This window comes from Lepidothrix coronata, unplaced genomic scaffold (assembly GCF_001604755.1).
Source record: "Lepidothrix coronata isolate B3197 unplaced genomic scaffold, Lepidothrix_coronata-1.0 Scaffold203, whole genome shotgun sequence".
NCBI classification, from domain to species: Eukaryota; Metazoa; Chordata; class Aves; order Passeriformes; family Pipridae; genus Lepidothrix; species Lepidothrix coronata.
Window position 1 is genome coordinate 1,447,915 of NW_016690383.1, and position 137,772 is coordinate 1,585,686.

Sequence of the window (137,772 nt, forward strand, 5' to 3'; positions counted from 1 at the left end):
TTGAACCCAGCGATTTAACATTAGACCGGTGGAATTAATAGTTAAGCGGATCGGATTAATAATCCGAATGGTTAAAATGCAAGGTTGAGGTTGATTAAAACTCGTCTTCTCATAACACAGAAGCTGCTGTGTGGGGCACCAGAGCCTGTACAGGCCCCAGCACAACCCCTGTACCCGGGGCATTTCTGGCCTGAACCCCTCACAGGGGTTCCAAGGATTGGGATGATCCTTCTCAAAGCCAGAGGTTTCCCTGCGGAAGAAAAACAGAAATACTGCCCAGGCAACCTTGATGGGTGCTGAAGGGTTTACCCTACGTGGCCTGTCAGGGCTCACACCTAGAGACACTGAAATATTTGTGGTTTTGGGCTATGAAATGGAGCACAATTGAGTTTCCCCACGGAGGAGCCTGAGAAGAAGCTCCTGCCATGGTTCCTCACACCCCTGTGGGTACAGATTGCACCGGGTTTGGAGACCCCATTGCCCCATCTGGGCTTGTACCCCCAAACACCCATTGGAGCACCTGCCAACATCAGATGTGACACAACCCTCTTGTGATTTCAAGTATTGCATAAAGAAGATGCCCGGCCCCAGAATAATCCTGTCCTGGCTGCAGAGTGCCAGGGACATCCAGGTGGTTCCTGGTGTTCCAGCTGCTCCAGAGCGTGCTGAACCACATCAAACAGGGACAACTGGCCCCCAAGCCAGGATTTTGTCAGTATTTGGTACAGAGAAGACAAAGACCCTTCCCCAGCTCTCACCCACCAGGTGTGACGCTGCCCAGAGAAGCTGTGGCTGCCCCGTGCCTGGAAGTGTCCAAGGCCGGGTTGGACAGGGTTTGGAGCAACCTGGGCTAGTGAAAGGTGTCCCTGCCCAGGGCAGGAGGTTGGAACTGGATGGTCTTTAAGGTCCCTTCCAACCTAAGCCATTCTGTGACTCTATGAAATCTCCCCCACTCCATCCCACTTTTTGCAGGAGGGAGCTCTGGATGCAGCCCTGGACACTGGGCCTTGGCAACCCACCGGGCAGTGATGCAACGAGCCAAACATGTTTTCATGCCACTTCCAGGAATAAAGTCTGAGCCTGCTGCTGGGCCCAGTTTTGTTGCACAGGAGTTTTGGGGGAGCTTGATGGAAGCAGTGTCAAGTGTCAGGGCAGCCTCGCTGGGTTTGGCTGTTGGCTGTGGCACTTGCTTTGGGCGAGGATCTCAGTTTCCAGGCAAAGTGCCATGTTGTGCAGGACAGGAGGACTCCCATGCGTGGCCTGTCTGTCCGACTTGGCAGCTCTGGAAGGGACTAATATCCCTGGAGCTGCTCATATCCTTGGGGTGCTGGTTTTTAAAAGTTTTAGGTGGAGTTGGTGTTTGAACATCAGTCACCACAGGTTTGGATCCCTTTTGTTTAGCTGAGCAGTGCGCATGTCTTGTGAAATATTTTAATGCTGACTCTAGTAGAGTGGCTGGGCTTTCTCTTCTGTTGTTGCAATCATTAGAGATAAACATTAAACATTGCAAAATGCAGGAAATCACACTTGGCATTCCGTTATTGTCTCTGGAACTCTGTTAAGTTTTGTCTTCACTTCATTGGGATGCTGCTGGCCTGCTGAATCCATAATAAAACAAAATATCCAACCCAGCTCCGAGAGGGTGCAGTGGGAATATCTGAGGTGCCTGGATGCAATGTCCAGGTAAAACACTTGGATCCCCAGCTCTGCCCTCGATTCTGTAGCCCACAGGTAACACATAAATATTTTGCTGTTCTTGCTTCTCTGGTTTGTCATTTTTTTCTGCCTGTTCCTCTCAGGGCTGTTCTCAGCAGAGGGCAGCCTTGTCAAACCCATACTAGCAGGCTTGTTATATTTTATGTTTTCCTTGCTGATGCCTGTGGAAAGGCAGGAATTATCCATCCTAAGCACCTGTGCCATGGGGGGCTAGCTGCTGGCAGGGATGTGGCCATTCCCCAGGCAGGTTCAGGTTTGTGAGGGGAATTATTACTGCAGGAAAAATTTAGTTGGAATTTTAGATGTTTTTAATGGAGAAAAAAAAAAGGTGTTTTCAAAGACATTCTAATCCTTTATGCAGGTGGTTTCTGCTTTTTTGTACGACTGGAGAGGTTCTGTAAAAGTCATGTACAAGAGTTGGGTGCTGTGCTTGTATCAGCACTCACACATCCATAACCTGTGCTTTTCACTCCTGAACATCCTCCTAAAGCTTCCAAGCAGAGCTCTCTGTGTTTTTTTGCTGGATCATATGCCTGAGGATAGCTATTTCTCATGTGCATTTTCACATTAAATGCCCATTTTGCAGCATTTTTCAGCCATCAGGACAAGCTTTTCTTCCTTTTTTAGTCTGAGCTGTAGTTGTTGAATTGTTCTGTGTATTTGATTTTAATGTCTAGTAAAAATACAGGGCAAATGCTTATTAGACTCAAATTGTCCTTTGAATTCAATGGATTACACCAGATTAGAATCAAAATATTTAACTGAATTAAAACCAACACGTCTGTTAAACTAATCCAAATAAAGGGAATATCCTTCATGAAATATTCAGCAGCAATTCTCTTAGTCAAGCCATGCACTGCTTATCTTGGCCAAAAACCCCTCTGAGATTCTCAGTAAAAGCCATTTCCTTTTATCTTTATCAAGATCTGTTTTCCTTTAACCTCATTCACAGAAGTGATTTCTAAATCTGCTTTAAACAACATACTGTCCTGCCACGATAAAGCTGACAAACAGGACCAGACTGAAGGGTGATTGGTGTCACTGGTGAGTTTTGCAGCAAAGGGGCTTGGTCCCATTTTTTTCCTGACACCAGAAGTTACTGACAGATGCTCCTGTCCCCAAATGGTCGTGTACTGAGAACTTCTGAAAGAAATATAAAGGAAAATATGTGAGGAGAGGCACACAAGGTGATTGATTTTAATTAGTACGTGTGGTTTGGAGGGGCAATACTGCCTGGATGGCAAACGAGGTCATGCATAGAATGTGACTGGTGCATCCAGTGGTGCAGAACAGTCTGTCAAGATGGGCAGCAGTCACAGGACTCTTATCACAAGTGAACAAAAGTAGCTACATCAGCTAAACTCGGCTTTCTTGACCTTGAACAGCTTCTGGGTTGGCACTCTCCTGTTTCCTCACCAATACCCACAGCAGTGTCAGAGGGAAGCTCTTCTGTGGGATCCCAAACACGAGCACAGGCAGGTTCTGCAGTTTTCCCATTGCTTTTGACAACACTGCATTTGGGGACACAAAACAGAGCCTTGTTATACGCCGAAGTTTTCGTTTTGCTCCGTAGCTTTTGATGAGTTTTGATTTGTGGAACTTTGCACAGTGATGCTTAAGCCAAAAGGCAGCACTGAATCAGCTCGCAACCCTTTCATCTCTCCCTCAGCCAAAGAGAACGGTGTCCCTGCTTTGCCTCTGATTTCATGCCAAGAGAAATTCCCGACTGCTGCCTGTCGGAGCCGCTCCTCGGGCTCATCCCTGTGCTCAGACCCCTCTGGTTGTCCACGCCCATGGCACAGGATGAGGGGTGAGCGAGCTCCCCATCGTGCTGGGGTCTGGCCAAGCCGTGCCTACCCAAGCCGGGCCCAGCGGCTCCTCCCCCGACGTAGGAAGGTTACACCTCTCCTCCTTTCCCTGTCAGCGAACAGCTGGACTTCTCTGGTTACATGTGTGCAACCATTTCAAACAAACCACCCGGGCCGGCTTACTCAGCACGTTATCGGAGCGTGATTTACAAAATGCGGCTCCCGGCCAGCGCAGCCCGTGCCGAGCGTTTGTGCGACTGAAGGTCTCAGCTGATCCCTTCTTGTCCTGTGCAAGCCAAGAGGTTCGTTTGCAGCAGCGGCGGCGGCAGCCACGGCCAGTTCAATACCGTAAGTCCCTGGGATCTTTTCTCTCGGTTCGTTTGGTTCTCAGCTCTGTAACACTGTATTTTTGTCCTGTGCCCGGGCCCTGCCCCGCGGGGCACAGCAGCAGCGTGGTGCCTGTTTTATAACAGCAGCATGAATGAATGATGCAATCGTGCAGGGGGGGAGCATCATCATTTTGTCAGGACAGGCGAGAGGGGATTGGAGAGCTGGGAGGTGTCTGTCAACATCCATCAGGTTCCTGCTGCCCCTTTTCAACTACTTTTCACAAGGTGCTTCAGTGAGTTCACTGTGAGGCACTGCTGTTCAGATAATAGTGCACAGCTACAAACAGTACATCTCCTGGACTGCACACAGGTTTGTATCACTGCCTTTACAAACTGAACAGAAAACAGCAGGTTAAGGACTGAATCTTTATATTCTCACCCTGAAAACCACTGCAACTCACTGTTATGGGTGGATGGGTTGAACTTTTAAAACTTGCAGGGATATAACAGCCATGATTTGCTTAAATAAAACTAATCTGCTTAAATGTATCACTTTTTCTCTAAAGCTTGTTGTTAATTCTGAGAATCACCTCAGCACAGAAAAGCTGTCATTATATTATTCCTATTTTACAGACACAAGACTAGAAACAATGAGAATTAAATGGTTTGTTTAAACTAATACCATGGAAACACTCCTGGGAATGTTCTTAGAAGCAGAACCACTCCTGTAGTCAGAAAAGGTCCCCCAAAAAGTTGCAAGAACTATTTTCTCCAAATCCCTTATTCTAAGCTGCAGTTTCCCTTCAATGCAACAGAAACAGTTTAATGTGGTTGAACTTCTGTTGATGGCACTGCATGTTAACATTTCCCATGTTAAATGGGAAAGTGGATCAGAAACACCAGGGATTGTTTGCAAACAAGGATATTCCTGAGTGCTGGGTAATATTTCATTAAGATTCACTTAATCTTTATTCTTCCACAGCAATAAGTGTGAACAAAATGCAAAGTAGGAGTGTGGCAGCACTTGTGAAAGCTGAAATGATAACAAGTGAGGTTTAGTCACAACGAGGACTTTGAGATCTTGTCAAAATCTCATTGAAATATTCCAGCCCCAAACACCTGCAGTTCTGAGCACCACTTTCTCCTTCCATTTACATTACATGTAGGTACTGAGGATGTCTCAGTTTTTCTCAGTGAGGCAAGTGCCCTTCCTTGAAGGGACAGCAAACAGAGAGGATTTCAGTTGTTTTCCTTTGACATGTGGTCTTGCATAATTCCCATGTTTGCTTCTGTGACTCTGCATTATGACTCATTATGAAAGAGAATTATTTCTTGTGAAAATGCCTTTTTTTTTTTTTTCCCCAGTACTTCGTAGTCTGGAGGCAAGGAGATCTCATGGGAATTCTGCTTTTCCCCTGTGAATTCCTTTTTCTCCATCTTTATCTCCAGTTTCACCCAACCTCCCTCCCTCTGTTGCTCTTATGTCTTCTCTAGTCAGTTCTTTGCCAATTGTTTCTTCTCGTCCCCATATTCTTGTTTCCAGCTTTTCCCCTCAATATTTTATGGGACCTGTTGAAATGTTTGCTGCTTGGATGCTTTACCAGCATGCAAATAATAGGCTAGGAATAAATTACCAATCTGAAATTCACTGGCAGCAAGATCAGAGATTCTCTACCCCTGTTTTTCATATGGAGACAGAACTCATTGTGGGAATTTCTTTTTTCTTACTGTCTCCATAAAGTATTGACAGATTTAAGCAATCAGATGCCCTGTATTTCAGAGTAATTAATCTCTGCCAGCTGCAGAGGCCTGTACCAGTCTGGAATAAAACATTGGTGTTCCCTTACACAGAGATTTGTTAGAGATTTGTCCAGCTTCAATTCTTTTTGCCCTGATGAACTACTGGTGGTTTCTGCATTTCCAACTCCAGTTCTTCCCTTCCAACTTGTCACTTTTAGGCAATAGAAACCACAGTCTGAAACTATTTTGGAAGAGTTATGATTGCATGGAATAAAGAGAGGACAGGGTTAATTCCAACCATGGCTCTACAAGTGGTAACCATAATTCTTCCTCTAACTGCTTCATTTGTCCATCAAAGTGCAAAGTCCATCACAGCATTGGTCTCATCATTGTGAGGAACACCCAGAAGGGAAAGGATTGTGGGAAATGTGGATATCAGAGAGAAGGAAAAGTTAACATCTCTTCCTTCCTGCTCCCAATGTGTGTTTATGGCGACGTTTTCCTGAGAGAAATTAAAATTTTGAAGACCTGTATCCAGAGATATATCCCAGGTTCTCACCAAGAAACCACGTCACAGTGCAGTGTCCTCACATTGCATCACGATGTGGCAGAGTTGCAGTGCAGCCCCAGGTGAGCATGAGGCAATACAGGAGGGTTTTGCATAATAAGGGATCAGTGCTGGAACACCGTGACGCCCATGTCACGCCACAGCGATGCCTGACCTAAAATCAAAGCCCTGCTGCTTGGAAAATCACAATATTTCACTGCAAACACAAACGACGTCAAGTCAAGGCTAATGCAAAGTAAACATGGAATTCACGTGCCACCTGTTCATCCACTGCCAAGTATGACCTCAGGACTGGTCTCTGTCAGAGGGAAGTGGCCGCTAAAGAGAGAGAGGGTTCTTTTATGTGCTGTGCTGATGGCATATGACTGTATTTCTTATATGTCCAGTGCAGTTTTTATAGAAAAGATTAAAAAAAAATACGTGGTCTGCAGGAAATAATTCTTTGGTCACGATTCAAAGGCTAGAGAAGAGTTTTACAGTGTGTCCATGCACCTGCCAAACTGCAGTTCAGTCCTTGTCTCTGCCTTTCCCAGGGACGGTCTGTAAAAGCCCTTTTCTGGAATATCTCCTCTTTGCTGTGCCCCCACTCCCCCTTGTTCTCTGGCACACTGGGGAGGTTGAGCCCAGGCTCTGTCCTACCTTCCCACACCTCACCCAAGTGCACAGGAGGGAAGTGTGGGCTGGGTGGTACCTGCTCTGCCCTTCTCACTCACACCTGGGATGCAGGTGAGCACTGAAGAAGCTACTGTGTCACCTTCTTGGCCTTGTGCAAATGCCATGAACCCGCTTGGGTTCCTGCAGAGGTGTGTTCACAGCAAAACACTCAAGGATAGCAGAACAGCCCTCACAGAAAGTCCTGTTTCATGGCTGCCTTTGCCTTTCATACCCCTTGCTCTCTCTGTTTCTTGCTACTTCACATCTACCTGTTTGTCAAACAGATCCTCTCTTACAAACACAGCTCTTGGCTGTTCACAAGAGGTTTCACCTCTTAGACTGGGTGACTTTATTTATCTAAGCTTTCACCTTTCAACAAAGGACTGGATTATTCTCTTGTATTTGATACACAGGAACAGATAAAAGGGATGTGTGTGTGTCTTCTACAAATTTTTAGTGACTATGGTAATTTCTTATAAAGGCTTTTGTATCCCAATATTTGCCACGTGGTTACTTCTCACGGAAATAAACCCAAAGGTTCCTGTTCCTGCTTTGAGCATTAACTATTTAGCTGTGATCTCATGGTGAGCACATAAAGTCACCTCAGGAGACAGCACTGGTGCTTACCACGGGTGATCCCTGGATTACTCCTGCCTGGCAGTGAGGGACATCAGTGCCTGTCAGCTCCTGTACTTTTCCACAGCAAGGCACATAGTGACCATCTTCTCCATCTTCACTGGGTGTCTTTTGTGTCTGGGGGTGCAAAGTTTGTAAAAAAAGGGCAAAAAATAAATGGGAATTTGTGTATATAAAACCTCTCAACTTCAAAATTCACATGATATATAGAACATTAAATTACCCTAGTGAGAGATGAAGGTATATAAAGACATCCATAATTCTTTAGAACGTGCTGTTTGATGGTGTTTTTCCCCATCCCAGAAAAAGAGAGAACCTGCTACCCAGATCAATTATACAAGACGTGTCCTGAGAGATGTCTAAGAGATTAGAAGGAAGAAGCAAACAAAACCTTTTACAAAAAGCTGGGAAGTTATATAGATAGGAAGCTGTTTTTTGTGTCTAAATGTACAGATTAGTAAATAGTAAAGTCCACAGTGAATTAATTACAAAAGGATGAAGCACAAAATGAGTAGAGAAGAGTAAGAAGATACTTAACTCCTCGAGCTCCTGATCTGCAGAAGTGCTCAACATATTTAGGTGGACAGATATAAAAGGGAAGAAAATAAACTTTTATCAGGGCATTGTTATGGAAAATGTGATGTCTTAATGGGTTGAGTGAAGTTCTCAAAGCCCAAGACTTTAATGGATGCTAATGTCCCAATCTTTTATGCATTCACAGATGATGAAAATATTTAGTTTGTATTAATCAGGACACAGAAAAGGATCTAAACCTTCATGATTTAGGGACAACCACTCACTGACAGATTTAGGATAGCTATGTCTGCCAAAATTAAACAAATCCTTGAGGGCTGGGTGTCCTGGAGCAACCAATCTGATACGGATGGGTCAGGTGAGAAATCAAGACCCATCTGAGTGGCGGGGGCAAGATGAAACAGAGAACTGCAAGTCCCACACAGCCGCTGGCAGCCCGGTGGTTCAGCAGATGCCAAGTATCACAACCTTGAACCCCAAGGGAACATCAAGGGGCCGAGCCAGCAGAGAGCAAATCAGCAGCTGCCCAAGGCTCCACGGCCCCCCTGTAATGCAAGTTGCCCATCAGCAGGCAGCAACAGCAGGGAGCAAATCAGCAGCTGAGCCAGACCCCCACCACCGCTCCCCCTGCGATAAAAGCTGGCGACCAGGCTGTGCTCGGCCCTTCTCGCACGAGCCAGGACAGCAGCACCAATGGCTCAGGAAACGGTGCACTACTGCCACTCTGAGAAAGACTACATCTTGTCCCCTCACAGTAAGAAGGCTCCCAAAAGGATGGCGTCCCTCATGGAGATGAAGGAGATCTTCCGCAGCGCCGACGCCGTGTGCTTCGACGTGGACAGCACGGTCATCAGGGAGGAGGGGATCGACGAGCTCGCCAAGTTCTGCGGCGTCGGCGACGCCGTGGCGGAGATGTGAGTATGGCTGGGGTTCAGCCCGCAGAAATTCATAAAATACAAGCGTGGACAAGGTTAATCTGCGACGGGGAATTTACAGCAGGGGTTTGCTCAACTCTGTCACAGGTTATTACAGTTTAAAAAGGATTTTGGGGAATAGTAAGTGGAATTAGTGCGTAGCGAAGGCGCTTGTTTTGGAATTGTGAAGCCACCCAACAAAACTGACACGCATTCTACATATATATGGGTTTATATACTGATATAAATTCTGTAATGTAAATTTTGATCGGCTAAGATCAGCCCTCATCATTGAACTTGGCTAAGCACTAGCAAACCTTATGATGAAGTAGCAAACCTTATTAGGAGATGGAGGAGAGAGGACAACTCTCCTAACCCTTCTCTGAGGCTGATGTTTCCATTGAAGATTGTGGCAAAAGTTAAGTTCAGAGAAGGGCACCTGAGGTGCAGGTCAGGAACACTGGTCCCAGTGGCTCACACCACTCTGAGAGAGAATGAATTTGTTTTCCTTTGCCTCACTGGTTTTCCAACCCATGGAGATCTCCTACCAGTGCATGCTACCAGTGTACCAACCTCCTCCTTTACCACACAGGTTCAGTATAACCCACAACTACAACCACTTATGTGTTTCCTCATCACCCTTTGTTAGCTAAATCTTCTTGGGAGAAGCCTCAACTTGTTAAGTGTCACTGATTTGGTTTCTTTGGATCCCAATTCAGGACCCGCAGGGCCATGGGTGGCACTGTGACATTCAAGGCAGCTTTAACAGCACGACTCGGTCTCATACGGCCCTCCTACGAACAAGTGCAGAAATTAATATCTGACAACCCACCTCAGCTCACACCAGGAATAAGGTAAGAAAGAATTTCAGCTTATTTTGAAATTGGTTTTGGCATAAATAAACAAAATCCTGCGCCATCACTGAAGCTGTAAGAACACAGAGCTGGTCTGGATTGCCTTCCTGCTCCATCTCCATGTTGCTTGTGTACAAAGCTTGTATCAGGAGCTGAGTCCATGTCAAGTGGTTAAGCACCCATGTAAAAAGAAAATAAATATTAACTGGCACTTTGGCTGGCTGGCAAGCTCAAATCCTGGCTTGAGGATTAAATGGGCATGCAAAATAATCTGTTCAATCACATCTGGTATTTCATGGGTGATGGAACTGGAAGGAGATTTAATACCCAGTATGAACTACTGGCTGGTTTATTCCACAACTCTATTACCTCTTACACTCCTCTGTGCAGCCATACTTCTCACTCAGGGGATTCATTGCTCAGAGCCAGCCATTCTGTCCTGAAGTCCCTAAAAAGTATTAAAAAAACTCATTTAGCAAATAGACATATATATGTGTATTCATTCATTTTTAGGCTTGGAATGGATTTTAACAATATAAACAGAAAAGGTTTAGGTTCTTTTCTCCTATTCAAATAGTTTCAAACAGCTGAGAATAAATTCTTTACTACAAAATTCAACCATAATTCCAAGTCTAAAGTATTTTAGCACATAACAGGAGCTTTAGATGATTCTGTGCTTGTATTTTCTCCTTAAAATGAGGCACATGCTCAGCTTTTTCTGTAGAAGACATGGCTAGATGTAACTACAAAGAGAACATTGTTTCCTTGTTTAGAATCATGTGATTTTCCTTTTCATTCCTTCCTTTTCTTCCTCCTTTTCAGTCCTTCCCTTTCTTCCTCCTTTTCTGTTTAGCCTGCTTTGAGCCTCCACTTTGCTTTTCAGTCTTTAGCCTTTCTGCTGTTACTGCTACCACTTCCACTGCTCAGCACTGCTGCAGGCTGATCTTCCTGCTTCCAGAGCCAAATCCCTAAAACTTTTAACTGCCTTCAAGTGTCCCTCTGACACTAACTGGGTCTACAGACTTCTTTTTTTATTCCTTTTCTGTAGCTGGTGCCTTCTTCTAAAGATGGCATCCATGTCCAATGTCTGGGGAACCAACTCTGAGTTAGAAAACATTTGCACTTTGCTCTTTTCATCCCACTTTTGCATTCTGAAGCAGTGGCTTTATGTCCCCCCCATTCCCTACTTTTTTCTGCAGATTAATTCTCTTGCTATTGTTTTACTTCAGAAAAAAAATTTGAGCTGGCTCTGCTCTTGTTTGTTCAGGGGAACTAATGTGACCAATGTGAAAGTGTAAAGAAAACATTTCTAGGGAGTGCTTGTTTTCAAGGAAGTAAATACCTGTTTGTCTCTAGATGTGATGGTTTTGCCCAGCACTTCCTTTTGTGTGCACAAACTTGCCAGGGAAAGGAGGAAAAGCTTTGGGCAGCAGAGATGGATGGAGCTGGAAAGCAGCACAGATCCAAACTGAACTGGAATAACAGAGAGCATGGGCAGGCCTAGGAAAGCTGTATTTTAACTTTCTGCTCTGTCTTCTCAGGGAGCTGGTGAGCAGACTTCACCAACGGGGGGTTCAGGTCTTCTTGGTCTCCGGGGGGTTTCAGAGCATTGTGGAACACGTGGCCTTGCAGCTGAACATTCCCACAGCAAACGTCTTCGCCAACAGGTTGAAGTTTTACTTTAACGGTGAGATTCCCTCCAAGTCTCTTTTCTCTGATAATTAATGCCACTTTTTTGGCTCCAGCTGCCAGATACTGGGCTGCAGACACTGCCCAGCCTATTTGTTGATCCCAATCCAGCTAACTCCAACTAGGAAAATTACAAGACTTTATCAAAACCAAGTTCAGGTCATTGTCCAGGTATGAAACAGAGCTGCAGTGACTTTTTAATGGCAAGCTGTGCCAAAGGTAAAACATGTTACAGTTGCTGACAGCAGAGTTTAATTTTTTCTTGCTCCTTCAAGTTAAAAGAGTTCATTACACTGACCTGCTTTCACAACTTCCCTTTCAGTGACTTTGGGGCATGTGTGAGGTTCTGGAGCAGAGCTGGTGTAACCAAGCACAACTCTAGTTAGTGAGGTTGTTCCTTACTCAGTGTTTCCTACACTGTTTATACATCATCCTGGATGCTGCTTATGCAATGTTTACACCAGAATGACTGAACCAGAGGGACTGGGGATGGATTTGTAGCACTGCTCACACAGGGTTTCTATTTTGAAAATATCCCTTTGAAAATATTCCCACTGAAGACTTGGGTAAAATCCCAGTTTTCACTCTTACCTTCCACTTTTTTTTTGGGGAGGCTGATACTGTGAGCTTTACAGACTGCTGTTTTCTGAAGTACAGACCACAGGCATAGATCTCTCTTCATTTACAAGAAAATGTGCTGTATGTCCAACCTGTCCTTCCACCGTGTTCTAGGAGAATACGCAGGATTTGATGAAACACAACCAACAGCTGAATCAGGGGGGAAAGGAAAGGTTATTGCTCACCTGAAAGAACAGTTCCACTTTAAGAAAGTTGTTATGATTGGAGATGGAGCTACAGACATGGAAGCCTGCCCCCCTGCTGTAAGTATCAGAAATTCTAAATTCCTTTGGGGGGAAAAAAAAAACAACAAAAAAGGAAAAGTGAGGTTTTAATTCTTGACAGGACTTCAGGGACTGATTAAAGGTGCTCAGTGTGAAGGTCTGGCACAGATCTGGTGCACATTTACCTGATATGACCTAGCAGGAGGGTTCATCTCACTGCACAGTGAGGAAATCTTTGCAGACATCAGCTCTGACGGGGTGAAATAATAAAAGAAATTAATAGAAAGACAACTTTTATAAATGATCTTAATTCCATCTCCCCTTTAACATCTTTATCCTTTCTCACCCATGCTGAGGGACAGCTGGTCCCTCACTGTTCAACATGAGTGACCAAAGCAGCTCAGTATTTGCTTAATGCTTCCCAGCTCCAGGCAAAAAAGCGGCAGTGGAAATTTTAAACCCTGCACTTTCACTGCAGGTGGTTCTCTGAGATGTAGAAATGATGATTGCTCCTGGTTAATGATTGAAGACAGGGTTAATGTTTGCTCTTGGTATCTATCAAATGGGGTAAACAGAGGTAAGATAAACAGAAGAGGGATAATTGGGGGATGCTCATGCATGTTCCAACGTTCACTCGTTCTTGAATAGAATTGCATCACAATTACATCAGATTTTCAGCAAAATCTCAGTTCTGAATAATCTTGAATCTACAGGGCACCGAGACAACTCTCCTATTGCAATAAAACTCCAATTAACAAAGTGCTGCAGAATTAATTGTTAATGAAGTCCTTGTTAATAAATCTGAAAGGTGAACATGCAAAGTAAAACAGGGGAAGAGGTGAGGGGGGAATGACCTACTTTTAAAATCCAATCTTAAAAGCAAACTCAATAGCTGAGAAGCTCCATTCCTTCCATGGGCCTGGAATAATCAGTGTGCCTGTTCTTTGTGTTTTTCCAGGATTGTTTCATTGGATTTGGAGGAAATGTAATCAGAAAGCAAGTAAAGGAGAAAGCAAAATGGTACATTACTCACTTTGACGAGTTGCTAAAGGAACTGGAAGAGCGATAAATTATACAGTAAATTAATCTATTTAACACCTGTAAATCCATTATACAATGAAATTAAACATTTATTTGTTTGCAAAGTTGTGTGCTGGAGTTTTTAATGATTCTGGGTGTTGGGTACCTTCATTCTTTGGCCTGAAACTGGTGTGGCAAATGGCACCATTCAACTCAAATATGTTGTAAGGAAAATGGTAAGATTTTCTTATATATCTTTCCCATGCTGGAAGAAATCAGTTGGTTATTCACTCACAGGTGAAGACCAAAGGCAGAAAATAATAAGTTAAAAATACCTTAATGGATTGGCCCCTGGTCAGTTCTGCATATCTGTTGTTTCAGAAGCACTGAAGTTAACACATCTGCTTATTTTGGGTGGCAAAAGAAGGGGGCCACAAACAAGAACTTTGCCTAATCAAGAAGTAATATAGTCTAAAAGGTGAACAGTATGGCAAATACTTTTCACTGCACAGAATCTCAGAATCAGGTTAATCAGTGAGCAGAGAGATAGGAAACATCACTAAGTATCTCTGATTTCATTAAAATATGGCTACAGTAGAACCTGAGGGAGAACTGTCACTTCACTGTTGCTCAGCCTCTCTGAAAGACATGAGTTGCATGCAAAGCTGAGACAGATGCAATATTCATCCCTCTCCAAGATGCAATATTCATCCCTCTCCAAGAAATTTATTTTAAGGCAAGTGATACAGTGGTTCCCAAACTTCATTAAAATACTCCAAACTAAACTCCAAAATGGTGATTCTGTAAAATGGCCACACTGTTTACTTAACTGTTTTATTTATTTAACAACCCACCTCCATCAGCCTATAACTGGATGGAAGCTAATTCATCAACCTTTAAAAAACAAATGGTCTACTGATTAAGAAAATTCTGTGAAACTTCAGTCTCTTCCTCTGCCTCAAACGCGGATTAACCACCCCTAAGATGCACTAGAGATAAGTCTGACCTGTTCTGAGCACTTCTCTGAGCTTGACTAAGGAATCCCAGTTTCCTAAGGATGCCTCCTTTGTGGCTGCAGTGTCTGATCCAAGAGAACACTCCTGGTAAATGCTGCCTTTTTGTCAGAATTCCTGACAGCTCTTCTCAGTGTGTCTTTTTAACCAGCTTTGCTGGCACATCATGGGACTTTTATTTCCCTGTCTTGTAAGAATATCACCTGTGATAATGTGAAAAGCTTTACTAACGTGAACTAACGTGATTTGTACTTGAAAAACAAGTCTCTGCAGGTTTTTACCTTCTGGGTGCTTGCAAAGAGTCCCAGTATTTTTCTAGAGACTGAAGATTATTCTGAGTGTGCCAATTCTCTTTCATCCCACCACAGATTTCTAGATGGAACAGGAAGAAGTGATATCACCACATTTCAAAAGGTCACATTGTCTAATAATAATCAGGTTTTCACAATTAACACTAGATTTCCTTAACTTAAATCAAGGTGCCATGAGACAGCTCCTGTCCAGTTGTTAAAGCATCACCAACAATTAAAACAAATTCTGGTTTTGTCCATTCTCTGACAGCACTGGGAAGGAGTTTGGGGAAAGAGGAGTTAACAAAGCCCCAGAGTGAGGGATGGCAGCTCTCAGTGATGCCATCGAATATTTTTGGCAAAAAAACTGAGGCAATAATTGCTTGAAGCTACAACAGCATTTAAATACTAGAGAAGTAGAAGGGTTAAAAGAAAACAAACCCAGAAACAAACTCCTGATGGCTTTTTAGAGAAGGCAGACATGTAACAGCCACACTGAGTATCTGTACACAGAGTTTGGAAAACTTCACAAAAGCCAAGGCAGACAATGGTTGGCAGTGCTCCCCAGAACTTCTGGGAGTATTAAAGATGGGTTCTTTTAAGTTCTTCCTGAGAAAAGTCTCAGCCAGCTCCAAGGGCAGCTCCTGTACAATCCTGCTTTTGTTTAGTTAAGACTGCACGAGCAGAGCAAGCACAAAGTCCTTCTGCTCCCATTGTGCCCCTCTGCAAACCTACAGTTATGAAGCAGAACTGTTTGTTTGCTGCAGGTTTTCTGCTGAACTAAAAGGCCACTAAAAAAATAAATCTAACATGGAGCTGATCAGCTCGAGGTACAGGCCCTGCAAAGACTGGGACATGGCTCAAGTCAGTGTAATTTCCCTAATGCCCCAGTCAGAAGCCATGCAGGGCTCTGTGCCACAGGGATGTTAACATTCCCAGCAGGATCCTCTGCCAGTCGGAGCACTATGGAAACATGGTGCTGTGCCAGGGATTTCACAACAGCTCTTTAGGTCAGGCTGGTTGGGAAGAAAATACCACCCCCCTTCCACTGGGCAAACATCAAGCCTGACCTCTAGCCCAGGAGGTACCAGGAGGATTACTGAGCTCAGTGAGTGGCTGAGCTCTTTTGTCTGTGAAATAGTGGAAAAAACCCAGGAGGGAATAAAGCAGTGAGAGGGAAGTTCCAACGTTTCAGCCAAGCTACTGATTTGCCTGAACATATCCCACCCCAGCAGGGCAAAGTCTGGAGAGCAGCTCATGTCAGGCAAGTAATAGCTGGTCTCCTGACCACGAGCATGGGGAGGTACATGTCTTTATGGAAAGCTTTCTAATGTGATTATTCAGTGAGGCAGAATTGCTTAAAATTATATATTCAGTTTGCATGAGGAGCCTTCTAAAAAAAACCAGCTTTCAGTCTTCGCTAAGAAGGGCACAGGACAACTAAATTGGAGTTTTAATTGTGTCTTCATTACAGTGAAGAGCTGATAACTACCAGAGACCCTTCCAGGCATTGTTCCCCACCTTCCAACCACTGGAGAGTGACTTCAGTTCTGAACTCTACCAGTTTTGCTCTAAGAAATGTTGAAGTATTGCTCATCAAAGGAAAAAGGCAGACTGGGCTTTGAATTAAGAGGGAAAATCACAACAGTGTTCACACAATAGGGAAAAGCTAACCTCAGGAAAGGTTCAGGCAAAAAAAAAAACCAAGAAGAGATTGGAACTACTTATTTATCTATTGCATCATGTTCAGTGAGTTTACATAGTTATCTGTAAGTAAAATAATAGGAATTAATCTGTCTCTGATGGCAGCCAGAGCATGAGCATGAAGCTCAGAACAGGAGGCACATTCACTACACATCCCAGCACCACCAGTGGGAATTCAGATCCTGGGGGGTGGGTATGAGACCTGTGCTGTGTGATGTCACCCCACAGAACATCCAGTTATTCCTCTGATTTCTTACTCATGCAAAACTTCACGATCCTTGAACATGACAGAATCCTCTGCCAGACAGAATTTAATTCCTAGTGCTCCTGATTGCAGGTGGGAAACAGGGATTGCATCAGAACCCACAAAATCCTGGAGCTCCAAAAATGCTTTTTGCCGTTTGTCTCTGAGATTGCCGGTTATGAGGGGTCAGTTACAAGGATAATTCTCTAGGAACAAGAAATACAGGAGGATACCGGGAGAAATAATAAGGACTGGAAGCTGATATTGTCATCCTTTGTCTCCTTTTGTAGCTAAACAGTAGCCCCAGAAGTCTGGAGCAATGACAGCCCCAGATGACAGTCCTGCTCGGGGCTGGGTTACAAGAAGGATCAGCTCAAATGATTTCCCTGGCCCACTGAGCAAGCCAAGCTGAGAACTTTAAGCTGATGCAATACAGAATTTTACTCAGTAAAATCCCATAATCAGTTGACAACAGGAGGAAAACATGAAAACAGATAAGAACCAGATTAAATAATGACTTTGTTCAAGATGGAATTCAAGCAAAGGCACAAGTGCAGCATATTTCATGTGAGCAGAAAAGAAGAAACCAGACATGAAAAATGCAGCATAATTTGTGGAGAAAAATCAAAAGGAAAAGTATCTTGTATTTATCACCACAGCACTTACGACCTCTAGAATGCTCAGCAAAGTGGGAGGTGATGGAGAGATTGTAAATCCACTTTGGAGAAGGAGAGCAGAATGCTGGGAAGTGCTGTCCCTGTCCCTGAGAAATGATATTAGCTGGGCTGAAATACTCTGTGCAATTATTCAAATTTTCCACAATAAACACTGCAAGAGGAGAGAAAACACAGGTGGTGCAATACATATAAGGTGCCAGCAAAATGTGAAAATTAAAAGGATTTTATTGACTGATATGTTCTTCCTGAAAACTCATTGAAATGTACAAACTGGACATTCAGTAACTGATTTGTACATTCAGTTATGTTACACTGATTCTTGTAGCCACTTGAAAGAGAGAATATTATTTTCACTGACAGGATGTTCACATCATTGCAGACACCAAAAGTGTTGATACATTCTAGACTAAAGTGAAACCAAAACAGAACTGGACATCATGGGACACCGAAATGCCAATTCCATCGACTCGACATGCGCCAGTTTCCCACACCAATTCAGGAGTACCTACTGGACAGGGAGTGAAACACCCCACCAAGCATATGTCTGAAGTCACAATTGCTTATTAAATTAAACCCCTTTTCCCAGATTTCTGAGCTATTTGTAGAGAGAAATGTATTGAACTGAATCGATTCCCTGCGGAGTGTTCAGACAGCCACGTCCTGGCAGTATTTCTTTGAAAACCGTGGGCCACACTTCACAGAATTCACTTTGTGTGACGAGTTTCGACAGGTTTCAGAGTCCTTGCCAACCAGAATTCCCTATTCTCTGTCCACAAGCCATCACCTGACACAGTATTATCCCCAGTTAATGACTGCCTGTATGTAAATCCAGAGCTACTGACTGATTTCAGGCCTGCTCCAACAGCCAGGTGTAGTTCCGAGCTCCCCGAGGGCTTCAGAGCTTCTGATTTCACAACTCCCACGTTTGTTTTTAAAACCTGCAGTCATTAAAATGCTACAAAAAGGCCACAGCAATGGCAATCCTCCGTTCTGCTGCTGTTACTGAACACTGGGCAGTGCCTGTGTAGCAGGAGATATTAAATGCTGAAGGCCATACCTCACCTGGGGAGCTGTCTCACAAAGAACTCCTGTCTTTGGGCTTGTTTTCAACTAACTGACCTTTTAATTACAGTCCTGTGTATTTTCTCCCCCCTGGTACAATTCTAAGAGCAAAAGGTCATGGGTTCTGAAGAAAAGAGGTCTTTTTTATAAGCTCAGTACAGTACTTTTATATTTCATACTATGATATACAGTGTATACCATAAATTAAGACAAATACTTGTCACTTTATCTATGTAGGCACAAGTAAATCAGTGACTTTACTGAAGTGGAGAAATCTTCAACGGGATCATGATTCTGGATTCCATTTCCTGAATAAGGGGCACTGGGAAAAAAAAAAGAAAGAGACAGGGTTTAATTTCACTAACAGAGACCATGAGCACACTCAGTTTGAACAGTTTTTATTGTCTTCAAACTACTCCCCCTGCCAAGTCACCAGTAACACCAACATCCCTGTACCTGAAGCACAACAGCTTTGAGAACAAGTGATTTTAATGCAATCTCTCTGCTCCTTTGAAGGCAAATATTTCTGTTCCTTTTCACCACAATGGAAGTTACCTTACATTTTTCTGGTATACCTCCTTTGAAATGCACTCCATGGAACCCAAACCTGACATGCTTGGCGTGCTTTCGTGAGTTTTGTCATGAAAGCTTTCTTTGATCTCAAAGATCTCCTGGCTTCTGGTTCCAAAGTCTAAATTCCCTTTCCCGAGGAATGCATTTAACAAAGCTCTCGTATTTCATGAAATATTAGAAGTAATAATTTAATATAAACATAAATTTCACTGTTGGCTCCCTAAATTTTTGGGCACAAGGATTTACATGAATCTGTTCTAGAGGAGTGCTCGTATAAAAATTTACTATTAATGTGATTTTTTAGCACTTTTCCAGGTTTGTAAAATCAACAGCAAAATTCACTTTACAGTTTAAGGCAACGTCCCTCCTTTCTTTTAGAGCAGAAAAACTAACTCACAGACACACACACACACTCCCCACTGAGATGCAAAACTTTTTACTGTTGTGGGATGGGCTGAGGAACAGAAATGATGGCACACACCAAAGTCTGCCCCCAGCATTCCAGTGAAGTTAATAGGTTACCTGTGTAATAGACTAGTTCATCCCAGCCAGGTTTATGCCACGCAGCATTCCTTATATCTTCTCTGGTTTGAAGATCTTTGTAGGCTGGGGAGGGAAAGCAAGCACAAAGCTTAGAAGTAACTCTTTTTCCTTCTGCACAAGAATAGCTCCCTTAAAAAGTATGCTAGGGAATAATTAGGAGGCTGCAAACACTGGGAAGGAAAAGTCTGTTGCTCTCCATGAAAAAGAAAAGCTCCCAAACCAAGGCAAACAGAAGGAATCGGGGAAGAGAGAGAATGTCTCGGACACAGGTAAGACAAATAATGCAAGAGTACAGTTCTACATGAGTGGTGTCAGATTTATAATGCTGGAATATAATATTCTGAATTGTCAGATGTGAAATCTGCATATTTTCTAACATCAATATTAGACTGAGTTTCTCCGAGTTGAAGCAATCCTAACGTGTGAAAACAGCTGGGTATTTGTGGAGATTAATGCACAGAGAAAGCCAAGACACCTCGATGCAGGAATGTAAATAAATGCTCCACTTTCCTTTTTGCAGGTGTGGGATATGGGATGCTTGAAATGAAACTGTAAAAACCTGATTTCAGCATGAATGGGGATGGCAGGACGTGGTGTGTCATGGTTATGGTACCGAGAGCAAATAGGTAGTTCCTAATAAGAAAGGGACATGAGAAACTGTTGAAGGAAACAGAACAAACCAGGAAATGTTCACTTTTGCTGGCTTGTTAAAGAATCAAGTTACCTACTCAAAAATTAAGAAGATCAACAGTGTGGATGCAAAACGAAACAAAATAACCCTTTCTGAGATACTCCTTTGCCTTTTGTAGAAACTTTGTCTCCTGGGCAAAGTCCCCAGTCTGTGAGGGGCTGACTCAGTGAGGAAAAAAAAAAGCACAGAGCACAAGAATTTACCCCAAAGGTGATGAACCATATACAGCTGTCCAATTTGTGAGAAAAATCCTCCAACTGCTTCATTACCGTCCTGTCGGAAACGAATCGCACGAGCCCTAGGGAGGAGCAAAGCAGGCATTAGAACCAGCAGGGCTGGGGAGGAAAGAAGTGATAAGTGAGAGGAAAACACAGCTGAAAGGAAGCTGAAATGTTAAACAGCATTTGCAGTATAATTCAGCAATTAAAAATAATAAAAAGTCTGCAATGCACTGATTTTTAGCACTGAGTAATGAAGATATATCCACGTATCTTGTTAGAATGCATTAAAATTGGAGGTCTGCAGTTTCACTCGACTGCATTAATCATTTTTCAACAGCAGATTCAGTATAAAGATAATTGCTGGAGCAGTGTAAAGTGGTCTTTTTATACCAGGTTGTTCTAAAGCTAAATCCTTGACTTTCAATCATATAATTTTTGCCATTCGTTTTCCACAGACTGGAATTTCCACAGGGTGGAATACAACTTTTTTACTCACACAGACCTCTGTACAAATAAGTGTTGCATAAATAAGATCAATATTTCTCTTAATTATAAATCTGTTGCATCTTATAAAACAGACTGGCTACCAGTATGGATACATGCATTTTATATTCTAAATTCGGTTTGTTCAAATTACTGTAATTGAAAAAATCATATCAATGACCATGACACATCTGAAAGGCCTCACTTTTGTCAAAATAACTGAAAATAGTCCAAATTGTTTAACTATCAACCACTAGAATTGCAAGGACAGTGAATGTAAATGGAAAGAAACTTACACTGGTTTTAAGTAAGACAAAATCAGAAGCATATAATCAACAGAGAAATATCTCAGAAGCTTTGAACCTATCTATTAAAATGGAAATGTAGCTTTTTAAGAAACAACTTGAATTTTAAAGATTCAAAGAGCCAAGATTTAGCCCATTTAAACCGAAAAGTGGTCTTGTGAAAGATGAACTTAGTTTCACAGTTAACTGCCACACTTCCCCAAGAGGTGTTTTCTGCTGAAAATCAATGGTTTCTGCTACACTGCAGCAAACTAAAAGGGTTCTGTGAAGGAAAGCCAAACCACAGAGCCCACAGTGTTGTTTGTGTACAGAATTCCTCTTTCTTTCCTCAAAGGATAAATTAAGGGTTGAAGGACTGCTTTACAAGTCGTGCAAGTAGAGCAGCAGGTCATTAACTGGGAGATTGGCTTTGGTACCATCCTGCCACCTCCAGTCCATGGATTTTAAACATACCTCTCTCAAACAGGAGAATTCAAGTGCTAAGGCAACACTCACCAGTAATTCCCCCACTCAATCATTGTTCCAGGCTGTGAAAACAAAACAGAAAGTTAAAACTGCACTTTAAAGAAAAGTCAGGACAGCTTTCACAACATTTATGTACGAAAAACACACTGTATTAACAAAATCACTTCCTTCCAGTGATAAGCATGTTAGAATAATCTATAATTACTCTGTTTACTGACTGTATTACCTCTTAGTCATCTGCCTGAAGTACCCAAACAAACCACAGGGTTTTCAGCCCTGCAGACATCAGTATCTTGTTGGAACCTGCCTTCACTTTGGACTCCACACTTGGAGAGCAACAATGACTCAGATTCCAGCTTTGATAAGATCCAGATTTTTAAGACAAGGTCCGTTTTTCCATCTGCATCTTATAAACACCCTTCGAACATTTTTACGGCAGCACGGAGCTTAAACAAATAATAATAATAACAAAAAAAAATTTAAACTTACTCTGAGTTGATAGGATCTCAATTCATAAATATTAGGCCCATCTCTGGGAACAGGTTCATTCCAGAAACTGAACTCCAGCAGTAACTGGTTCTTGCGTGAGAGGAGCATGTTACCTCGTTCTTTGCGGAACTCTATGAATTCCTAAAAAACAGCCATGAGATCCCTGTCAGACTGGGGGTTATCCTTCAACAACAAAAAGCAGTGCAGCATATGGCAGTGCAGATTTTTTTATTTTTAAATGCTGTCACGGGGTTTTAGGAGAAATCCTTTCAACTGTAAAGGCATTTGAATTCCCCTGACACAGCTGAAAATTCCAAGGATCGTGTTGATACAGCAATAAATGTGTTCCATAAAGCATTCGGGTACCAAACCTCAGTATTTCTGAATACGAAAGAAAATCCCTTTCCAAAGAGGTTTCTGAACTTGCACAGGAAATTATGAGACACTGAAGTAAAAGTTGGCATCCAAACCTGCAGGTTTTTGTGTTCTGAGTAAAATAATCCACTGTAACAAAATCAATGATTTTTACCTTATTTTGACGAAGTTTATTCATGACCTCATTGAGAGCTGGATAACCTCCTTCGTATCTCCACAAATGAACTGAAACAGAGAAAAGGAACCTTTTTCAGGGATGTCACAGACCAGTGCTAAACCTCGTGGAAAAATCACAGTACAAAATGCTCTTCACATTACAGAATTACACAAAAATAGGAATCAGGTAGCAGGCTTAAAAATAGATTTTCATTAACGAAAGTACTACACATTGGGATACTTTAAGAATTATGGAATCATCTGCTTTTTGAAAAGGGTTCTCTTCAAAAATTTTGCAATTTACTCGGAAGATAACAGGGAAATTTCTGAAAGGGCTTTTTGTTGCCATGCTAGTAAGATGTGATGACTTGACATGACTGTTATTGAAATTAAGATTCAATTTAAGAGGATGACTTAATTCCAAAAACGTGCTTTATACCAATTTCATCTAAGAGCAGTAGAGGGGCAGACTTTTCAGTTCAGTAAATTACTCCAGCACAAAAGCAACACACTTTCTGTAGGACATGAAAAATTATGCAAATGTTATTTTTGAGATAAACATTAATAAAAGCAGAAGATATATGAACATACTAGAACTGTTACATTTCCTAGGATTTTCCCCATAAAAACAATTCCAGAACGTGCATCTACACTGAGTTCTTTTCAAAGCATCCTGTCTTTAATAAATCAGAATAAATCCCTTTAATAAATCACGAAAAGATTTATTTACAAGCACTTAACAGAGCAAGGCAATAATTTCACCTCGCAGAATCACAAAAGCTATTTTCTCTCCTCTAAAGCAGTTCTGTGCCTTTTCCAGGAGAGCACATGAGACTAATGTGAGGCTCTTCCCTGTGACAGCAGATTCACCCAGTGCTCCTGCTGCCTCACCCCCAGGGCAAATTTGATAGATCCACCTAACACTAACACAGCCTGGGCACAGGTACTGAACAAGTCACACCCCATAATCTGCTTTATTACACTGCTAGAACTGCTGCAATAACACTGCCAGGGCAGGCTGTGGATGCAATTACAGATACAGTCTGTGTTAATATGTTACAAAAGCAGCCACTGAGAAATTCCCAATTCAATTGTCTCCGTTCCCCAATTCCCCTTCAACTTCCAGAACTGTCTCTTGGACATTGTTTGGTTTATCTGCTGTTATTTCTCTGCTGTTACTTCTTTGCATTTTTTTCAGTGTCAATATTGCAATATGCTGTGAGTGCAGGGAAAATTAACGTGTGCACAAGTATATTTTTCAATTACAAAGCACTGACACTGATCCTGGTGTGGCTCTAACCACAGAGCTACAGAACCTCTGTGTATCTGTATTTGTGGCTTCCCATTCCTTCAGTTTCCCAGAGTTTAGGACATTTTTCAGGTTTTCTCTCTGCACTAGACTTTTTTGGAGTTACCTCTGTAGCAGCTCTTCAGTCATTTCTAGTTCCAATGTTTTCAATCTGCATAGTTAGGCAGTACCCTTGTATGAACATGAACAGAAATACTTTTAATTTTCCCCAGTAAAGCCCGAGTTCATTGTTAAGTTTACAATGCAGTGATTTCTTTCAGATGGTTTGAATGATTTGCATTTCATTATCATACAGCAATTACAGCATGAGAGCCTGAGTAAAGCCTTTATACTGGCCAATGAGGGATAAATAAACTCTGGCTCTGCAAGCCTTTGCCTTTACCCTAAATATTCAGGAACACGATCTGTGCCCACGAAAAGGACCACATTTTACAAGCATTTCCCCAAAAAACTGTTAATCTACCACCTGGAAAACACGAAAGTGTATTAACAACAGGACAAATTTTAGGGATTAAAGCTTTACTGTCAAACTCAGCACGACAAAAGCAAGCACTGCAAATGTTAACACGGCCAGTGACTGATGCACCACCCCCTTGCTGAACACATTGCCACAGGTTTTACTGTCAACAGAGATGATTTAAAGAGAAGAAACCTGCCAAGCACACGTTTCACTTGCATGGTTTTTACATTCTGTTGTACTTCTATCTCCTACCAGCCTGATCTTGCTCTCCGTACCACGTGTTCCAAGTCCCCACCAGTGCACATGGGTAGTGTTTTTCTTCATGAATCTTTGGCAGCACCTCTTGACTTGAAAACAAGGAATACAGACACTAGGTTGCATTGCCTTCAGGGAGGCCACAGTTGATATGTATAACAAATCACCACACAGCATTTATGCTAGGAAAATTCACAAGCTCTACTTTTCAGGGGGGAAAGCTGAAATCTGCTACACGGGGGGGGGGAAAGGTTGCTACAGCAGCGTGAAAAATTAAGGTCTGTGTTACCATTAGACTGCAGGACAAATACAAAGCATGGGAGGATTCTTTCGGTGCAATAAATTATGTCTATCACCTAAAAGGTTAAACAACACATTAGGAAAACAAATATCAGGGTGTCTCCCTTACAGAAAAGGCAGCCTAACTACACGGGTGACTTGCTTGAGGAAAAGCTTTTCTTTTTCAAGGGAGGGAGAATAAACAAAATTAGGAAAGCACAGTCTTCTGTAGCAGTTACAATGCTATTAATTGCTGGGCTGAATGAATAGAAATGAGTATTTTGACAGACGAAATGATGCCTGGTACTCACACACTTATTGGTTTCTACCATTTCAGAAAGTGGTCTTAGTTTGAGGCAACTTACCCACCAAAGCATACAGTGAAACTGTCTTAAAAATACCTCCAACACAAAATTTCTGTTTTCACTATTTCCAGCATTTCTAACATTTTTTCAAACTTCAGAAGTGGTCTACATTAGCATAAGGAAATTAAGTTTTACTGATTGCTGACTTGGCCAAGACAGCCTTCACTGCACTGTGCTTTGATGAGTAAGTCAATTAGTCTGGTTGAACTTTGCCTTTTATATTTTTCCCTGAATAATTACCCTTCTTACTCAGTTTGGCTCATAAGCAATGAGTCTCTGCACAGTATCAAATAATAAAAAGTAGGCTGGTCTGGGGCTGGGAGTCATTAGATGTGAGTTTTCCTCTTGATTCTGCCACTGACTTTGCAGACAACCTTGAGCAAATCTCATTACCAATTTGTACTTCTAGATTTCTCACTACACAGTGTAAATAATATGATAAAATGACTCTCCAAGGACATTTTCAAGGATGTTTGACCATCAGTTCATTTTTTCAGAGCAGCATGAGATCCTAGAAAGGCAGTTTTAAACAGGAATGATAAATTATTACATAACCCTACAGTATACAGTTGCAAATTATAGGAAAAAAATGCCCACAGAATACCTTAGGAACACTATCTTTTTCCTTTTCAGAGATAACTGTCCCTAATTCTTCAGAAAGGGTCCTTAACCACAGTGATTCACAAAGTGCTCTTGTAATTGTCCTCATTACATTGTTTTTTTTATTAGCACACGATGACTAATCCTTATTCTGATTTGATACAGAATTAACCTGTTCATTTTTTATTTAGGGAGAGGAAGGAGGGAAGTTCAGAGAGGTCTAGTTTTGTTTATTACTCCTTTCAAGTTTTCTCCTTCCCCGAAATACTTAAAATTTGCTTTGGAAAGAATAAACTAACCACACATATTTCATCTACGTGCTGTCAGCAGTTTCTTTCTTTGCTATTGTCTCTTTCCTTGCAAATAGAAACCTCTGCTTTCACTCAACATTTAGGCAGCTCATGAAATAATGCAGAGAAGTGGTTCCCTGTCTTGCATAATTGGAGATGTTTATATTAAGCTTTTAAACAGAAAGCTGGTTGAATGCTAATTGTCCTTCCCTGTGTATTTATGTTAAACAACAAACAAAAAAAAGCTAAAAATACCTTGAATGAACGTTATTCTAGTGGATTTCTGTGTTTTTACAGAAAGGAAAACAGCTCTGGGTTATCCAGCCCCATTTCAAAGCCGAACAGATGAAGGTGCTGGATGAGCCACTCACGGCTGTGCAACCAACCAGTACCAGTGGGGGACATGAACTGGGAGTTGGGAACTTCTTCCCTCCCTCCAGCCCAGCTGGTGCTCACCAACACAATTAAAAAATTGGTTGCAGTGGGGTATCATTATGCTGGGAATGTTTTATTTAACTGACAAGTTGGCCACTGTCAGTGTGAAAGCACTGCTGAGCATGAGGCTCACTACAATTCTGAATTTAAACATCCAGTTCTTTAAAGGCAGCTGTTCTGGCTCCAGGGGGGTGATTGTGTAGGCAGAAGAGGACTAATATTTCTGCAGTTTCATCCTTAAAGTACTAAGTTAAAAATGTGATTAATTAATATGTTTATAAAGCTGTAACTTTTCGGAAAACCCGTAACACTAACCCTCCCTTTGGAAGAAATCACCCCAGTGTAAATACTCTATCCAAGGGTTTGTGTAATTCTTTAGGAGCAGATCTCAGTAACAGGACTTGTGGAAAGGGAGATAAATGAGCTGAGAGAAAATCAACCCCGTGGTTTTTAACATCTCCTCAAAATTGTACTTCACTCTAATAGTGGTGTGTGGTTTTACTTATAGATGATCTCTCCCTTTCCTCCCTGCACGCAGACAATAATCATCCTCGAGACATTCCTACCTGGCAGCTGCAGTGGGACATGCTAACATTCCAGCTGCATGGATCAGTAATTTTAAGACCATTAAGGGAAGGGGGAAGAGCTGTTCTAACAAATGTCACCCAAGCTCTCAAAACAGGCATCATCCTGAACTGCAGTTTAGGAAAACACCACCTCCATGAGGGAAGGGAGGGGTGAACTGAGCAAAGGATCTTTTGCCATCTCTTTCCAAGAATAATATGATCTCTTTAATACCAAATCCTAAAAAAGCAGAATTTTGCCACCTCCCCTCTAAATAACTACAATATCAGCCAACTTTCAGACCAGCTTGGGATCAAATCAACATGTCTAAAACATGAAAACATAACACACACACTTACCAAAGCTTGTTGTAGGCCTCTAGACATTCTGGTTTTACATTGTGAACTGAAACAACAACAGGACGTGAGACATGGGGGACCAGAATAGAAGAACTGGTAACATTAAATACACAAAACCACCACTCACACTGTATTTTGTACAGACTGCTGGTCTCTCTTTTGGCCAAAAGGTTGGAGTGGGCATCTTTCCTTGGATCCACTTTGCGGACGAAGAGGGATTTTAACCAACTGTCCTCGCGAGGTCTGTGAGCTGAGGATCCCAGTCCCCTGCAGGGCAACAAGGAGGTTTAACTGGCACCAAGGAAATTCCCACCACGAAGGGAACACAGGCACAGCCAAGTCTAATACAAACAGTACCATAACACACAGTTACATGTATCTATTACTAAAAATTCCCACTGTTGTTTTTTTTTCCTAGCAAGGAAAAGGCTGTTCATTCCCCACTGAGATTTCTCCTCTCTCAACCCATTTCACCAGCTACAGTTAACCACACACTATCCATGTTAATTCTCTCTGCACAGGACAGAGAGAATTTCTGCTTTTCCTCCCTCTTTATCTCCTTTTTAATCTTTTCTTAGCTCAGAGCTGGGTCTGTCATGATGTAGACAGACAGGAGTGAAAAAGAGCAAAAAACACGCTCAAGGAAAACTGTGTACGGTGTAAATAGGAAACAAACTGCCATATGTTCCTGTGTTGCTTTGAATACAGCTCTACAAAAGGAAAAGTTAAATGGCATGTCTTTCAGGAGAAAAAAAAATAGCATGAAAGTCTAATTTGGGAGAAAAAAAAAATACAAGTGGCAGGAAACAAACAGCCTGCAAATACTCCAGTTCCAAATTCTGGCAGCTGCACCACGTAGAGGTACCACATCCACGCTCTTTGCACAACATTCACGTTTCCCTTTCTTTGAAACAGAAGAATTTCAATGTCCTTTTTTTATCTAATCCTTATTCACTTTCAGCAAGTACTCTTTCAAAATAATATCAGCTCCCTTTACGTCGCAGAGCACACGAAACAACTGATAACTGTGATTTTTTGAAATGATGTGTTAAAGGAATTGTTCTTCTCTTTTTCAGCTCAAGAGCCCTCAATCACCAAAAACTGTGCAGAAGGACAAGAAATCTGATAAAATTTAACTGATTCTCTACAATGCCTGACAGGGGGACCCCAGGCTCAAATGTTCTTTTCTTCCATCTCATAAAATCACTTCCTTCAATTTACTTTTCTTTGATAGCCCTACACCTGCCAGTGTGGAGAAAACTAATTCCAACTCAATCCTCTCCTGAAATACTAAAATATTTCTCTGACATATTAAAAATCTGGTATTTATAAGCTGGAAATTTAAACCTTTTCCTGCCTCAGATGTCAACTTCTCGCCCTTAATTACTGACTAGGAGAGTCAGAAGATAGCTGTCAACCTTCAATCCAAAGCTGTCTTCCAGATATCAAAAGTTTGTGACAGTCATTCAAATTGAAAAAAAAAAATAGGGAAGAAAAATCTCAATTTCCTTTGGGAAAAATATCCTCATGAACACGCCTGTCTGCATCACACAAAAGTAGTTCACACTAGCAGTGTTTTACAACAATCAACCTTTTAATCCCAGTGTCTGAAAATAACACAGTGAACTGGTTCACCCCGTGGAAGCAGGATGGAGGAAAGGAAAAGCATTCCATAGCAGAGGAACAACCACCAGAGAAGAACAACTGCAGCTGAGATGACCTTCAGTGTTAAGGAGGAGTCTGTAAACACCTTATTGGTGTATTTATTGAAAATGGTGCCTTCCCTGGCCCTGGGCAAACACACAAACATGTGGCTGTGCTGAAAGCCAAGCAGCTATTCCTGAGTGCAGGCATTTGAAGGGCATTCCACGATAAGGCTGTTGCTGGAGTGGAGCTATCTCTGATCTCAGCTGGAGCAGGCCAGGCACAGGTGACTGCAGTTGTGTTGTCACATCAAGTGCCACAGCAACACAAGCTGTCCCAGAGGACAGGGGGTAAAACCCACTGAATAAATCCGAGTTGTTTTAAAAAGCTCCCTTAAAGTAAGCACTAAATGCTCAGTGCACACCAGAGACAGAACTCAATCCCAGTCCTGCAATACTCAGTTTTCAGCTCAGACCTGTAAACCATTATCATTTCCTCCCCTTTATTAAAGAAAATCAGCAAACTAATAATCCTCTTCTATGAGGATCATTGGAACAAACTTTAAGAGAGAAATAATCACAGTGCTTTTTCTGTGAACCACCTTTATCTGCAGTAAGAGTAAGCTGGAGTTACAGGGATAACACTAAGAAGCAAAAACCAAATTCCTTTGCTATAAGGAGAATCTCATGACTTGAATGTTAAACTGCATCTAAAACTGGAGGGATAGTTCATTACAATACAATGAAATGAGTAATACTTTACATTTATGTAAAATCTTTTACCCAGCAACTGTAAAGTTCCTCATGAGCATTGACTAACAAATCACAACTATCCACCTAAATATACACCTCAGTTAGAATAAAGGTAGGAGCTAAATTTATTAGAGCAGATATTCACTGCACCCACCCTGAGATGCAAGGGCCTGATTTTTAATCAATATCCTCAGAGAAGCCCTAAAATACCCCTGTCATTCTAGATACTCACAAATCAAGAAGCCCTGATTACTGTTTCACTTGTGTGGGCAGAATGTACCCAAAATTAGCTCTGGAAGAGAAGGGACTGAATTCATGTCTTTGGACTGTCAGTTGTGAGCATCAACTTGACTTTGGTAGCAGGTTCTTATCCTACAAATATTAACTATGGGCTTAGCTTTCTTGCTACAAAGATTGGGCTGCGAACATAAAAGGATAACACTGAACAGTTTGCTTAGATTAGATTAAAAATGTCAGTGAAAACACTTCTATCCCACTTAGCTTCTGCTTTAGCACAAAATATAACCTGGGTGGGAGATATCAGGTCAAGCATTTACATTTTGTAGTAACCCGTGTCTGCCTGGAAGAGAAAGAAAGACAACTTGTCTTTCATTTGACAGTTTTTGGTTTGTGATCTGAACAAAGTTTATTTGAAACTAAAATAACCCCAAAACGTGCACATAAAACCTCACAACATATAATTCCTACAGCCCTCCCTGTTCCTGTGTTAAACTGCTGCCAGGGATGCTTTTAGTCTTGCACAGGGGCTGCTGCCCATTTTGAGGCTTGTGGCAGCAGCTTTCCTTGTCTCAAAGAAAAGGGAGGAAAAAATGTGTAGATCCATCCCAGCTTGGAAACTCAGGCACTTCTGTGTCTCCAACATCCTGGGAGCACATCCTGGGAGCTTCCTACACCCAAGAGGTGTCCCGGGAGTTCTGTGTGTGCCTGACCCTGCACACATCAGATGTGGCCATGCAAATCTGTGCACCCCAAAACCCGATGGATGTGCCTCTGTGTGTGCCCTGACACCGGGGGGTGCACACACATCCCAGCTCCCAAGGAAAGCACGGATACATGTGCCCTGGCTCCCAAGGGGGGCACACACACAAGCAAGGTGTGTGCCTGTGCACAAAGGCAGGAAGATGTGGGGGTGCACAGTCCTGCACCCCAACACTGGGAAGACGTGGATGTTGGGCAGGGGTGCAGCAGCTCTGCATCCCGACGGGAGATGCCGCTGGGTGTGCACCCTGTTGCTCAGAGGAGCTGGGATATGGAGCAGCTCCACAACCCAACTTTGGAGGGGTGTGGAGCACCCAGACACTTCAGCCCCAGGGATACACGAGTGCAGGGCGGCTGAGCACCCCGAAACATGGAGGTACGGGATTGTGGGGTGCCTGTGCTCCCTGCTGTGTGCAGGGCAGGAGTGTCCGAGCAGGGGAAAGGGGTCGGTGCAGGGGAGGGATGCAGTTCATGGGTGGGGTGGCAGTGCAGGGCTGAGCTGTCCGGGCAGGGGAGGGGTGTCCATGCAGGGCAGGGGGGTCGGTGCACGGGTGAGGTGTCAGTGCCGGGTTGAAGCTGAGGTGTCAGTGGAGGGGTGAGGGATCCGTGCAGGGGAGGTGCAGGGATGAGGTGTCCGTGAAGGAGTGAGGTGTCCGTGCAGCAGAGGGGTGTCGGTGCATCCTGAGCCCGTCCCCGGCGGGTCAGCGGCGCGGCCATCATCCCACCCAGCGGCGGACTCCGAAGAGGGAAGGAAGGGGCCGGCCTTGCGGCCCGTGACCTTGAGGGACACCCCGCCGAGCCGCACTCCCCGCCCCAGGCCCGGGGCGCCATTTCCAGCCGGGGAAGGGGAGAGGCGCGGGCGGGGGGGGGAGAAGCTCTGCGCGGGCGGCACCGGCTCCGCCGCCCAGCCTCCCGCGGCGGCCCCGTCCCGCCCGCTCGCCCCCTCGGGGCTCACCTGAGGGCCAGCCCGCCGCCGGGCGGCAGGCGCGGCACGGCGGCCGCTCCCGCCAGGCTCCGCCGCAGCAGCACTCGCGCCGCCATCTTGCTCAGGCCGCCTCCCTGCTGGGCCGGGGGCTGCGGCCACGCCCCCTGGCGGGGACCCGCCTGTGCGCATGCGCGGCTGCCCCGCCGCGGGCCCCCCTCACGGCTCCTCAGCTTTGGGGGGACCCGCACCCGGGTTTAGGGGGATCCAGAGTCGTTTGGGGGGCACAGTCCCGCTTTGAGGGTCCCATCCTGGTTCGAGGGAGACCCAAGCCCCCTGTTTTGGGGAATCCCAGGCCCCTGTTTAGGGGGGGGTCCAGACTAGTTGGTGGGGGTATTTCCCAACCCCGTCTTTAGGGAACCCCAGCCCCAGTTTGGGGGTTACTCCTCGTCCCGGTTTGTGGGTGACCCCTCTTTAGCGTCTCACCTCAAAACCACTAAGAGCAAGCCCAGGCGTTTTTTGAATCACGTGCAAAATCTTGTCCCTCATTCTCCAGCTATATTTTTCCCCACAGTGCAGTTGAAGGGTTTTCTTCACGCTCTGTTCAGCCACAGTCAGGGATAATTTGGTTGAACGGGTGGTGTGCGATGGCATCCAATCCTTAAGTAACTTGAAATTAAGGATAAACTGATAACTAGACTAATACTTAAAGAACAGTTCTAAAAACAACCAGCCAATAAACATAGAAAAGTCAGTGACTAATCCTTATCTTTCCACATAATACCTATAACATTTTTATCACATCACTGCACTTTCCCTTGCCTTTTTATGATTTCGCTATCAGCACTCTTGTGAGAATAATCCCAAAGATAACATCTAAGATGTGCCTTAACATCACTAAAGTACAGTTGTTGTGCTGCCTCTTTAAAACAGTTTAACCTACAGTTGCCATCACTCTATTAAATAACAGTTTGAAATGTTATTTGTTTTTAGTCACATTTTGAACTGACAGCATGTTGAGTTCTTGAGCAACCCTCCCAGAGCCCACCTGTACACTGGAAAAGCAATAACCTTCTGTGATGAATCAGTCTTAGAAAAAAAGACTTAGAAAAAAAAGCTGTGGCATTTTCACAGCTACTCGAAGGAAATCGCAGGAAATAAAAGTATTTACTTCCCTAATTACATGTAAGTGCAACTACAACCAAGCAGGAAACTTTTCCTATTTCTTATAAATACTATGTCTAGTTATTAGAACACTCATACCCCATGTACTGAGGGTCAAGTTCCTTTACTCCCTTCTTCGACACAACTTCAGTGTATTTTCTACAGCCCAGGGCCATGTTCTGCCCCAAGTCTGATTTCTCTCAATCTCTGCTTGGATAAAGTTTCACATTTTACATTCACTTGGACAGGAGTCAAAGCCCAGGTTTCCTTCCCTTGGCTGAGGGCCTCCATCAACCAGCTACAGTTACTGAGTCATTTACATAAACCTAAACCTCTGCAACAAACATCAGTAAGAATAACCCACAACCATCTGCTTAAGGCACCTCCTCAAACTCAGAGACCATGGCCATATTATTTTACACAGGGATATTTAAATCAAGGTGTCTTCACATCCCGTCCCGCCGACCTGACACACAGGACAGCACGTGAAGACAAGCATCCAAAGAGCAGCAATTTTTTGGTTTGGAACACTAAAGGAATTTTAAGTTTCTCGTTCTTCCTGTCCCAAATAATTTGCTGAGTAAAATCAGGCTTTTTTAGTGGTCTGTGGGTAGCCAAAACTGATTTTGTGCAGGTGCAGGAAGCTAAAGGGCAAATGATTTACACAGTGGAAGAGAACATAACTGGTAGCTACTAGTGCAAGATGGCTCAGTTTCTTTAAGGAAATTAAATTATTTTAGGTCAGAAGAACTCTGTTCACATACACCTTGTTTTGCTTCTGATCTTAAACAAAGGCCAATGACACAGGCAGACACTTCAAAAAAACTTTCTCACAACTTTCATACCCCACATTCCTCTCCTACAACTGCTGGGTTTTGAGGCAGATGCTCCTTTAGATCCAAAGGAGAAGTCAGGAACACAAGGCTGCTGCAACAACTGCACGCTCTCAGCTTGCTGTTTGTCCTGGAAGGCAGGACACAACACCCCCAGAGCTGTATCAGGATAAAGTGGTCTTTTATCATTAACTGCTATGGCCTTCCAGCTCCATATTAAAGCATGCAGCAAATCAGCACCTGTATCTCCCCAAAATGTGTTGTTTTAATTAGCTTTTCTGATGGGACTAAATCTAACCATCTTTACTTTTTTGGCTTTGTGTTCTCACCAGCTTCTCTGTCCTGCTGGCAGTTCAAAGAGATGCAGCTCTCCCAGAACTAAATACTCCCTCTGGACAAGTTACCAAGCCAACCATTCTAAGCTGCCCAAAGGTTTTATTCTCACCTTACTGCCACTAGAAAAGCAAGGGGCTGTGTTTCTGTTAGAGATTTTGGAAGTCAGAAGGCACTGCAGTGTGGGATGAGTGACTGTAAGTGGAAATAAGGACACAAGCATGTAGCTGGTTTTAAAATTCTACACTTCCTTTCAAAAGCTTTAATAGCATTATCTCCAGTAATCCTACAAACCACAAAAGACTGTCTGAAATACAGAACAATCAAATAATAAAATGGCCCTCCCACCAAAATGAAACATTATACAGTTGGATTTTCTTTTCTCAATACACAAGAGTCATTCCAGGAGGGCAGCTGGCTTTGGGAACTGTCACTGCTTGTGGTAAAACTATAGGCAATAAAATGAAGTGTTAACACTAAACTTGCATTTCCTCTATATTTTCATTCAAAGCTCTGGAGTGCTCATCAGTCTGTACCATCTCTTTGCATAAGCAACTACATTTACTATTTATTTTGACTACAGATTTCACTGAAACATTTAACATACCACAACAGGGAGGGCCTCAAACACCCCTGACAGAGAGAGACAAGCTGGAAGCCCTCTGCTTAAATATTTCGCCCGCTATTTGTCTGTTGAACAAACTTTCAGTTCCTGAAGCTTTTCACTTAGGTAGGTAGTATCTGCCTCTGTCAGGTTTTCCGAATCTGACAGATTTTCCAGGAATCTGGTTCCTGCACAGGGCTTCCCCGTGATTGGATCTATGACATTGCCAACCTTGAACACAATTTCAGCCAGTTCGTGTTTCACGTGTTTGCTCCTTCGCTCAGGCAGAGCTTTCAGCAGAACAATGTCTCCAACAACACACTGCTGCAGTGGATCGTGGGCAAAATAGGTTTTTCTTTTGTTAAAGAACTGTAAAAGAAAAAAAAAAAGAAACCCTGGCATTAGATTTTAAAGTTTCTTGCTCAATTCATTTTCTTTCACATAAAAATCTAATATTTGTTCTTATTGGTACAGCAGAACTCAGAATCTTTTGAGAAATAAATTAACAGGTTCTTCTGCTGGGTAAAATACTGACATGGGTTCCACAAGATCCATATCCAATCCTGACTCTATCCTTAACCTTCTGCTCAAAGGCAAGTTATTCCACCTCCATGTACCACAGTTTCCCCATATAAAAATTGAGAAAATATTATTTTAACATACTTGTTTGAAGTGCATTGACATGAAATAATTTGCAATACAAATTTGCAATACAAATTTGCATAGCACATCACAGCACAGATACAAACACTAAGCAGTGTTACAATTATGCATACAGAAAAACAGCTATAAAACTTACTGTAAAAGTGACTAACATAATGTCAAGTTTCCAAAGCATACTCCACATCAACATGAAAAATTAAACCTAAGTGTGAAACAACAAAAACTTTACCTTCTCAGCTGAGATCAAATGAACTGCACCAACAAGGCACTTCAAAGAAATACATTTAGCAGATAATTTGTAAGTCCTCACCACACAGTGCTTTTCATCCTTGGCAGTCAACCCCACAGCCAAATCCTCATGCAAGTTTCTTCAGGAGTTTGCATTGCAGAGTCATCAAAAATTCTAAGAGTCAAATGAACAGAACACTCCTCCACAAAACCCACAAGCTGTTAACTAGCTGCTGTTACCTTCAGTAAGTAGGGATCCAGCACAAGCCTTGTCACTCTCACTTTGGCAGTTTTCTGCATTTTGGTTCCTATTACTTTCCCTACTATCCATTTTGCATGGACAGCTCCACGTGGGACAGACATTGTTTAGTTATGGTCATCCAGTGCCTGGCAACAAGCAAGCAGAGGTGCTATTTTAACAAAGTAAAAACCATCACCATTTCCTGATCAACACCAAAATTTTCCCATTTCAGATTGACAGCCTAATTAGGTAACTTTGTTGGAAAAGGGTGGATAAAAACGGTTCCAAACTCCACATACCGCACCACCTCAGCCTTGTTTAACAATATAAGGGACATGAACGTGTCGTCATTAGCAGGGAAAGTTACTTCAGGACAGCAATAAAAATGGACATAACACCATAAGGATGAGACCTTATCCCAAAGCCCACAAAATTCCTTTGAATCACACCAGTTCTCACACATGACAGAAACGTGGAAGTTATTAATGTAACTCACGCTCCAGCAGCTGTTTCAGCTGCAAACCTGTTCATCAGGTCCATGTGTGACCACACTGCACCCAAACAGGGAGCCTGGAGTTTTTGTTCAGAGTCATTTGCTGCTGGTGTGTATCACTGTTAGCTGAGCTGATGAAACCTAAGAAAGGTAATGAGCTTCTCAAGCCAGAAGTGACATATCAAAGAGCTGCCTGACTTGTAGTAAGTGTAATCACTTCTAAGGTAGTTCTTTCCTGCAAGTAATTATACTCCACTACCTTATTTTAATTAGGGAGAGCTTTCTGTGCTACTCTTGCAAGAGTCAGAGGCAAAAATCAATAGGTAAACACAGGAAGACTTGAACCAACATTAACACTGACAAAGACCAGTGACCTTGTCCTCTCCCACTCAAATATATATTGTTGAACACAAACAACACCTGTGGATTCTCCATCCACAGGTGGATCCTCTTACCACAGCTTGCAAGGTGCTTTATTTGATGTTGTAACACATCCAAAGAAGAGTTTAGGGGTATAGAGGCACACAAGGTGAAACCTGGGGCTGCTCTTACCACCCCTGACTCCGCTGTGTGTCCACAGGGCTGGCGGGGGGAGTTAGTGCGGGGCTCTCCTGTGCCCCAGGGCTAAACACCACAGTTAGGCACGTACAGCACTGGCAGCACCCACCGAGCACCGGGAGCTACCGGGACAAAAGAGGAAATTCAAGCAGACCGTGAGCTTTCAGCCCCCCCCGCCCCCAGGCCCCACAGCGCTCCGCGACAGGCCCTGTTCCACCAGCACGGCCAGGAGGCCTCGCAGGCAGCAGGGCTCAGCTGAGCGGCTCGGAGAGCACCCGGCGAGGGATGCCAGCCCGAGGAAACCCCCAAAACCACACTCCCGCTCCCCATCCCCTCTCACCGCTGCCGCCGCCGCACCTCGGGGGCCTTACAGGGACGGGCCCGGAACGGGCGGGGCCGGGCACGGAAGCGCCGCGCGGCAAAGGGGCGTGGCCAGCGGCACGGAGGCGAGGCCAGTGGCGGGGGCGTGACAAGCAGCGGGAGGGGCGGGGCCAGCGGTGGGTGGGGCCTCCTGGGGTATTTAAAGGCGCAGGTGGGGGCTCCACCTCCCTCAGAGGCGCTGAGGGGAAGGTGTTAAAGTCGGTGAGTCATACAGTCATCAAGATTGAAAGAGACCTTTAAAGTCTCTTTAGAGAGGGCAGTGAGGATGGTGAAGGGTCTGGAGGGGAAGCCTTATGAGGAGCACTTGGTTTGTTCAGCCTGGAGAAAAAGAGGCTGAGGGGAGACTTCATTGGGGTCTTCACCGCCCTCATGAGGGGAAGCGGAGGGGCAGGTGCCCATCTCTGCTCTCTATGACCAGTGACAGGACTCAAGGGAATGGCGTGAAGCTGAGTCAGGGGAGGTTTATGTTGGATGTCAGGAAAAGGTTTTTTAACTAGTGAGTGGTTGGGCACTGAACAGGCTCCCCAGGGCAGTGGTCACAGCACCAAGGCTGGCAGAGCTCAAGGAATGTTTGGACAATGCTCTCAGGTACATGGTGAGATTGTTGGGGTGTGCTGGGCAGGACTGGGAGTTGGACTCGATGATCCTGATGGGTCCCTTCCAACTCAGTATTCCATGATTCTTATGATTGTCCAGTCCAACCATCATCCCAGTGTAACCACTAAACCACATCACCCAGCGCCAGATCCAGACCCCTCCTGAACACCTCCAGGGATAGTGACTCCACCACCTCCCTGGGCAACCTATTCCGATGTCTGACCACCCTAACAGTGAAAAAATTTTCTAATATCTAATCTGAATCTCCCCTGTCTCAGCTTAGGGCTGTTTCCTCTTGTCCTCTCACTACAGGCGTGGTAGAAGAGACCCCACTCCCACCTCGCTGCAGCCTCCTTTCGGGTAGCTGTAGAGTGATGAGGTCCCCCCCTGAGCCTCCTCAAGACAAAACAACTAAACAGTGGCTCCCTGAGCCATTCCTCAAAAGACATGTTTTCTAGACCCTTCACGAGCCTTGATGCCCTTTGCTGGGCATGCTCCAGTATCTCAATGTCCTTGTTAAAGTGAGGTCGTCTCTCTGCACTGCCCCTGATGGAAATGGTTTTTTCTGTGTCTCCTGAGCTGAGAGGGGCAGGAGGACCTGCAGTCAGAAGGGCTTGGGGTGCAGGTGCTGGGCCTGGACCCTGTTTCTTCAGGGCACCATTATTTTGGGGGAGCCCTGCCCAGCCTCTGGCCCCTGTGGGCTCACACAGCTGAATCCAGCCTAGATTTTTGGTGTAAATAATTGGTCTCCTGCCCACATCCAGCAGTGATGTGCTGTGGGACTGGACAAAGCCTGCAGCAGGCAAGTGTTGGGCTGGAGGTGATGAGGGGTGAGTGGTGAATTACACTGAATTTCGAGGATGGAGCTGGCTGTCACCACTGCCTCTCTTTGTGGCACTGAGGTGTCCACACAGGAACAAGTTTTGTGCTCTTCCACCTGCTGTTAACTGATGTACATGAGCCAAATCTTGAAGGTTTTCCACGTAAATCTGGAATAATTATAGCCCATACAAAGTAAGAGCTGGCCTGTTGTCCTTGCTATCCATAACCTGGAAGATAATTAGTTTCTGTAAATCTGTATATAAAATGGAGGGCTGGGAAAAAACCCCCGACCAAACCACTTAAAAACTGAATAATGGCAAAAAAAGTTTTTACTTTGCCACTGCCTTTGAGATAATATGCTCTCGGTCTCTGTCCCTGTGACTTCAGGCCGAGGCCATCCCTTTTTATTTAAGGGTGTTCATTTATAATTTTCTGCTGGTATTTTGGCTGCTGCCCAGTTTTCAGGCTTGTTCTCTTTTGGTGTTAGTGTCCCATCACCTCTCACCACAGGAAGAGGGCAGGTAGGGGATCATATTTATTTAACAGGACAACTCTGTGCAGCTTCCCTTCTAAAGGTGGCCGGTATGGGGAGAACAGGCTGTTCTTTGTACAGCTGGAGACACTGTTGAAATAGTTTGATCAGATACTATCAAAGGAGTTATTTGGAAGTTCATTATCAGTTCTTACAGATACCCAAGTCAAGACTCGTTGGCTTCTCTTCTTTTAGTGCCTTGTTACTTGAATTACAGTGGAGAGGAGCTGGGAGGAGCCTTGCTGGTGCAGGCAGGAAAAGGTTAAGAGCCGTTTGTATCACCTGGGAAAGCAATTCTTTGATTTTTCAGAGGGCGCTAACATGCTGCAGCTCATGGAAACAAAGGAAAGGGGATCAAGCAGAAAAGTTGTTCTTGGATTTTATTCCCAGTGGCAGAACTTGTGAGGGCTGGGTATTGATGTCTGCTGGAAAATACGGAGTTTTGGATTAAAAAGAATTTTTTTTTTTCCTTCTTCATTCAAAAAATGATCCGTGAGGTAAGTCTTGATTCCAGCTGGTGACTTTAGGTAACTTCTTTTTAGATCGAGGGGTAAGAAAAACCTTTATCTTGCTGACCCATTTTAAAACAGTGAATTCTTTGCTTAAATTGTTCCTTGGGCAGGGAGCACAGGCAGGAGCGTGAGTCAACAACTGTAAAAATCCCACAACGCTTTCCTGTGTTGTCTGCATTCAAATTGCTTGCATTAATTTCCGAGCTAAAGTATGGAAATTCAGGAACTGGGAGAAGCATAATGAGTCAGGGGAATTTGCGACTCAGAGTTGCAGTAAATATTTCAGTGATGACAGGAGTCTTTCGAATTGTAGTATCTATATTAATGTGCTTTTGCAGCTGATGCTTCAAGCATCTTCTGGTGGTGGCTCTTAAAGTGCTCCCCAAGCCTTGTCTCCTTCATCCTCACTGCACTCCCGAGGGTTTTGTATTTTCAGATCCTGTAAGGACTTCGGTGGCAGCTGGTTCAGTTGTTGCCCCTGTGCATGTGCTGATCCTTAAGGGCAGATTGCTTTTGGGGGTGTAAGAGAGGGGTCTCAATTGCCATTAATTCCTTGCCTATCTGCAGCTGAGACTGAGGGGTTCTCACCTTAAAAAGTGCTGCTGATTTGTGTGTGTGTGTGAAAACAGCTGCTTCTTCACAGCAGTGTGTCTGACCAAAGTGTGATGGGTGGGAACAGCTCACACACAGTTGTCACTGGGAGCAAGTGCCCTGTGAAGGGAAGTTTTTATATCCGGTGGAGAGCCCTGCAAAAACGATCCATTCACCTTGGAAATACTAAACTGGAAATCAAATGTACTCTCGACTCTTGGGCAGGTTTAACTGCAGCTTGTTCCTTCAGGTATTTCTCTGTGGCTGTCTCTAAGGTACTGAATTCTGGTGGAGTTATTGAACTTTGGGTGGGGGGAATGCTGATTTAATGTTTTTTTTCCTCTTTGCAATTGTCAGTGAATGCTGTAAGTCAGTGGTATCTGATGTGTGGGTTATTTCCCATCGGGATACAAGTGCAGCCCTGTGGTGTAACTCGCTGCCCACCTGGTGCTGTGATACAGATAAGCATCAGTCCCTGCAAGAGTTGCCTTGCCAGTTCTTCCTGCTCTTCCCTGCTGTTCCCAGCTTCCCTTTCACCCCCACATTTTGCTCAGGCCCTGGTTTCACATTGTCCATGAGGGACAAGACTATAATCCAGCCAGAGCTGGTGGATGTCACCTCTTTCATCTTAGACATGAACACGCTGAAAGGCAGAGTTGGGGCTGTTTGGTTCCTGCACATTTTGTTCCTCATCGCTGCCTTTCTGTTCCCCTCATCACACAAAGCTTTTATCATCTCCCTGTGGGTGTCCACAAAGTGCAGGAGGAGCTGTGGATGTTCACAGCTTCTGAACTGTCTGTTCCCAGATTCTGGCTGGACGGGAATCTTTTATCACCCCGTCCTATTTTGGATTAATACGTCCTTTGGAAAGGTTATGACATGATCTGATCTATCACGTTCTGCTGCTTCTGGGTCTCGAGCCTGGATCCCTGTGGCAAGTGCAGAAATAAATCCCTGGAGCCTGGTGTCAGAAACTCTATCTGGAAGCACATTGCACATGATTCACAGTTAAATGCTGTTGTTAGCAGGGATTGCTTTTGCATTAAACAAAAGATTGCAAACCCAGATTGTCTCATTCAGCAATATTTCTCTTATTTGAAGAAGTTATTTTTCTAAAAACTGGACTGTTAAGTGCTTTTTCTTCTGTTGTCAGTATCTGACATTCATTTAAGCTGCTCAGTGTGAATACCATTTCCAATTTCTTTACCAGTGCTATTGATTAAAATGCAGTTTACTTTTCTCGGGGAAAATTTGATATTCAAAAATGTCTTTTCACTGTGAGTCAGAATGTACTTTTCCATGGAATAAAAATTCTGGAAAGAAAAAAAAACAGCTATTGGAAATGTTGAACAAATTATATTGTCATTTCAACCAGGTTATATAAGAAAAATGAAAGAACTTCAAAGTAAAAATGAAGGGCTCTGGTATTTTTCTCATATTTTGAGAAAATTAGTACATTTCTTTGCAGTTGTTAGATTTCGTTTGTTCAGAGCTTTCCATATGAAACTCTCAGAATGTTCTGTACTGGCCCTAACTCCAAGTTCCTGTTTAATTCAACTGGCTGTTTCAAGTTACATATTAAAAATGAATTATGAACCTTTTTTCTCCTTTGTCTTCAGCCACTGGTCATTCTTTAGAAGTAATAGAAGAAGGGGGTGTTTCCAATATTGTACAGAAGTCTGTAGTTCTCATGCTATAAATGCTGTATCCCATGGTACAATTATTCACAGTAAGCCTCAGGTTTTGAAGAAAACTGGACAGAAAACACCTTTGGAATGCAACAGGTTAAAATTTGATTTTACTGTGAGCTGTGTTGCATCTTGCAGCTTAGAGATCAAAAAGTTCCTGGGGTAATTCCTGCTGGTTTGGATGCCCTCACATGGTGCTCTCGGTGTCAATATTGCTGTGGTCACGTTACCACACTGCTGTGGTCAGTTTTTGGGTTTTAATATTCCTTTCCCTTTAATTGAAAGCACTTTTCTGTGCTAAGTGGAAAGGAGCTGAGCTGTGCTCAGCTGTGTGCTCTGGGGTGTTGCCTAAATTATAGAGGAAACAAACTCTGTGGCAAAGGTCTGCTTTTCACTTGCTTGAATAAATAATCCCTGAGGAGAAAGGGGGTACCCTGGGGGTGATAGGATTTGGGTTGAGGATGTGCCCATCCCTGAAGCACTCTGGATTACACTGATTCTTGGTGTGAACTGGCCTCTCCTTGAACTGGTGGTGGGCACTGGCAGAAGGACCAACTTGGGGGGAACACTTTGAGGGTTGTAGGTCCCTCCAGTCTTCAGGAGAGAGCAGAAGCTGTCACACTGTTTTGGATAGAAATTCAGAAAGACAGAAATGCCATTCTATGCTTTTCCAGCATCATAATATTCTTGTTATTCTTGATTTTTTTTTTCCCTCAGTGTGCAACCTGCCTGCAACTTAATGAAGCCCCTTATTCCTTGTCCTGACTGTTGTGCTCACGAAGAGCAGACATTATAATGTCTCACCACACCTGTCCTTTCTCTGTACTAACCAGTACTTTCATTTTACCACAGATGATTTTCTAGCCCTTGGATCTCTCCTCTGGACTGTTTCCAGCTATCACATTGTCCTTCCAGAAGTGTGTTGCCCCAAAACCAAGCAAGACTTCGGCAGAAGCTCTACCAAAACCAGCTGGAGGGAGAGGAGAACTCAACTGCTCTCACTGGTGTCAGAAAGATGAATTTCCTCACAAGCTTTTCTTCCCCTCTCTGAGTTGCCTCACCTCTGCTGCTGATGTCCATATGATTTGGTAACTAACCCATGTGTTCTCTGCCTCAGCTTCCCTACAGTTTGAAAAGAAAAACTTCCATATGGATTTTACTGCCTATTTAACTACTTAAAATTTCTGGATGAGGGGCACAAAGCAAGTGGAAAATAATCACTGCATTTGCAAGCCAGTTTAGAGCTCAGAAGGAGCAAAGAAGGGGGCAAGACATTTTATAAAATCCTGGAAGGTTCAGGCAAATGGAACTTTTCAGTTTAAACTAGAACTGTATTTTGGAATTTCTTAAGGAGAGGTTGGAAGTCTGCCACACTGTAACAGCCTTATATTGTAGGAAACCAAGAATCCCTCAGCCTCTTGCCCTGTGTAGTTCACAGATACTCACTGGGTCGTGCAAGTCTGAGCTGTTAATTTTACAAACTAAAAAGAAGAAAGAACTTTACAGGCTGATTTCCTGTGCTCAGAAATAAACACCTGAGAACTGCCTAGTGCAGATTCACGCTGTCATTTAACCTCAGCTTTCAATATTTGGTTTGAATGTATCCACAAAAAGCCCTTGTGGCTGTGGAAATAGCAGGTCTCATCAATATTTTGAATGGCATGCAGTTGATTGCATTTAGAACAGAAGATCTGTGAAGGAATTTTCTGTCACCTTTGACAAAATTGAATTCATTTCACAAGAACTTCACTGGGAAAAATTCTGTTCTAAATAACTCATCCTTGTGGGTTTGGTAGCCCAAGAGAACGTGGTAAATTCAGCTTAATTTCACTGCATGTATTTTTGGCATTTGTATCATTTCAGGGAGTTGAGATCTCATGTTATAAAGAAATCCAATAGGTTAGTTGCTCAAGGAGCCATAACTGATGGAACAGGATTGAGCTGATGATCTGACATCATAAGGTTTTGCTGCATTTTTGTGGTGTTCCACTGAGTGTAAATGCATTTGGTGTTGGTACCTGACCTTTGAGAAAGGGAATTTTTTCTTGGATGGGGATGGATGAAAAATGTCATATTTGTGTTGGCATTATTCGAAAGCCAGGCATTGCTTTCATGAAACTAAACACTCATCCACTGTGGAGTTTTGTTGCAAGAGATTCCTGATTTGCAGGGATGTGGCTGATTGTATGGAGCACGAGGGCTGGATTTGAGCTTCCCTACACGCCCTCAGCCATGGTTGGATCCTGCAATATAAGCCCTGAATGATGCTCTGTCTAGTACTGTAGGAACCCAGAATTTGCCAAGGCCTGAGAAGAGACAGCAATGACATTTTTTGAGCAACTTATTTTAAGGAGCAGGCTAATTTTAAAGGTCGAACTGTATTTTTTTGTTTCAATATTCTTCCTGTCTTGGACACAGAAATGCATATTTAAAGGTGATTTTATTCTGCGTGTTTGAACTCATCCTACTTTGGGATCTAGCCAAGGAAATGTTGCTGAATTTCCATCCCTAAGTGTAATGCATGTTTGATTTCAGGTGTGGCTGCCCTCATAAACTGAAAAATATGTCCATCCGAGGCCTGAAGAAGAAACAGCCGAAGACTTTTAAAGTCAAAATTATAACAGTGGATGCTGAAATGGAGTTCAGCTGTGAGGTAAGAGTGTCAGAATGCTGGGGAGGTGGGGACTGACCTGTGTATTAGCAAGGCAGAAATTCTGAAAGTTCAGATTATCTGTTCATGGATGGTCTTAAAACTGATCTCTTATGGATTACTTAGTCTCAGATGCTTCCTTCTGTGAAACAAACTATTCAGAATTTAAAGCTCTTTGCATGAAATCCCTGTGGGTGACACAGCTAAATTAGCAGTAGGTCTGTTTTCTTCATAAGCATCCCAGGACATAATGCAGGCCTTGTTTGTAAGTATTCCTACTTCTCCACAAAATTATTTTTTTTTTATAAGTGACACAACACTTCAGGACAGTGCCAGCCTAAACGAAGAAATCTGGTTAAAGCTGGTGCTAAGATGTTACTTATAAAATAATTTATAAACTGGTATCTTTGTGCTCAGTTGATCTGGGACATTTTCTTCAATTTGGCCAGTAAACTCCAGTTTATTTCTTTAACTGCAGTGGCTGTTTGGTATCTCTGGGCAAAGAGAAAAAGAATCAAATGAAAAAGCTGGCTTTTCTTCTATTAGTTATGGCTATCTAGTAAATTGGTTAAAGAAATGACTCAAATAAAATATAGCAAGTGATCAACTGCTAAATAAATTGGGCTGCACTATCAAGGAGATAGAACTGTGCCTGATTAATTCCTAATCACCCAGCAAAAGCAAAATAAGACATACAGTTATTTGGAGGAGTTACAAAACTGAGGTCCAATGGGACTGGCAATTTTTATGAGACTTGACTGATCTAGAGTTCTTGCAGGCAGAGTTGTGAAATTTTGATTTAGAGATCAGAGTCCTGGTTAACAAATCCAGCTTAATGTATTCCTTCCTTTGCTATCTCTCCCTTCTCCTCAGATATTGCTCTTTTGCTGGGATGGTTTCCAGCTTTCCACTCAAATACTGCCTAAAAGTTCCCTTTTTTTTTTTTTTTTTATTGCCATTAAGTTTTTAGTGGCCGACCCAGGCAATTAGACAAAACCATCTCTTTAACATGGAGTCAAACAGATGAAACAGATGTGCAGCCTCTTTGAAAAAAAAAAATGAGGATCATGTCTGTGAATCTGGGACCTTTAATCAAAGTTTGCTCTCTGTGGAGCCAGGCTACTAAATTGCTGCAGAAGACAGGCTCCTGCTCATTTAAATCAGAGGAGCATAAAGGCTTGGCCTGGTGCCACTGAAATACCTGAGGTGTGTGAAAGGTGGATTTGCTTTCCTTGTTCAGCATTCCTAACCTGTGCCCTGACACTGCTTTGATTTCCCCTGGCCTTCCCTCAGTCTCTCCAGCTTGTGTAAACTATTGAGTAATATTTTTTTAACAAATATTAATAAAGCCTTGCTGTGTCCTAGGAAATCAATAGTACAATCCTCATCCCCTGTGCTCCTCAAGTTGTTGCTGTTGTGGCTAAATAACTCCAGTTGCTTTGTGGATGTGTCTCTGGAGGAGAAGGAGAGGAGGTGGAGCACAGTAACTCTTACACAGCAGCAGGAATATTTCATTGAAAATCTAAAGGTGAAATCAGAGTTCCCAGGAGAAAGACAAATGGAAAAAAAAATTCATTTAATACGTTAATATAGTAATATTAATGTGTTAAAATACCTGTTTTTTCTTAATTTTCTTTCTCTCTTTTAGATGAAGTGGAAGGGAAAGGACTTGTTTGACCTGGTGTGCCGAGCACTTGGTTTAAGGGAGACTTGGTTCTTTGGCCTGCAGTACACAATTAAAGGAATGTGCACCTGGTTAAAGATGGACAAGAAGGTACAGGAAACAAAATATTACAGTGTGGCAGTCACTTATAAAAAAGATTCACCTTTTCTAGCACAGGAGCTAAAGGAGTGTGTTACGTGACAACTCATAATTTTACGTGGTAGCATTTTTAAGAATAAAATCGTATTATTTGGTCTGGTGGCTTCTGTCCCATGTGACCTGGAGCCTCACACACTAATCACCACTATATGCACTGATTGCTCTTAGATTAAAACTCAGCATTGCCCTTCCTGCTAAAATATGGGAAGGCTGCTTTAAGTGGATTATGGGCTGCTTTCTGGTTTTCCTTGGGAATATTATCTTGAGACACTTATGTATCATTTTCGCTGCTGATTTTATTTTATCTGTAAACAGGTTTTAGATCAAGAAATGCCCAAAGAAGATCCCATTAGCTTTCATTTTTTGGCTAAATTCTACCCAGAGAAGGTAGAAGAGGAACTATTACAGGAAATTACCCAGCATTTATTCTTCCTTCAGGTCAGAAGTAATTTTTAACCATGAATTCCTTCTGTATTTATCCCAGTCCTTTTGTATTGTCTTTGATCTTGTTGGCAGCTGTTATTCTCAATGATTTTGCTTGCTTCAGCTGTATGAGCATCTCTCTAAATATTTTAATTTTATGAAATACAAATATCTCTCCTGACTGCTGTGGTTTTGTTCAGGTGAGCTGAATGTTTTGCCTTCTGTAGGTTTTTGTTCTCTTGATGGCTTCTCTTACCCTTTGTGCTGGGAATTGGAGTTAAATTACTGAAACCTGTAGTTTCATGTAAAATGACCTTTACACCTAGCAGTTTGGGTGATAATTACACATCTGGATATGCCAGACTTGGTTTTGCTCCTACAGTATTTGTTAAAAAATCCATGCAAGGCTGGCACTGCTTGGAGGACTGTGAGGCTTCTGCCCTAACTGGTCAGTGCTGAGAAATGTAAGTGAAACCATCCTTTTTATCAGTTTAAGAAGTTGTCTTGAGGACTGTGTCACCTGATCTGCTCTGGCTGCAGATAAGGTGGATGAAGAGAGTCTCAACAGCTCCTTGTCACTGTCATCTTAGACCTGCTGGTGTACCCTCTTGTGTAACCATTCCCTAACCCTGTTCTTTCAAAATGAGCAGAATTAGAAGAGGCCTGTTATTAGATGTCCACGGGCTGTGGGGGAGTGACTGCACAGGCAATTGTGGAAGCAGTTGTGGAGGAGAGGGAAGGAATGGTAATAAGCAGCTGGGGACAGTAAGGTTTTTCACCCATATCAGCAGCAGATGGAACAAGACCTTTGGCTACAGCCTATCCCTGAAACTAAAACTTGTGAGTTCCTAAAAATAGTCCTGGTGGTTATTGGGAGATCTTCTTTTGCAGGACTGTAGAAAGCAAAACCACTAGCAAACAAGCACTCCCTGACATGGCCTTCTTAAATATTCATTTTAGATTGTAGGGGTAAAAGAGCATAGAATTTGGCAGCCATTCTGAAACACAGGTTTGTTCATCTAGCAAGTTTTGAAAGGAACGGACAGCGGACACAATTTCTCAGCTCCATTAAAAAGCAGATGAAGGAGCAAATTCTTGGAGCGTCACCAAAATAAAAATGCATCGCCCAGGGAAAGCCCTGCTGTGTGTCCACAGCTGCAGCAGCAGGCTGGTGCTGGAGCAATGGGATAAAGGCATTGAGTTTTGGATGGTCACTCGTTGGCCAGCTGTTTGTTCCAATGTCTGGGACATCCACCTTCCCTCCCCAGTGGCTGGGGAGTCCCTCGGGAAGTTTCAGCCTTCTGGTGTGGTGCTTTATTCCGGTGGCTTTCAGCAGGATGTGTCTGTGCAGGTAGCTTGGGTGTATGGAATAAATTCAGTCTGCAGCTGTAGATAAACACAGTAAATACCCTTGTTCCCTGAGGAGGATGTGTTAATGAAATAATGGGAAAATGATGCTGTTCTGAGGGTTAATACACTAACCAGAACTTCATCCAGAACCTTTAACCACTTGGAAATTTGCTTGTTAAGGTAATTTTGGAAACGAATGAGAGGGGCAGAACCCTATTCCTAGTCTTTTAATCCTGATTTTTTCCCTGTTTTTTTTCTTTTCTGCTTGAACCTGCCTTGACTAGCAGATATGCAATTAGCAAATTCTTGTCATTCCAAAGCAGGAAAACAAGACTGAAACAAATTTGAACTTGCAGAGTTTCCTGACTGTAAGGACTTAAGATCACACCTGGATGCTAATAGGAAAAACATGTACAGACATCTGGATGCCTACAGATTTCAGCTCTACTGACTATTCAGACCTTTGCAAATTAATGGGGCATAACAGCCTTCTGCAAAATTCCTGAATCAGTGTAAATGACTGAAGTTAAATGTTGTCTGCTTAAAGATTAGGTAATTTGTTCCTACTTTATGAAGTTTAACAAAAAGTCCCTGTAAAATCTGATCAGAAAAAAAAACCCCAGACACTTATGGGGGATTTATCTACATTGTTCTAAATTCTGCAACACGATATGCACCACGGAGTATGAAAGCTGGAGCTTTCCAGGTTGGAAGAAAAGTCTCGTCGCTCTTTTCATTCTTTCCATTTTAACAGCTTAGAAAGAATTTTCCCTGTACCATAACTCAGGTTCATACATTGGACTCACCAGAGACTAAATTTAAAAGAAAAACTTTCTTGATGGTTCATTTCAGTTCACAGCACCTGCAGTGCCAGGGTGTATTTGTAAAGATAGCTTGGTGCTATCACAAGTAATTTTTCCTTTTGGAAATGTTTAAGTCTGTGTGCTACGCAAAATTTTGTTGTCTTGTGCTTGTTATTAGGCTAAAAACATTATACCTGAGAGGAGGATTTGTGAAGATTAATTTCCCCTTCCCTCTCTGGGCTTTCAAATAAAAATTGCACAACTGATTTAAAATCAAACAAAAGCTCACAAACAATTTATCACACCTCTGGTGTTGGTAGCACCACAGATTATTAAAATGAAAAGCAGGTTGAAAGAACCCTTTACCATTTATACTGGGCTTTTATTTTAAGTCCCTGTGTGCTTAGACCGCTGAAATGGAATAAATTAGTGCTCTATAAGCTTCCCCTTTTTAGGACTCCTTTATTTTCTCATTCTGGAAAGCTTGAGAACATACTATTATGGTTTCAGTATGTCCATGGCAGTACCAGTCAGCCCTGAGCAATCTGGTCTAGTAGGTCCCAAGTGACCTCCAGAGCTCCCTTCCAACCTAAAATTTGATGCTTGACATGATCTAAAGCTAACTTTTCCAAAGCAGAAAGAAAAAGGATCGTTAAAAGAAATGAAGTGCAGACAATAAAAATCATGCTTTATAACATTTTCTTTTACAGGACTCCTTATATAACTGTGTGGAGATAGCTGACTGGCATTTTTGGTCTCATTAAATGCAATGTTAAGTAAAGGCTTCCTGTGTTCCTCAATGCCAATTTATTGCTGCTGTTATTAACTCATAATGGTGATGTTTGGTGCCAAGTTATGGTCTGGGCATGTCTACTTTCATTTCAAGCCTTACATTAGTCCTGATTTTGAGCTTCTTTAACTTGCTGCCTTTTTCTGTCGGTGTAGGTTAAGAAACAAATACTGGATGAGGAAATCTATTGTTCACCAGAAGCAACAGTTTTACTGGCTTCTTATGCTGTTCAGGCCAAGGTTTGTGCATAGAAGGTCTCTTTTATGGACTCTTTTTTTATTTTTTTAACCAACACATCTACATGGCGGTGTGTAAAACACAGCAGTGTTAAAATTTCCTGTGAAAGAAGTAGGTCATCCTGGGAGGTACAGGCACAGTTAGAAAAATAAGCATTAGATGCCACTACAAGGGGGTTTTTCTATACTATGCTTTCAAAATTTAGAGGACTGCTTTGGACTTAACATTTTAATGTAATCTTTCTCCCAGCTAGAATTATTTCCTGTTGTTTTAAAAAACAGCCATGGATACAGAAGGTGCTCACAATGGGAGGACATGATGTTTTTTAGTATCTCTCAGGACATAGTTCACTTCATGCCACCAAGGGTCAAACTCATCCAGTGGCAGGAGGTGAACACAGTTTCTTAGGAGGGCTGACCCTCTGCAGCAGCTCAGCTGATGTGCAGTTGGCTGTAGGAATAGGGGAGCTCACATTCCTCTGGTTCAGAGTATGAAGTCATGGGAGACTCCTTCCTTCCTGCAGTTTCCAAGAGCCACAGGTTAGGACTGAAGTCTAAGTTTAGAGGCCACCTTAGTGGTTGTGTTGGGGACAGGTGCATAACAAGAGGCCTGGAAGTAACTTTCATGGACTGTTCAGATGAGAGGAGCCTGTTTATGTTGTTACCCTGTATGCAAGAGAACCAAATTAAAGTCTGTCTCAAGCAATCACATTAAACTACACAAGCAACAAGTTCTTCAGCATTCTGCATCCAACAACCTGAACTATCTTTTCCTTTCTTGGCACAGTATGGTGACTACGACCCAAATTTTCATGAGCCAGGCTTTCTAGCCCATGATGAGCTTTTACCCAAAAGGGTAAGTCTTTTATTCTATATAAAACCAAATCTTTGAACCTGCCCTGCAACACAAATATTGCTGTGGATTAACCAGAGCGTTAGAAACTGTGCAAAGTGACTGAGCTGTGAACTGCATTGCTGCGCTCACATTGCTTGGGAGAGGCAGCACATGGATCTTCAAAGGACACCAACCTTCTTCCTTTCTCTGCAGGTCCTCAGGCAGTACCAGCTGACAGCAGAGATGTGGGAAGAGAAGATCACTGCCTGGTATGCTGAGCACAGGGGTATTGCCAGGTACTGAAATCATTGCAGCCTTTGGAAATCCCACACATTTCAGTCACCGGTTATTTGCTGTCCACAGTGAACTTTGGCTCTTGTACAGTGAGCAAAGAAATACGGGTCTCCCAGCTGTGTTAATTAATTTATCACTAAGGATAAAAGCACCAGCTCATCTGGGTTAAAAAGTGTCTTGTGTAGGGCTCCAGGTGCTTGTAAACTGGACTTGCTTTGAGGTGAACAGAGAAGCTCCTGCAGAGAATCATAACCCAATTCATCTGAAACAGGAGTCCTGCCTCCTAGTCCATATATGCCAGCAGAGAGAAGTTCCTGCAGAGTGTGAGTTGTGTTGAATCTGCAGGTAGCCCTGAGAGTTTTGCATTTTCATTTAAGGCCATTTGCTTCCTGGAGTTGCTGATGTCTGTCCTGTGCAGGAGCTGCGTTTCCGGAGCTGGATCACACCAGTCTCCTCCTAGAGTAAAAACAACGAATCTGATATGTTTTATACTTTGTGAGAACCAGGGCTCAAAAGGGTGTCAGTGTACTTAGAAAGGAAGCAAAACAGTAAAGACACAGCATCATGACTTTTGGTGCTAACCCATGTGGACATTCAGCTACTTCGAGACATTCAGCATGTCCCGAAATTCAATTAAATGAGAAATAGGAGCTGCTGGCACCCAAGGGCAGCTTTTCTGAATATTTGGGCTCAATTTCTCTTTGGCTGTACAAGAGGCTTTTTAGCACTATTTTTATTGAATATTTTCCTCAAGACTTATTGGTGCCTCACCATGAAGAGAGGAGAAAAGTGGGTGGAGAGACCTTTCTTTGGCCTCGACCATAAGCTCTGTTTAGAGTTTGTTCAGGACTCATTTCTCAATGAACTCTATTTCCTGAAGGAAATATATTCATGTAAAGGAAAACAATAGCAGGGTAGGTTTCCAAGACATAATAATGATGGAGTGGCAAAACTAACACAAGGATAAGACTGGACTTGAATTTTAACAAAGATTACACTATACATGATTCATGAATCAAAATAGGTGCAACTTTACTGTCTTTTTTTTTTCTGTTGAGATGCTGGTTTTATTATTCCTTTTCTATTGTTGAGAGCAAGATGGCAAAATTTAAGTACGTTTGTACAAAGGACCAGATTGCCTGTTCATGTCTAAGTGGGGAATGTAGAACCAGCCAGGAAAGAAAAGTTAGAAAGGAATCTTATAATCATGGCCTTATTCTCTAGGGATGAAGCTGAGATGAACTACCTGAAAATTGCCCAAGACTTGGAAATGTATGGTGTCAATTATTTTCCAATTGCTGTAAGTGCCTTATTTTAGCAGTTTTCAATTGCTGTAGATGATGGTGCTGTTCTTTTAAAATCCTCCAGGGAGTTTGGAACTGGGTCTCCTAACTTCTGCTTTTCCCTGCTGATGGTGGGCTGTGTAGTGATTGTCCTGACTTTTACTTGCCTGCTAAAGGAGTCGGTGAATAAAACATTTAAGATTAATGTTTTACAATCAAAGGTCTTGAGTAGCTCCAGATATGTAATAAGAAGAAGGAGAAATAGTTTGAGCTGCTGTAGTCAACCTAGAGGACTTGGGTTATCAGGTAGCAGTGACAACATTCTCTGTATTTTGTAGAAACACCTATTTCCTAAAAATACAGATAAATATCAATGCATTCAAACAAGTGTGGTTCTTGTCCGTGGTTGTTTAACGTCACCATAAATGCCATTTACTGATATCTCTTGTTTTTTAGCAAAATAAAAACCACACAGATCTCCTGCTTGGAGTTGATGCCAAAGGTATTCATATCTACAGCATTAATAACAGGTTCTCTCCAAACAAGTCGTTTGAGTGGAGCGCTATCAGAAACATTTCCTATAGTGAGAAAGAGGTAGGATGGCTTTGATGTATTATTCTTTTTATATGGGTGTGGACTGGGATTCTTGGAACAGGCTGAAAGAAGCTTTCTCTGTTTAAATAATTTGGGGGAGAAGGGGAAAATCCTGGGGGGCTTTGTTACAAAACTAAAAATAACAGACCTGCCTTTCAGATGTGCTCGTAACCTCGGTTCCCCGAGGCGCCGGGGGCTGCTCTGAGCTCTCACACTCTGTTCTGGTTCCCTCCCTGCTGCTTGTCCTTTGCAAAACAAGTGTGTTGATCTCTGAAAAAGATAGATATTACGAATGCCACCGTGACTGGCTTCCTCAGTTATCCCAGCGGGAATTCGATGATCCATAAAAACTTAATGCCGTTTTCCCCAGCGGAAAACCTCCTTGTAGCTGGGGTTTGAAGCGTGGTGGCAAGAGGAGACATGCAGGGAGAGATCCGTTTTTTTCTGCCTGAACTCTGCCAGTTTGTCAGTGTGTGATGTCAGGCTCCAGCACAACCCTACCACTGCAATTTCCCTGTGATTTCAGAGCTTTTACTTGTAGGAAGTACCATGGAGAGTGGGTAGAATTTATTCTCATTACAAATTGTGGGCTACATGGAAGGCTGTAATCAGAAAAACAAAATTAGGAAAACTACATTGGAACTGGCATACCTGGAGTTTGTCAACCAAAGGACAGCACACCTTTTTCCCAGTTTTCTCTGGGCTTTTTGGAAAACACTGAGATGAGATTTGCTCTTTGGAGTTAGGTGCATGTACATTAAATCAGGCAGTCCTACAGGTCTTTTGCCACCAAAGAGTTTTTGGTCCTTGATAACAATAAACTTCCCCTCAGATGTGTGAATGAACTGTGTTAACTCACTATTGTTGGGAAATTGGGCATCCCTGGGCTAAATCTCTACTATATTTAGTGACACACACAACCTTGCTCCTCACAAGTCGTTACGTATGGGGTGAAATGAGCTGTAGGACCTCATGATCTTGGTGACTCAGATGCCCTGGAATTACACATTACATTGCAAATGAATTATTGGAATAGAGTTCTGTCTAACTGTCCTGGTTCTGGAGAATACCATTCCTAAACCACCACACTAACCCACGAGTCACAGCAGACAGGATCTTAAAGAATGGAGCCATATTTTGTTATGCAGCCAAACCCAGCCCAAGGTATGAGGTGGAGCAGTTTGTACTGACCTGGCAGCATGAAAGCCCTTCATGTCCTCTGGGAACAGCTTTAGGGATGGACTGAAAAAGTGAGAAAGCAGGAGCTCTAGGACTGTTACCTGCTGGTCAGAGGAACAAGTCCTTTAGGCCCTTGCTATTATACCTGCAAGGACTGGTATTCTGAGAGGTGTTTGGCATCTCCCTGACTTTAAGAATGTGACTGCTTCTGGGGATTACTAATGTATTCTGTTTTCCTGATAACCAGTGCTTGTTCCAGAGTAGTGTACAGTGTAGTGTACAGTGCACAGGTGGTGTTATTATGAAAACCACCATCCAAACTGGCACTGGGGTGGGTCTGTGGGAGGCTTTATCCTCTAACAGAGCCTTCTCTGGGAGCAGAGGAACCTCTGCAACAACAGCCCTGGTTCTGATTCTTTGAGGCCAAACAGTTTTGCACCACTCTCCCCACATTTGTGGCATAAATCGCTGCTTCCCTGGAGAGGAGTGGAGATGAGCTGAAGTTTGCATTAGTATTAATAGTTTCAGCTTTGTTTTTCTCCTTCTTACTGTGCCTCCTTTTTCTTTTTAATTTTGCCTGTGTAGTTAACTATCAAACCTCTTGACAAAAAAGCAGAAGTCTTCAAGTTCTTTTCCTCTCAACTCAAAGTGAACAAATTGGTAAGTGTCCTACTTTTCTTCTTTAAATCTGAGCTTGGTAATACTGGCTGATACCTGAGTGAGAAACACTGCTTGTAAAACCTTTGGAGAGTAAGGGAGCACTGAATTTCAGCATGTTTTCCTGGAGATTGTGCTGTCTAGGGAGTCAGGGAGAGTATCTCTGCCCTCTCTGGAGAGAAAAGTGAAATGTGAAAGAAGGCCCAAATCACAAAGGGAAAAAAAGATACTGGAAGGGGGGGACGTGGTGTATGGAAAAGTGCAAAGCCACTGCAGAAGCAGCTGCCTGTGTGGGGTGGGATCAGAGAAGGATGAAGGACAGAAGGAACCTCTCATCTTGTTACAAACTTATCTAAACTGTTATATGAGCCTGCCCTCGGTGCTGATTTTCTTGGAAGGGAAGCAACTGCCAGCATTTGTGCTGAAATCTTGACTTGTCCTGTGAGGCCAGTGTGGGGCTCTTTGTCCCTCTGGCTGGGGCACAAGTACATCAAAATCACATTTGCTTTACCTTTCCTATCCAGATTTTCCAGTTGTGCATTGGAAACCATGACCTATTTATGAGGAGAAGAAAAGTGGACTCAATAGAGATCCAGCAAATGAAAGCACAAGCCAAGGAAGAAAAAGCTAGAAAAAAGGTAGGTTCTTTCTGCTCCTGTATTGTTGAAAACAGTGATTATTATTCCAGCTGGTGCCCTTGCTGCCCATGCCCTGTGTGTGTGGGAGGTAAGAAAGTGCAGCAGGATTGAATGTGGGAACAGCTCCAGCGTGTGTGTGGCACCTGAGGATGTCAGTCCTGTTTGTGAGACTGAATAGGTGATAGCAAAGATTTGGGGTACATAACACATCAATCCAAGGGCTCTTCCAGCAGTCTGAAATAACCAGTATTACCTGCTAGAGGAGTTGAGTGCTGCAAAGTGCAAGCAGCTTCCTCACTGCATCTCTGGTGACTGTCAGTGCCCCAGACAGAGAGCAGCCTGTTCTTTGTTGGATGCATTTGCTGCGCTGCCTCAGGCCCAGGTGAGATTCTGCTGCAAACCCACAAACGTGGTGTTGCTCCTCCTATTCCCAGATGGAGAATCAGAGGCTGGCCAGGGAGAAGCAGCTCAGAGAAGAAGCTGAGAGAGCCAAAGAAGAGCTGGAAAGGCGGCTTTTCCAGCTGGAAGATGAAGCCAGGCAGGCAAATGAGGCCCTGGTGAGCAGCATGTTCATCTGAATATTCTTGTGCTTGAGGGGCTTTCTTGTTTGGGAAGGAGGATTTTTTTTGTCTTATGGCTCCTGTGAGACACCAGGCATTATAGCTCAGGCAAAGCTGGAGAGTTTCTTATCCCTGGTGGAAAGGGCATGCAGGAATACCTGGGAAAATGCTGCTCTGCCATAGTCTCCCTTTGCTGTGAGCTATTCACTCCCTGTATTTGGCTCAAAGTGCTTTCTTCAGGCAAAGGGGGGAGAAAGGAGGTAACCTTGGAGCTGAAATTGGGAGAAAGGGGCACAGTGCACTGGCAACTGAAGGGGCTGACTTCAATTTTTGGTCGATACCTTTGTCCAGCTTTATGCACATGTGTCTCCTTGCTTTGTAGAGGTGAGAGGCAGGAAGTTCTGGAGCAGAGGAAGAACACCAGACCCTACAATTATATTTAATTTCTATTTAAGAAATAACATTTTTATCACTTGATCTTTTGGGAAAAGATACCTTCTTCCTGCCTGTCTGCAGGGGTGATTTTGGAGATGCCAGACAAGGAACTAAGAAAAATCATTTCTTCTCAGCTTCGATCCCAGGAAGCAGCAGAGTTGCTGGCTGAGAAGGCTCAGATTGCAGAAGAAGAGGCAAAACTGCTGGCCCAGAACGCTGCAGAAGCCGAGCAGGAGCGACAGAGGCTGGAGATCACAGCCCTGAAAACCAAGGAGGAGAAACGCCTGATGGAGCAGAAGATGCGGGAGGCAGAGCTGATCGCAGTGAAGCTGGTGAAGGAGTCTGACCGCAGGTGGGGTTTGCTTGGTGGGGCTGTGTGGTCTCACCAGGGATGTCTGGGGGCAGAGAGTGCTGCTTTTCTTACAGCTAAGCCCAGCAGGGAGGAATTGTTCCTGGAGTGACACTTCACAGTGACTAAACCTCCCTGCATCTTGTTTGTTCCACCTGGTCCCAGTGCTTGTGAGGCAGATTGAGAAGATGCAAAGCTTTAGAGATGTTTCGTAGGAAAGATCCAGGATGCAGAAGCATTTTCTGTTTAGTGTTATCAAAAGAGCACTGGCTACCTAACTATCTAAATTTCCCAATCTGTATACCTGTAAGTTAGGAGGCTGTTTTCCTTCATTACTACCAGGTGAAGGTCTCTTGTATCCCATCAGATCTTTGAGAAGTGCAAACCAGGCAAACTCATGTAGAGTGTAAACCACTCCAAGTGTTTGCATGTTCCATAACACTGTGCTGCCTGAAAATGCAGAGCAGGCCAGTGTTGACAGAGGATGTTTAACCTTGCTGTTAAGGGCCTTCTGCTTGTTTTAGGATACTGCCAAAAAGCTTTCCAAAATAAAGAGCAGATATGTTGCACCTCTCCCCACCTCAGGGAGGATCTCTGATGGCATGGACAATCTCTATCAGCAGGTCACAGCTTAACCCATGGAAATAAGGAATAGGAAAAACATGTTAATTCAGCCACTTTATGCAGGACTGTCTCTGAAAGTGTGTGTCATGCTGTGTGCAGTTAGTTCTCCACGTGACCATCCTACCACACATGCCTTGGGGTAAAGTTATCAAGTAGTGGACTTGTTCTCTGGAAGCTAGTGAGTTGCATAGCTCTGAAATCCATGTGTTGCTTTATACTGGAAATCATCAGCCATTTACATCAGGATATTTATCTTTCAGAGCCAAGGAAGCAGAGCATCTGAAACAAGACCTGCATGAAGCCAGGGAGGCTGAACGGAAGGCGAAGCAGAAACTCTTAGACATAACCAGGCCTAATTATCCTGTAAGTTCTGCTCTACTGGGCACCACTTCATCTTCAGAGACAGTCAGATGTTGATGGCATTTTTATAGCCCCCATCAAGCTGAGTAGTGACATTTCAGCATCCAAGTAGGGGACAAATACCTGAGGGACCAAGTGGTGCATAAACACAGTGTAGAGAGGATGGAAGTTGTGTTTGTTCAGGGCAGTGAGTCAGGCTGTAAAGAAAAGCAAGACAGAAGTTAAAAACAGGACTGGTGTTGGGACTTAGGGAGCAGAGACTGTCTTGCCTTCATGCCTAATACTGACTCTGTGCCATTTCAATCAGGCAGTACTTTGTGGAGATGGTTGTACTGAACCAACTGTGTCATCCTGGCATGGGAATTGACCATGAGTGTCATCAGGCAAAGCAGATGGAGCTGTCTCCAGCAAGAAGGCAGCACTAAGGATGTGTGTCCCAGCTTTCTTTTCTGCTCCAGTCTTGCAGAGGATGGATTTCCATTCTCAGCCAGGATACATCTCTGCCCTTGGATCTGTGGGCTGGGGACTTCAGCAGCTCAGCTGGGTACAGGGCAAGGGCTGCAGGAGCATCTGTGTGTCTCAGAATCTTATGAAATGGCTCAGCTGGGCATTCTTGCAGAAGCTGAGGAGATAAACCCCAAACCAAACAATCAGATCTTACTGACAGTGCTTGTGTTGCCTCTTTCAGCACGTGGCCAAGTACCCACAGTACTCCCCAACTGACACCAGAGAGGCCAACTTTGACAAAGGATCCATAAAGCTGGATTTGAAGGACATTGACCTCAAGAGACTCTCCTTTGAGATAGAGAAAGAGAGGTATCAGTATGCTTGTGGTGTAAATAAATGGGAATGTTAATCAAGGAAAGTATAAAAAGGAAATCTCTGGGAATCTCAGTTCATCCTTTTAATAACTTGGGATGGCCTCCTACTTGTACATATGGCCTTTTACTGAGCTGGTGTGGATGATGCCTGTGTAAGACCAGCTATTTACACACAGGGAGAGTTTTCTGCTGGCATCAAGCCATGAAAAGTGCAGAACCTTCTGTCTTGGGGAGCAGCATGTCAGGGACAAAGCACTTTGCTGAACTAACAGCTGGTGAGAGAAGTTTCCCTCTAGTGCTAAAGTGTGGTACTGCTGTGAGCTAATCCAGCAGAGGCTTTTCCTCCCTTGGTCTGGAAGGAAATGCTTGGTCAAAAGCTAGGAAGTGAAAAGAAGAAGGTGAACCTCCTTCTCACTGGGTCAGGGGAGCCAGACTGACATGTGCCAGACTTCATTTTGCCTATCAAGCTCCAAAATGAAACAGAGAACAACTCTCCTCCTTCCACACACACCTGTTCTTGGGCTATGTGGTGTCACTAAGCTTTTTGTCTCCCATGTGTGGACTCAGGCTCGACTACTTAGAAAAGAGCAGAAAATTCGAAGACCGACTGAAAGAACTGAAGTCTGAGATCCATGCTTTGAAGCTAGAAGAAAAACAGTCTGGGCTTTACTCCCATTGGAATGAAGTCCTGGGCTCCTTGGATCGCTCCTTAGGGAATGTACGTACCCTAAACCCCTGCCCCTTTCCTCAGCATGGACCATAAAGGAGAACAGCGTGGCTGTGCCAAAGGTAGTTGCTGTATTTCAGCTCAAGGCTTTAGTACCCCTGATAGTAAAACATCAAAAGCACAAACACAGAGGAGGAAAATTCATGTCAAAACAAAATCTAAGGTGTTTTTCCTGGGCGTGATACCAGTGCCCTGAGCAAGAAATAATCAGTTTATTTTACAGATTATGAAATCACAATAAGGGTTTAAGGTCTTGCAGCAAACTAAATTGTTGTAACTAACACATTTAAATGTGGTTCCCTATAGTTTGCATCACATTCTCATTCATGTGCTTTGTGGTTGCTAAAGTCATAAAGTCTTGGTGTGTATTTTTTTTTTTTTAAGGAATGAGGAACTAGACTCAGGTTTTTGTCATAAGTTGCTTGTTATTTATATAAACACTTCTTCCTGAAGCAGTGTAAAAATAGGGTTGGCTGTGTCTGCAGGTTGTTCCACATGTTGCAAAAATGGCTCTGAGTCAACAGTTTTAGAGAGAGATGGGAGGCTTGGAAAAATTATGAGGAAAGATGGCCTTTATTTCCTGACTATTCATCTGATGTTCTTTTTGGCTTAATGAGTGTTGATATAGAGAGGGCATTAAATTTCCATGTGCTCTTTTCTTTTAAAGGCCCCATCATGGATGAAAACCTTTGAAGCTGGAGATTCATTGGATATAAATCTTCAAAGACCTTTCCCTGCTTACTTGTTAAACACTGCAAGCAGCTGGCCTTGTACCAACAAAATTCAGCACACAGTGCCAATGGAAAAGTCATCTTCTCAAGCAAATTCATTGGTTGCCAACAGTGTGGGCACAGAAACCAGAAAACAGATTATAAAGGTAATCAGATTTGTAAGCAAATTCCCAAATGTTGACTAAAAGTTTAGAGTCCAGAGAGAATGGCTGGTTGTAGGGACCTGGTTTGTCCAGCTCTGTCACAGCCTCTCAGATGACAAGTCAGTGCAAGGCTGTTGCATGATTTTGGAGACCCTGTGCTGGCACATCATTTGGGAGTGTTTGAGGCCACCTGTTTTCTCTCCCTTACGATCTAAGCTGGAATGCAAAGCTGTAAGCCTTGGTAAATGAAGCAGAGATGCCCATACACAGTAGGAGGATCTGTGTTAAATTTAATTTGTATCAGCCAGGCTTGGAAATGAGAAATGTGCCCCCAGGTACAGAGAGCTTAAAACAGGCTGTCTTCTGGTTTTAAAAGGCAGGGAGGAAGACACCAATAAATACCCAGGCTTCCAACAGATCAGTTCTCTTCTATGTGTTCCCTGTCAAAGAGTCCAGAAGAGCTATAAGCTGGGTTTTATGAAAAAACAACCTGCTTTTTGATATCACTGGACTGGAGAATCAAGAAGGGTGTGTGGTCTTGAACACTGGGAAAGAAATCAGCTTTTCTGTAGGGAATGCTATTTGTGCAAGGTACTGGGAATGAAGAAAGCTTGATGTATTTGCTGCTGGCTTATATGAACAAAACTGAGGGGGTTCAGGATCAGTTAGAAGCTCTACTATAGAACATTCAATATTTCAGTCTTCAGAGTTGTGTGATTAGAAGGAACACAGTTGAATGTAGCAACAGATGAGGGATCAGCTCTTTCTGAGGCAAATAACAGAAGTAACTTTTAAGACCAACCTCATCCAGGTGGCAGGGGTGAGGCAAATACACTGGTTTAAAGAAGGAAGAAAAAAATATTGCAGGGCATCTTGCAAAAGGCCCCAGAGTTGGAGGTAAAGGAAGACCCAGACCAAAGGGAGTTACTTTAAGGTGGAACTAATTTTGCCTCTTTGCTTTGCCTGCAGGTTCAGCAGCATGATTCAGATGTCATCTACATTTGAAGCATCTCGTTTCCTTGCCAGACTGGTAGGACTGGTGGCCTTCTTTTTGACTGCTGTAGAATGGACCTGTATAGGACACTTGGGCAGCTCTGCCTGTAAAGGGACATGGTACTGTGGTCAGAGAGGTGCCATTCAGCCTCCAGGCAGGGACATCAGCTGGGAGCACTAAAACTGCCCCTGTAAAACGTGACCAGTGTCTCTGGGTACAATGGTAAACATGCAAACCCAGAGGAGTGTTGTTTACTGCTTATGCACTTTTGAAGAGACACTTTACACTTTGCTAAACCTTCCTCCCCCAGGTGTTTTCACACACTGACTTACCAGTGCTGTGCTGTACTGCTGGAGGAAGCATGTGAGGCAGCAAGTGCCCAGGAGGTGTTTGGGATGAGAAAATTGTACACAAGCTCGGTGTTTACCTACACAATAGCATAATTATGTTTTTGGTCTGGTCCATGGGGCACGACTCCCACAGAGATGCTCAACGTTTTAGTGTTTGCCTGCCAAATATTTTCCTTTTCCTCCCCAAACATTTCTTGGATCACTTAATTGATTTGCATTTCTCTGTGAGAAATCTCAGCTTTTAATTCCAGATGTAGAAGTGGACACCTTCAAATACCTCTCATTCCTGGGGGAATCCTTTGTTTGGAATGAAAAGCTTCTGCTCTTACAGTCTCTGACTAGATGAAGCACTTGCTGTTGCTTTTGCTGCTCGAGCAAACTTTGCATACATTAACTGGCTTCCCAGTTTTGTGTAACACAGAAACTCCCAAATTAGACAAAGACAAAAGATGCTGTTGGTGTCTGCTGAAGTTGGACTTGTTTCTGATGGAGAAATGCATGCAGCAAATTGCCTCATTGGTAAAACCCACTTGCATTTTCCAGGTTTGTGTGTGTTTAAGTGTCTGTTCCACCATAAATCTTCACTCTGAGAGCTTGTGGGGAAACTATGCAGCTGCGGCTAAAGTAGTAGCATGTGACGTGATGTGAAAATGAATGTTAATGTTGCTAAATATCTTGTTCTAAAAGCTAAGAGTAAAAAGAAAAAAAAAAGTTCAATAAAAAGCTTCAATTTCCGCTTGCTAGTAACAGCTTTGAGGGGAATGTTGTGTCAATATTCCTACAACATTAACAAGGCAGGTTTGAAGAACAAACACACACATCTCTGTAGAGATCTGCACCAGGCTGAGCACAGTGGGGGATGGCAACTGCAGCCAGCTCCGGGTCAGGCTTGTACCAGTGGTGGCAGCCCCACGTGGAGAGGGACATAAGTGATCCTGAGTGTGTTCCCAGCCCTGGGAGCAATCGCTGCCTTGGGTGGGTGGGTTGGGGTGTCTTAATTCTCTCACAGCTCTGTCTGGCACATGATGTTTGCAGACTATTGGCTGTTACATAGTTTCTGAGCTGTCTGCAGCAGCCTTGTGTGTGAGAGGGAGAAGCTGTTCGAGATGCCAGAAGGATGAGGCAGATGCTGTCAAAAGGTCCCAGGGTTAGGGAGGGAGCACTGGCCAGGATTTGGGACAGTGAACCATGTCCTATATCAGATAGGAGATGGTCCTAGAGGGAAGCAGCACAAAGCAACTTTGAGCATGGCATTCTCGGATTTGATGGTGGGGAGGAGTTCTGGGATTTCCCTGGTTCTTCTTTTCCTGTTCCCTCTTTTTTTTTGCATGTGTCTTGCCACAGATAACTGAGCTTGTGCCCTCATCCTTCACACGTGCCTGAGCTTCCTTTTGCTGTTGTATCTGAGCTGCATCATGGGCATGGAGGGAGAGAACTGCTCCATGTGGAGCACTGATTTACTTCTCTGGACTTGGTCCTGTATTTCACAGTGAAGAAAAGGACAAGGCCACCCTGCTGCCAGCTGGCTCACATGTGTTCTTGCTGTGCATTGCTCATGTGCAGCACCGTGTTCCTGCACACTTAATGGATGTTGGAATGATTTAGATGGGGCAAGAGGAGCTGGGATATGCAGGAGAAATGCTTGCACAACCACAGGTGGAGTCAGATGCACTGCAAAGAGAAGTGACACTGGGGTGTTAGTTTAAAGCCTGAATAAATATTTGCAGCAATTAAACCTTGTAAGTTGGTGCTTCTGATGCTCACATTCACTTGCAGTATTGACCACTGGATGTGAGAGTCTCCTTCAGCTGATGGAAGTATGAGAAGCCTGAGCCCTGTTTTCCCCCAAGGCAGGGAAGAGAACACAGTCCTAATCAGTAATTACAAGATTTGTCACCCTGAAGAATGAGGTGTTTATCTGATGGTGCTGTCAGCTCAAAGCCCAACTCAAGCTGCCTGGTGAGGACGTGAGGACCAGCAGGCAGCAGAGGGTGCTGTGATGCTGCTCTGTGCACAGCTCAGACGTGCTCAGAAAGACCTGGCTGGGAAAGCCTGCGTCGCTCCTTGGGAATCTCTGCCAATTCCTATGTTCCCACACTGCCATGAACTTGCTCCTGTTCTGTTCCTGGAGTTTAACTTGACATCATTCTTGACGGGGATTCAAAAATTGCAAGCACTATATTCCGAGAAGTGATTATTGCATGCACAGCTTAGTCCCGTGGGTATGAGCCAGCTCCCCAAATCACAAAAAAAATCCTCTATTGGTTCTGACACCTCATTGTCATTGTCAGACTGTGGAAATGGCCTTCTGAGTGGATTCCATCCATGACTGCCAGGAGCATGTGGGACCCCACGGCTCCTGTGCTATGTGATATTTTTATTAATGCTATTTGTAACAAGCATTGGCCTGTTAAATTTGCAGAGCGTGGAAGAATCGTGGTGTGTAGTGCAAAGAGGGTGAGAGAGGCCTGAGAACAGTCTAACAAGGGTCACTGAACAATTTCAGCCTTTGTTTTCAGGCTGGAAAGGACATGATGTTCTGGTCTCAAACTACAGCGAAGAAAAATGCTGCAACAGTGAGAAAGTGCTGGGAGATCACCTGGAGAGTGAGGAATTCTGTTCCTAGAGTGAGTGGTGAGTGTTGATCTTCTGTGTGGAAGTTGATGACTCTCCCCAGCCCTCTTTTCTGTGTTTTCTCTGAAAAACCACTTGCTCTTACCCCAAGGGCCTCTCCCTTCCCTCATAGAAACCTGAGATGGGAACTGTTACTCTTGCTCATCAGGGTGCTCCTGTGAGCAAATGCTGTTCAGTCCTTGGGGACAGCACATCCTCTCCTGGGACCTGTCTCTTAAAGACCAGCCAGTTCATATTCCACTCACCCGGGTGATCCAGGGTTGACTTGGCTCTGGAAGGTGGACACCACTGCCCGTGTGGATCATCCCTGAGTCATCCTGACCTTTTCCTCCCTGTGCTGCTGCTAAGGAGTCCATCTACCAGCAGCAGGATGAGTTCACATCTTGCCTTCACAGACTGCTGTTGCAGAATTGCACACAAAGCAAGCTCCTTCCTCTTTCTCCTTGCAGACAGGCTGTCATCCCTCTCTCTGTGTTGCTCCTTTGCTTCTCTCCAGCCTCGTGCCCTCTGAGCCAGCGAGGTCTGTTGGCTCTTGTGCTCCAGATATTTGTTCTCTTTTGCTGGAGGCAGCTGCCAACTGCCTGTGTCCTTCCCAGAGCATCCCTGGCACTTGTGCTCCAGCCTCAGGAGTGTGCATGGAGCTCGAGGCTGGCACCCTGAATTTGCCATTGTCACATGTGCTCCCAGCCTGCTGCTCTTGGTGTTGGGGACTGTGGTGGGGACGCAGTCCTGGCACGGGGACAGCTGTGCTGAGTCCTTGGTGGCAAAAATCACAGGTCAAACTGTTTTTTTCGCACAGCTCTATGGGCAAAAGACAGGCCCAGGTGCAAGACTCAGCTATGTTTTGTTATTTCTGGTTCTCTGCACTCTCTGGACTCTTCTCCCATTTTCCTGCAAGGCATTTTCAGGAGTAGCAGGGGCAGCTTTTTGAAGGGACTCTTGGCACAGAGGGGAGCCCACCCTGGGACTGCACTGAGGCATTTAGCCCAGGGTAGAAAGCAGATTTCACACCAAAGAGCACTTTGAATCAGGAGTGATACCTCTCCTGGGAGGAGAAGGCTTTGTCACGCTGAATTACACCCAGCAGGGTTCAGACATGGAGTCTGCAGGAAGGAACTGGCTCTTAAAAGGATGGGAAGGGCTAATGGTGGCCATTACCTCCAGGCCTGGTCCTAAAAGCAAAGCAAAGGTGTGACAGTGTGTTACCTGCTGGGGCCATAATCCAGAGTGCTCTCCCTGGGGAATTCACAGAAGGAAAAATCAGTCCCCCTCAGCTGAAAAGTGGGACAGAGTGTCCAAAGAGCCAGCTTTGTGGTTGGGCTGTGGAAGTGGGGGATGCTGTGGGTGTTGGGGTTCACAGACCAGGGGGAATAGAAGAGAGGCACTGTTAAGTAATCCTCCCTACAAGTGTGAGTCAGTCCTACATCCCGTGGCCAAAAAGGAAAGGGGTACAAGCTGACCCCAGAATTAATCTCGTACCAGTAAATTCGAAAGGGAGATTCCAGAGAAAGAGGAAGTCAATAGAAAAAACCTGAAAATTTAAAATAGTGTTTATACAAATCTTTCAACTCAGCAGTGAGGCAGCCCAGGAAGCTCTGAAGGACTTGCAGGAGATGATCAGAGAGAAGTATCTGAAGGAAACTGAAACCAGAGAAATAGAAACCCCTGATGATCCCAAAGGAGATTTGTTGTTCTTAGGCACTACAGAGACGTTGACATGTTCCTGGGATATGGCAGCAAGGCTGGAATGCTGGGATGGGCAGTAGCTGGGATGGGTACATGCAGTGAATGTGAAGAGTAAAATGTTAGTTGTAAACGTTTAGTTTGTTGTAAAACTAAATTCATTCCTGGGGAGCTGGAGCAGCAAGAGGTCAGTTTAGGAGATTGGGGTGTCTGCACTACCAGAGACTCTGCCTCAGCCCTGCCCCTTCAGGGCAGAGAAAGAGGGGCTGTTAGAGATGGAAGTGTCCAAAAAAGGAGATTCTGGAGGAGGTTTGGAAGAAGTGCTATTATTCCAGACTGAATGGTGGAGCTGAGCAGGCCAGAGCAGTTTCAGAGGGAAGCAGTTAATCACATACCAAAAAAGCCACAACCACTGAAACCACCTGCAGTCCTGGAGGGGAACAAGTGAATCTGGTGCTTGTCCTGGGGATGGGAGCAGGCAGCTGCCACCTGCCTGGGCTCACGGGGGTTGGGCAGCCCTGTAGAACACTGGATTCCAAAACAACATTGCTGTTAGTAACACCTTTTGAAACAGGACTCTAAACCACCTCTGTGAATAGGCTCTTGTAAAGACAAACCATTCACACTGAGAGGGAAGATCCCACCTCCAGTCTGGATGGGTTCTGGATCGTGCTTGTTGCACAACAGGACTGATAGCCATATCAGTCATAGCCATGTGAGCATGGTTGATTTTTGTCTGCCCTGCTGGGGTCAGAAACCTGCATGACAAAATTCTTTCACGTGGAAACCCATTTTCCCCTCTGTTGGTATTCCCAGCCAGTTTGTAGCCGTGTGTCCCCACTCCAGCAGTGCCCACTGCACCTCCTTCCAGCCCCGGGGCTGACTCTGGTGCCTTCACATGGATCAGTCCCCTCGTTTCCCCAACCCCTCAACCCAAGCTCTTCACATTTGACTCTTCTCATGCTGTTTAACACCAGGGTCATGGCACAGTCCTGTGATGTGTATTGTGGGTCTTTCCCTGCCCCAGACATTTCCAGCTGACAGGCTCCCAAACTGGAATGGCCATTGCTGCTCTCCCTCGTTCCCAACAGCACACTCACACAGGCTGCTCTGCTGACTCGAATCCCTTCTCTGTTACTCCAGCCCTCAAGGTCATTATAATCTTTCTCTGTGATATCCTGGCCTGTTCTAGATTGATGATGCCATCTCGTTTTGCCTCATCAGCACATTGCCTTTGCCTTCTCCTGCTTTTTGTGCCAAGATCATTAAGGCAAATGTTAAGCAGAGTAATTTTTGAGGCAGAAACTCGAGGAACTGTACGGGTAACCCCCCTTTCAGCTGAAGCAATTATCCTGCTCCTTTCAGGCAGCTCTTCACCGAATTTACTTTTCGAATGCCAGTCACATCTTCTCTGCCTTATCTAATAATTTACTGTGTGGCATCATTTCAAGTGCCTTCCTGAAGCTCAGACAAGAGAGATCTACTGAATTTCCTTCATCACAAATATCTCTGAGCTTATAAAAGGAAGCTATTAGGTTAATGTTGGTGTGCGTCAGGATATTTAAAGTATGTTGAGATAATAAATTAAAACAAAGATAGTATCAGCTGTGTTGATTCTTTTATGGATTTTTGATTTTTTGGGGGATATTTGATGATGGATTCAGTGTGAGAATAATGTTGATAGCACACTGATGTTTTAGTTGTTCTTAAGTAGTGTTTACCCTGGCCAAGGACTTGAGGAGCTGCACAAAAAGCTATGAGGGAGCACAGTTGGGACAGCTGACCTGAGCTGGCCAAAGAGATACTCCACCCCATAAAACATCATGCCCAGAAGGGCCAGTTGGGGTTTGGGGACGGGGTTTGGCATCAGTCAGCACCTGCTGAGCAGCTGGATTGTGCATCACTTGTTCTTCTTGAGTTTTCTCACTTTTAAATGACTATTATTATTATATTTTACTTTGTTTCAATTATTAACCCATTCTTAACTCACAAGTTTTATTCTTGATTCTCCTCCCCGTCTCACCGGGGTGGGGGGAATTGGGTGAGTGGCTGAGCCCAGTGGCCAGTTGGGCTTAGACCACGACAGCACCGCTCAGGGCCCTGGATGAATTGTCACCTCCATCCCACATGTCCTGCTGGAAGCACCAGCTGGAGCAGCAGGACCAGACTCTTTGCCTCATCAATCTGCAAGGGGGTCCCCATGGATCCCTTCTCTCACATCAGGGCTCCAGCAGGGAGGCCTCAAAACTGACTCTTCACTGACAGACACGCTGATATAATTGAAATTATCTTTATTTTAGTGTATTATTTCGACATAATATAAATTATTTTTGCGCTTTCTTTTTTCTTCTTCTTTTTTTTTTTTTTTTTTTTAGAAAAACATTATTTAGTTTAACTTAAATAAGTTAAATAAAACAATTTTCCCCCTTGAAGGAGGCTGCAGGTCAGGGGCTCTCTTGTGTGCCTGAGGCTGGAGGCCACGCAGGGGTGGGACCGTGGGCATCGCGGGTGGCAGCGAGGAAGAGTCAGGTCAGTTCTTTGGGGTCTGGAAGTGCTTCAGGCGCTCCTGCACCCAGGGTTCCCGGGGATCCACACACAGCTGCTTCCCCTTCTTGGTGACCATTCTGCCAGGAGAAAAAACCCGTGTTGAGGTGCTGCACAGAGGGCACGAGGTGCCCGCGCTGGGTCCCACCAGCAGCACCCTGAGTGTCCCCAGCCACGTCCCCAAGTCCCTCCCGGCCACCCCGAGCCCCTGGCAGTGGTGGGTACTCACATCACCCCCGGGTTGGTGCAGCTGCTGCTGGTGGTGAAGGTGGAGTTGATGAGGCGAAGAGGGATGGGGCGTTGTTGGTAGGAGAAGCAGCAGGTGGTGGGAACGCCGTCTGTGAGGGCAGAGGGACAGACAGACAGCCCTGGTGAGATCCCAGCTACAGCACAGGCTCTGGCCCCACTGGCACGTGGAGTTCCCCGAGGATTTGCCATCTCCCACCCTCCCCTTGTGTCCTGTTCCCTGGCAGTGGCTCTCAGGGAGAACCTTGGCCCCAAGCCTGCATCCCACACTGTGACACAGACTCCTGCCTCCAACCCTCCATCCCACACTGGGACACAAGTCTCCTGCCCCCAACCCTCCATCCCACACTGGGACACAAGTCTCCTGCCCCCAACCCTCCATCCCACACTGGGACACAAGTCTCCTGCCCCCAACCCTCCATCCCACACTGGGACAAAGTCTCCTGCCCCCAACCCTCCCCACAGCCCCACGAGGGTCCTGCTGACAGGGATGGGGCTCTCCAGCAGCTCCCGTGGAGCGATGGACACAGCAACTCACCGAGATGGGCCTCGGACGGGGAGCAGGAGGCCACGAGGAGCAGGGTGAGCAGAGAGGCTGCCAGGACCTTCATGGTGCTGTGGGGCTGAGGGCTCTGTGAGCAGGGCTGGAGCTGGGGAGGCTGCAGGGCTCTCTCTGCACGATGCTCCACCGCTGTGGCCATGCTCTCCTTTTATCCCCGTGCGCTGGGCGGGCGCAGGGTTTCAAGGAAAGAAAGTGAGCGCATCATACCGGGGAAATTATGTCAGGATCGGCCAGTTTTGCTGAGCTGGAAAAGGAAAGGAAACCGCAGAAGGGGAAGGGAGTGCTGGCCACGAGGCTGCAACTTTCAAGATGCTCCTTGGGTGCCTGGTGGGGACTGGTTGGAGCCCAAATGCCGACAGTGACTCTGCCACTGCTGCAAGGGCTGCACGGGCCATGAGGCAGCTTGGGCTTGTGAAGCTCTGATGTCAATCCCAGAGCCAGAGCTCTGATGCCAATCCCAAGCAGGCAGCTGTGAAGGATCAACAGCAAGCAGACTCTGGGCAGGGATGTGCTCTGCAGCAGCCCCAGCAGCATCACTGTGTCGGGGGCTGTGGAGAGAGTCCCTGGATGGAGACCCCAGGCCAGCTCAGGGGCCCTGGCATGGACACCCCCAGCCACTGCTGCTGTTGCTAGCAGAAATCCACTGCCAGGAGGCAGATCCCAACTTCTGCCCAGGTTTGCCACAAATACCAGTTCTCTCCCTGCTGCACAACAGGGATCCAGAGTTCTCTCTGTCACGATGCATTGCACATGTTCATCTCCACTGATTGCTCTAGGTCTTGCTTGGACATTTAGGGAAGGAAGGATCATGTAGGAACAAGGTTGTGTTGAGTCACTGTGGGTCTCACATTTGCCCCTTTTTGCTGGTATTAAGGTCAAAAGCAGTGTTCCCATATGGGAAAGTTTGCAGACCCATGGAGTCCCTCCCTGCATGTGCAGGCACTGGACTCTGTTGCCCTGCTCCGGGGCTGGAGCAGTGGGCTCAGCCACCCTCCCTGTCCCTGGGCTGAACACAGGATTTACACCTCTCTAAGGATTTTAGTTTGGGCTGCAGCCTCTTAATGGCCAAGCTGTTGCAACTACTGCCAGCCCACTTCTGCCCAAACAGGATAATTTCATCCAATTTAAGGTCTCTTTTCTGACTGAGCCCCGAAAAGCAAAGACCCCCATGTCAGGACACGTGAGGGGACTGAAAAGGGGCAGCATTTGCAATGCCAGAGGGTAATTCCCAAACATCCCCCTCTGTGGCACACCCAGAAAGAGGGAGCTGCCAAACTCGCTCCTTCTTCCATTTTTTTTTTCCTTTTCCAGCCTTTCCCTGATGCTGCCCCATGGTGCCATGAAAGGTTTGTTTACTTGTCTCCCAGCTACCACACAAACCCCTGGCTTCCCCTGGCCTTCCTGCTGGCCCTGGCTCGGGCATGACTAATTCCTGCTGCCCTGATTCAGGGGAAAAGTCCCCCTCACAGAAATGCTGAGCAATGCCAGTGCTTGTCCTCCCATTCCCAGCACCTGCCATGGCCTTTTGCCCAGCAAACCTTCCCCAGCCAACAGGGGCTGCATCGCTCCCAGGTGGGACAGAGGTGGGAATGGATGTAAATCATGCCCTGGAGTGGGTCAGGAGGAGCTGGGCAGTGCTGGTCTGGCCTCTAGTGGAAGAACCAATCCAGCTGTTCCAGCTGTTCCAGCTCCCTTCTCCAAGTGCCCAGGTTTCAGCTGTTTCTGTTTCAGCCACTCTCTGTGTGGGGCTACAGAGGAATAAATTCTTTGTATTTAACAGTGACCAGGGTTTTCATCTGTGGCATTCAAGAAGGGCTTGGAGGAGAGGTAGTACCTGCTGTAAAAACTCCTGCTTGTCCCATGTCCCTGGATGCACAAAGGCAGAAGGAAGGGACTCAGTTCCTCAGAGGAATGGAGAACTGCATGAGTCTTTTCTGTTGAGGCCATTGCAGAGGCACTGGGTGGTTTCTCTTAAGCTCAAAGCATCCACTGTGTGCAGAGGAATCCCAAGTTCGGGGCCAGCCAACAGCAGCTTTTTGTGTTTTCATGAACCTCTCTGCCCATAAACCCTCACATGTCCCAGAGACCTGCTCCAGACTCTGCCCTCCAGCCAGCCCGTCCTGGCACCTCTCCTGCCCTCACCAGAGCCAGCTCTGCTTGGTGCATGGAAAAGAAGTGGGAGGGAGGACAACAGTGTGCAACAGGCTTTTATGATGAAGGAAACCAGAAACTGCTGTCTGGGTCAACCACAGGAACAAGATGCTGAGCTACCTCAACACAGGGTGGGTTTTCTCTGGGGAGGCAGCCCCGAGCCAGGGGTGAGCTGGGCTTGGACAGGGGCCAACAGCCAGGGATGAGCAATGGCAGTGGACAAGACTGGCTTGGTGGGAGCCCCTTTGTTTGCCCAAGCAGGTGAAAAAGGGTGGGATGGGCAGGAGAGTAGCACTGGGAACCCACAAGTACCAGGAGGGTGGTAAGGGATATCCCCCACCCAGGAGGGAGAGAAACTGAAATCAGGGCAGTGATAAACAGAATGATCTGTGGGCACTGGCCTCAGCAGTTACCAGAGGAAGACTTGTCATCCGGCAGGAACCGCAGGAAATCTCACAGTCACGAAGATTATTTCGGATGGAAAAGGCAGCAGTATTTCCTCTTTGCTGCAGAAGTGACTGGCCAAGCTTTCAGTTCTCCATTTAGATGAGGGCCGGATGGGACTTCTTACTGGATGCTGATGAAATACTTTCCATTATAACTGGAATTGAGGACATTTCAACGAATTGCACGGATCTGCAGCTCAAAAAAGTAGATAGTTTGTGTTTAAGGAATTAAATATAAGGAACTGGTGTAAAGGGAGAGTGAAGAAATGACTTGCAGTTTTATTTCTCCTGTCACGGAAGACCCTTGGAAGCAGGGCAGGAAACACAGGAAACCAGAAACTTCAGCTTTGCAAATACAAATTTGAAAAATAAAGGAAAGGAAAAGCCTATTAGTTAGGAAGAGGAGTAAATACCAAAGATGCCACTTCTTTTTGACTTGTCTTTGCATAAACAAGGCAAGAGGTTATGGTCAAGTACTCAGCACAGTAAAAATTTAGTGCACCCAGGTGAGAAAAGGGAAAAGAGAACAAATAAGTAAGCAAGAGGTAGGTAAGGCAAGTGTGATCAAACAAAAAGGCCCCAAAGATATCCCTAACTTCCTCCTGAGCCTGGCTGTGGCCATCTCATTAGCAGGAAAAACTCACATGGAGTGGGAGAGGTACCAGAAAGCCAGAGATGAGCAAACAGGGCACTAGTCTTGCATGACCCGATGCTTTCGGCACTGCCTTGCTTGAGTGTCCCAAAGAAAATGAGGGAATTCAAGTCTCAAAACCACATCACCCTCTGGGGCTGTTGTTGATGAACCACAGGGTTCTTCCAGACTAGAAGGCAAGGGATGATCTCCATCCCAGAGTGTAAGAGCACAGCATTGCCTCCGGTCCCCAGGCCTGCTGAGGGAAGCCCAGGCTCTGCCTCAGCCTGCAGCCAACCTTAGGGAAGCCTCTCCAGCTCTGCAGAGAGTTTTCCCCGAGGACAAAGCCCTGCTGCTGGCAGCAGGCTGCATTTCTGACCCTGAGTCAGGGCAGAGGGATGTTCTCAGCACCTCTTTCAAGAGAGACTTCCAGACACCCCGGGCCCTGCACTCAGCAGCACTAATGGGGTGACAGCAGCCTCTGCCTGCCCCGTGCACCAGCCTGAGGCAGGAGGAAACCACAGGCAGAAAGAAATGAAAGAAACTGCCAACACCACCACTGTTGTTTCTTTGAAGAGAAAGCCACGTGGCATTATGCAACATCCATCTGGGAAGTGACACTCATTGATAAAAATTATGCAAAGGGGTCCTGTGGCTTGGGGTTATGAGGAGAACCCAGGTCAGCTGCCAGCCTCACCCTGCAGAGAGCTGTCACTGACCCTGGAGTGCATTGTTTTATGAGGGTAACTCAGCATTCAAAGCAGAATTCCTACACCAGTCCCCACTGATATATTTTAAATTCCAATTCCCAAATGTCCCTTGCCCCTCCAAGGATCCTGTGCTGTGCCCTGCACAAAGAACCACAACCACAACCCAGGGCAGGGAGTTTTCTGTGGTCCTAAATCAAAGACAGCTCTTCTCCCTCCAGCTTAAGTGACTTCTGCACCAGACTATTGCAGGAAAAAGAGTGGTAAGAGCAGGAACAACCTCTCCCCCTGCAGGAGGCTGCAGCACTCCCACTCCCATGGGGGCTGGCATTCCAGAAAATCCCAAAGGGAGCAGCAGCACCAAAGAGCAGCTCTAGAAAAGCTGGAGATGTCAGGTCTCATTTTCTAAAGAATGCCTGCAAAAATGCTTTGGCTGAACATGTGCAATTATCCAGTCACAGGCAAGAATGTTCTTTTCAATTAAAAGGAACAATTCCAGATGATATGGTCCCATGGGGATTGTGGCAGATGACTGGGCCCAAGGTCGTTGGCTCATACAGAAACACCCTAAAGGGGGGAAGATATGTGGCAACAAATCTGGCAATATGTATAAAGGTATCTTTAAAAGTAAAGCATGTCCCAGCTCATCAAAAAGATGATTCAAGTGAGTCACAAACTAATAGGGAAGTAGATAATACAGCATTCTTCTGGAGAAACTGGCTGCTCATGGCTTGGATGGGTGCCCTGTTCACTGGGTGACAAACTGCCTGATGGCTGGGCCCAGAGAGTGGTGGGAATGAAGTGACATCCAGCCACAGATGGTCACCAGTGGTGCTCCCCAGGGATCAGACCTTGGGCAGTGGAGCTGGGGAAGGGGCTGGAGCACCAGGAGTGGCTGAGGGAGCTGGGGGGGGCTCAGCCTGAAGAAAAGGAGGCTCAGGGGGACTTTCTCTCTCTCTCCAAATCCCTGACAGGAGGTTGTAGCCAAGTGGGGTTCAGACTCTTCTCCCAGGTAACAAGTGACAGGACAAGAGGAAACGGCCTCAAGTTGCACCAGTGGAGGTTTAGATTGGATATTAGGGGAAAACTCTTCCCTGGAAGGGTTGTCAGCACTGTCATAGGCTGCCCAGGGCAGTGGTGGAGTCACCATCCCTGCAGGGATTTAAAAGACTTCCCAACTTCTCCCCAGGTGTGCCACAAATACCCTTCTCACCCTGCTCCACTGGTCACAGCAGGGACACAGAGATAGCTCCAAAGCTCTATGGCCGGTGTCCTGATAGGAACTAGGTGGATGAAGGATACTCCAGCCTCCCTGCCTCTGCTGGAAACCTGCCCAAAAGCATCTGCATGTTCCATTTCTTCTTCTCTTTTAAGGAATTTATTGACACGAGTGACAGGTCTGATATGGTTTGATTTCCGTTGTTTGCCACCCCCGTTGCCACCGTGGGTGGACGGGTTCTGGGGGCTGCAGGAGGGATTTTGCTATGAGACAAGGGGATTTCCAGGGACCTGGAGGATCACTCCCATGGTTGGCTCTCTCCAGGGGCCTGCCCAGGTCTGGAGGACAGTGCTAAACCTCCTGGCCCCACTCTCTCCTTCTGCAGCCACCTTTGTTTAACCACTTGATCCATCTGGGACAAAACCAAACCAGCCCCTGAACCCCCCAAAGCCAACCCTTCTCCCATTGCCAACCTCACCTGCCTTTTCCCTGCCTCAATCCCCATCCCACCAGGCAGGCAACTGCCCAGGGCATCCTTAAAGGCCACGTCTGGCCAGGGGCTGCTTCATCTTGGAGGTGAGCTAGGGGCATCAGCCTTGGCCCTTTGGGTTTCCCTGCCCTCCCAGGGGCTCCTGGACTATTCCTGGTTCTCTGTGGGAATGCTGAACCCTGATATGACCCATTTTCTCCCACAGGATTCACATCTCTCACTCCAGGTCAGCACGAGACGGTTTATTGATTCCATTGAGGGATGTACTGGACAGTGGAGGGGCCGATGGCAGGGGAGGGGACGGAGCCAGCTCCATAAATTAATGACACACGAACATACAGATAATTATGGGAAACAAATAAATAGAGCTTGTGGGGAAGGCAGCTTCACATGGAGGTGTTGATTAGCTTCTTTTCCTTCAGGTACTTCTGGAACCAGCTCAGCTCTGGATCCACACAGACCGTCCCCTTCTGCAGCTTCAGACTTTGGGGGAAAGAGTATCCTGCATTAGCTCGGGATTGGGGGATGGATCCCTGCCAGCCTGGAGGTGCCTGCAGCATCCTGCCCCCCACTTTCCCTGGAAGTGCTGACTTTTGGCAATCTCTGCAAGTTTGGCTTCCTTCCTGTTTTTCTGGCTGGCAGCTGAAAGAGGGGGATTTGGGGGCTATTTGGGATTAAGCAGCGAGGAGGGAGGGGAATGTGAAGAGCCAGGTTAGGGCACCCCCACCCACAGAACCCTTGGCAGGGTGGCTTGTTTTGCCAAAGGCAGAACAACTGGTAGCAAAGGTGGGTGAGCGAGGGTGAGGAGTGGGATGCCAGGGAGGAAGGCTGGGTGGGAACTGGGGTTACTCACATCACAGCCTTGCGGGAGCAGAGGGAAGGCGTGTTCCGGTAGCTCTTGATTTTGGATGCAGGGATTTCCCGCTTGATGAACATGCCCTTGTGGCAGCACATGGCATGGGATGTGCGGACTAAGAGGAGACAAGAGGTTTTAGTGCTCTCCCACGCCTGGCATGAGGGGTGTGGGTGCTCTGCTGAGGGGTGTGGGTACTCCCCTGGGGACTCTCCTGCTCCCTCGTGCTACAAGGGGTCTCTTCTTGCATCCTCAGTGGTGATGTTTGTCCCCAGGGAAGGAGCCCCCCATTCCTCTGCCTGTGGGGGTTTGCTGGGCAGAGCTCCCCAGCTGGGGCTCCGGGGCTGAAGCCATCCCCAAGCCTGGTTTTGCTCATTTTGAACAAGTCCATGACAGCCCTGTGCTGGGGCAGCTGGTGATGCCCCTCAGCCTCCCAGTCCTGTGGCAGAAGCAGGAGCTGAACTCTCATCCCCCTCCCAAATCCCATGAGTGGAGGGTCTGGGGCAGCCGTGGGGAAAGGCTCGGTGTCGGTACTCACGGGACATGCCCTGGCTTCCAGTCCAGGGAGCTGCCAGCAGCAGGGTGAGCAGGGCCAAGGAGCAGATCTTCATGTCCAATACAGGGCTCAGTCAGCACCAGCAGAAGGCAGCTCTCCCTGTCTCAGGCCACGGAGAGCTACCTGCCCCTCCTGCCTGCACCCTGGCACGATATATAACCCCTGCCAGGCGTTCCATGACAGCTCTGGACTCTCCCCACGGAAAGAACCACCTGGTAAAGGGCAAGTGGTGAAGGGAAATTCCTTCTCCCAGCCTGTTTGGCCACTGAGATACCCGAGGGCTGCTGGAAAGTGTGGCGGGCTGCTGGTGATGCACAGGGGCTGGGTGTCTATTTTGAGTCTGGTTATCACCACCAGCAAACCACACAGGATGATGCTCAACTTGACAGTCCTGTGAGAGCTTCTTTTCAAAAACCACCCATTGCCATCAGTTCTGATGCCTCTCTTGCAATTCTGCACTGGGTGAGTGGCTTGGTGGTGGTTGGATTTGCCCCAGCCCACCCTGAGACCCACTGCTGGCTGCCCGTCATGGTGCCTGTCCCTGTCTCAGTGTCCATCTTGTGGCATACTGAGACTTTGGGTTGTCAGTGGGGCCCCAACCAGGCATCCTTGAGGGGCTCCTCTGACATAATTTGGCCAGGGCTTTCCCCTCAGGATGGTGGATGAGGAACACAGGAAGCCCTCTCCTCATGGGCTGTGCCCGCCTGTTGCTGCTCTCCCTGGTGCTTCCCCAAAGCATGGATGTGGTTTGGCCCCACGCTCACCCCGGACATCCTCACAGAGACGTGGCTGTGGCTTCAGCTCTTCCTGGCTCCATACTGATCCCAGCACCTGGCTGGGAAAGCCGGCAGCAGGATCTGCCCACTCCCAAGACATTCACACAGACAGATGTTTGCATGTGTGAGATCACGTTTAATTCTGTTCAGCGTGTCTTACAAAAAATAACTGTGGAGCTGCTCCCCCTGAAGCCCTCGGCTGCTGCCAGGCTGGCAGGAGCAGCCTCTCTGCCATGGAATTCATGGGGACTGGCAGAGGATCCAGACCCGAGCGTCCCACAGGGTCAGCACACTCCATCCTGGTGGGATGCCGGGGTTGGCAAAGGCCCTTTGCCTTCAGGGAGATAGGCACGGTCATCCCAGCGTGGTGGGGAGGACGTCCCCGATGAGCTGCTCTGTCCCAGTGTGTCCCCACAGCCACCTCTGCAGAGGGGTTGCCTTGGCGGTGTCCCCCGTGGAGAGGAGTCCCTGCTGCCTCTGGCCACCCCACTAGCTGGGGATGGAGAAGGAGCTGACTTGGAAGCTCTGCTGGTACCTCTTCACCCACGCCCTGCTTGCCTGGGTGCAGATCTCCTTCCCGTTCCTCACTCTGAAACTGGGGCAGAGAGAAGATGAGGTTAGTGGGGTGGTCATACAGGGACCCCAGCAATGAGTTCCCTAGAGGAGGCACAGGAGGTCAGGATTGGACCCACCAAAGCAAGGCAAGGGGTCTGGCAGGATCTAGAGGGGCTTTACCCCCAGGGTGGATTTAGGGTACTCACATCACAGCCTGGTGTGGGCACTCAGGGCTGGTGGGGTAACAGGCAATGACGTTGTCTCTCTTGATCCTTCTTGTCTGGAAGTTGAAGCAGCACTTGTCCGGCATGGCTGGAGCTCCTGGGGGGACAGCACAAGCTCGGCTTAGCCTGGAGACCCCCACCTCCCACCTCAGCCTGCCAGCTGTGGGAACGACAGCTCTTTGGGAAGAGCCCACTTGCTCCCCATGCACGAGGCAAACCCGTCCCCACAGTCCCAGGGTCTGTCCCTGTCCCCCAGCCCGTGGGGATGGCGGTGCTCACTCTGAGCCAGGCTCTGCCCGCACAGCGTGGTGAGGAGGAGGAGGGCGCAGATGATGCCGGTTGCCTTCACCATGGTGGATTGTGGCAGGGCTGCTCCGTGTGCCGGGGCTGGGGCTGCTCCGTGTGCCGGGCTCGGGGCTGCCCGGCTGCTTTTATGGGGGAGCAGGGGCCTGCCTTCCCCCAGGGCCAGCAGCTGCGTGAGCAGGGGGAGGACCTGGTCCCTCGCCACGTCCCAAAGCACAGAGGGTAAGTGATACTGATCCCCTCCCAGCTCAACCCTGGGAAAAGAAAAATCTGCTCCCAGGCCACGCTTTTGGCATCCAATGGGCTTGGGATTTTTCCTGAGCTCCTGCCTCCAGCATTAGGGCTGATGGACAGGCTGTTCCCAAAGTTTGGCTCTGTGCCCTTATTCCCTGGGCAGGCTCTGTGCCCCATGGTGAGACCACAGGGTGGGTGAGACAGTCTGGGGATCTCCCTTGGATGGGACCAGGGACAGGCACAGCATCCAGCAGGGTCCCTGGCAGCCCCACACACTCCCAATGGTCCATGTCCTCCCCCTGCACCGTGAAATTTTGTATCCTATTGCTTTGCATCCTGATCCAGGGGACCAACACTCAAATATGCCTCCTCCAAAAAGAAAGAAAAAAGCCATAGAGAAAATAAACCCACAGAGAAGCAGCTTCTGTTGGGTTGCATCAGGCACAGAAACATCTCTGTGCTGGTTTTGGGGGTGTTTGGGGCCCACGAGGACGGGGGGAGGACGGGCAGGTGGCTCCACTTCCCTCCGCTTGGTGCCAAAGCAGCAGCTCATGTTCTTGGCCGTGCTGAGCTGGAAAAGGCAGAGGCCAGTTTGGGGCTTCCCTAGTGGATTTTGCCTGGCTGCAGCTGTCAAAAAAGCCCCTTCTTCCCCCAGCCCCTGCAAGTCCCAGGGTGCATCCCAGCTGCCGGCAGCTGGCGGATGGGGGGAAGCAGTGGGGCGATGCAGACACACATTCCCACCAGCCCGGCTGTCCAGGCAGCCACATCCCACCACATGGGGCTGGGAATGCCGATGGCACCCCGTGGCATTCCGGACCCTCTGGGCTGTACTGCAGCCCTGATGTGGAGAAGACATGGGGTGCTGATCCAGGCAGGCTCCTGCCTGGATGGGAATGAGGACCACATCCATGGCGGGACCACACATAACCTTCCATTTGCTCTTCTCCAAAGCCATTTCCCAGAAATCAGCCTCAATTTGCTTGGGGTGGATGTGTGGGATAATAATGAGGAAGTGGGGCGGGGTGACGCCCCAGGGCTGTCGGGTGCAGACAAGGGGGTTTGTGTTTGCCTGGCAGAGCAGAGCACCTTCCACCATCACCCAAACTCCCAGTTAATCTCTCCTCAGGGAGCAGAGGAAAGCAGATGAGAACTGGTTCTGGTCCGGCACAGCTGCCTGGCTCGCCTTTCCCTGACCGGATCCATCCTTTCCCTCATCCCTGTTCTTACCCCCACGCACCCAGGAGCTCGTCTAAGGGCAGGAAATTTTCCCTGCAAGAAGAAAATGAAACATAAGGAAAACCAAACAGCGTTTATTAGTCTGGGAAAAAAAACCTTTTAAAGACTCCTAGGCAAAATACTGGGATGCAGCAGGGCAAAGAAGCCCAGCAATGACATTCCCAGCACATCCCTCTGCCCTGCCCTCAGGCCCTGGTGTTGGCCCTGTGGGATGAGTGGACCCTGCGGACAGGGGATCTTGGAGCATGGGAGATCTTGGAATATGGGAGATTTCCAGCTCCAGCTGGGCCCCTGGATCTGGCAGCCCCTGAGCAACTCCAGGTCCCCCGGAATTGCCTGTAACTCCGGAGGAATATCCCCTTCCCATCCCCACATCTGCCAGGACGGGGCTCTACTGGGTTGCACAGACCTGGCGCCAGAGCTGGGGATGCCCATGGAGGCTCCAGAGGCAAAACCAGGTGTTCCTGTGGCTCTTGATGGATTTAGGAGGGACTGGTGTTTGCTCCCCTCCAGCTCATCAACCCTCTTGTGTTTGACACAGAGAAGGGCACGGGACACGGGCAGACCCACTGCTGTGAGGAGTGGAACTAGTCTCTGCTCTGGACTGGTCCCCTGGTCCCGCATGTGATCTGGGCTGAAAAGCACCCTTTTCCTCCCTTTTTCCCCTTGTTTCATGGGGGGCTCCTTGCCAGCACTCCCAGCTCTGGCTCCAGACTTTGCTGCAGAGGTGTTGGCCTCTGCAAAACAGATGGGACAGATCCCGCTCCTGCACAGGGGGAGGTGGCAAATCTGGGGGCTGGCAGAGGCACTTAGGACCCCGCTGGGGGCTGAGCTTTCATCACCCCTTCCAAAAAATTTGCGGGTGCTCCAAATCTCCCACTTCTGTGTGGGAAGTGGATGTCCTGGCAGGTGCTGCAGCCCCACGGCTGCCCCGTGCAGGCTTTGCTCCCCACGACTTCTCCTCATCGCTGAACAGAAAGCAGAGCAGCTCCTGGGGAAACCTCTGCCTCTACCAGCAGTGTCGGTGCTTTAATCACCCTCCGTGCTCGGAACCAGCCTCGCCGAGCTGTGCAGCGCTGGGGCTGCCAGTGCTGGGCACGCCGGGACCCCCGCTCTGCAGCACAGCCCCCCCTGGAAACACCGCTGCCCCTGGGTGAGAGCGGCTTTCCCAGCCGCGTGTTCAGACGCTTTATTGATGCTGCGGCACTTCCCGTTTCAGCCGATCAATAACCCCGCGGGAGGAAGATCTGAGTGCAGCGCCCGCGGGACGGGGCGGCTGCTGCAGCTGGGGCAGCCAAAGTCACGACCGTGATCAAAGCAGCTTTTGCCAGGTCAGGTCTGCTTCCATAAAGGATTTGTTTGATTTTTTCTTCTCCCTTTTAAGTCTTGGTCGGATCAGCTTTTCCATTATCTTGCCGGGGCTGACGCTGAGACAACCACTGAATTCACACCCCTCTGTGTGCTGTTTCCTTTTTTAATGTCCTTGTCCCCCAGGACTTCCCCAGCTGCTTGAAGAGATGGGTTATATCGGGATGGGTCACCCACTCCTGTCCCTGGAAGAGGTGGCTCATAATCCTCCCCTGCCACCCACACCCCTGCAGAGCCCAGCTGGCTCCTGCCCAGATGCCATCACTTCCCCAAAAAGCAGTGGAGGTATTTTATTTTTTTTTATTCCAAGGCTGGAAAACCCAGTGGGCATCTGCATCCATCCCCAAAGCTGCTCACTCAGGTGGGAGCAGGTTGTGCAGCCCCTGAGGCGGGAGGGGGTACCTGGTATCCTGAGGCTGTGGGGATGAGCCCATCTCCTGCTGTTGGAACATGCAAACATACAGAAATAAAATGGAATTGGTGCTGCCATCCTTCTCCAGGGGAGATTTCACCAGGAAGGGCATGGCTATCCCCCAGTTTCAGCCATGGGAGCAATGTTGGACACGCCACAGATGTTGCTGGAAGAAGCTGCAGCCTCATTGCCAGGCCCGGATCAGGCTGTCTCACCCTCACCCACCTATCCTGGGCACAAGGAAGGTCTAGCACTGATGTTCCCCATCTGTGGGAATTGAGAACCCAGCAAAACAAATGGCATTGTGTGGCTTTGATGTAGATCTCTGGGGGTTTTGGGTCCTCTCTTGATTTTGGAGTCCTGGCTGGCGGCTGTGCCAGGGCAGCCCCTCCACTGCCCAGCTACCAGTGCCCTACATCCCACTGGCCCAGTAACAGGGAAAGCAGCCCCAAAGGGAAGGGTTTTCAACCCAAAGCAGTGTGTGGGGGGTGTGCTCAGAACACCCATGGCAGAGCTGATCCCGAAGGTGAAAAGCTCTCGTCCAGGATGACGATCCCTCTCCCCATCACCCGAGGGAAGGGGCTTTGTGGTATCCATGTTGATCCATTCAGGAGACTTTTCCCTCATCATTTCATCCTCTCTCAGCTGTCCCAGGCTGAACTGTCTCCCTTCCTCGATGTATCTGCTGTGTTCTGACTGACTCATTTCCCGTGTCCTTTGGCCCCCGGCATCCTGACAGCCCCCGCACAGGGACCAGCCCTGGCTCAAAACCTGCCTTCACACCAAACTCCTCTGCTTGAGATTGACATCAGAGCTGGGCTGCTCGAGTTGAGTGATCTCTTCCCTCTGCTCCCCATCCCTGGCCTTTGAAAACCCAGACTTGAAAATAAACCCAAACCCCCATCTGACTCCCGATCTGCACCCTGATTTCTGCAGGTTGCACATGCCTCATGATTTCCCAGTGACCTGGAAGGCACAAAGCAGGTGGGAAAAAAAAACAAGGAAACCTAAAAACACAAATAAGATGCTCAAAAAAAATCCTCTTCATCCAGGAGCTGGGGGCACAAGTAATTCAAGTAATTAAAAAAATCCACACTAGGGACTTGCTGGGCTCTCTGGATTTTCTCCAGGTACAAGACCCAAAGCTAAGCAGTGCTGTCAGGATGCAGGGAGGCAGTGATGGGATCAGCATCTCCAGGGCGTGGGGGATTCTGTGGCACCTCCCTGAGTCCCCCTACGGTCTGGCCCTGGGTCCCCGTGGTGTTTTCCCAGCTTATCAGCAGCTACGATCTGCCTTTGTGGCCTTGGTGACTGTTAAGTTTTCACACATATTTTCTGACACCACCTGACCAGGGAGGAAAAGACACCCCACGGGAGATGAATTCATTTCCTCCAGCCCACCCCAGGGTATTTTCCTCGTGTATCCTACGCCTGGCACCGCTCCGAGCTGGTGGGAGCTGGAGCCGGTGTGGCCACGCAGCAGCCCTGCCATGGACACTCCGTCCCCTTGGTGTGAGTTGCTTTTGGGAATTTACCTAAAATACTTTTATAAATATTTCCTGGGCTGGCTGCGGGAAAGACCTCTCTCCTGCTGTCCCGACGAGTTTGCTGCGGGGGAAATTCAAAGTGAGAAACGTGGGATGTGGCGATCCATGGGGATGGGGTGGGGGGGAATGTGAGGAGATGATGGGGATGATGATGGGGATGAGCACCGGCTGTGCAGGGCTGGGTCCCGCTGGCCTTTGTCATTTTGGGGACCCCAGGGCTTGGTCGGGGTTCATGGCGGTGGCTGAGCCACGAGCTGGGCGAGGTGCCAGCCCGTGGGGGCATGAGCAGGGTTTGGGGTGCCTGCCTGGGGCGCGGCAGCAGTGGAGGGATCTCGGATGGTGTTTTCCCTCCGTTCAGCACAAGATGTCAGTGCTGCCCAAGGAACGGCTGTCGGAGCTGTTCCACCGCGTGGCCTGGCCAGGCCATGGTGCTCTTTCTTTTGGGATGCCCGGCCTGAGGTGCTGCACCCCGGGGCCCGGACGTGTCTCACCCCTGCGCCCGCAGGGACCCACCGGGGCTTCTCCTGACTGACGGAGGTGCACCGAGAGCAGCAGGTCTTCCCCAGCCCCGTGGCCTTGGGTTCTTCCCCTTTGGAGACACCACAGGGCTCTCAGACACCCCCGGCACCATGGGAATCATCTGGGGAGAAATCCAGGAGGCCGGAAGAGAAAGGCTGGAAGGGATTCAGCCCCATCCCCACATCCCATGGCACTGCCATCACTGCTGCTGGCCATCCTCCCTCTCCCAGAGGTGTACAGGGGATGGAGAGCAGCTCTCCCGGGGCTGGCATTCCTCAGGGAGGGATGAGAAACTCCTTGTGGGGAAAAAAATTAGGAAAGTGGATACAGAGGGAAAAGACACTGGAGATGAAAGAACTGAAACCCTCCACCAGCAACACGTGGAAAAGGCAGAAAAAAACCCTCAAAAGAGCGTTGACAAGTCTGGAGGCTTCTGGGACCTTGGGTGACCAGAAAAATAACACATCAAAGACCCCACGTACGCCTGAAGACAGATGTAAACTCTGAGCCAAGTGTTCTATGAATATTTAACTACCATCAATATTTAATTAGCAGATAGAGAGAGATTAAGAGCAAAGGGATCCATTCTCCATGTTTGCTCCAGCCCCTCTCTGGGGGTGCAGGGGGGCCTGTGGTGCTGGTGGAGGGCATGAGGCTGCCTGCAGCCACACTTGGGGACAAGATTTGGGGGCACAGAGACCCTGAAGGAAGGGAAGGAGCACCTTGAAAGGAAAGGCTCTGTTTTCCCAACCCCCTGCTATGGGGCTGGGTGGGAGAGGAGAGGGATAACTTGTGCATGACCTGGGTGCCATCCAACAAAAGTCTGCAAAAAGTCTTTTTGGAGGTTCAGGGTGCTCCAAAAGGAGCATCTTTGCCCACCAGCATAAAGGGCCCCCCTGTTCTGATGAACTGGCAACAACCAAGGGCAGCAAGTGGAGCTGGAGAGTGCAGAGGGTGGGTCAGGATCCAAGCTCCCAGCTTTCCCAGGGGACAGGGGGAGCTTTCCAGGAGTGCAGTGCTGCTGAGGGCTGCTCTGAGGGGCAAGGGCAGAGGGATTGGCCTCGGTGGGGGAGCACTGGAGGTGCCTTCTCCCCCTGCTCTGGATCCATGCAGCTTTAGGTCTATGTTTGTCCTCCTCTGGGCTTGAAATCCCCCTCCTGCCCCAGTGCCTGTGAAACCCTCTGCCTCTTGGGGGCAGAGAGGTGCCTGCTTACCCCCCCTCGCTGCCCCCCAGTTGCCTCCCCAGCTGCCCCCCGGGCTGTCCCTGCCCTGCCCACTCAGTTCAGCTTCACTAATGCTTTGCCCGTGGTGTTTAAACCATATGGGCCTGAGTGTCTAATCCACTATTAATCCCTAATGACTAATCCTTTTAGGTGACAGCAGCAGCAGAGGGGGTGGCAGGAGGGGAGGGGACAGACACTCTGGGTGCCACTGTGGTCTCTCTCCTGGCCTGTGTCCTCATGTCCCCTGTGTTGGGGGATGTCTCAGCAGCCCCCAGCCTCCAGCCTGACCACATGCATCCCACCCTTTGTCAGAGGCTCATCCTGTGCTACTGCGGTCACAGGGGGTGGGTGCTGGTAGAGGATTGAGGATTGGGACAGCTTGCCTCTTCCTCATCCCTCATCCAGGGATGTCTGGTGCTGGGGGGAGAGCTGGGGGTCCCACCACAGCTCAGCCCTGGGCTTTGGGCCCCCCTCCCTTGCTTTCAGATGATTTCCCTCTCTGGGAGCTGGCTTGGCTGGAGGGAACTGGAAAGCCAAGCCATGATGGGTTTTCCTTGCCTGCTGGGTCAGGCACAGGCAGGATCTGGGGGGTGTGGGACAGGCACGTTGCAGAATGTTTGCAGCCCCCAAAGTGCCTCAAAAGCTTTTCCCAGCCCCTTCCCAGCCAAACCATTGCTTGTGCAAGCGAAGCACCTTATGGGTGCAACCATGAGTGTGTCTGGTTTTGGGCTTTTGGTCTGTACCAGGTCTTGGAGATAAGGGTGTGGGGCTGGGGTTGGGATGAGCCCAGGAACCCTCTGCACTGCCTTGTCCCCTCTCTCCATCCCTAGAGCCCATGGCAGCTGGCCAGTGAGCCACGGTGCTGTGTCCTCTTGCATCTGGGGAAATCCTTGTGGCTTTGCCCTCCCAACCTGGTCCTCTGGCATCTCCTGAACTGTGGATGCAGCAAAACGGGGGATATTTCATGCCTGCTGATGGCTGCTGAAACCACTCTGGCAGATGCTTTGCCAGCAGCTGAAGAGGGTGTTATTTTCCCCCTCTTCTTTTTGGTGGATTTGATTTTGATCTTGATTTTGATTGATCTTCTCCCTGCCAGAGCATGCAGGGCAGAACTGGACCCTGGGTGAGCAGCAGGAACCCGCCGGGCTGGGAATGCGCTCGGGGGGTCCCCACCTTTCATCCCCCCAGCAATGCAGAGCCCGAGAGGTTCTCAGAGAACCAAACCACGTGCCCAAACCCCAGCGTGGGTGTCTTTAACCACCAACAAACCCGAGCCCAGCCGGCGCAGGGCCCGACACCCCTGCACACCCCGCAGCAGCGCTGTCACCCCGCAGCCATCCCTGCCCCCGGGAGCACCGGGATTGCACCGGATCACTCGTGTATAAAATTGCTCCTGGTTGTCAGGGGAAGCCACGAGGGGCTGCTCTGGCCTCCTCGGCGTGGGGACCTGCCGGGCCCTGTGCGGCGGCTGCAGTTTCCATATCTGGGCCATTCACCACTCGAGACTTTTAGCGCCCGGAGCAACGGCATGTACTGCTGATGAGTTCTTTCTGCTCCAGTAATTACAGTGAGGAATTTGTCAGAACGAGCTTTCTAAAACCTTCTTGTCTTGTTCTGATTTTACCTGGAGTGTAAAAAGTCATTAGTACAGTAAAACAGAGGCTGTGCTAAGCCAGCAAGCCACCCAGATAACGCAGTTTACATCCGCTACGCGCTCAATATGCACCTAAAAAAAAAAAAGGGGGGGTGGAAAGGAGAAGAAAAAAATTAAAATTGCTGGCTTTCTCTTTTATCCAGATGGAGTTTTCCGTGATTGAAATTAGCAGGATGAGGAGGGAAGCGGAGAAGGTGGCAGTCCTGTGGGCTGGGCACGGCGGGATGTGTTGATGCCTCCTCTTCCCTTGGCCTCTGCGTTGCTGGCTGAGGAGGCACTAAATGCCTGGCCCCCTCTCCCCTCTGGGCTGGGCCAGCCCTGCTATTTGGGGGAATCTGTATTTCACCCTCACCCCCTCTTTCAGGAGCTTCTCCCCTGCCTGCAAACACGAGCCCAGGTTCATGGAGTACCTGCGCCAGGGTTTGCAGTGGCTCCCGCCAGCCCCAACCCACGGCCTGTGACGGGGCTGTGCTGTCCCTGCATGACAAAGCCACCGGAAAACTCCCCTGGATGATGCCCTGTATCGCCCGGGGCTGCCGTGAGCATCCTGCTGCAAGGATCCTGCTGCAAGGCATTGAGCCCAGGGTGGGGAAAACCCCTCCTGGTCCCATCATGGCCTGAAAATAGCATCGGTTGTGGTTTCAAAGCCTCCCGGCCCCTTCGGGCTCCAGTTTCAGGGATATTAACAGATGTCAGGGAGAGTCTGGGGAACTCAGGCTTGAAATGAGCCAGGAAAAAAAATCATATCAATAGCACAAAAAAAGGAACTGAGGACAGGAGGAGTAGTGGAGCGGGTGTCAGTACCCTCCCTGCTGTTTTTGGCAGGGAGCTGCAGCCCCTGTTCTCCTGCAGGGCAAGTGGAGCTCTGCCCATACAGAGTCACCAACCCTTCCCCCGGGGGAGATGGATGGGTGTGATGAGACATAGGCTTTTTTTTTTTAAACTTTCCAGCCAAAAAGTAATCAAAATTTAGGAAAATATATGATGGGGCTAAGAGGACTTCTCTTACAGAACTCTCCTCGATCTGCCTCTGTGGGATGATGCCTGGCTGGGCACCACATCCATCCCTGATGCTGCTTCATCTCTGTTCTACCTGAAACCAGGTGGGAAATCCCACCCTCACAGCTTCTGGTGGTTTTTTGTTACTAGGAAGGTTTGAAAAAATTAGATATTTCTGTCTTGGGCTCTAATCAAAGAATTTTGGGTTGGATTTAATTAAATGATAACTTTGTGGGGGCTGCTCAGATTTCAGGTATTTCCAGCATCCCTGAAGGCAACTTTGAAGGGAAGAAGGAATTGCAAGGCAGAGCATCTCTCTCTGCCAAGGAGAAACCCAAACCATCAGATTTCCTCCCTTCTTATTTACTTCTGTGAGCAACTTGGTCAAGTTCAATCAAGTCTGGAACTGTTTGGTGTCACTAGATCTGTCTTTAGGGCCCAGAAATCCGGAGAAATGGGAGAACATTTCATCCCCAGTGTTAAATCCTGGAGACATAGTGACTCCCAGGTGCCAGGCAGATATTTGGTTGCTTAGCTGGGTATCTGGGGAATGATGTTTATAAAGCCAGACAGCAGATTAATCCCCACACACAATAAAACTCAGCTTCTGCTTTTCCCCTTCCTTCTCCTCTCTTGAGCAATTCTGGGCGTGTTTTTCACTTCTTTGCACCCCAACTCCACACACCTGGAGGGCCCTGGAGTGCAATTTGCAGCCCTTCTGGTTAATATTGATGATTCCCTCTTTCAGCAATGTGATAGCCCATATCTGTGCACCCTGGAAAGGCTCCCTGCCTCCTGCTCTGCTCCCAGGGTAAATGGCAGGTGAATGAGATTAGGAGCTGTGAGTGAGCGCCGTCCAAGAGCCTTAACCAGCAATTCCCAGAAATGGCAGGGAAATAATTCAATATCATTTATGTGATGCCGCCCCGCCGGAGTCAGGCTCGGACCACAGCTCTCTCAGAGGGGATCCTTAATTCCACCCCCACCACGATTAGGCGCCAAACAGGATGTTAGAAGCAATAAATGGACAGATTTGGGAAAGCAGTGGTGATGGGAAGGGTCTGTTTGCTTCGCTTTCCTCCCCAGGCTGCCCTTTCAGTGCTGCTGAGTGTCCCCAAGTGGCACCTGAGAATCCCCCCCCAGGCCTGGCTGTCACCCTGCGGTGGTGGCGAGGCCACGGAGGCAGGTCAGGGAGTTTGGGGTGCCAGTAAATCTGCCTTTGGTTCCAGTGCTGGAGAAGAACGGCAGCGCTCATCCAGCTACTATTTTTATTTTGCTGAAAACCTGGCAGTTCTGGCTTGGCAGAAGGAAAGGAGACACTTGTTCAAGGTCAAGCTCCAGCGGCTTTGGCCAAAAAACAGAAAAATAACCCCATGTGGGTGATTCAAACCATCCGACCCCGAGGTCCCACAGGGGGATTTTCTTTCCTCTCTTTGCCCAAACCCAGAGCCAGAATCCAGCTGCAGTCATGGAGAAGCCTGTGGGGCACTCTGCCACCCCACACTCTCTGCTCTCCAAGGCTCTGGCTTGGCCCTCACCTGGTTTTTCTGCTCCTTTTTCTAGCCCTAGCCCCTGTTTCCAGCCTTTTGGCCACTGCAGTGCTGGCCTTGATGCTCCTCTTCCCCCCTTCATCACGAGGATGAGGAGGGTCTGAGGATGCTGCGGGATAGAGCATCCCTCGGGAACGACCACAGGGCTGATTTGAGATGTTGGTTTGCTGTGAGTGCTGCACTTTACTCACTGAAAGAGGTACAAATATCACCTTTCAAGCACATAACCTGGGACTCTGTCAGGAGGAAAGGCAGTTCAGTTATTTGCCAGAGGATAATCCCTGCCACTTGCAGCAGCTGGCCAGGGGAGGATCCGAAAGCTGCCTTGGTGGGATACACCCCTCCCATCCCATCCTGTCCCATCCCATCCCACTCCTGTGCCACCCAGACGTGTTCCTCGGGGACACCCGTCCTCCCCAGTGCATCCCACCCCACTGAAGCACTGGTTTTACTGGGCTGGGCCAGGATTTCTCCACCTTCCCAGACCCTTCGGCATCCCCGGGTGAAGCAGTGGCGATGGGAGAGGGGAGTTCAAATGGCTGGAAAATGCTTTTAACGAGCCTTAAAGCCACTCTGCGTCCTCACATTGTTTCCAGTAATAAAGTTGGGTTATTGCAAAAATCTATTGCCATCAAAAGCTGCTGATAAACCTCCAATCCATCCTCTGTGAGGTTTAATATTCCCCCTGGAGAGCTTTCCTTTGCTGCGGTTCCTTATCTGCCATCAGTCACCTGGATGGCTGTGCTGGGATCAGATTGGATTTGCCATTTTGGGGGGTTTGGTTTCTAATTTGTGGGATTTTGGTCTCAGTGTGCTGGAGCTGTTGGATCCCACTGGGATGGAAAGGACCCATGTGGAGTGGGACAAGTGCTGATGGGCTGGTGGCAGAGCGATGGGAAATGGGATTTTTTTTTTCCCCCAAGTTTCTGGCAGTTTTAGAAAATGGGGGAGTAGAAATCTGCTTTGGGATGGTTGGAATCTACTGCTTCTCCCTTGGTCAGAGGGAAACTTGGAGGAATAAGGAAATGAATAAGGACAAAGTAAGGAGGAATAAGGAATGAAAAATGATGAATAAGGAACGATGAATAAGGAATAAGGAATATGGAATAAGGAATAAGAAATAAAAAATAAAGAATAAGGCTTAAGGAATAGGGAAAGAGGAACGGGGAATAGGGAATAAGGACTGAGGAATATGGAATAAGGAATAAGAATAAAGAATAAGGCATAAGGAATAGGGCACAAGGAATGAGAAATAAGGAATAGATAATAAGGAATAAAGAATCAGGAATAAAGAATAAGACATAAGGAATAAAAAATAAGGAATAAGGAACAAGGAATAAGAAATAAGGAAATAAGGAATAAGGACTAGGATAGGGTCTGTTCCTGGCCCCAGGCTCCGATCCCAGCCCCAAGGATTGGGACCACCTGCTGCCACAGACCCTGAACAGCGAATCATCCTCCTTGTCACCAGGTTTGGGGCTGGTCACGCAGGGATTGCTGCCGGAACTGCCGCTCCCTTCCCGCGTGGGTAAGAGCGGGAGTCTGGGACGGACACTTAAGTGACAAATTGCCTGCTTTTTAGTGGGATTAAAAATAGCCGTCGGGCTCCTGGGATGGCACTACCGCTCGGGCAGATCTGGCTCGGGGCCGGGCTGATAACGCTGGCGCCGGCGTGTTTTCCAGGGAGCTCCGGGAGGCAGATGGGAGACGGCCAGTCGGGGGGTCCCGGGGGGAGCGGGGCTCACCCTGGGCCAGCACCAGCATCGATCTGTTAATTGCTGCTGTTAATTGCTATTAGAGCTACGGGGCCTCGGGGGCTGCTCCCCCAGCTTGGGCTGGGCTGCTCCCAGTCTGGGGGGCTACAGCCCATGGGGAGGATGGCAGGGCTGGTCGGGACCTTTCCACTCTCCCTTTGGGGATGGGAAGGATTTTTCTCCGGGTTTACCCGGCACCAGCACATCTGCAGGGACCCAGCACTCAAATCATGGCTCTGCACTGCGGAGAGGCTCGTTTGGGGTTCCTCTTCTCAGTTTGGGGTCCCTCTGCCTTGTTTCAGGATTCTTCTTCTCAGCTTGAGGTCCCTCTTGCTGCTGCCCAGGGGTCTCACAGACACATAACTAAGAGTGGGTAGTGCATGAGGTGGGTAATTAATTAAGATCACTAATGGATGGAGCCGAGCTGGACAGGTGCTCACACGCCCACACACCTGGCTTTTCCCATGGGAATCACCCCTCTCGGGAGCATCCCTGGCACTGAGCACCTCCACAGAGTCTGCGTGGTCTCGCCAGCTTCTGGAGGGAGAACATAAATCTTTCAAGGCTGCAAAAGACTTTTTCTTTTTTTTTTCTTTTTTTTTTCTACTCTGGGTGAAGCAAATAGAGTTTTTTGCAGCTCCCTTCAATGTCACTGGCACGGAGCGTGAGGAGCGGGCGCTGTTTGTGCCACCACAGACCCCTCCCTCTGCAGCCAAGCAGAAACTCACTGTCTTCCCATGCCTGGCCTTTGCATATTCTTATTTTTCTTGCTGCCCGGTTGTTTTGGGAGAGTTTTGTGTGTGCCAGGGCAATGCCTGATGATACAGAGAAGAAACTTGTGCAGTGCCAGTGCTGTGACATCCCATGGGCCATCCCGGGGTCCCCCTGCACTGCAGCCTCTGGGCTGTACTTGTGACATGATCCCTCATACTGAGCTGCATTAAAAGGATGCTCTGATGGTAAAATGAAATCACCCACTGTCAGAGCCAGGGATGGGCCAACACCCTGTAGGATGCAAGGGGAGGGCCACAGCAAAGCCTGCAAAGGGGGTTCAGCCCCTCAAGCCTTGGGGGTCTTGGGCATCTGCCCTCAGAGAGGGTGAGGAAGGGCTTTTCCATGGGAGCAGACAGCCTGGTTGCTTGGGGGGATATCTTGGAGGGACATATTGGTCAGGGCAGTTTGTAACAAATCCCAGTGGTCTGTGTGTCCTGGCCGTCATGAAACCCTAAATCAGTGCTGCTCAACCAAAATTCACCTTCAGGCAGAGCTGGAACCAGGGCTGGAAGCAGCAGGGATGTGGGAGAGGAAGAAGCCCCATGGGGCAGGGAACTTGTGGAGGGCTGCAGTGGAACCCTCAGCCATGGGATGTGGTGGAAGGGCTCAGCCCCTCCTTTGCTGACCTTTCGTGGCCTTCTGGAAGTGACCCAAAAAGCAAAACCATTTTGACCTGTGCACAGGGGCAATCAGGGGCACAGGGAAGGGAGGTGACAAAGGGCACCCTGTAAGTCAGTAGCAGGGGTTCAGTCCTTTTGACAGCCTCTTTTGACTTCACAAAGCACAATGCCAAGCTAGGGAAATGCAGCCCATGCCCTGGCAGCCCCTGGGTGAACGGGGGGCCCTCACTCTCCACACCCAGCTCTGGGAGAGGAAGATGAGGCTGAGGAAGGATGTGATCATCCATCAGACACCCCCATCCTCCCAAAGGTTCAGAAAGGGCTGCAGACATCAGAAAAAACCATCCCCAGGCCCAGTCCCATTAGCAGGTCGATGGAGAGGATGCATCAGACGCGTCACCGAAGACATCGAGGGCTTTAATTGAGATGTGACCACCTGTAGCCAAATACTGAATCATCTTTGGCCAGACACCATCAAGGGCACGAGTGTTTTGTTGAAAAACCACTCAGCTCTGATAGAAATTGTTGCTTGAAACCTTAAACACCAGATTTTGCCAGAAAATTGTGATTCTTTCCCTTCCTCTTCCCCGAGACAGCCCAGCAACTATCCCACTGGAGAATCTTCCCTCTCTCCTGGCCATTCCCCACTATCCCCTTCCATGTGTGGACTTTCCAGGGATTTGGTTTTATTTTATTTTAAAGAGCTGCTGCATATTGAGCAGAGAAATGACGTTGAAGGAGGCTCTTTTGATCCCAGTGCTATATTTATTCCAGACTCCAGCAGTGGCTGTGGTTCAAATGCTATTTTCCCCGATGCCTCCCAGTCCTGTCTGGTGGCTCCTTTCTGCTGGACACAGATTGCCTGTGGTCCCAGAGGCTCAGTGCAGGTGATGGGAGATGCAGGCAAAGCCCTTTGCATGGGTTTCCCAGCAGGTTTTTGCATCCTGCAAATGCCCAGGTGCACTGTGAGGGGTTTTCCTGCTTGTTTAGGGTGTATTTTGGGCGAGACCCAGTTTCTGCTGCCTCCAGGGCTGCTGCTGCCCACTCCCTGCCAGCTCCAGCCCGTGGCGCAGGCAGCAGGTTGCTGTTGGCCACAGAGAGTAAACCAAGGAGCTGAACCCAGCTCCTGCTCCTACCTCTGCCTCCTCACTGCATTTTCCACCCCGGAATCACAGCAGCCCATTCCCATTCCCGATCTGCCTCCTCCATCCCCACCCCGGGGCTGCTGAAGGGGTTAATCCACTTTGCACAAAACCAGATGGGCTAAATGAGCCTCCTGAAAAATTCATGGTCCTAAATGGTCTTCCAGGGGGTTCTTCCCCTCCAGGAGGGATGGGAGCAGCCCAAATCCCAGCTGGGAGCTACTAATGGCAGGAAGGAAAGGGTTTTGCTGGACCCTGCTCCAGCTGGGATCCTGTACCCCCAGGACACCCTGGCCATTACCGGGGTGGCCATTAGGCAGCGCTGGGGCTGACCCAGATGAATTAGCAGCTGCTCCATCGTTATCCCACTGGACACGCCAGCCGGGCAGGCGCTGGGGATGGAGCTCCAAGCTCTGGGATAAAAGCCAGGCTCCGGTTTCGCCTCCCGAGGCTGGTGGGCGGGGAAGGTTTCGGCTTGCCAGGGTGGGCAGGTGCCCTATCTGCCTGCAGCAGAGCCCCGACAGCCTCCTGGGAGCCCCCGGAGGGAATTCGGGATGTGTTTGATTACTCCTTGCTTGCAATTACCACTCCAGCTCTCTGCCAGCCCTGGAGGGAGATCCCCTGGGGAAGTGTCTGCTGGTGTTAAACCACGTCCCGTGGGAGGAGGCACAGAGGGAGCACGGGGAAACCCCCCTCCTGCTGCTGGGGTTTGGTGTTTTGGAGACGCTTGGGTGGTTTTTGGGGTGCAGCAGAGTGCCTGGCTTGGGCAGTGGGTGTCCTGTAGGGAGGTGCGACGCCGGAGCTGCCACCAGCCCGTGCCCAGGAGCAAACGCATTCTCCGAAAACAAGCCAGGCTGTGGGATGCTCAACTGGTCCCAGCCCTTCTCCCAGCGCCGCCCCTGCCCCCGACGAGCGCTGTTGTGACAGGGAAGGGAAGGGAAAAGGGAGGCCCTGCTCCCTGCCGGGGCCTCCCTGCTCGGCTGGGGAGGGGCCTCAGCCCCGGCCAGGGGGGGCTGGAGGGACAGGGGGTGGAGGTGCCCCCTGGTATGGGGATCCTCACCTGGAAAGGTGACGGTGGCCATGGGCAGAGAGGGGACAAGAGATGAGGAGCATCTGGGGGAGGAGGCAGAGAAAGGGAGTGTGGGAGGGGTTGAGGGAGGGATGGAGGGAAGAAGGGATAGAGATGGGTGGAGGGAGGGTTAGAGGGATAGAGGATGGGTGAGGGATGGAGGAATGGATGGATGGGGTGGATGAGCAGAGGGAGGGTATAGAGGGATGGGTGGGCGGATGGATGGATAGATGGATGTGGGATGGATGAGATTGCAGTGAACACAGGGCTGAGCATATGAGGAGCAGGAGAACTGACCAAACAGCCTTTTTCATTCAATTCCTAGGTGAATCCACCCTGGAGATGACCAGCCCCTTCCTGGGAGGGAGCTACAGGGCGGCAGGATGCTGAAGACCCGCTGGTCAGTACACACCTCTCTGAGCACATCTTGGCTGATTTGAGGCCTCCCAGAACATTCCTGTACCTCTCACCCTGCAAATCTACCCAACTTCAGCCCAACACTTCCACTGCCCACAAATCACCTGGGATATGACAGGCCAGAGCATCCCAGCTAGGGAGATGGAGAGGGCTGGAGAAAATGGCTTGGAGCTCGTGTGCTCCAGAGGGGGCTTGGCCAGGAGCTGTTTGGTGTGATGGACACCAAGCCTGTGCCCCGTGGGGAGCTCGGTGAGCTCATCCCAACAACACCATTAAGGGCTGCACAGCCCCCAGTTCCCCCCACGCCCACAGCCCCTGATCTGATTAGGGACCCAGGGAGGCCTAAAAGCCTCTGGAAAATCAAACTGCCTGAGCCAAGCCAAGCGAGGGGGCAACTGGGAAACCAAAACAAATGGGCTGTTCTTCCTCTTAAGTGCTTTTCTCTGTCTGTCTTTCCATCTGGGCCAGAGAGGCAGGGAAGGGGGTGGAGATGGAGTGGAAAGGTGAGTCAGGGCAGTTGAGTGTCCCTTGAGGAGAGCACGGGGATGCTGTGGGGACCCATCTTGGGGACAGGGCTTCTATGTGCCCTCCTGCACCCCTGCGAGCTCCCAAACTGCACAGTGTGTAGAATGAGGCCGGTAAAAAAAGGATTCTGCATTTTTTTAATATGTTTATATATTTGGGACCCAACCATCACAAAAACCCCGAGGTCAGGATGCAAAACCTGCTTTTGTTTAAGGGCAGAACCTGTTGCCTTTGGCTTCCCAGAATCTGCTGCTGCCTCGCTCACCTCAAGAGCTTGATGTTTGATGTAGGTGCTGCAAATCCCCTCAGCCCCTCCAAAATAACCCTAAAATGACGTGCTGGTCCTCCCTGTGCTGCTCCCCACATCTAACAGCCCCCAGCACTGGGTGCCCGTGGCCTCAGCGCTGCCATCAGCCCAGCCCCGATTTCAGAGGAGCTGCTTTTGAACTCATCCAGTGGCTAAACCCTCCTCCAAATCTCCACTTTTATTTTTGGGGGGGGGGGAAACAACCCAAACCAAACAGCAAGACATGAAAAGAAATACTCTTGCTGGCCTCCCTGGCTGCCAAGATAACCGCCCCCTCCTAACGAGCTGCTGTAATTAGGTGCTTTGAATCCCTGACGCGCCGGGAGAAACATCGTGTTTGTCAATTCTCTGCGAGGATGTTGGGATGCTCTGTTTAAATCAGGGTGGTTTAGATGCAGTGGATGCTCTCACATGCAGGTGAAACACAGCCCAGCACCTGGACACAGGGATTTACACATCGGTCCTGCCCTGCAAGGGAAACCCAAGCTTTGGCATTTGCCTCTTTTTTTTTTTTTATGTCACAGAAACAAGGCAAAAAATGGAAATGGAGAAATTTCCCCATGTGATAACATTTTTTTTTTTAATGAAAGGGGAAAAATATCACTGCTGGTCTATTGAGATGTGACCCTTTGAACCGCTGAGGCCACAGTGTTTTCCTCTCATGGGGCCCTTTCATCCCCCTTTATTCTCCCGTGCTGAGCCCCAACAACTTTGATAATGTTGACTTGTTATATCAGATAAAATATTAAAGTCCTATGTTATAGCCTGAAATTAATATTTTAATAGAACGTAAAAGTCGAGGCGAAGACGAATCCAAACAGTAAAATTGAAATGAAACATTTTTATCTTGCAGGAAGGAAAGGGCTCGACGCAACTGCTTTGATTCACCCTTCCGCTGCTTTTATAGGCTATTAAAATATTCATTTTAATATTATAAATATTGCATTCAATATCTAATGTGCCGTTGCACTGTTTGGGGCACCCAAAAGTCAAAACAATTTGCTGGTCGTGGGTAGCACAGGGTGGGCTCAGGACCTGCAGCGTCTCGGTGGTGAAGTATCTGAGCCCGTTTCTTGCTTTTCCCACCCATTTTCTTCCACCAGCATCACCCTGGGAAGAAGGAGACCCATGGGATGGCCTTGGGGACCAGTGATAGAGACAGTCCCCAAATGGACAGAGGCAAGACAGAGCCATGGATCCACAAAACAAGCCATGAACCCCGCGAGGAATCCAGCCGGACAATTAATTACAATAAAAGGCCTTTTTTTCCCATTGCCTTAGAAATAATAATATAAAATTAATTTATGGCAATTACGGGGCTTCTATATTTATGTCATTATCAGAACTATATAAGGAAAGGCGGATGATACAAATGTATTTCGGGCACTGCTCTGGAAGGGAGGGAATTGATATATATTTTTAATCACGTTCCAGGATCAGCCATTCAACTCCCACACAGAATTAGCTGTCGGGCCGGGGTGTGATGCTCCAGACACTAACAAGGCAGCCACCGTTGGAGAGAGCTGCTTGCAGGCAAGGAAATTCCCTGCCTGAATCAATCTTTATTGGAAAATAATGGGAAAACTGGAGGCTTGGAGTGAGGGTTTCACTGTCCTGGGGCGTTCCCAGGGCATTTTTGTTTTAATTCTTTCTGGCTTATAGGTAATTTATCTTTGTTGGAGGGTCCTTGGGGTCAAAGCATGAAAAAAAACAGCCCAGGGTGTTCCTCCAGGTGCAAACCTCAGTCCTGGCTCTTGGCTTTTGTTTTTGTGGGGTTTGGTGTGTGTTTTCCCATGCCAATGCATCCAGAGGGGAGTCTGCAGACCAAGAGCCCTCCCTGCCCTTCATGGTTCCGTCTTATCACAGCAAGATCCTTGCACAACTCTTGGAGATGACGAGCGGAGCTGGAGGAAGCTCAGATGTGTCTTGGTGGGCATTGTCCCTGTAGGTGCCTCAGTTTCTCCATGGGAAGGGAAAGGTGAGTCCCCCCTGAACCCTCTTTTTCATCCCCCTCACAGCAGCCCCTGTGCCTGCTGCCCGCCTGCCTTGGTGGCTTGGCTCTGCCACGGCACCTCCGCAGAGGCTCCCACAGGGATTAGGGCCGGATTTGGTGATTAGCACCTCCCGGGCACTGTTATCCCAGCGATTAGTGCTGCCTCCGGGATTACTGGCAGGTGAAACGCTGGCCAGGGATTACCGGGAGAGGCCGGGCTGTCCCGGCACCGCGATGCTTTCTGCCCGACCTGGCACTAATGCTCTCGCTTGGGGTTTGCTCCCACAGCCGGGATTTATCCACAGGGAAAGTGCCTCCAGCCCACAGGGTTTGCACTCCAAAATCCTTCTCTGTGTAGGGGCTCAAGGGGCTGTTGTGATTTGGGTGGATGTGGTGCTTTTGGGAATGAAGCCAGACCCCATCCTGCCTGGACATCTCTCAGTGTTTTTTGGGGTAACTCCTTGGGAAATCCTTCCTTGTGCTTTCCAGTGCATCGTATGTCCAAAAAAGCAGGAGGTGCTCAGACGGGTCCCCACAAAGGTGGGACCCTGCACTGGAGTCACATTTTGGCCTTCCTCGCCTCAGCTCCTGCTAAAATAACATTTATCTCCAGCATCTCCTCAGCATAAGTGGCAATCCCGGCTTTGATTCTCACTGGGGAAAGAGAGATCACAGCCGCCTGCTCTCGCCCACCCCAGCCCCTCTGCCTGCCAGAGCTGGAGTCATAAATAAAATCCAGCTGGGGTAAAAATACTTATTTCTGTAACAGCTGAAAAATATCCCAGCAGTGGTGCCAAGAACCTGCCAGAGGCGCCGCGGGAACGCAGGAGGGATTGCACCCAAACATCCCTCTTTAAAAGCTCTCATCCATCAGTGGGAAAAGGATCCCATGACCGGGAAGGATGCGGCGTGGTCCTGTCATCATCCCATTTCCCAACCCTGGGGTCCGTTTTGGAGAGGGGAAACTCAGGCTTTGCCCCATCGCCCTCTGGGCAGGCTGAGGAGAGGCAAATCCTGGCCCAGCCGCTGCTTTGCTCTGTCTAATGCTCCTCCATCCCTGGGGATCCAGCCCGTGAGTCAGCCCTCCCCTTCCCAAAGCAATCGGGAGATTGGCTTATAAATCATGGGATTTTTATGAAAACAAGCAGCGAGTGCCTGTGCAGTGGTGTGGGGCCGCTCCCACAGCAGCCGGGCCTTTTCCAGGCATCAGAAACAGTGCTCAGCCCTTCCCACAAACTCCAGCTGCTGGCTTTTGGGGCACATCCCATCTCCCTGCTCTTCTTCGCCCTGGCCCCTCTGCCATTCCTCAGCATCCTTTGCAAAGACCTCCCAGCAGCACCCAAAGGTGCTGGGGATGTGCAAGGGCTCGGTCCAGGGTCTGTCCTCCCCCCTCGGCACGGCCGGGCTGCCGCTTCTTGGGGGCATCTTCAGCTTCTGTCACTGCTCAAGGTCAATCCTATTAATTGCCGTGAATTATTTTGGCATTAATGGAGATGTCTTATGCACTTCCACTGTAAATGAGGCTGCCAGGATGAACGTGCTGGCCAATATTTCCTGGTGAAGGGAGACGGGGAAATGTTCGGCAGCAGAGAGGGTGAAGGTTCCTGAGGTGGTCACGGGGTTGGTGGGGGCAGGAAAACCCACCCTTGGCTGAGGTGGCCGAACCAGCCATGGTAGATGCTCACAGGAGCCATGCAGGGAACGTGATGGGTGTGTAGGCTGTCATGGGGACTCAGTTCCCAAATATTCACACATCCCCATCGGCCACCGTGTGGTTGAGGGGAGCATGGCATTCCCAGGGTGGGAAGGCAGTGTTGCTCCCCAAAAACCCAACTCTCCCATGGCTCTGTAGCAGCAAACCAGGACAAGGGGAATCCCTCCCCATCCACGCTGAAAACATCTCTAGGCCCTGCAGGAGACAATCCCTGGATGTGCAGGGGACCAGGCAGCCCATGAGGGGCAGGGGCGAGGGGGTGACTGGTTCCCCCATCCCTGGGGGGCACAGGGGGTCCCCAGCCACCCACACCCATGTGTGGGGGCTGTAGCCAGGCCCTGCCTGTGTCCCTAGTGCTGCAGGGAGTGGGGTGACAAGGCTGATACCCGTGGGTGGCACTAGCAGAGCGGGCTGGGGAGGCAGGGGATGCCCTGGTCACAGCAGGGATGGAGCAGGGACCCCCAGGGTGGTGAGAAGTGACCAAACCCTTCTGTCCCTCTCCATCACGGGGGTGACGAGGTATGTGCTCCCTGCTCCACATTTCTTGCCCTCCTTTAGGAGTCTTAAGCCCCCATTTTTCTGGACCCTCTTGCATTGCAGCGGTGTCGGTGCACGGCCCCCAGGGCAGGGCAGGGCCGGGCAGCCCCCCCGCCGCACCCCGGGGTGCTGGGGCGGGGTCCGGGAGGGGGGGCGGGCTGGGAAGTGCCTGGGGGGATCGGGAAGAGGAGGGTGGGCTCTGCATCGCATCGCGCTGCACCAGCGGGGACCTCCTCGCCCGAAGAGGAGGGGGAGGAGGAGGAGGAGGAGGAGGAGGAGGAAGGCGCCTCCCCCTGCCGCCCTCCCCTCGCTGGCACCCACCGGTGCCCGATGCGGCTCCGGCCGGGCGAGCGGCCACCGGAGCGCCCAGCGGGGCCCCCCCGGCTCGGCTCAGCACGGCACAGGCGGGGGGGGCTCGGAGCGGGGCCAGGGGCACGACCCCCCTCAACTTGCCGCTTTGCCCAAGGCTCCCGCACCCCCTCTTTCATTCCGTCTGCGGGCAGAAGGGGGTGCACCCCCTCTTTAATCCGAAGGGGGGGGCAGAGGAGGCGGGGACCCCCCTCCTTTCCACGCTCATGGCGGGGTCCCCCCGCTTCCAGCCCTGGCGGGGGGGCAGCGGCTGAGCCCCGGGGTCCCCCCCCCAAACTTTGCCTTCGGATGCGGGGACTCCGCCGCCGAGCTGCTCCTGCCAACGATTAATCGCATCTGCCTGGGATTAATTATTCACCCAGCTCTGGGTTGTGTTTTTTTTTGTTACGTTCTTGTTGTTTTCTCTTTTTTTCCCCCGTTTATTTTTTTTTCCTTGGGGGAGCGCTTTAATTCAGCTTTTTTCCCTCCCCTTTAATTTTTTTTCTTTTTTTTTTTTTTTCCCTTTGGAAGAACAGCGCTTGGAATTCTTATTTTTATTCTTGTGCAGAGGGGCTGGCGACCCGCACCCTGCAGCATCATCCTCCATCAGCACATCGGTGCTGTTTTTTTTCCCCGGGAGGGGGTTACACGTGCTCTTCTCCCCCCGCTGCCGACTCCCGAGGAGGAAGAGGAGGAGGAAGAAGAGGGGGACCCGCCCCCGCCGGCTGGGCGCTCCCCCGGCCGCCCTGCAGGCACTGGGGGGGGGGGTTGCGGCAGGTTTGGGGTGCGGGGTGGGGAGGGGTGGGGGACCGGAGATGGGGTGCTCTGCTCGCTGAGCTGGGGGGGCAAAGCCGAGCCCCCCTCCCAACCTGAACCGGTTCCCCCCCCCTCCCCAAATTCCGCCGTTGGCTGCTGCTCCCGGCTCGCACGTGGTTGGATTTAGGGGATTTCTGCGGTTTTTTTGGTGCTCGGTCTGGATTCTTTTTGTTGTTATTATTTTTTTTTTTTATTTGCCACGGGGCCCCCCCGGTTTTCTTGCTGCCCCCCACCTTGCAATGGCCTCTCCGGAGAAGATGCTCCCCGGGCCGGCCGCGCTGCTCTGCTGCCTCTGCTCGCTGCTGCTCCCCGGTAAGTGCTGGCGCCGGGGGAGCTGGGGGGGCAATATATATGTTATATGTCTGTCTGCAACACGGGAGGGAGGTTTGCAGCATCTGCCCCCGCCAGGGGCAGCCCCTGCCCCTCTGTACCCGGCTGGGACCCCCCCTCCCACAGCCACCCCCTCCCCTGGTTCTCTGTGCCCCCCCCCCAAGCGAAACGGGTGAAGATTAGAGTTTATTCCTGGCTTAATAAAATGACAGCTTGTGCTTGCGAGCGCTTGCCGGGGGTTGTGTGCCGGGGCAGGGAGCGGGGTGGCAGGGGGACACATGGGGCGAGGGGGCTTCAGCCCCCCCTCCCCCCAGCCCCCCCTGCCCCTTGTCTCCTTAATGCAGAGCTGCTTTAGCGGGAGGATCAGGGGCTTTATCCGCTATTATCCACTCGCTTATCCCCCGGACCCGCACCCAGACACTTTCTCAGTCTGCGCTGAGTTGCTGGGCAGGCTCTGCCGAGGTGGCATCGTTTTGGGATGGAGGGGACGGGGGATGCAGCCCCTTCCATCCCTCTCTTTCTTTCTGATCCCCCCACCTGCCTGCACCCACTTGCCCTGAGTTGCATCCAAATCACTGCCGTGCCATGGCCGAGCTGCGGTGACATCCTGGCCTGCCCTGGTGACAGCCCTGGGGACGCCAGCACCTGCTGCTGGGGGCTTTTATTGGCGAACGAGGCCAAAGAGGGGTCATGTACCCCGAGGGATGTGGTTTCCATGAATGATTTCTATGGATGCTTCCCTTTTAAAGCCAAGCCCCACAGATGCCCCAGCCGAAGCCACTTTCCCTGGCAGCCAGCTTGGCCAAACAGAGAGTGGGGGGCTGCTTGCAGTGTGGGGGGGTCACCCAGACCCCTCCTGCCAGCTTGGCTCTGGCCTCAGGCTCAGAGTGTCCCGGGGACTGTGCTGCCCAGCTCAAACGATCCCCCCAGGAGCTGGAGGGGATCCCTGGACCGTGCCTGGCTCCGTGTCGCACCGGCAGCCCATGGCCAAGGCACTTGTGGGGCTCAGGCAGGACTTTCTCGGCATCTGCAGCCCCTGAGGGTCTTTGAGGAGCTTGGGGAGCTGCTCACCCACAGTGGTGAAATAAGGAGAAGGGGGGAATGTTGGGAACATTGCAGGGAGCTGGCAGGGGGTTTCCACCCTGGAAATTCTGACCCTGGCAGAGGAGTAGAGATCTCCAGGCTGTCAAGCCACAACTTTAGTAGCATCCTTTTTGGGGGGCAAATGCTGCCCCCCTGTACCCCGAGACTGATTGTTTCCTGGAATGCTGCCCCGGTGGGATTTGGTGGCAGAGCTTCACTGCTCTTTGGGACCACCAGGTCAGGAGTCTGCAGGCAGGGGGCCGGCAGCCGGTGTGGAAGTGGGATCTCCTGCTCCCCAATTTGCCTGGATAAGATCCAACTGTCTGGGTCGGCGGTGCTGCCGGGGGCGGCTGTCGGCTGTGGGAAATATCCCTGTGCAAGCGATGATCCATCAAGAACGGCCTCTGGTGCAGGGGCTGGATGTGGCCCCTCGCTCCCCATCCCCTCCTGGGCATTTCTGATTCCCCAGTTGCCGCTGGGACACCACGAGCCCGGTGGGTCAGGCCTTGGGTTTAGGCCAGGGCAGAATCTGGCCCCTGGGCTGGGGGGTGCAGTGGGTGGAGGAGTCCCCCTGGCAGCGATGCCAGTGGGGAGTGGGCAAAGGTGGCCTGTGCCAGGGCTGGCCGTGCTGCCATGGGGGGATGCCTGTGCTGGTGGAGAGAGGAGCCTCTGCCAGGAGTTTTTAGGCTCTTTTCAGGATGCGCAGCTGCCCTCGCTGCCGCCGCTTTGGCCTTTCCTGGACAAATAAAGGTCTTGGAGGGAGCCGGAAAAAGAGGCTGAGTGAGAGCTCCTAATTCTCCGGCGTTTCTTACAAATCACTCGGGCTGGCAGCGGGGTCAGCCGGCGGTGAAGCAGCACCCTGCTCTGCTGCTTGGAGTATTTTATTCCCTTTTCCCTTGTTTTTTATTTAAGAGCAGGCCTTCGTGCCAGACTCCCTCCTGCTGCGCTCCCTTGCCGGCCCCGGGAGCCGCTTGGCCGAGGCCCCAGATCAGCTGCTTCCAGAAAGGGTTTTTTTTTGGCATCTCCGGGGTGAGATGGCCCCAGGGTGGCCCAAAGGGCTCACAGGAGGGATGGAGGGATGGACACACAGAGCCCTGGCCCGTGGGGCCGTGGGGGATGCTGGTGGTGTCTGCCCAGCACAGTTGTGCTGCGAAGCTGTTGGGATGCGGCACAGGGGGATTTACCCCTCAGTTTGTGCAAGGACTTGTGCTGTCCATGGGGCTGAGCCTGGGCTCCTGCACCTTCTCTCTGCTCCCTGCTGAGCCTTGTCTCTGCAGTGTGCCTCAATTTCCCCTCTCCCAAAGCAGTGCTTGCCTGGAGGCAAAGGTCCAGGGATGCAGTGGTCCAGGTTTCTGGGGTCATTCAGCATCTGTCCCAGCAGGCAGGACAGGCTTGAGGCCCTACACTGGATCCCACAGCCCCAGCACCTCCATCCCACTGCTGATGGGGATGGGGCTGTGCCACTATTCCTGTATATCCCATGGCTTGCTCCCACCACAGGCAAGTCCCAGGCATGGGGCTGGTGGTGAAGGGTGATGCTGGAGATGGTCCATAGGTCCACCCCTGCTGGGGTCTCCAGCCAGTGCAGCCCAACCCTGGCAGGGGGTTACTCACCAACCCCCATCCTCCTTTCCTCTGAGCATCTCCCAGCTCAGGGGCTTTCAGACCAGCAGGTGGAGATGTGCCATAACTCGCTGTGGAACCGGGAACACACACCCGACGTTTGCTCATTTAACACCCGAACCAGGAACGTACACTGGGAATGTACACCAGGATCATACACCTGGTGTTGGCTCACTTGACAGCTCCCACCCTGGCCATGCTGATGGGGTCAGAGCAGCTGAGCACCCCTGGCTCCATCCAGGAGCAGAGAAGGGGCAATAGGATATTTCCTTGCCCTGGCAGGCAGGTGAGAGGAGAGGATCCGGCCTCTGAGCTGGGTTAAACCTGGCACAAGTTTTACCTTTGGTGCTGCAGAATAGAGGGACATGCAAGGACACCCCTTTTGGCTTTTGGCTCCATAGTGTCCTTGCATGACCCCAGGGCCCAGTCCATCTTCCCCCAACCCCAATACCTTAAATCTCAGCAGGATGTCCTGGGACATAGCAGTGTGAAGTGGAACACCTCACTGGGAAATTGTCTTTTCTTTTACCCCTTTTGTCCTCTTGGTGTTGTTGAGGAAAGGGAGAAGGATGAAGGATGCCAATTGGTAGCATGATGGAAATCCTCTGAGTAATGATTTTGGTGAGCAGCAGTGGCAGGATTTGGTTCTGGGAGTTTCAAGGCACCTCGATACCCTCATCCAGACCTGTCCTTTTGTGTGTGCATGTGGCTGTGTGTGCACACTGGGGGAAACTGAGGCAGGGTATGGGGTGGCAGCAACCCCCTGACTGGGGATTGCTCAGCAGTTTTTGGAAACCTGGCTATTTTGAGGGTTACTGTTTAAATCACTCCCCCATGACTGGCTGCTGAGGTTCCTCTTCCTGCTTCTCTGCCTCCTATAATAGAGGAAGAAAACAGAAACCAACACGGCCGGGGATCCCTGCAGAGCATCCCCAACCTTCCAGCAGCACATCCCAGCTCCATCCCGTGCTGTGGAGGTAGTCAGCAGGATGTGGCATCATCCTGGGCAGATGATGGGTGAGGGAAGGGATGCTTAGACAGCATAACCCGATTTTTTTTTGGCTGCTGCAATTGCCTGGCCAACACGGCCCGTGCTGGGTGTGCGGAGGAGTCGCTGAGCTGCCGGGGTGTTCCCCTCCCACGTGGTGCCTGTCGCCGTACGAGCATCCCATCCATCTGGAAAAGGTCACTCTTGCTGATCTAATCAGAACCTTTTATTATTAAATACATGGCTCTGCTAATGAGCAGCCCCCCGGGTGGGAAGGGAGGTGGCTGCTCCTGGGGTGGGACACGCTGTGATGGGGCTGGGGATTTTGTCCATGTGGCAGAAAGAGAAATGGTTCAATGGTGTGAAGTGAGGGAGATCCTGGTGCCCCTTGCTGAGGGGGAAGGAGGTTGGAGCTCACTTTCCTTGCAAACCGGGAGACATGGGGTCCTCCAGCCACGTTTGATGGTGGCCCAGCGATCCCCACCCTAGGGAAGCACCAGCTGAGCTGGTGGATTCATGGGCTGTCACTTCTCCTACAAATGTCCCAGGTTTGGGATGCAGAGGTTGTTCCTCAGGATGTGGCTCTCCTGGGGACCACTCCCTTCATTTTCCCTAAGCTGTTGCCTGACCTGTTGCCACTCCCACATCCCTGGGGCCCACATCCCTCACCCTGGCTGGGTGCTGAGCCCCTCACTGCTACTCTGGCCTCCTGGGGGGACATTGTCAGCAAGGCAATTCACAGTCCCCTGATGAAGCCACTGTCTCCTGCTGGCGAGCATTTTCCCATTGCTCGGATAATATTTACCATCCCTGCTTTCTCACCAGCTCTGGAAGAAGCCCAAGCAGGTGCTGCTGGGGTGGCCGTGCCCCCGCTCGCCGTGCTGTCACCTCCCGGCCCCTGCAGGAGTTACCGGGGCAGGTTTGCCCTGATGAAGTGGGCTGAGCTCTTCCCCAGGACTGGCAAAACTTGAGAATGAAATTAATTTCGAATTTATTTTTTCTTTGAGGGAAAGCTTTCGGTGTTTTCCCTCTGGAAGATAAATAAGATTGAAAATGCAATACCGGCCGCTGCCAGCTCGGCGCGGCTGCTGGATGCGCTCGGGTACCAGCGGGGAGGAAGGGGATGTGTTTCCAGCCGTGCGTGGTTGATGCTGGGTGGCAAAGTCATGAGCTGGTACCTGTTCCCAGCCCTGCTTTTGGGAGTGCTGGGGCTGTGGGGCTGCTGCTGGCCCCCAGCCCTGGTTGCTGAGGGCTGAGGCTGGGTTTATCTGCGGCTCCTCGCGTTCCTCGGGTGCCTCTGGAGTTGAATCCGGCTCCGATTGCAGCCTGACACACGTCACTGGGGGAAATAAATTAATCAGTGTCTAATCAGTCTGAAACGTGTTGCTTGGCACAGCCTGGGCTGGCAGTGGGGGGGGCACAGCCTGGGGGGCATATTCAGTGTTCAGGTTTGGAGGGTGCTGGGAGGATGTTCCTGTTCCTGGCCATCGTGGGAAGGGGTGGAGAGGGAACAGGGATGATCTGAGCAAGACACATGGGAGTGTCACTGCACTGCCTCTGCCCCAACACTGGTGCTGTGGGCTCCTCCCTCAGGGACTGCTGTCCCTGTCCCTGCTTCCCCAGGCCACCCTTCAGGGCACTCCCCTGCCAGTCCTACCACTTTTGCCTCCCCAGGGGGGTTATTTGGAGAAACCATTTGTGCCCACCTGCTGCTGGTGGGCTGCTCCCAGCTCCCAGCATGGAGGGAGCCTGGCATGGGAGTCACCCAGCCCAGGACCCACCGCAACACGTACTGAGGGCTCAGGGGCTGCCCACTTTATCCCAGAGTAGCTCCCCTCCCACTGCCTTTTGGAGCCCCTGGGCAATCCTGTAGATATTCATAGTCAGCCACTTCCCTGTCCTTTTTCCCCCACACACTTTTAATTAATTTCTTCATTTTTCTTCCTCCTCTGTAAAGGCCTTCTCCTCCCCGTCCCCCAGCCTGTCCCTTGCTGTGATTTGTGGAAATTGCTCTAAAGTAGCTGCCGTGTAAAAGCCTTGCTGGCTCTGGGAATTTATGGCAGGCTGTGCCTCTGCACAGCACATCCCATTTAGGCCATATTTATTTATTCCTTTAGGTCCCTTGTTTTTTTTTTTCTTTTCTATTTATTCCCTCTTATTAATTTCCTGGGGGAAGCTCATATCTTGGCACTGCAGCCTGTCGTGGTGCTGGGACGGGTCCCTTTTGCTGTTGGTCCCGAAATGCAGGCTGTGTGCTGGCCTTGGACTCAGTCCCACCAGTGTTATGGTATTTTACTGCTCCTGGTGATGAAGAAGCCAGGCTGGACCTTTGGGAGGAGGACCTAAAAGAAAGGAGAAGCTCATGCCCACCAGGCATGAGCACAACCCTGTATTAGACACTAGAGAATCCACTCTTGAGCCAGCGCTGCTGCTCACAGGAAGACTTGAGGCACATATCCTGGCCAGCACCCACTCAATTCCTACCCCAGGCTGATTCTGGGAAGCCTGGACCAGTTTAACCGCCCTGTCCTCGGTACCATGGGGATTCCCAGCCCTGTCACCCCATCACCGCTGTATCCATGGGCAGAGCCGAGGGCCTGGAGCATCCCTGCATCCCGCCCTTCCCGTGGCCACAGCTGGGGTATCTCACTGCCACGCGCCTGGGGAAGGCAATTTCATGTTTGTAACAATTATTCACTTAATTGAGTTCCAATTAGCTGGGACTGGAGATGGAGGCTCTCGCTGCACCGGAGGGAAGGGAGAGCTTGTTGTCTTTTATGCCACCAAAAACAATTTTCAAGGCTCAGGCTGCAGGTAACATTTCAAAGGTTTCCATGAGGGGCCTGCCTGTATTGTCTAATTTTGGCTTGTACTTTATTACTGGCTTTTTTTTCCCTGGGAGTATGCAGTGGAGCGGGGCTTGTGTTGGGGCTGACTGAATTTTGAGCGAAAGTGGAGGCACGGAGGCTTCTGTTTCCACTTTTTGTTGCTTTTTGGGGTGTTTGGAGGTGCTGACCCCACTTGGTGGGTGTGTAGTGCGTCAGGGATTGGTGCTGTGGGGTGAGGAGGGAAAGGGATGGGTGCAATGCCTGTTCCCAGGACAGGTGGGGAGATGTGTGAGCTTGACCCTTCCCTGGGAGATTGGGCTGCCTCTAGCTGGAGCATCCAGATGTGGGAACATCAAGGTGTAGGACATCCCTAGGAGCTCCAGATGTGGCACATCCCTGGTGTTTGGGGCTGCTGCCCATGTTTCCCATTTGTGCTTGGCCCTGATGAATGTGGTGGCAAAACCTGAACCACCAGGTTTTGGGGCTGTGAAGCCTCCGCTGGGATCCACAGGATGCTCAGGGAAGCGGGGTGGCTTTATCCTGGTTTGAAACAAAACAGCAGTTGGGAGTTCCATGCCAGTGGCCCAGTTGGGAATATCCAGGCTGGACTTTCTCCTTGGGGGCTGAGAGGTTTTGCTCCCTGCCATCCCTCCCCGTGTATTTAGGGAGGGTTTTATCCCCACGTCAGCTCAAGTCACTGTTTTATGGACAACTCTGCTTTATGGACAACTTTCTGGCTTGCTCCAAGGTGGGAGCACCCTGGAAGCCCAGCAATGGCCTGGCAGGAGCCAGGAGAGCTTGGACTGGTGTCTCACATCGCTGGTATTTTGGCATCTCCGTCAGAGCTGCGTCCGGTCCATTGATTCACTGAGCCCCCAGTGCCGCCTCTTATGACCAGGAGAGGTTTTAACCCTCCTGGCGTGACCTCAGACCTTCCTTCCTCCTTCTCCAGTGGTTTTCCTGTATGGTTTTGCCCTCGTAAGTGGGGATATACTACCGGGAGCCCCCGCTGTGTCCCCCAGGATAAGCCAGGATAAAGCCCCCCCTGGAGCGTGGCTAAAGCGATCCCTATGGCAGACAGCTGGGGCTGGGGCTAAGCTGGGGCTCAGCACTGGCTATCGGTTCTAGATGAGGGGAAGAGGAGGAGGGTCTTCAGCCTTGGGATAACAGGTGGGAGCAGGGATGGATCTGATGAAGCTGCAGCAGGGGCAGGATGGAGGGGCTGAACTCCTGCCATGCCCCGTTTTCTGAGGATTCAGTGCTTTTGGTGCTGCTTTTTGCAGCAGTGAGACCCCTCAGCCTGGGGAGGGTGGTCTGGATTTTCAGGCAGGGCTGGAGGGTGCTGCCACTGTCCCCACGTGCCCTCCCTTGGCCCATCTGGCCGTGTGTCTGCAGCCGGTGCGGGGCACATCTGGCCGGGCAGATGTGGGGGCTCAACAAGGGGGTCACCAGCAGTTGTGTGTTTACATCTCCCTCTCTCCCCCCTCTCCCTGCCGTGGGTTGCAGGTCAACCCAGCTTCCCACAGGCTGCTGTGGGGTGGGAGGGATGGGACACGCGGGAGGCTCGTCCCATCCCGCTGTGGGGCTGGGGTGGCTCCTCAGCCTGGGAGGTCTGGGAAGCCCCCAGGCCAGTCAGAGTCTGGCCAGGCACAGAGATCTGCCTTTTGGCTTGCAGTGCTGAGCTGCAGGGGTGGAAGGACCATATGGTCCCCTCTGTGCCGGCCTAATAAACCCGGAATGCAGGTCAGGTGCTGCAAATCCCGTTAACCACAGCAGTGGGGCTGCAGAGCAGGGCTTAACCCTTCTGTCCCCCCAAACCCAGCCAGAGGGGGGACATGAGAGCCACCTTCCCTCCTGGGGGTGGCTTGAAACCAGGGCAGGGTCCAGGGACGGTGGTGTGGGGACTGGAGTCTCCTGAGCTGTCGTGCTTGTCTGTCCATCCTTCCTGTTTCCTTCCTTCTGTCCATCTTTCTTCCATCTTTTGAGCTTCCTTCCTTCCTTCCTTTCTTCCTTCCTTCCTTCCTTCCTTCCTTTCCTCCCTTCTCCTGAGCCATTGTGCTCTCCATCCATCCTTCTATCCGTGCATTCTTCCATCCGTCACCTCTCTCATCCTAGAACTATTCTCTTGCTGTCCAGCTATTTCTGATCCACCTTCAATCCATCCATGCACCCTCCATTCTCTCTGCTGGTTTATGCATCCTTATCCACCCTTTTTTCCTTGCTATTTGGCCAGCAGCTTCATCCATATCTCCATGCATCTCCTGACTCCCTTCTCCTTCCCTCACCACCCTGGTGCGGAGGCTTGGGCTGGGCTGGGCTTTGATTCCCCCATCCTGGCACCCACCCCAGGCTGGTTAGACTCTCTCCTGGCAGGATGAGTTTATGGCCAGGGAACGGAGGCGCTGGTCCTGTCCCCCTCCCAGCAACATATTATAGCATCGTTTAAATGCATTTTGTCTGTGGAAGGAAATCGCTTCTCTGGGTGCCGGCAATTTGCCGGCGCTGAACTAATCATGGCCATCCCATTAATCTCCATCCCAGCTTGTCCCCATCCCTTCCCCCATCTGGCATGGCCAGGGTGCTGGGCTTGGTGACAGGGCCACCCTGGGTGTCCCCATCCCAGCAGGGTTTGGCACCAGGGTGCCTTGTCTGAGTCGAGCAGGGTGCCCAGCTCGTTTGAGAGGGCAGTGCACAACCCTCATTGGTCATCAGAGAATCCCCGTGGCAAGGAGGAAGCAGCTGCTTTCTGGGGGTCTGTGCCACAAATTGCAGCCAAACTCAGCTGCTTTAGCTCTCCCAGTGTGGTGGGTGGCAGTGGTTGCCCCTCGCCGCAGTGCTTGGTGCTCGCCGGGGCGGCACAGAGGTTCTCGTGTCCCACACTCGAGGGGCAGGTGGTGACTGCGGGCATTTTGCACCACCCCAAGGGTAGGTTTTCCTTGGGGCTGTTCTGGGCATTGAGTTGGTTGGGTTTTGTGCGGGTTTTCTTTGTTAAATGACCTTCCACAGACCCCAATGGTTTTTAAGGGGTAGAGACTGATGCTGTTTCAGTGAGTGAATGAACAAAGCCCCTGCTGTCCGTGCCTCCATCGGTCCTGCCGGTACCTCACCCAAGCTGTCCTGCTCATGTTGCTCCAGCTGGTGGATCCTTTTCCACAAATAATCTCATACTTTGGAAATAATCCCTTTTCCTAGTTGTTGGGGATGGCAGGGAGGATGCAAACCTTCATGTTTCGCAGCAGAAAACAGCCTCGGTGAGCCAGAGGAGCAGAAACCCCCTTGCTGCTGGTTACTGCTGATCAGAGGGGCACCCATAGGTGTTTTCCCAGGCTCAGCACCTCTCCTGCAGCTCCTGGCTCTCTAGGAGATGGGAAAACAGATAAGGCAAGTGGGATGGGGTGACAGAGGCTGGAGCTGTGCCCGTGGTGGTGCCAACACGGTGGTGCCGGCAGCGTGTCTCCAGCATTTGCCCAGCCCAGGGGAATTCTCCACCTGGCTCTTGGACAACTTTCATCCCAGGAGATGTAGCTGTGGATGCTCCCTGTCCCATATCAAGTGCTAATCCTTTTATGAGCCCTCTAAGCTGCTTAACCCCCCTGTGCCCCGCAGCAGAGAGTGCCCCGGGTGGGCTGGGGGTTCCTGCGTCCCCGTCAGCCCTGGGGAGCTTGTCTGAGGCCACTCTCCCAGCTGGAAAAAGCCTCAGGGTCCTGGCACGCTCCAAAGCCCCTGTCAGGAAGGGGGCTGAGTCATTCCTGGGAGCTGAGCCGTCACATCCGCACCTTTCCCCGCCGTTTGACACGGGTAATTTGGGCTCCGCCGCTCGGGAGCCGCTTGGGAGCGGTTGCAATCAGCGTTGGGAACGGGGCTGCGGGGGGCTGGCGGAGAGCCGAGGGGAGTGGGGGGGTACCCAGGCCTCCTGGGGATTTCTGGCAGCCGATGGAGAATGCAAAGACCTTGAGATGTCTTCCAGGCTCCCGCAGCTGCCAGCGCAGCGCGTGCCGTCGGCCGGCTCCGCACCAGCCGCCTTTCGCAGGATCTGCTTTAGCAGGAGCATCTCCGTGGGTTTTCTCCCCGCTTGCTGGCCGTGGCAGTGGGATCACTGGCTCCCTCTGAGGGGCTTGGGCAGCTCGGACCCTCGGGAGTGCACGGCTGGCAGTGGCTGCCTGCTCTGCCAGTAGTGGAGTTACTCTCTTTTTTAAGGCAAAATGATCAAAAGGAAGGACAGCAGGGATTTCCTAAGGGCTGTCACACCTGGGCACTGCTGAGGTTTGCACAAGGCGGCACCAACATCATCTGCTTCACTTTCCCATCAGGCCATGTCTGTGTCTGGAAAAATGTGGTCTGGGTCAGCTTTGTTGCATGGGGACAGCACTGTGTGGGTGGCAGCCCTGGGTAGTGATGGGTGACAGGCTGGCTGTGACACCCTTACAGGCAGCCTGTGGGGACAGAGTGGATCTGGGGTCTGATTTAGCCACCTTCCTCATGTGACCTGGGTGCTAAAAGAAGGAGGAAAACCTTGATGATAGACACGTGGTGGGATCTGCCAGCCAAAAATTAGCCTGGACTTAACTGTTGGTAATGAGCTTCTGGAGAAACTCTTCATCCTTTTCTTGGTGGGTTTGGAAGCAGGAATGAAGCCAGTTATGCCCTGTTTCTGTAAGTGGGTCTGTGCTGTTTCAGCCAGTGCCTTGGCATGAGTGCCAGGGTGGGTGACTAGTGTTGGGTTCCCAGGGACAGTACAAGGCTGGATGTGGCTTCAACACACTCTGGCCCAGCCTTGGGCAGCCCCTGAGCATCCCTCCTTGCTGGACACCCCATCCCATGCCAAGGGTGGGTTTGGTGAGGCTGGTGCCAACCATCAGGAGGCACAACCATGCTTGAGGTCCTGGGGAGGTTTCTTGCATTTTTGGTTTGCAGGACAGAAACCCAGCCAGGCTCTTGCTGCCCTTGTGAGGGCTGAAGCTCCAGCTCCTTCTTGCTGCAAGGCTGGACCACTCCTGCCTGGATCTGTTTTCCCTGCTCAGGAGCTGTTCTGGAGGGAGGTGCCCCACACTAACCTGCACTCTCCATCCCCTTTGCAGCCCATGCCAAGGGGCCAGCGCCCAGCCCTGAGCCCGCTGAGCCCCCCGGTGCCATCCTGCTGCCCGTGAGCTACCGCCTGTCCAACACCCGCTTGGCCTTCTTCCTCAAGGAGGTGGGAGCCAGCCCGGGGGGCAACAGCAGCGCCCCCCTGCAGCGCTCCGAGCCCTTTGTCGTCTTCCAGACCAAGGAGCTGCCTGTCCTCAACGTCACCCTGGGGCCCTTCAGCACGGGGCTGGTGCTGCCCAAGGAGCACCTGCAGCCCTCCAGCACCCTGGAGGTCCCCGACCGCCTCACCGTCAACTGGAAGGTGCGCGCCTTCATCATCCAGCCCCGGCTGGTGGCCAGCCAGCCCGTGGTCCAAGTGCTCTTCTACGTGGCCGGCCGGGACTGGGACGACTTCGATGTCACCGACCGGCTGCCCTGCGTGCGGCTCCACGCCTTCCGCGACGCCCGGGAGATCAAGAGCTCGTGCCGGCTGCGGGGCAGCCTGGCCATGTGCCTGGTGCAGGCGGAGCTGCCCCACGCCTGGTTCGGCCCCTCGGCCGTGCCGCTGGGCAGGAGGAAGAGCCCCGAGAGCCTGGAGGTGCCGGGCGAGAGCCAGCAGGCCGAGCTGTACTACACCCTGCACGCCCCCGACGGGGCCGGCCAGTGCCTTGGGGACACGGTCCCGCGCCGCGGCGCCGGGGGGGCCAGGACTGAGGGTCCCACGCAGCACCCGCTGCTGCGCATCGGCAGCGTCAGCCTCCTGCAGCCCCCGCCGGGGCAGCCCATGCAGGAGCACCGGCTGGACGGCAACGTCTTCATCCGCCTGCCCGACAAGCCCCTCAAGCCAGGAGAGGTGCTGAGCATCCTCCTCTACCTGATGTCCAACTCCACGGTGGAGCATTTCACGCTCAGGTAAAGCCCTGGAGCTGTCCCCACTCTGGGAGCAGCCGCCTTTCCAAGGAGTGGTTGTTCCATCTAGGCAGAAGGGAGAGGGTGGGGAGGGCATATGGTGTTTATGGGACCTGCTGGGTGCTGCACCAGGTCTGGCAGGACTTTGGGAAGATGAGAGAGGCCAGGGGATCAGCCGGCATGTGGTTTTGCAGTTTTGGGGCTTTTGCAGTGGGAGCTTCTTAGAGAGAATGGCTCCCCATGCAGGGTTTCCGTCTCTGCACTGGCACCATGGACTGCTGCCTTTGTTCTCCCAGTGTTCCCAGTTGCACCGGGATTCTCCCAGCAGATGTGGGTTTATTCACAGCCACTTTGGGGACAAGGTATGGTATGGCCATGGGGCTGCTGTGGAGTGAGAGGAGGCTTCCTGTGTCCCCTCGTCCTGCCCCAGAACCAGGTGGGAGCAGAAGGGGCAGTGGGTGTTCAGCACCCCAGTGTGGGGCAGTGTGCAGGGGAACCCTCTCTTGCTGCATGTCCCTAAAGATGGGGGTACAAGCCGTGGCCACATCTCTTCAAAGGACATTTACAAGTGTCCTTGTGACCTCTGGGCCAGCAGCAAGCCCATGGCACGGGGATGCAGTGCTCCAGGCTCTTCTGTCATTTGCCCTGGGGATGCCCAGTCCCACAGGGGCAGCCCTGGGGGACCAAATTCCTGCTGGAGGTGTGATGGGAGGAACAAAATACTCTGAAAAATAGAAGCTGGTGTGGGCTCAGCCCTATGAGGTTGCTTCCAGCCCAGATGATGTTTCTGACAGCCAGGAAGGATTGGGGCAAAAAATCCCCCTGTGCCTATGATGGGGTGTCCAGGGGGATCCAGGGGTGTGCGGGGTGAGGGTCCAGCCCTGACTGTTGCTCTCTGCAGGGTGAAGGCCAAGAAGGGTGTCAACCTGCTCAGCACCAAGTCGAGGAGTGGGCAGTGGCTGGTGAGCTCGGAGCTGCTGACGGGTGGCAAACACTCCACTGCCACTGTCGATGTGTCCAGGGTGGATGGGGCCGGGCCCAGGTAAGGGATTCCCCTCTGGGGGTGCTGGGGAAATCGCTGGGATTTGGCCTGGAGTGGTTCTCCCTTTGCCCCCCACCTGGGTGTCTGGGTGGCTGCAGTGCCACATGGGTGCTGGCAGGGGAAACTGAGGCATGGCCTGGAATGTGAGACTGGGGGGCACTGAGAGGGGATGAGCAGTTTTGGGATCAAACCCTCAGCCCAGCTGAGGTCGGGGCAGGTCCTGCAGCAACATGGGAAGTGGCTTAATGTTGTGTGTGATTTCTAAGCTTGGCTGGCACTGTGCAGCTGGGTGAAGGGTGGGAAAAGGTGGATTTTGTGGCCCAAGGTGGGAAGGTTTGTGGGCAGGTTTGTGCCCAAGGACTGTGTGAGGTGGCACGTTCAGGTGGCATCTGGCCTCTGGGGCTCAGTCATCGGTACAGGTTGGCAGCTGCATCCCTGGCTCTGAGCTGGGATTGCCTGGCTGTGTCAGATGGTGGCGGGCAGGTGGGGTGGATTTTAGGGCTGTATTGTGAAGCCATGGGGGATCCCCCAGTTTGGGGTGGAAATATTTAATTTTTTTTAATGACTTTTAATGCCATGAGAGGCAGCAGCTGTTTGCTGACTATCCTGGTGTCTTTTCTGGGAAGGAAGAGGAGCAGTCCCCAGGAAAGGTCCCATCTGAACCCTCAGGTGATGGATGAGTGTTGGAATGGGAGCACAAACCAAATCAGCACCCGAGACAGGGCAGTTCTGCCCTGCTCAATATGAGCCCATTCTTGGGGCTCTGGGATAGGCTCAGGTCAGTTGAGAAGAACCCAGGGGATATAAATGGGAATGATCTGAAGGAGATAGGACCCACAAAGCCAAGCTGAAAACCCAGAGGCTGCTCAGCCTGGAGAAGGGGAGACATGGGGCTGGCAGGACACAGCAAGCAAGGGCAGAGGACAGGCATGGGGTCAAAAACACCAGCAGGAAAGATTCTGAAGTGCTGGAAACCAACCATTCCCAGGCTGTGATATCTCCATCACTGTGTCTTTGGGAAAAGGGACATGAGTGTCTCCAGGAGCCAGGTTAAAGCAAGTTGATGAGCACATCCCCTCTGGGGCAGGAACATATCCTTGTCTCCCCATAGCTCTGCCCCCCACCCCAACACTGAGCAAAGCTGGGGACAGGCTCTTGCAGAAAGATCCTCAGCTCTGAGTGCTCCAAATGTGACCTCAAAAGCTCTCTGCAGCAAAGGGCTTATCTGGAGGGTGGGTTTTCCTTTGCCCCACAGCATCCGAGCCCGTGGCCCCGTGGCTGATATTGGAGTGTCTCCAAAACCACAAGCCTCCCGTCCTCTGCACACCCACCCCAGCACAGCACATGGATACCAGAGCTGCCGGCAGCGGGATCCTCTCCCCCTTCCCCCTCTCCTACTGCCACCGCTGCTTCCAATCAGCCTGCAAAGGTTAGAGATGGAGGAGGAATTTAAAGTGATTACAATCACCTTTTAGACAAACAACTCCATCAAATATTAACGGAATGGAGAGTATGAATGACTCAAAGCCGTGTTGCCCTCCGGGCTGTGCAAACAGAGGCGTTTGTTTCGCCGGGGCTCTGGGGGCTTTTGGCAGCGCTGGCAGTGCAGGGAGGGGGTGAGAGCCCTGAGCTTTGGGGTGATAATGGGCAGTTTGGGATGTTTTGCACCCCAGCAGCTGCATCCTGAATTATCCCCCCAGTCTGGGCAGCCTGGCTCCTGTCTCTGCCGTGGCTGAGAGCAGATGATGCTTGGTGAAGGCAGAAGATGAGGGCTGGCCCCGTCAGGATTCCTGGGACGCCTCTGGGCACCCCATGGTGAGGAGTTCCAGCACTGGACCGCCTCTGGCATGAAGCTGCAGCTCTACTTTGCCTCTGAACCTGTCTCTTCCTGGCTGTGTTTAACACTTCTGCCTTGGAAGAGAGAGTGAGCAGCCAAATCCCCTTCACACCAGGAGGCCTTTGGCTATTCCCCCTGTGCCCCTCTACCTGCCTCGGGGGCACAGCCAGGACCTCACCAGCCCCTGTGTGGCAGCTCCACTGCAGAGCTCATCATTGCTGCTGTGGAATCAGGGATCAGGGCTTGCCATGGCCTGGAGCAGCTCCAGCTTCTTGCTCTCCTCTTTCTCTGCTCCCTTTCACTCATTAGATATTGATCAGAGCGAAACCCGACTGCATCCTGCATCCCCAGATCGATGGGATCTTCTCAGTGGCTGCTGCACTGCGAGATGAGAGTGGAGCCAGTCCTGGCTTCCCCTTCCACAGTGATTTCACTTTTCCTCCCCTCTCCCCCCACCCAGCTCTGGGGAGCTTTTGCCAGTGCCGTGGTTTGTGGGGGCTCCAGGGTGTCCCCCGAGGATGCTCTATTTTTGGGGAACAATGCAGAAGTTTGACTTTGGGAGGGGAGCATTGAATCCCAAGTCCTCCCAGTGGATTTGCAGGTTGGAGGAAGGGATGGGAGGGCAGGACCACCTCTGTGGAGGTTTGCTTGTAGGATTGGGGTGTAAGAGTGATTTATGCTGTGGCCGTCAGACTGTCCAAGCCATGATGCAGAGGGACAGCAGAGTATCCCATTAGACTGGCACCACGTGCAGGGTTTGACGATGCTCCTCTTTTATCCTGTCCTGCCTCGGGGATGCCCCAGAGTTCAGTCCCTGTCCATTAGCTCCATGTCCTTCTGTCCTCAGCAGTGGCATTAATTTGTGTGTGTTTGATGAGCTGATGGTCTCAGGCCTGTTATTCTCTGCTGGTCCTATCTACCTCCCCCATCCCCATGGCTGTGCTCACAGGCTAGGGGACAGCCCTGCCCTGAGTCCCAGCACTGTCCCATCTGCTGTGTGGTTGAACCTCTTTCTCCCGTGCCTCAGTTTACCCCTGTGATCCACTTGGAAGGGGCTGTAAAGTCCACAGCTTGGACTGAGCCTTCTATAGGGGCTTATTTGCCGTCCCTGAGCATGTTGGGTGTGGGACACTTGGGGTCTGACCTGCGGGAAATGAGTGTGCAGGCAGGAGCAGCCCAGGGCAGTAAATCCAGCCACACTGCTGGGAAAACGGAGCCAGGGAGACGAGGACAGCACCTGCAGCCACCCACTGTCCTCTGGAACTGTAGCCATATGCTGACCCTGTGATAATATATCACCCAGCAGCCCCTGGGGAGCTGACGAGGCTTTTCAACTGCTGGGAAGAGGCAGTGGAAAACATTTCTCTCTCCCCCTGGGAAGAGTCTCGTGGGAACCTTCAGGCTCCCATCAGAGCAGCCCCTGGCAGAGGTGGGTGTCAGGGCTGCTGGGTTTGGTGGCACCCAGAGTACAGTCCCCCTTGACAGGCATGGGGACACCGAGGAGACCTGCTGGGGATGCTGGGGACTGCCCAGCACTGATCCTGGGGTGTCTGTGGGTCCTGGGACACCCAGCTCACCGTGTCCCCTCCTGTCCCCCTGCCCAGGGATGGGGATGACTCCTCTGAGATCATGCAGCTGGATTTCGAGATGGAGAACTTCACCAGCCAGTCGGTGACGCGCCGCATCATGTGGCACATCGACTACCGCGGCCGCAACCCCCCGCCCGACCTGGAGAAGGTGGTGACGGAGCTGACGGTCATCCAGAGGGACATCAGGGCCATCGTGCCCCTGGCCATGGTGAGCAGGTTCCTGCCCTCTGCTTAGTTATCTGCTTTGAGGGTTTGGGTGCCCCTGAGGGATCTCTGACCCGCCCATCTGCCCTACAGCACCTGCACATCCGTACACCCTACATATCCATACATCCTACACATCCCTACATCCCACCCACCCCCACAGGGCTGGAGCAGGACAGGGGCCATCCAGGATCTGATCCCAGGGGGGACAGGCTGCCCTCTAACGTGATGGTCTCCTTTATGTCCCATCCCCAGGACACAGAAATCATCAACACAGCCATCCTGACGGGGCGGACGGTGGCCATTCCCGTGAAGGTCATTGCCATCGAGCTGAGCGGCGTCGTTGTGGATGTCTCAGCTATGGTCGAGTGCAAGTCCAACAACGAAGACATCATCAAGGTGGGTGTGGGCAGGAGGCTCTTGTGACCCTCACAGGGGGCTGAGCTTCTTCCAGGGGTGCTGACCCCAAAGGCGGCATGGGCTGGAGCTCGATGAGTGGGGGGAGCTGATGTGCCACACCAGCCCGGCCATCCCGAGCATCATCCCCTCAGTGGATTCAGTCCATGCGTGCTTCTCCCTGGGATCTGTCGGGAGAAGGGCAAGACACTTTGTCACTGTGCCTGGAGAAGCTGTGGGATGCTGCAGTGCTGCTCAGGCTGGCACCAGGCAGCAGCAATAATTATGGGTTATCACAGCACTGAGTGCCGATAAGGGGAAATATTGTCACCTCACAGTGTAAGCTGCATGTTCCCATCAGTGGCTGCACTTGGGTCTCTGGATGACATTTATCTCCTGTTTGGATCGGCTGCTGGGCTGGGGGCTGTCCCCAGTGAGATGTTGGGGTTGAGCTGGGCAGTTGGGGACGATAGAGGGAAAAGGGGACTGAGGGAGAGGAGCCAGATGGACTGCAGGGGAGAGGTGCTGGTGAGGCCAGTGCAAAAGGCTCGCTGTGCAGCAGCAGTGAGTGCCCCCGCACCAGCCCCCGCCACCGAGGCAGCAGTCGGTCCTCAAATCCTCCAGTTTTTCCCTCACCAGACCCATCCATCCATATACATTTTTCTATCCCTGAATGTATCCATCTACCCACCTGTCCATGTCATTCTACCACCACTTCCATCCATCCACCCCCACACATCATTACCTTCTCCCAAACACCTCCCACCCCTCTCCCTGCATGCACCCAGCGCTTCCTCCCTTTCCATGTCCCCACCATGTTGGGCAGAGACACAGAGCCATGCTGGGGGGCTGGGCTCTTCTGTGTCCCCCAGACCATAACCCCTTCTCCCCTTCTTTGCCAGCAGCCACCAGCAGCTCTCCCAGCTGAGCCAGGGATGACGGGCAGAGCCCTGTCCCCACCAGGACTTGCTGTCCCCAGCTGTCCGTGGGTGTGGGTGGGTGACAAGCAGTGTCACAAACTGTTTACCCAAGTTCTTGACTAAAACTCCAGTCTGTGGGATTTACAGCACTGGGTCTAATTTATGGAGACCAGTCCTCCACAGCGTGATAAAACACTGGAGCAATAATACACTTCAGGATGGACTCCAAGACACTTAAACTGTTTAATGTGCTGCCTTTCTACTCATAAATCTATTTACACACTGTCCCCAGACCTGGGGGGAGCAGACACATGCACAGGAGCCAGGATGAATAATGCAGGGAGCAGCCCTCCGGCCCCAGCTCACCTCCCGCTCGGAGCCCCGCGCGATTTCTTCCTGAATTATTTTGTGTTTGTGTTGGAGCTTCATTTCCGAGGGAGCTCTCAGTTACCTGCTGAGATTGGGGCGTATGATTATGGTGTCAGGGCTATAAACCTGTTACATAAATCAAAGCTTACAGAGTGGGATGTGCTGTCTGTTACTGTAAATAATTTAACATGAGGGAGGGCTGGAGAGCTGCTTCTCCCCACGCTGACTGTGGCTCGGTGGTGGTTGCTCTCGTTTGAGGGGATCTGTCCTGGGAATCTGGTGTAGATGTGGCTGTGGAGGTTCCAGGGACTGTGAAGGATGGTGGGAGAGCACAGGTGGGAGTTGTCATCCTCATCCCCTTCTCTGGTGACATGGGGTGACAAAGGTGCCCATGCTCAGCCCAGGCAGGAGGACATCATCACTCGAGGTAACCCCCCTTGCCTGCCTGTGTGGTGACCTTGGGGGCTGAGTGACATGCAGGGAGTGGAAGGGTCACCTCTCTTGCCAGCAACACTTAATGGGAGATGCTCAACCTCACCTGTGTGTGAACCTTCTTAGGAGCCCACCATCCACCTCCCCCAGAGGACTCACCAGGATCAAGTCAGCCCAGTGGGACTGAGCCTCAGGAACCCTGGTCATCCACAGCCACCGCCAGGACCCTTGGATGACGTGGGGTGCCACCAGCTGTGGTGGCTCTTCCCACTCCCAAGGGTCGTGGAGAACATGTGTCCCCTTGATCCCAGCTTGAGGCTGTGCCAGGGGGGAGCTCCTGGCCACAGAAGCAGAGCCAGTGGTGCCTTGGCCAGGAGCCCAGGCAGACCTCAGCCTCTCCCTTCCCCCTGCAAATCCGGGAAGTTTCTCCGAACAAGCGTGGGCTTCATTTAAAAGCTAATCTGCAGTCACTCCATCATCAGGACAGGCCTGATGTGCAGGGATTTTTTTGTTGTCGTAGTTTCAACCCCCTCAGTTGCAAAGCAAGTGGTCCCCAGGAGAAGATGCCGGGGGGTTTATTAGCCAGGGTAGTGCAAGCAGCAGCCCAGTGTGTTTATTGTGATAAATGGCACAATATCCAGAGCATCCTTTGCTGGAGGATTCACCCGGGAGCTCATCTTTATTCAGACGCCGCCTCGCCAGAGATGAGATTGTCTTTTCAGACTTGCTGAGCTGGTATCTCTGATAGGAAGACAAGAAACAAACCCTCCTACATTGCACTTCCCCCCTGTGCCCAGAGAGCAGAGATGTCCCGAAGAACTCAGGTCCAGAGTTCTGCCTCCTCCACCGGCCTCAGGGAACCATGGGCACCTTGTGGTGGGCTCATGGGCTGTTGTAGAAGTCAGGCCCTGCTGTGGGCTCAGAAATGCAAAGTTCCTGCATCTGGTTGACCACAGGTGCTCAGAGAATAGGTGGCGAGAGAGACAGGCATGCTGTCACCTCTGCTGTCAGATACCATGCAGCGTGGCCTCAACCCCTTATCAGCCATCAGAGAATCCACGTGAGAGAGCAGCTTGTTGGAAATCAGCCCTTCTGTGCTGTTGAGATGCTCAGTGCATTCGAGAGCGACCGCGCTGCCGGCTGAGCAAACAAGTTCTGGTTTTCCCTGGCATCAGACAACTCGGATGCAATCCCTGATGGTGTAGGGAGGGGACAGGGTGTTGAGGTCAGGCCATAGGGCCACTGCAGATGGGAGGTTGGAGTCCCCTTCTCCTGGTTGTCTTCTGGCCCCGTTACTGGGAAGGAGCTGTTGACTGGTGACCTAAACTGAAACACCGGGTGATGCTGCTGTGGTGTCCTCTGAGCTCCTTAATTGGCTCAGTCGGTCGGTAATGACTGACCCCCTGCAGGATGTATTTGCTTTGTAGTGAATTTAACTAATGGCATTTGCATAAAGGGGAATTAAAAGAGAAAGAGTGAGCAGATGAACATGAGGATTCATATGGACTGCAGGAAACTCGCTCTGGGGTGAGCAGGAGGGACAGGGACAAGGCACCGGTGAGGACAGGCATGTGGCTGGTCTGTGCTCACTGCCTCTGGTGGGGGAGATTTTGGGGCAAATGTCCAGGATGAGGAATTTGCAACCTCTGTGAAGCACCCATGGGGTTCCTGTAGCTCGGGTGTGGAAAAAGGTACAATTCAGTGTGGAGGCCAAAGAGAAACTGAGGCACCAAGAAGAGAGCTGGCAGTGGGTGAGGGCTGGCAGGAGGGCCTGGGTCAGGGGACACTTTGCATTATGGACACAGTGTGTGGGGGTCTGTGCCTCTGAGCAGGGATCTCGGGGAGGAGGGAGCATCCCTGCTCCTGGGGCTGCCATTAACTGGATACATGCCAGTGAAATTCTGCTCCTCCAGTGCTTCCCATCCTCTGGGCAGCCTCCTGCCAGGATCTCTGCTGTGCCTGTGGGACCCCTGCAACCCTCCCACCTTCCCTTCTCCCCCAGGTTTCCAGCAGCTGTGACTATGTCTTTGTCAGCGGGAAGGAGTCGCGGGGCTCCATGAGCGCCCGGGTCACCTTCACCTACGAGCACCTCTCGGCCCCGCTGGAGATGACGGTGTGGGTGCCCAAACTGCCGCTGCACATCGAGCTCTCCGACGCCCGGCTGAGCCAAGTGAAGGGCTGGAGGGTGCCCATCCTGCCGGACAGGAGGTGGGTGCTGTGGAGCCACCGTGTTGTGGGGCCTGTCCAGGCTGGGGAAGGCAAGGTGGAGGTGGTGGTAGTGGGGTAATTGCCTTGTTCATCTACTTAATGAGGAGGTTTTGAAGATGATGGAGCCGGAGTCATCTCAGGGGTCCTCGATGGAAAGGTGGGAGCTCATGGAAGTTTGTGTTTGTATGGAAGGAAGAAAATTCCACAGTGAGGTTGGTCAAAGGCTGGAGCTGGTGGGGAGCATCCCTCATTGGCAATGGTCAAAGCTTCCCTGGATGAAACTGGGAACAGCCAAACTCCAAAGTTAACCCTTCTTTGAGCTCTAGAGACCTCATCCTCTCAGCTGGTTAGGGGGCAGAGATGCTGGTGACCCCAATACCACATGCTGCTAAAGCCCTTGAGTACCTTTTGGACAATGGGCATCTTTTGGCCAGGAGCCACCACTGTTTTGGTGACATTGCATTTTTTCTTGCTCAGCCAGCCCTACCTATTCCTGGGGCTGGGGCTGAAGAGCTGTGGCAGTGGGGAGCTTGGCAGCACTGCCCACTCACTGCCCCGTCCCACAGGTCGGTGCGGGACAGCGAGCACGAGGAGGACGAGGAGGAGCGGAAGCAGAGCCGGGGCTGTGCCCTGCAGTACCAGCATTCCACGCTGCAGGTCTTCACCCAGTTCCACACCACGGCGGCCGAGGGCACGGAGCAGGTGGTCACCATGCTGGGGCCCGACTGGCTGGTGGAGGTCACCGACCTGGTCAGCGACTTCATGCGCGTGGACGACCCGCGGGTGGCCCACCTGGTGGACAGTGTCACGCTGGCCGGGAGGGAGCCGGGCACCACGCTCTTCAAGGTACCCCCGGCCGCCTGCCCCCGCCTCTGCCAGCTTGGCTGGGGGTGGCAGGAGGTGGTGACAGGCACCCTCGTCCCCTGCAGGTCGTGTCCCCGCTCGTGGAGGCGGTGCTGGGTGAGACACTGGTGACGGTGGCGGAGGAGAAGGTCAGCATCACCGACCTGAAGGCCCAGGTGGTCTCCAGCCTCTCGCTGTCCCTCCACCCCAGCCCTGGCAACAGCCACACCATCATCGCCCGGACGTCGGTGCAGCAGACCCTCAGCTTCTTCAAGCAGGTGAGGCAAGGGGGGTGCATAGGGGCTTGGGAGGGCTGGTGGGGAACCTGGGGTGGGGTGAGGGTTCCATCTGCAACCCCCTTCTCCCAAATCCTGTCCACACTCAGCTTAGGCCCCCACAGCACCCACTGTCCTTCTGACACACTGGTGACCCCAAAGCACCCCATAAAACTTCACACAGACCTGTGATCCAACCCTGCCCAGCCTGGGGATGGGACACAACCATGGGGACAAAGGGGGAGGGATGAAATCCTATACAATTCCTAGCACAGCTCTAGTAGCCACATCTGGCACCTCTGGGGCTGGGATTTGGGGTGGTCTTGGGCATGCATGGGGAGCATGGAGGGAAGAACAGGCTAAAGAGAAAAAACAAGGTTTGGGAGGAGCAGGATGGATAATGGAGGGGAAAAGGGTGAGTTGGACGGAGAGAAGGATGCAAAAGAGGAGAGATGGGTGGAGGGATGGACAAACGGGTGCAGGTGGGACTGGCATCCTGCTGGGCAACCGGTGCCTGTGTTGGTCCTGCAGGAAGCGCTCCTGAGCCTGTGGATTTCCTACAGCGACGGCACCACGGCCCCGCTCTCCCTCTACGACCCCAAGGACTACAACCTGGTGGTGAGCAGCCTGGACGAGAAGGTGGTCTCGGTGACCCAGGACCGGGCGTTCCCCTTGGTGGTGGCGGAGGGTGAGGGCGTGGGGGAGCTGCTCCGGGCGGAGCTGGTCATCTGCGAGAGCTGCCAGAAGACCAAGCGCAAGAGCGTCCTCTCCACCGCCTTGGCCACCGTGCGGGTCCACTTTGGGTCCGAGGAGGACCCGACCTATGACTATGACCACGTGCCCAGCAAGCCGGGGCTGGGGGAGACGGGGGCCAGCACCACCCTGCGGGCAGAGGTGGAGAGGAAAGCGGACCCGAGCGAGGACAGCAGGATGTCCAGCGCGTCTCACCCCACCGAGGACTTCCCCACCATCCCCACCGGCTTCGTCCAGGTGACCCGGGGGCTGACGGACCTGGAAATAGGCATGTACGCCCTCCTGGGCGTCTTCTGCCTGGCCATCTTGGTCTTCCTCATCAACTGCATTGTCTTTGTGCTGAAATACCGGCACAAACGCATCCCGCCCGAAGGCCAGACCAACATGGACCATTCCCACCACTGGGTCTTCCTGGGCAACGGGCAGCCCTTGCGGGCTCACAATGACCTCTCCCCGCAGCCCGAGAGCCCGGGGAACCCCCTGGAAAATGTCCAGACCTGCTGCCATGGGGACCACCACAGCAGTGGGAGCTCGCAGACCAGTGTGCAGAGCCAGGTCCACGGCCGAGGGGACGGTTCCTCGGGGGGCTCCACACGGGACCAGAGTGAGGACCCTCTCAACTCACCCACCTCCAAACGGAAGCGGGTGAAGTTCACCACCTTCGCCACAATGCCCTCCGACGAGCTGGCCTACAACTCCATCCCCATCGCTGATGAGGAGGACTTGGAGTGGGTCTGCCAGGACATGGGGCTGCAAGACCCCGAAGAGCTTCACAACTACATCCGCAGGATCAAAGAGATCGCTTAACGCAGGGGCAGAGGGGACGGGGCGGGAGGGAGGGGGCTGCCACGCTGTGCCACGCCATGCCACGCCGTGCCATGCCACGCCACGCTACGCCACACCACGCCATGCCACGCCAGCTGCTTCCCTGGGGCTGGAGACCCAAAATTTGGCTCTCTTGCACGTCCCCACCCCGTCGGAAGGCGCCCCCGGGGGCCTTTTGCTTTTCTTGCCCTTTACCGACTGGTTTTCCCAGGGGAGGCAGCAGCACACACGTGGCCCCCCCCAGCCTGCTGGCCTGTGGTGAGGGGCAGGGAGGGGGGCAAGCAGAGGGCAGAGATGGATGGGGTCAAACCCTCGGTGCGTGCGCGTGTCCCGTGGCGAACGGGCAGGATGGTGCTGCGGGTCCTGCTGCGCAGGGGGTGGAAGAGGGGAGATGTCCCGCTCCCCCCAGGAGTGCAGCAGAGGGGCGGTGGGTGGGGGCTTCCTGGAGGCCACCCCCCCGCCTTTGCTGCACTCAGTTGCACAATTTTGGAGGTGAGTGCCGGTTCAGGGATTTGCCAGCCCGTGGTCGTTGGGGTGTTTGGGGGATCCCCTCCCACGCAGAGCCCGCTGGCGCACGCTGTGGGTGATGCTGGGTGAGGGAGGCAAGAGGGGAGGGCGGCTGCTGAGGGGCTGTTGCCCAGTGGCCACGGGTCTGGGGCCCCTTTGTCCCCATCACCTGCTGTGTCCCAGCCCCAAATGCCAGGCTTGTCCCACTCCCCTGCTGGCTGGGAAGGGCTGTGGTCCCTGGGGCAGGGGCACTTTGGGGGTGGCCAACAAGTTTGCTGCCTGTGAGCCTGCCTGCCCTGCCTGCCTCTCTGTTCCCAGTGCTGGACCCCCCAGCCCAACAGCCCTGCTGGGACCTCTGGGGCGAGCCTTCCCCCCTCAGTGCTGGAATGTGGCTCCACTACTGGAAGTTGCCGCGGGGGCTTCCCACTGCTCCAGGGGGTCCAGGCCTGGGTGGGGGCACCCACAACCCAGCCTGAGTCTCCCAGTGCCAGCCCAGTTCCCGCAGTGCCAGCCCAGCAGGGATGCCCGGAGCCAGGCTCAGCCTCTGTGGTGCCTTCTGACTGCCATAACCCAACGCCTCCCGGTCACCCCGCGCTGGCAGCAGCTCCCAAACCCTCTGGCTCACCCGAGAGGCCCCTCCAGCCCAGGGCCACCCCTTCTCCCAGCTCAGAGCATCCTCAGCCAGGTCACCCCTGCAGGGACACCCAGGAACAAGGGCTGTGGGGCTGGGGGTCCCAGGCTGTGCACTTGTCCCATGGGCACCCACCTGTGGGGACAGGGACCCCCCCAGCATCCCCCGGGGGAGGGGGAGGCTGCAGCAGATTATTTCTGGATTGGAAGTTACCCACCACTGTGTCTCTTTTTTTTTTTCCTTTTTTTTTTTTCTTAAATAAAAGACCGGAAAAGAAAAAAAACGAAACAAAAAGCCTAAAAATGAAACAAAAAGCCTAAACCAAGCAGCATTGCAGCCCTGTCTCTGCTGGGGCGCCCGGGGTGGGGGCTTCCAGTGGTTTGGGGGTCAGCCCTGGTGGGTGTGGGATCCACTGGGGACACACACACTGCCAGGGCTTGGCTCAGCTTTGACCCCTGCCTAAGCTCTGAGCGTTTTGGGATCAAAGCTGTGGGTCTGGGGCTCCCCCCTCCCAAATCCTCCCCTCCTGGGCAGCCTGATGAAGGGTGGGTGGCCAGGGATCAGTGGTGCAGCCCCATCCTTGCTTGCCCCCATGGCTCAGTTTTCCCAGCAGGGAGCAGCAGGCCAGGGTGGTGTGTGGTGTTTCAAAAGCCTCTTTAAAGAGTTTATCAATTTGGGGCTTTGAAAATTTCTCCCCTGAGTGGCCTTAAAACTTACCTGATGGCTCTATGCTGATTTTATATATACATATATATACATATGTATGTATGGGGGAATTGAGATGTGCTCAGAGGCCAGGAGGGTGATGCCATTAGTTGGTTTAACTGTGCCCTGTTATCTGAAGGACCCAGGTCTGGCTGAACGAGCTGCTGAGCTGACAGTGGCTCCGAGCAGTAAAATTAACACAGCTGACTTCCCTGCTTGGAATTGCCAAACCTCCTCGTTCAATTAACATATATGAATATTTGTGGGGGGAGGAAAAAAAAAAAAGGGAAGAAAAAGAGGGGGGAAAGGTAAGAAAAGGGTATAATAAAATTTTATAATTGTGATAAGACCCAGCAGCACCTGACTCCTGGTCTGTGGAGCTGTGAAGGTGGGAGATGGGAGGAACAGGGATCATCCACAGGAATCAGGCAGCTTGAGCAGTCTGGGGATGGGGTGTCCCTGCCAGGTTTTGCCCCCTTTCTTCTGGCTGCTCACCCACCACCTCCTCCCGGTCGTAGCCAGGCCCGAGGTCTGACACCAAGCATCAGCAGAGGTTTTCCAGCCCATCACCTCCCATTTCAGCTGATGGATCCAGCTCAGGTCTCCAAAACCCCTTGGGAAGGCAGCACCCAGGGGAACCCACGCTGTTTGGGGGGCCTGATGATGCTCTCGTGCCCGTGTGCCCCCAGCTCGTGTCCTGCCAGCTGCACCCCCAGGCACCTCCATCCAGGCACTTCCTGAGTCGCTGCTTCCCCTTGGATCTGGGTAAGGGGCAGCAGGAAGGGCAAGAAACCTGCTCAGGGTGGCTTTGCTTTTGAATGAGGAGAGCACACCCTTCTCTGCAGCTCTATAGGTATCTATTTATTGATATCTATGTATGCATATATTTATACTTCATACATATGTATGTATTTATACTTCATACATATATATGTATTTATACATATATATGCATCTATAATATGAGTGTGCACATATATATGTTTATTTCTTTATATATATATAGAGAGAGAGAGAGGGAGAGAGAGAGAGAGAGAGGATGTACGTGTGTGGTCCCTGTATGGATCAATGCAAAGGGCTTTGCTCAGGTGCAAGGGTGTGTGGATGCACATTCAAACATCCATAAATACACACACCCATGCCCCTGAGCATCACCCACCATCCCAGCCCTTAGCTGGTCCCTCTGGGCATCAGGAGCACCAGGGAAGCAGCTCACCACCCATTTATTTGGGCTCCTGATGCCCTTGAAGCCCGTCAGCAAACGCACCAGGAGGCAGCAGGCAAAACACCAGGGACAAAGTGCAGGAAAAGAGGAACACTATGAAGGCTCTGATGGGATCTGGTCCTTTCCCCGGCTGGTCCTGTTCACTCCTGCTACTGCCATTTTGGTTTTTTTCTCATAGGAATGATCCAGTTGGGACATCATACAAAAAAACCCCAAAAAACAACCCAGAGAGCAATTGGAGATGGGGCGATGGAGGCTGCAGCCCACCCTTGCTCTGGGGGCTGGTGGTACCCACCAGGACTGGCCACCTGTGCGCCAGTACCCACCCAATCCAAAACCACCACCTTCCCCCTTTTATTGCTTCAGGTCCCATTAAATAATCCCCCACCAAACAGCCAAGTCTCACTGAAAGAAAGAAAAAAAGAGGAAAACAATTAAAAAGCAGCCTCTCTCCCAGATCCCCTCAGTGTTCTCTCTGTTTATTCCCGCTGCCTTTTCCCTGTTTAGCAGTTCACTATCTGTTCCCGGCAGGCAGGGACATATTTGCATTTTAATTTGGCAGTTGTGAGGCTGCACAAGCCACCTGTGAGGAGGAGGCAGAGCTGGAGACCCACAGCCCTGCACCCCGATGCCCCCCCACCTCCCAGAGGGAAGCTTGGTCCCCCCAGTCCTGCCTTAAAAATTCCTCTAAAAAATGATACTCTTAAAAAACCCAACAAACCTCATGCAGCATCAATGTCTTCATGCAACAGAGAGAGCAGGGATCAAAGGAGAGTAAAGAATAGGAATTCTCCTCCGCTCAGGTCACCCCCTTCCCTTCTCCTCCATCCCCCCATCATCTCCCCCATCATTTCCTCATGTCCTGGGTTTTATCTCAGCCAGTAACAGCCATCAGGGCCCCTTTTCCCCAGTTCCTTCCCCCCCATCCCTGTTGTACTCCCCTTGGGATGCCTCCAGCCACTTTTCCCTCCACGTGCAGCCCCGTCCCCAGGGACAGGGACCACAAAACCCAAGGGGCTCTGGAGGATCCAACTGCTTTTCCATCGCTGTGATGCTGCCTCCCTCCAGTCCTGCGTCTGGAGCTGCCCCACATCGCAGGGGATGGAGGGATAGTCCTGGCAGCGCGGGAGATTTATTTTCAGGGAACACAAGTAATAAGAAAAGCCTCTCCGCAGTCATCTCCGACTGGCCGAGGGAAGTTTAATTAATGCAGGACCCGCCCGCTGCCCCTCCCCGCTGTCGGCATTAACGGGGCAGGATTTGCGCGGCAGCCAGGACATAATTGCTTTGGTAATTGCACCGGTATTTCTGGGGACTCGCGGCTGCATTTTCTGCCTGGCTCAGCGAAGGTCCCTCCCTAGAGAAAGAGGAGGGATGCTCTCATCCGCACACCGGCTGGAGCTGAGACGGGCTTCCCGAGCAGCTCCAGGGAGCGCGAATAGGAAAGCCCAACAGATACCAAACTTTTGGGGCTTCTCCTCTGTGCTGGGAAGCTGTTCCCGCCCTCCCAACTGTGGATCCTTCTGTGCTGCCTAAATATTCCTCTGGGCATGGCTGCTGGTGCAGGGAGAGGAGCTGGAGCTGGATGGGGCCCCCCCATCCAGCAGCCCTGGGGTGGGGAGTGGGCTGCAGGTCTCCCAATCATCCAGGAGCACCAGAGAGTCTCCATAGGGTTTTAGGATCCTGCTTTGAATTTCCCCGCATTTTCTAGGACCCCCTCCCTCCCGCACCTTCCAGGGATGGTGGGACTGGAGCCCATCTAGAAGGTTTTTCAGGGCTTGCTGGGAACTTTTGCTGCTCTCCAGGCCTCCCCTTGGCTTGCTGGGAATTCTAGTGCCTTTCTGGGGTTTCTCTGGTCTGGTGGAAGGGGCTTAGAACGAGATGAGCTTTAGGATCCCTTCCGACCCAAATCAGATTCTGTGATTCCGTGATTCCGGACAGCCGTGCTCCCAACTCCTGGGGCTGCTCCACCAAACCTGCTCTGGGCTTTCATTCCAACGCCTCCATAAAGGCATTTTCACGATGGCATTAGGAGAGGCAGATCCCTTTAACCACGGTTGCATTTTAAATGGGCTTCCCGTAAGGTAACAGGCTCATTTTCATTTCACCGACTCAGCACCGGAGAGGGGGGGAATCATTTCCCGTATTTCCCTCCTGTCCTGCCGACGGGATCACTCAGGCACAGGGCAACGCTGCTGGGTGACCCACTGTCCTGTGGGGGTCTGATGCCGGGTGGGACCGCCCTGCCCAAGGATACCTTGTCCCCCATCCCAGCTCTGCTCCGGAGTGGACGCGGAGCACTCGCCCACAGCAATGGGATCACTCCCCGCAGAGGGTGCAGAGAGTGCCCAGCTTTGCTAAATCCAGCTATTCCTGGATTCACGGCAGAGCCAGGCAGGGCAGCAGCAGATGCTGCTGGCTGTCCCGGCAGCAAAGCCCCAATTTTGTTAGTTCGTGGATTTAAAGGTCATGAAAGGGCGGCTTGTCTGACCTCCCCTGACACGGCTCAGTGAACGGCACCCAATTACCCGTCTGTGGGCTTGGCATTATGTCCCATTAAAGGGCTCCTCTTGGACGTGATTGAAAACCAGGCTGGGAAGGCTGTGCAGGGCCAGGGCCCTTCATTCTCCCTGTGGGAGAAAGCACCTCCCAGATATCTGGCTTTGGAGGCACAGCTGAGCTCGTGGGGTCTTCTCACATCTGGGGCCAAAGCACTGAGTGGTTTTTGGTGCCAGTCCATGGAAAATAAAGCCTTTTAGCCATGCAGGAAAAAATCATGGATCTTCATTCCTTGCAAATTAGTGGTTTTACAACTTTTTTTATTGTCAGTCTGTTCATTGGGAATCTAAGGAACTGCTCTGAAGGATGGAGAACTCCATGGTTGGGGAAGCCAGCTCAGCTTTGAGGAAAAAATGGCTCAAACTGGGATGCAGCTGGCAAGACCAGACTAGGGATGGAAACACTATCTCTGTGATGATCCAGCATGACAGGGACAGGATGCAGAGCCCCCGTCCCTCAAAGCCCCCCTGTGACATGGCTTCACCCACCTGTGCCTCAGTTTACCCTAACACTAATATGTCCTTAGCCTGTGGGTATAGGTGGGCTCAGGGCTGCAGTCTCAGATGCAACCTAATTAATGCAACAGTAATTCACTGCTCAGTAATTAATCACAGGCAGTTTTCACACCCTCCCTGTCCTGTCCCCCTCCCTGCATTTACCATGTTTAGTTCTGCCCTTTGCAAGGTGCCATTTCAGACAGTTACATCTACACTCGCTTCCAGGGTAAACAAAATCCTCCCTCGGCCCAAACTTCCACCCAGCTCCAGCTCCAGCTCTGTCACCCCTGTTGACCAGGGAGCTGATGTCCCAACACACCGGGACGCTTCTGCCCGCCCCGACCTTGCAGGGGTTCAGCCTTTTGGCTCCGTGTCCCAGTCGAAAGCAGCAGGTGCCCAGCCAGGACCGTGCACGGAATAATTGGAGGCAGCATAGATCACCCTAACGACGCAAATCCAATTAGCCAAGGGTTAAGCACTCCGCTGATGAAAACCAGGGGTTCAAACTGCTGAGCCAGCAGAAGCTCTGCACTGATCAATGCCATGTAAATAATATGGCTGGTTCCTGGGAGCCCATCGCTCTCTGCCTCAGCAGAGAAATACATTTTGTCTGGCAGGGCTCCACTGAGCAGATTAATAAACATCGTCCTGGTTTAGGTCTGGAGGGGGGGACACAGAGACGCCGCCTTTCCCGGCTCTCTTGCACACACAGTCAAGAAAAATGAGGAATAATTGCTGCTCACGTCGTGCTATCGAGTGGTCCTGGGGTTACTCAGGGAATGAGGAGGATTCTGTGAGCTGTATCTGCGGTGGAGGGGGGGGAAATGCTGTGTTGAGATCGGTGTAACCCAACCACCAGTTCATGCAGCTGGAGCCCTCCAGGGAGCTCGAGAGAGGGGACATGAGCTGGGACACACAGAGGAGCACTGCCCCCAGCTCACCTGCACCCACCATCACCTCTGCAAGGTCCATGAGCAGATCTGAGTCCCATCATTGATGTCTAGTGGCTACTGAGGGTTGTGCCTCTTCTCCACATGCCCACCCATCCACACCCCCTTATTGCTGTTCCTAATTCCTCCCGATTCCTCCCAGCCACACTTGTCATTGACCAGGAAGTTCAGAAACATCTAAAAGCAGAGGCAGCTTCATGGGAAATCAGTGCATTCCCATAAGCTACTCCCCACCCCAGATGCCTACAGGGACCTGCTGGCTCACAGAATGGTTTTGGTTGGAGGGACCTTAAATCTCCTCTCATTCCACCCCCTGCCATGGCCAGGGACACCTTTCACTGTTCCAGGTTGCTGCAACCTATCCTTGAACACTTCCAGGGATGGGGCATCCACAGCTTCTCTGGGCAACCTGTGCCAGGGCCTCCCCACCCTCACAGGGAAGAATTTCTTCCCAGTATCCCATCTAACCCTGCCCTGTATCAGTTGAAGATCCCTGGATGCTGCTCACCCCAGTGACATTCAAACCTCAAAGTATTATTGCTTCCAGTGAGTGATGCTGGGGCTGGGGAAGCATCACCTTGGCTGTTGCAATGGGCATTTTTGCATCCTGGGAGTTTGCTCTGAGCCCCTTGGATTTGTCCCTGTTTAACTCGATCGTTCGTGGCTGAAACACCGAGACACTCCAGAAGAAAAAGGACAGAAAAAACACATTCAAAAATAAAAAATATTTCCTTTTGACACATTTTCTTGGCTTGCCATAAGCGGCTTCAATCTTTTGATCTGAGGTTTCTTCCCCCCTGACACGTCCTTTGATTGCATTTATTTATTTTTTGCCTTAAAAAGCTGAAAATCAACCCAAGCCCTTTTGATTTTGACTGGAATAGAGAAAGAGCACAGATGATGTCTCTGGAAAGTGATTTTTTTTTTCTTCTGAACCACTCCAGAACCAGGAGGAAGAAAAAGCCCAAATAAATCTGTTGTTGGCATTACTGAGAAGGAGATATTGAGCGTGTGGAGATTCTCTGGAGGGGTTGGCCTTGGCTCAGCTCTACCAACAGCTGGAGGTGCCAAAATGCCTCTGGAAAAAGCTGGAGGGGAGCTGGGGTGTGTGTGTGTGCAGGAGCATGGCCCTGGGGTGCTTGGCAGAGGGAGGATGGAGCAGCATCCCTGAAGGCAGAATGAAGCCCTTCAGCATGGAAATGATCCCATCTGGGGGAGGTTTCAAGGATTTGGGCTCTCAGCTGGTGAGGAGGGAGGCAGCTCAGGGTCCTGCAGCCTGGGGAAAGCCGCCTGTCCTGGCTCAGGATGTAACAACCTTGTCACTGAGTTCTTCCTCTTCCCCCCAGAAATACTGGGCATTTGGGGACCTTTACAACTTGCAAGCTTGAGGTATTTCCTTGGGGCACTTTGTTGGGTTTTGTTGGGCCCTCTCCACGGGCTGGGACCACGCCAGGCACTGCTGTGGGTACCCACCCAGCCTGGCAGTGTGTGCTGGGGTGGGAAGAGCCCTCGTGAAAAGCACCACAGGTCATGTCCACTTCAGCCAGACCAAGCAGAAAGCGCTGGAGGTGTGAGAGAGACAAACCAGGGCTTTCTGGGAGCAGCAGCAACAAGTCCAGTGCCATTTCACCAAGAAACATAATTTCTGGTTCCAGCACAGCTGACAGCATCACTTTGAGGGGGTCTGTACACTGTGAATGCAAACAGGGCACAGGCACCCTTCTGAACATTTCTGCCCCCAAACAGCAGCTCCCAAATCCTCTTGAAAGCAGTTGAATCATTTCATTAGTGTGTTTTTAAAGCTGTCATTACCAGGGCTCTCAGGTAGCTGTTTTATAACCAGTTTATTTTTCTCTCCACACTCAGAACGTTCACAATTTGTTTCAAATCACTGCAGTGCACACATTTGCCAGGCCCTCTCTCTATTACCTGATTTTGTATTTAGGCTTTGTGCTGTAGGTTATGATCAGGAGGGAGTTCTCCATCCATTAGTGTGGAAGCAAAGAGTCTCTGGGGCAGCTTCCCCGGGCTCTTATGATTTGATTCCAGCTAATGGCTGTAGTTGAGAAAATACAGGTATTCTAAAACCCACCTTCTTTGTGCTTTTGGATTTGGGCATTTCTGACTCTGAAAACCTGAGCTCCTTTCCAGGTGGGTTATGAAGGTACTGAAAACCTACTGCTAAAAACTACAGCCCTCATCCCAGTGTTGGAATGTTTTATCCTCCCCCTCAACGGCCCTGCAAATTGCTATTTGCCTGATGTGGCTGGGGAGTGTTTTGTTTCAAAGCTCACTGATGCAGAGATGGCAAACCTGCCCTGTAATCAGGTTGGGATTTCCTTTTCCTTTCCCTTGAAAACCCACAGTGTTTCAAAAAAAAAAAAAAAAAAAAAAAAAAGGTGTTTTTCCAAAGAACCTGGCAGAAAACACAGGAGGCAAAGCTATCCTGGAAGGGAAGTGACATCCAGGGCTGCAAACCTTCCTCCCCAGCAGAGAGAGGAGAAATTTATGAACCCGAGTTGAAAAAGAACTTCCAGCACTGGTGCACAGGGGCTGTGTGACACTTTCCACAAGTACCCATGTCCGTGATTGTTGCTGATCAATGGTGGAAAAATCCAGCTCATTCCTAAGTTCTGACCCTCAGGACCTGCCTCAGGTCTCCCCTATCCTGAGGGCTCTGCAGGTGCCATGCCTGCCCACCCCACAAAGCCCCTGGGTCCCAGCCCAAGCCGGTAAATCCAGGACAAATCCTAATAAAGACAGCAAAGACCCTCTTCCCAATCCTGGATCACGACATGCAGACCCCCTCCAGACCTCCATGGGGCTCAGAGGTCTGGAATGCAATGCAGGATGGCTGTGGGGAGCTCCAGCCATTTTTCTTTCTTATTTTTCCTCTCCTTCCCCCTTTTCCCCCACTCCCAGCAGCATGTGATCTATAGCAAGATAACAGCTTCAATTGCTCCAAATTGCTTATTGAGGACTCTGTGGTAAATCAATGATTTTAAATGGGATCACAGAATAGCAATCCCAACAACAGCGGAATAAAAAAAAATAAATGGAGCTGGTTGGCAGCGAGGAGAGGGAAGGGCCAGGCTGATTGTCTTCAGCTCTGCTGCTGGTGATGGGCACCAGAACTGCAGTGTGGGATACAGGGTCTGCCTGATCCATTTGGGAACGTGCCTGGATAAAGCCAGGCTTGTAAAGTGCCGAGTGAGCTCCTCTCGCTCCTTTGTCACGGGTGTTTTAAGTAAAATTGGGATCAGCTCTTCAGCACCGTGCCTGGGACAGGATCCACAGTGCTGGACTCCCAGAACTCCTAGAGTGAGGTCCTGGATTTCCCACACAGAGCAGGGAAACAGAGCATGGGTGTGTGGACCTGCCAAGCTCTGCCCATTGGTCTCTGCAGCCACAAACGGGGCTAAACCCCACCCGTGGGTCCCTGCACACACTCCACCTCCAGCCTGTGTGCAGACACGGTGCAGACAAGGCCAAATTCCCATCAAAGCCATTACTCATCCCCTCCAAATTTAATTCCTGGGTGAAAATACCCCCATTCCTCCAAGAACAAACAGCTTGTTGGTCGCTGCTGAAGAACATGAGTTATAATGTCCTTAAATAGCCATTTTCTTGCTTTTAAGTGCTCAGGTTCTCACAGTGAGTTAGTGAGAGCAGAAATGCTGTCACTTAGCAACCTCCCCAGTTTGGAGGATGCAAAGGGAGGTGGGGAGGGGGGATTTTTGTCTTTCTTCTGCTGGAATTTCCAACTCGGCTCAGTCCTGAAATTTCTGCCTGTGTGAGACACAACACAATGAAGATACAGGCAAACAAAAGCACCATTGGACATGTCAGTGAGTGGATGAATGAGCTCTCTTCCCTTCAGGATTTTCTCTCCCTCTTGATTAATGAATTTCATTTACTACAGTAACGACTACCTTCGTCTGCATGGTCAGGGCAACAAGTGGCCCTGCCTCAGCCTTGGCTAAATTGAGATGCAAAGGATGAAGGGATGGACAGATGGGCTTTGCCCCACCCGGCAGAAAAACAAATCCCTTTGGAGGGCATCCCTCCTGCCTTCCAGGGGCGGGATGAAAGGGCACCTACAAAATCACAGCACGAGTTTTCTGTTGCTCTCCACGGTCACTTCCTGTCTCTGCCTCCCAAATCTGGAGCTTTTCGATAAAGGCTGTTTTAAAATGACTGGAAGAGGGAAAACTGGCTGAAACATGTCAAAAACCAGAAGGTGCTGGAGAAGGTCATGGTAGTTCTGGGGTTGTGTGGGTGAATTAACTTCCATTGGCAGGGTGGGATAAAAAATAGGTTATAAAAAGCATTTAGAGAGTCTTGCATGGGCATGGGGTGTGTTTAGGATGGGTTTAATCCAAGGGAAGAGAAGCTGGATGGAGTTCAGGACCCTTGGATCTGGGATTAGCTGCTTCATGGGGTTCAGTTTAAAAGTGAGTGTGGATGAATGTCCTCAGGAGTCAAGGCTTTGTCTGTCATTGAAGCCCCCAGGTGGGACACTTTGGCTCGGCTACATCCCTCCTGCCTGAGCATCCCCAGATGCAACACTGGCCTCAGACACAGGACACTGCTGGATGCGCCAACCAGAGTCCCAGGAGTCCCTGAGAAGTGATGGAGGAGAGGGATGATGATGTTGATGATGATGATGATGATGTTGATGATGATGATGATGATGATGATGATGACGATGATGCTTCTGCCGGGGTGTGCACAGAGCAGGGACAGCAGGGACGCCCCCGTGCGTGAACTGGCTGTGGGGAGAAGAACCAGATAAGCAGAAATGATGCAGAAACCACCTCCTTTGCAGGGAGCAGGACAAACGGGGAGCGGGGCAGGCCAGCGGTCTCATGGCGAGGGGTCCCATCACTCTACTCTCCCTGCTCTGGTCCCCTTTGGGTTTCTGTGGGTCCCACTCTGACACACTCCAGTGGAAGATGGATCAGGCACCTAAAACAGAGCCCCGTCCTGCTTTAATAGACCACTTATTATGTCTAGTGAGCAAAATGCCACCACCCTTGCAAATGTAGCGGGAACCAGGACCACTGCAGAGCACTGCCGGTGTCTATTATGCAGCTGCTAAAGAACCTCCCCAATAATTAATTGTT

The 137,772-nt window shown here is 49.9% G+C and overlaps 8 protein-coding genes and 1 long non-coding RNA gene across 15 annotated transcripts; 4 read left to right on the plus strand and 5 right to left on the minus strand.

The window, feature by feature from the left end:
- The first annotated feature begins 8,570 nt into the window (after positions 1–8,570).
- Positions 8,571–13,424, plus strand: PSPH (phosphoserine phosphatase). Its single transcript, XM_017832503.1, has 5 exons — positions 8,571–8,899; positions 9,619–9,753; positions 11,295–11,440; positions 12,175–12,323; positions 13,243–13,424. Exons 1-5 carry the CDS (start codon positions 8,679–8,681, stop codon positions 13,351–13,353), a joined length of 762 nt encoding a protein of 253 aa, XP_017687992.1. The 5' UTR covers positions 8,571–8,678; the 3' UTR covers positions 13,354–13,424.
- Positions 13,425–17,436: 4,012 nt separating this feature from the next.
- GBAS (glioblastoma amplified sequence) lies at positions 17,437–31,977 on the minus strand. Its single transcript, XM_017832502.1, has 10 exons — positions 31,862–31,977; positions 27,639–27,778; positions 27,512–27,557; positions 24,617–24,711; positions 22,594–22,664; positions 22,065–22,205; positions 21,606–21,637; positions 20,305–20,399; positions 19,390–19,473; positions 17,437–18,616 (listed from the first exon to the last, which is right to left on the minus strand). The coding sequence occupies exons 1-10, from the start codon at positions 31,945–31,947 to the stop codon at positions 18,552–18,554; spliced, it is 855 nt and encodes a 284-aa protein (XP_017687991.1). The 5' UTR covers positions 31,948–31,977; the 3' UTR covers positions 17,437–18,551.
- LOC108505977 lies at positions 19,445–30,608 on the plus strand. The gene is made up of 2 exons (XR_001877639.1): positions 19,445–19,679; positions 28,588–30,608. It is a non-coding gene; the product is annotated as an uncharacterized LOC108505977 (long non-coding RNA).
- Positions 31,978–34,386: 2,409 nt separating the features above from the next.
- MRPS17 (mitochondrial ribosomal protein S17) lies at positions 34,387–37,392 on the minus strand. Of its 5 annotated transcripts, none has more exons than XM_017832506.1 (4): positions 37,286–37,383; positions 36,940–37,067; positions 35,894–36,040; positions 34,387–35,131 (listed from the first exon to the last, which is right to left on the minus strand). In XM_017832506.1, exons 3-4 carry the CDS (start codon positions 36,014–36,016, stop codon positions 34,841–34,843), a joined length of 414 nt encoding a protein of 137 aa, XP_017687995.1. In that variant the 5' UTR covers positions 36,017–36,040; positions 36,940–37,067; positions 37,286–37,383; the 3' UTR covers positions 34,387–34,840. The 5 variants fall into 5 exon arrangements, with proteins under 5 accessions (XP_017687995.1, XP_017687996.1, XP_017687993.1 ...); XM_017832507.1 differs by having other exon boundaries at positions 36,924–37,067; XM_017832504.1 differs by having other exon boundaries at positions 36,843–37,067.
- Positions 37,393–37,448: 56 nt separating this feature from the next.
- On the plus strand, positions 37,449–62,700 carry LOC108506041 (merlin-like). 3 transcript variants are annotated; one of them, XM_017832636.1, is made up of 19 exons: positions 37,449–37,527; positions 42,921–43,156; positions 44,604–44,721; positions 46,367–46,492; positions 46,856–46,978; positions 50,062–50,145; positions 50,930–50,998; positions 51,191–51,273; positions 52,496–52,571; positions 53,011–53,148; positions 54,913–54,987; positions 55,509–55,622; positions 56,057–56,179; positions 56,752–56,969; positions 57,851–57,953; positions 58,639–58,766; positions 59,339–59,489; positions 60,166–60,375; positions 61,342–62,700. In XM_017832636.1, exons 2-19 carry the CDS (start codon positions 43,149–43,151, stop codon positions 61,375–61,377), a joined length of 1,983 nt encoding a protein of 660 aa, XP_017688125.1. In that variant the 5' UTR covers positions 37,449–37,527; positions 42,921–43,148; the 3' UTR covers positions 61,378–62,700. The 3 variants fall into 3 exon arrangements, with proteins under 3 accessions (XP_017688125.1, XP_017688127.1, XP_017688126.1); XM_017832637.1 differs by lacking the exon at positions 37,449–37,527 and adding an exon at positions 39,534–39,774; XM_017832638.1 differs by lacking the exon at positions 42,921–43,156 and having other exon boundaries at positions 37,451–37,527.
- Positions 62,701–68,429: 5,729 nt separating this feature from the next.
- Positions 68,430–69,434, minus strand: LOC108505960 (C-C motif chemokine 4-like). The gene is made up of 3 exons (XM_017832479.1): positions 69,362–69,434; positions 68,807–68,915; positions 68,430–68,657 (listed from the first exon to the last, which is right to left on the minus strand). Exons 1-3 carry the CDS (start codon positions 69,432–69,434, stop codon positions 68,564–68,566), a joined length of 276 nt encoding a protein of 91 aa, XP_017687968.1. The 3' UTR covers positions 68,430–68,563.
- A 5,850-nt stretch (positions 69,435–75,284) lies between these two features.
- On the minus strand, positions 75,285–76,546 carry LOC108505959 (C-C motif chemokine 7-like). Its single transcript, XM_017832478.1, has 3 exons — positions 76,421–76,546; positions 75,883–76,000; positions 75,285–75,512 (listed from the first exon to the last, which is right to left on the minus strand). Exons 1-3 carry the CDS (start codon positions 76,491–76,493, stop codon positions 75,416–75,418), a joined length of 288 nt encoding a protein of 95 aa, XP_017687967.1. The 5' UTR covers positions 76,494–76,546; the 3' UTR covers positions 75,285–75,415.
- A 783-nt stretch (positions 76,547–77,329) lies between these two features.
- On the minus strand, positions 77,330–78,399 carry LOC108505958 (C-C motif chemokine 3-like). Its single transcript, XM_017832477.1, has 3 exons — positions 78,273–78,399; positions 77,976–78,090; positions 77,330–77,809 (listed from the first exon to the last, which is right to left on the minus strand). Exons 1-3 carry the CDS (start codon positions 78,343–78,345, stop codon positions 77,704–77,706), a joined length of 294 nt encoding a protein of 97 aa, XP_017687966.1. The 5' UTR covers positions 78,346–78,399; the 3' UTR covers positions 77,330–77,703.
- Positions 78,400–100,728: 22,329 nt separating this feature from the next.
- On the plus strand, positions 100,729–125,567 carry TMEM132E (transmembrane protein 132E). The gene is made up of 9 exons (XM_017832482.1): positions 100,729–101,366; positions 112,985–113,882; positions 114,781–114,921; positions 118,363–118,555; positions 118,807–118,950; positions 122,671–122,876; positions 123,443–123,722; positions 123,806–123,997; positions 124,526–125,567. The coding sequence occupies exons 1-9, from the start codon at positions 101,294–101,296 to the stop codon at positions 125,552–125,554; spliced, it is 3,156 nt and encodes a 1,051-aa protein (XP_017687971.1). The 5' UTR covers positions 100,729–101,293; the 3' UTR covers positions 125,555–125,567.
- Positions 125,568–137,772: the final 12,205 nt, after the last annotated feature.

Bases quoted from the DNA above. Each gene is read 5' to 3' on its own strand.
- LOC108505960 (XM_017832479.1), bottom strand. From the start codon at position 69,434: ATGAAGGTCCTGGCAGCCTCTCTGCTCACCCTGCTCCTCGTGGCCTCC. The intron at 68,916-69,361 runs GTGAGTTGCTGT...CTGCCCTCACAG, and splicing joins CCCGTCCGAGGCCCATCTCG to ACGGCGTTCCCACCACCTGC. The intron at 68,658-68,806 runs GTGAGTACCCAC...TTCTCCTGGCAG, and splicing joins TGCACCAACCCGGGGGTGAT to AATGGTCACCAAGAAGGGGA.
- TMEM132E (XM_017832482.1), top strand. From the start codon at position 101,294: ATGGCCTCTCCGGAGAAGATGCTCCCCGGGCCGGCCGCGCTGCTCTGC. The intron at 118,556-118,806 runs GTGAGCAGGTTC...TCCCATCCCCAG, and splicing joins CCATCGTGCCCCTGGCCATG to GACACAGAAATCATCAACAC. The intron at 123,723-123,805 runs GTACCCCCGGCC...CGTCCCCTGCAG, and splicing joins CGGGCACCACGCTCTTCAAG to GTCGTGTCCCCGCTCGTGGA.
- PSPH (XM_017832503.1), top strand. From the start codon at position 8,679: ATGGCTCAGGAAACGGTGCACTACTGCCACTCTGAGAAAGACTACATC. The intron at 9,754-11,294 runs GTAAGAAAGAAT...CTGTCTTCTCAG, and splicing joins CAGCTCACACCAGGAATAAG to GGAGCTGGTGAGCAGACTTC. The intron at 11,441-12,174 runs GTGAGATTCCCT...ACCGTGTTCTAG, and splicing joins GTTGAAGTTTTACTTTAACG to GAGAATACGCAGGATTTGAT.
- LOC108506041 (XM_017832636.1), top strand. The intron at 53,149-54,912 runs GTAGGATGGCTT...TTGCCTGTGTAG, and splicing joins TTTCCTATAGTGAGAAAGAG to TTAACTATCAAACCTCTTGA. The intron at 55,623-56,056 runs GTAGGTTCTTTC...TCCTATTCCCAG, and splicing joins AAGAAAAAGCTAGAAAAAAG to ATGGAGAATCAGAGGCTGGC.
- MRPS17 (XM_017832505.1), bottom strand. From the start codon at position 36,016: ATGTCTGTCCCACGTGGAGCTGTCCATGCAAAATGGATAGTAGGGAAA. The intron at 35,132-35,893 runs GTAACAGCAGCT...TTTCTTTTACAG, and splicing joins TGGATCCCTACTTACTGAAG to TTCTTTAACAAAAGAAAAAC.
- LOC108505959 (XM_017832478.1), bottom strand. From the start codon at position 76,493: ATGAAGATCTGCTCCTTGGCCCTGCTCACCCTGCTGCTGGCAGCTCCC. The intron at 76,001-76,420 runs GTGAGTACCGAC...GTCTCCTCTTAG, and splicing joins TGGAAGCCAGGGCATGTCCC to TCCGCACATCCCATGCCATG. The intron at 75,513-75,882 runs GTGAGTAACCCC...TTTCCCCCAAAG, and splicing joins TGCTCCCGCAAGGCTGTGAT to TCTGAAGCTGCAGAAGGGGA.
- LOC108505958 (XM_017832477.1), bottom strand. From the start codon at position 78,345: ATGGTGAAGGCAACCGGCATCATCTGCGCCCTCCTCCTCCTCACCACG. The intron at 78,091-78,272 runs GTGAGCACCGCC...CTGTCCCCCCAG, and splicing joins CGGGCAGAGCCTGGCTCAGA to GAGCTCCAGCCATGCCGGAC. The intron at 77,810-77,975 runs GTGAGTACCCTA...TCTCTGCCCCAG, and splicing joins TGCCCACACCAGGCTGTGAT to TTTCAGAGTGAGGAACGGGA.
- GBAS (XM_017832502.1), bottom strand. From the start codon at position 31,947: ATGGCGGCGCGAGTGCTGCTGCGGCGGAGCCTGGCGGGAGCGGCCGCC. The intron at 27,779-31,861 runs GTGAGCCCCGAG...GTTGCCCTGCAG, and splicing joins GGCGGCGGGCTGGCCCTCAG to GGGACTGGGATCCTCAGCTC. The intron at 20,400-21,605 runs GTGAGTGTTGCC...GCTCCTCCCTAG, and splicing joins ATTGAGTGGGGGAATTACTG to GGCTCGTGCGATTCGTTTCC.